Genomic DNA, 144,179 nt, shown 5'->3' with positions numbered 1-144,179 from the left:
ATAAAAGGCTAGAAGAAAGCTCAATATCTTATTAAAATAAATTTCATAGCTCAAAAACTTTTTGATTTGAACTATTTTAAAAATAAATTTTAAGATCTCATAAGCTTGAGCAGTGCCCAAGTGATTCCACCCTCTGGAGGCCAGGTGATAATGAAATGAGATGTGGTGGGAGGATGGAGTAGGATTACCTGCTGGTGACAGAAATGATGAATGGGAAAGAAAAATTCTAATTTACTAACTAAATTAATATTGTGGTAAATTTACTAATAAATAAAAGGAAAAACATCCTACTATGTAGAAGATATTTCACAAATATTTGATGTTTATAATTATGCTTCAATAGAGCAAAGACTATCTTCACATTAATTTTTAGAAGCTCTAGAAGATGTACTGAACTGGGAACCTGCTGATGTAAACTGTAGTGCTCTGTGTGCCACTAACCAGACAATTGACTTTGGGCAGGACTTTACGTCTCTAGGTCTTAACCTTGATATTTTCAAAAGGAGGTTATTAAAGGACTATTTTGAGAGTTATGCCACAGATTCTATTTAGGCCTTTCTATTAATATTTCATTACTATTACATTTTGATACAACTTCCATCCATTTCTTCCCTATAGAATCCAATTCCTTATAATTTATCTTTATTAAAGAGCAGTACCATGGGATTATGTCCAAGGAATCAAAGGTTCTAAAATGGTCTTCCCCTTTACCATCAAGGATCAGTAAAGAAGGCATTTAAGCCCAGTATGGTGGCATGCACCTGTAGTTCTAACTACTCAGGATGCTTAGGCAGGAGGATTGCTGGAGCCCAGGAGTTCAGGGTTGCAGTGTACTATGACTGCACCTGTGAATAGTCACTGCACTATAGCCTGGGCAATATAGCAATATCCCATCTCTAAAAAAAATTAAAAATTAAAAATTAAAGTTTGAAAAAGAAGACATTTAGCATGTCTCTACCACTCGTTATGGAAACTTCTGTTTTTGCTTCTTTCTGCAGTCCTCCAAATGTAGTCTGTGATGTATCATAGGCATGGAATACCACCATTATTTCTCTCTAGTGATTTCTAGAACAGTCTAGAGTATTGGAGAATACATAAATAAACTGAAAACAAGTTCATGTCCACCAACTGACCTTTCTCTAGCTACATCTGCAAAGCTCTGTCTCATATTTTTGTAAGTTCTGATTGCTTACTTACTGGGAAAACTACTGGGCTCATAATAATTTTACTCCGAAAAGAGCCCTGTTTAGGCTATCTTATTTTAGTGCAGAGAGTCAGACTTTAAAAAGATACACAACATGAACAAAATTTTGCAAAGTCTTAAAAAGTACTTTGTCTTTTAGCTATGATAGAATGAGGTACAACTACATTATTCTGCCCAAGGTAGGCCCCAGATGAAGGATCCCCCCATATAGGACTTCACTATTTACGTAGAATTTAAGAGATAGGAAATCTCTCCTCTGAAGATCATACTCTTGGGTTCATGAGCTTTTAAAATTTTATTTCCTCCTCTGTTATTCCAGACTATGCCATCAGCCCAAATGACCTGCTAATCTTTACTAGTGTATGTGAGGCTATTCTGAGATATAAGCTTCACATAGCTAATGAAAACTTCAGGGCTAGTCTCACGTTGTTGTAAGGGCAAAAGGAACTTTCTTTTCACCTCCTGAAGGTCTGAGAATTCGAATCTATAAACAAACTTACAATAGACAGATTAATGGGAGAACAGGCATACAAATTTATAAATGTACAAGCACATGGGAGTCAGACAAAGTATAAAACTCAAAGAAGGGCCAGATTATTGAAGGTTAAATACCTTCTTCATAAGGCAGAGGGAAGGAGGGGATGTAGGTAATTTTAGAGGAAGAATAGATAATTTTTAGGGGAGATGAATTGGCTCAAAGAACAGACAATAGCCTGGGACAAAGTTAGTCTGGGCTCTGAGAGAGATGGTGACAATTTATGAGAAGTTTAGTGGCAGAATTGCACTGTGAACAAAGGCTGTCTAATTACGCAGATAAAGTCTCTCAGGCACCATTCCTCAGAAGAATAGATGAAAAGTGTGTCTGGGACTATGTGGGGACAATCTTTTCTTTTAATTTTTTTTGAGGGGTCTTGCTTTGTTGCCCTGGCTGAAGTGCAGTGGCACGATCACAGCTCACTGCAGCCTCCGCCCAGCTCAAGTGACTCTCCTGTCTCAGCCTCCTGAGTAGCTGGGACTACAGATGTGCACCAACTCACCCAGCTATTATTTTTTGTAGAGATGGAGTCTCACTATATTGCCCAGGCTGGTCTCGGACTCCTAGGCTCAAGCCATCCTCCCGCCTTGGCCTCTCAAAGTGCTGAGCTTATAGGCATGAGCCACCGGGCCCAGCTGATAATCTTTAATTTCTTCTTTGGTGATTAATCTTCCCTGGTTAGTGAGATTTCAGACAGGAGATTGAAGACAATTGTGTTTCTTTTGGAAGGAATTCCCTCAGTCAGAACTTCAGGGAGAGCTCTCCCTGTGCCTGGGGGAAGAAAACAAAGGAAGATCAGAGAGACCTTGATTCTGAGGCAGCTTCTCAGGCCTTCCAATTTTCTTTAATTCACTGTGTTCAACATGCTATAGAGCCACACTATGAGACATCGTTTTCTGAGCCCCAACATTATCCAATTGTCTTAGCACAGGTTTAGAGAATAAGACCACCTAAACCTTGGGAACACTGTGATTATACACCTAGCCAAATCTGAGCACCCTCCTTCAAACCCTTCACACCCTCCTCTTCAGAGTTTTATTTTTTTATTTTTTTGAAACAAGAGTCTCACTCTGTCGCCCAGGCTGCAGTGCGGTGGCGATCTCGGCTCACTGCAAGCTCTGCCTCCCGCGTTCATGTCATTCTCCTGCCTCGGCCTCCTGAGTAGCTGGGACTACAGGTGCCTGACGCCACGCCCGGCTGATATTTTTTGTATTTTTAGTAGAGATGGGGTTTCACCGTGTTAGCCAGGATGGTCTCAATCTTCTGACCTCGTCATCCGCCCGCCTCCGCCTCCCAAAGTGCTGGCATTACAGGCGTGAGTCACCACGCCCGGCCTCTCTTCAGTTTTAAGTACAGGTTAATGACCACATGACTTGCCAAGTTTGTTTGTGTCTCCTAAATGTCGCGCTTTGGAAACCTTGACCAGCCTGTTCTAACCCCCTTTGAGTTGAGCCTCCACATCAATATGCAACTGTTATTCTGAGTGCTTTCCTTATCTGTTCTTTTTATAGTTCTTCTTATCCTTGATCTTTCTTAATAGGCTGTTCACTTACATGGTGTTCTCTTAAGTTTCCCTCTGAGCTCTTAAACTTTGTTTTTCACAGACATTTTCACTCAGGCTTCAATCTTAACGTAGACTATAAAACCCTTCAAACTCTTGGGGAGAAGTGTGAATTTTGTCAACTGCGAATGGTCCACTCTGAATCTCTCACTATGTGGTACTGAAACTGGAAATACATAAATAAATAAGTTATTTATACTCAAATTCTCAAACATGTTTGCTGCTTTCTGTTGAAATTTCCAAATTCAGGCTGGGTGCAGTGGCTCACACCTGTGGTCCCAAGCACTTTGGCAGGCCGAAGCTGGTGGATCGCTTGAGCCCTGGAGTTCGAGACTAGCCTGGGTAACATGATAAAATCCTGGATCTACAAAAAATTTAAAAATTAGCCAGGTTGGTGGTGCACGCCTGTGGTCCCAGCTGCTCAGGAGGCTGAGGTGGAAGGATCTATTGAGCCCAGGAGATAGAGGGTGCAGTGAGCCGTGATCCAAATTCAAGCATTTTTTAAGCCTCATCTTCCTTTAATTGTCATCATAATCAAGTGGTATCTAGTCTACCACACTTAGGGGTAGCTGAGCAAAACAAATAAATGTCTTTAGCTTAGAGTCTGTCTTAGATGGCAGTAATGTGGAGAAATGTATAAAATGACAGCAATACCAAGAGTGAATATAGAAAGCTAAAATCATTAATACTGTCATGTTAATCTCACCAGGTCTCTATGAGAACGAATATTTGGTATGTTTGAGGTGTCGCTGGAGTTTGCACTGATTACTAAACCCTGAATTTTCAAAGCTGATTCTGACAATGCTTTAGTATATTTAGAATTCATCAAAATTATTTCATTAAAAAAGAATACAAGTTGACATCTGTGAGTGCTATCTCACACTTGAGTAAAAATGAAGTCAGCTGCTGCCTGGCTGCAGCAGTACTTTTATTTGACACTTTGAAATACTTGGCTAAAAACGAACTAGTGTGCTGGCCAACAAAAAGCAAAAGAGCGTGAAAAGCAGTGGGATGATAAAACTGGGTAAGAGCAGACATTTTCAGTTCAACTGTTTTATTTTATAGTCTAAGACTATAAAAGCAACGAACTGTAAAACTACATGAACCTATTTACCACTGAATTTTACATGATTCTACCGTAAGTGTCATAATCTATCTTTTCCTGAAGAAAAAAATGGTAAGTTCTATATTTAGGCTAAAGAACCCACAGTGCTAATATAACAATCTATTTAGTAGGTTCAATACATTTTACTATTCAGATTTCCATCATTCTTTTAATATAATACTGATCTTTTTACAACTATCTTAGAGAATCTCAAATTTGGTTCACTTTTTTTGGTAAGAACAAGGAAGCCAGGGAGTTGCCTTATCTCTCTCTGCGTCATCTCTCTTTCTCCATTGCTGCTTTCTTTGTCTTCTTGTTCGACACCCTGCGTTTCGAATTCTGCACTTCCTTCCTCTTTTCTGTAATCCATTACCTTCCTGGAAAGTATCTCCTAAGTTCCTTTGCTCCCATAATTACCTTTGACTTAAAGCTGAGTAGGAAGCAGAATTTCTGAAACAATACAGTGAAATGTAGATTATATTGCAGAAAAATAACTTAAAATAATATTATAACAAATTCAATATATGGAACATTTTCAATGACAATAGATGCATTTTCTTCAACAAATCAATACCATGAGAAACCAAAAAAAAGAAGAAGGAAGAAGGAAGTCTTCTCTACATTTAAAAGACAGGAGAGTCAAAACATTTAAATATGTGGACTTTGCGTTACCATTCAACTAACCAACAGTATACAGAAATATTTTAGACAGTCAGGGATATTTTAATATCGCTGGCTATTCCATAATACCAAAAATACCAGGAATTACTATTAATTTTGTTAGATGTAAAAATGGCATTATGAATTTTTAAAAGACCATATTTTTTAGGGATGCATCTTGAAGTATGTAGGAGTGAAATGACAGGATTTCTAAGATTTGTTTTCAAATATTTAGCAAAGAAAGAAAAAGCAATTACGCAAGTGTGACACAATCTTGGTAATTTTAAATCTCGATGGATATTGGGCTTCATTGTGCTTTGCTCTCTATTTTTGGATATGTTTAAAATTTTTCACTTCATACAATTTTCTAATTTGGAAGTAAAAAATAACATATTCCTGTTCTTAGGTCTCTTGATAAATCCTGAATCTTAGAAACTTTCATTCGGCTGTCTTTTTTTAATTCAAGAAAGAGCCCAATATATTTTTGGGTAGCCTTGATTTCTTAGAATCTCACTCTTAATGTCCCAACTACATCCAACACCCGGAAGCCCATTTACCTCCCACCTGGGGCAGTTTGGAGACATCCTGGGTTATTCTGGCAATGCTCAGATAGCTTGATAGCCATAAATAAAATGGCCCATCTTGGTGTTTTCCTAAACAGAAACTATTTTCCCTGTAACTTTATTGACTTCACCTTTCTCCACAGGCAGAGTTTATCACTCTCCACTTTGTTTTATTTATTTATTTATTTGCTTATTTGTTTGTTTGTTTATAGTGCCAGGGTCTCACTATGTTGCCCAAGCTGGTCTCAAACTCCTGGGCTCAAGTGATCTTCCTGCCTCAGCCTCCGAGTAGCTGGTATTACAGGCATCCACCACCATGCCCAGCTCCTCCATTTGATGTTTTCATAGAATTAAAATAAAGACCTATATTGGAGTATGAATTACAAGTTGCAATTTTATTTGTCTGTTTTGTTTTTTGCTTCTTTTTGGGTTTTGTTTTGTTTTGTTTTGTTTTGTTTTGTTTGAGACAGGGTCTCACTCTGTTCCCAGGCTGGAGTGCAGTGGCACAATCACAGCTAACCACAGCCTCAACCTCCTGGACTCAGGTAATCCTCCGACGTCAGCCTCCTAAGTAGCTGGGACTACAGGCATAAACCAACATACATGGCTAATTTTTTAATTTTTTTTTTTTTTTGAGACACAGTCTCTCTCTCTCTCTGTCGCCCAGGCTGGAGTACAGTGGTGCCATCTCGGCTCACTGCACTCTCCGCCTCCCAGGTTCAAGCGATCCTTCCACTTCAGCCTCCTGAGCAGCTGGGACTACAGGCCTGCATCACCATACCCAGCTAATTTTTGTATTTTTAGTAGAAATGGGGTTTTGCTATGTTGGCCAGACTGGTCTCAAACTCCTGGCTTCAAGTGATTGGCCCACCTCGGCCTCCCAAAGTGCTGTGATTCATTGGCCTCCTTGTCTCTTACCCCCAGTAAGTTGTAAGCTCCTTGAAGACAGAGACTGTGATGGTTAATTGTATATGTCAACTTGACTGGCCATAGGATGCCCAACTATTTAGCCCAGCATCATTCAGGGTGAGTCTGTGAGGGTGTTTCTGGATGAGATCAACATTTAAATCAGTAGACCTAGTAAAGCAGATTGCCCTCCGTGCTGTGGATATGACTCCTCTAGTCAGTTGAAGGCCTCAGCTGAACAAAAAGGCTGACCCTCTCCCAAGTGAGAGAGAATTCTTGCTGCCTGATTACTTTCTAAGAACTGGGACATTGGCCGGGCACCGTGGCTCACGCCTGTAATCCCAACACTTTGGGAGGCCGAGGAGGGCGGATTGCCTGAGGTCAGGAGTTCGAGACCAGTCTGGCCAACATGGTGAAACACCATCTCTACTAAAAATACAAAAAAATTAGCTGGGCGTGGTGGCGTGCGCCTGTAATTCCAGCTACTCGGGAGGCTAAGACAGGAGAATCGCTTGAACCTGGGAGGCAGAGGTTGCAGTGAGCTGAGATCACGCCACTGCATTCCAGCCTGGACGACAGAGCGAGACTCCGTCTCAAAAAAAAAAAAAAAAAAAAAAAAAAAAAAAAAAAAAAAAAAGAACTGGGACATTGACGTTTTTCTGCCTTCGGACTCCATCTGAAACGTCAGCTCTTCCTGGGTCTCAAGCCCGCCGGCAATGGGACTGGAACTACACCATGGACTCTCCTGGTTCCCAGGCTTTCAGACGCAGGCTAGAACTACACCAGTGGCTCCCCTGGGTCTCCAGCTTCCCAACTTATCTTACAGATCTTGGGACTTGCCCGCTTTCATAATCGTGTGAGCCAATTCCTTAAAATAAATCTCTTTATATATATTTATACACATCTTATTGGTTCTGTTTCTCTGGAGAACCCTGACTAAAACAGAGACCATATCTTATGCATTTCTAAAGGCCCAGAACTTGGAACAGTGCCTAACAAAGAGTAGATGCTTCTTTTAAAGGTTTGCTGAATGAAATGGTGCTTTTATAGTCTCTTAAGTGTATAACTCTTATTTGAGTATTGATTTGTTTGTGCATAAAAAAAGTTGGGCTTTGAGAAAAGGAAAAGTTGAGTTCTACATTAGTGTGAAAAAAAGAGAATTACTTGCTTTTAGAAAAAAATCAACTAAAAACTTAATCAACTAAAAGAAAGAAACTACTGAACTAGACCAGAATTGGACTTGTTTCCATATTGTATTGACCCAAACTTTAAATTTGTTCACACATCCATACTTTTACCAATCTGGGTCTTAATTTTCTCATCATGGTCCACAAAGCTGGATCCTAATCTGGCATCTCACTGGCTCTGAACTTTTGTCTCTCTCATCTTTCCGAGTAGCAACTACAAGTTAATTTTCCTAACATTGCTTTTATCTTGTCTCAAAATTTTTAGCAGCTCTCTAATATCTACTCCTTTTGCTCTGGTATTCAAGTGACTCACAATCATCTCTTTTATTTACTTTTAAATATTTTGTAGAGACCATATTTCCCGATGGTCTTGACTCTTGGGCTCAAGCAATTCTCCTGCCTTGGCCTCCCAAAGTGTTGGGATTACAGGATGGTGAGGTCAGGTGCATGAGGTGCCACACGCAGCCTCACAATCTTAACTTGCCTTTTCCAGCCTGTCTTTCATCAGTCTCTCAATCAAGTCCTTTGTCCTTCCTTGTTGGTTAATGACAACCCATTTATTACACATCTTACTAAATTTACTCCAGTTCTGTTTTTTTTTGAGGTGAAGTTTTGCTCTTGTTGCCCAGGCTGGAGTGCAATGGTGTAATCTCGGCTCACCGCAACCTCCACCTCCTAGGTTCAAGTGATTCTCTTGCCTCAGCCTCCTGAGTAGTGGGGATTACAGGCATGAGCCACCACGCCTGGCTAATTTTGTATTTTTAGTAGAGACGGGGTTTCTGCATGTTGGTCAGGCTGGTCTCGAACTCCTGACCTCAGGTGATCTGCCCGCCTTGGCCTCCCAAAGTGCTGGGATTACAGGCATGAGACACTGCACCTGGCCTCCTCCAGTTCTTAAAATGCCTTACCCCTTGCTTGTAGCCAGTCCAAATTCTCTCACGGGATAGTGGAGAAAGCACAAAGTTTGAAGTTAGGAAACCTTGCTTCTTGTCTCTTTCAATACCACCATGTTGTGTGACATGGGGCAATTGTGTCAATTACTCTTCTGGAACTCAATTTCTTTACCTATATGATAATGGGGGAAAACAAAAGGGTTCTAAGTTCTTTCTCAACTAAAACAATACTATGGTTTCTTTACCTTTCAGCACAGCTTTTGTCATTAATTCAACAAACAGTTCTTGAGTGCTTTTTATGAGCAATAAACACCTGCTCTATGAAGCCAGCCTTAACACCCACTACCCCATTCCCAGCAGCTGCACTTGCTGACTCAAGTGCACCGATTGTCTATGCCACTCATTATTTATGTTATTTTTATGCCATAGCATCTTAAATATAGTATTAGCTCCTTATCAGCAGGGACTTATGCTTCTGCATATCCTTGACAGATAAAGTTGTCAGGCTTTGAAAAGTATAACCTGAGAAACTTGCTAAAAAAAATGCTGATTCCTTGGGAAACTTTTCATCAAGTAAGAAATAAAGAAAAAAAAATGTTGATCCCCAAGTCTCCCATCTACCCCCTTCTAATTCTGATTGAGTAATTGGTAATTTACATGGTAATAAATACCATTATCACCACCCCATCATTCAGATTCAGATGGTCCAGGAACCAATTTTGAGAAAAAACTGCTCTGCAGTATATAGCACATTTTCTTGCTTACATTTAGCATGTGCTCAAAAATTATTTTTTAAAAAACCTGTCTTAATTCCAAGGGGATAGGTATGTTTGCATTGACAAAGATCTAAAACAGAAAATGGCTCATGAGAAATGGGTAACTCTAAAATAGTCTGTCCGTATATGAAAAATAATGCCCATGAAGAAAGCAAAGGGGGAAATGCATAGGACACCGAAAAGACTGCATAAGGTAGACCAGCTGCAAATGAAAAAGTCATTGGCTGAAACCCATAACAATGGGGAAGGGAAGGCTAAATGTCAAAAATGGGCTAATGGTTCTCAAAAAGCTGTTTTGTTAAGTTCAGAGAAAGTCTTCAGACTCCCACTCAGTGCAGATGGAGGCAAAAATAAAATCTTCAGAATCTCATTTTGTTTCATTCTTTATTCCAAGAAAAGCAACCTTAAATAAAAAAGAACAGAGCTAACATCCTAAGGTGAGGAGTTAAAGAAAAAGAAGAAATAGTAACTTTGAGGGGATTAATATCTCTGGTGCTAGAATCATCTGTAGATTTAGGGTATGCTGTTGATAAGTAATTAAATGAGGAAATGTATAAGAGAAATATCAAGAATTTGCAAATGGTGTATGTCCTGATTTTGAAAGAAGATGAAAAGTGATTTGAAAACTACAGACTTGATCTCGAGCTCTTTAAAGATTTTAGCACAGATTAATAAAAAGTTTATCAGCAATTAGAGATGAAAGAGATGAACACTTTGAGCTAGTTTAGGTATACCAAGGACAGTAATGCCAAGCTACTTCTTTTCTTTTTTAAAATTAATATATCAATTATATATCACAGTTGTACATATTTTGGGGTACATCGTTATTTTGATACATATATACAATGTGTAATGATCAAATCGGTAATTGGGATATTTATCACCTCAAACACTTTTCTTTGTGTTGGCAACATTAGAATTCTCCTTTTCTATCTATTTTGAAATCTGCAATAAATTTTTTTCTTTCAGAGCTTCAGGAGATACCTATAGAAGTTGCTATAATGACCTCAGCAAGGCATTTGACAAACTAATGGTATTCCTATGAATAAGTTTAAAAAAAAAAATAGTTCCTTAGGTAAAATTCACACTTCATGGACTCATGTTTTTGCCCAGACATGATTAATGCAGTGGGGCCTCTGGGGCTTTTTTTGGTGATTCAACAAATATTTATTGAACATTTTACCAAGTACAAGAAACAGGTCTAGGTAGGGCAAATCCAGGAGTGAATAAATCAAAGTTTCTGCTCCCAAAGGTCTTAGTAGAGGGAGACATATAATAGATACACAAATATATTCTGTCACATAGTGGTTAGAGAAAGAAAACAAAAAGCAGGTTAAGGGGTAAAAAAAAGTGTAATGGGGGATGTTTCTTTTACAGGCTGGTCAGAAAGGCTGATAGGATCTGGTGATACCTGGGCAAGGATCTGCTGTGTAATGAGCTTCGTAATTAACCGGGGGAACAATATTCCAGGTAGCAGGACAGCAAGCATATGGGCCCAGAGATGGAAGCATGCGTGGCTAAGAGACCATACGGTAGGCAGATAGTGGTGCCCCAAAGATGTCCATGCCCACATGCCTGGCACCTGTCAATTTGTTACATTATGTGGCAAAGAAATTGCAGATGGAAATGGCATTTCAGACCTTAAGATAAAGAGATTATCCTAGATTATCCAGGTGGGTCCAATAGAGTCACATGAGCCCTTAAAAGCAAAAAACTTTTTCTGGCTGCAGCAAGAGAGATTCAGCAGAAGGGAAAAATCAGAGAGATTCCAAACATGAGGATAGCATGCACTGTTTCTGGCTCTGAGATATGGGGACCCATGAGCAAGGATTGTCCTCTGGGAGATAAGGGCGGGCCCTAGCTGACACCAGTGAGGAAACAGGGACCTCAGTCCTGCAGACTGAAGGCACTGGATTCTAGCAACACAGGAAACAGCCAAGACAGTTCAGACCTCCAAACTACAGAACTGTGAGATAATAAATTTATATTGCTTTAAGCTGCTAAGTGTGTGGCAATTTGTGGTCATTTGTTGTGGAAGTAATAGAAAACTAATACTATGAGACTTGATTGAAATGGGAGGTGAGTATAGCAGGAGATGAAGCAAGAGAGGGAGAAAGCATGGGCTGGGGGAGGTAAGGAAATGAGGGGTCAGCTACTGTGGGGCTTAGTAGAACATTGTGAGACCTTTGCCTTTTACTGTGGGTGAAATGGGGAGCCTATGGGGGTTTGGGGCAGAGGCATGACACGATCAGCTTTACACGATAAAAGGATCACTGTGAACTACCCTGTGTAGAATGCAATTAGACAAATGTTGCCATCGTTCATGCAACAGCTTGAACTAGGGAAATTACAATGGACATAGGAATGGTCAGATTCTGGATATGTTGGGTTGAACCATTTAAAACTGATACTTGAGTGTCTCAAAAAGAATTGAAAATTAGGCTGAATCAAGAGGATTTGCTCAGGGATAGCTTATGGGGTGTTGGGGAAAGAGGGGTGTCATTGTTGACTCCAAAATTTTTGGTCCCAGCCACGGAGAAAAAAGACATAATGAGATAACAAAGAGGAGTGGCAAGTTTAGTGGGAGTTGGCGGGACAAGGGCAAACAAGGGTTTATCTTGGGACATGTTATGTATGAAATGCCTATCAGCTATCCAAGTGGAGATGGCCATCACATGGTTACATACACAAGTTTGAAGTTCAGAGGATTATCCAGAGCTGGAATGATTAATTAGGGAGTCCTCTCACACAGGCAGTACTCAAAACCATGGGGTGAGTTCAAACACAGAGGAAATGAATGTAAAGAGAGGAGTGATGCTGCCTCGGGGCTTAATTGTTTTCGAAAGTCTCTCTTACATTACAATTTTTTTTTTTCTGATTTGTGAATACAAACATATCAGTAAGCACACACACCAAAATATTGTTTAAACGATTTAGTTATGTATTTAATGAATTATCTGTCTATAAGATAATAAAATCGAATTAAAAGATACATCAAAGAAATAAAGGGTCCAGAATAAATAAATACTTCCAGAATAAAGAGTCATCACTTTGGCTGGGTGTAGTGGCTCACACCTGTAAATCTCAGTACTTTGAGAGGCCAAGGTGGGTGGATGGCTTGAGCCCAGGAGTTCAGGAACAGCCTGGGCAACATGGTGAAACCCCATCTCTATAAAAAAATACAAAAATTAGCTGCGCATGATGGCACATGCATGTTGCCCCAGCTACTCAGGAGGCTGAGGTGGGAGGATTGCTTGAGGTGGGTGACACAGCAAGACCCTGTCTCAAAAAAAAAAAAAAAAGACTCATCACTTAATTTTAGATATTCCAAATTAAACAGATTACATACTTGAGGATCCCCAGTGAAATTAGCATAAGCTACACACCCATATTGAAGGACCAGTGAATATATTCTCCCAATAGTTGTTGCTCTGAAACATTTTAGTGTCTTAGAATGGTGCACCTTTTTATATTATATTTATGTTGAACATTCAGTGAGAAGAATTATTCTCTCCTATTCGTTCCTCAGCTCCATGATAGTTCAATATTTACAAGTCTACAATTACGAACAAAAACAAAACAAAATAGAGTCACCAATCTAACAACTTCGTTCTACTCTCCTTCTATACATAATACCTCCATCGTGTTTTGGTTGTTGCTAATGATACACATCATAGTTTATTAGTCTCACCAACTTTCCTTCTGGAAAAAAAAAAAACAGTTATTTGTGAGCACATTAAGCTAGGATGCCCCCCTGAAATAAAGCATATACATATATGCATTATATATAGGTATAGACATGTCTTTTTGTATCACAAAAAGAGTTAGCTGTAACTTCCTACAAGGTAAAGAAAAACCTGACCTGCTGCCATTACCTCCTAAAGCAACTTTTATAAGCACATCATTACAAAATATTTTGCCAACCACATCACAAACATTATTAATATACTAACTACAGTCCAGGTTTTGAGCTCCTCCTGGGCTGGGGTGGGGTGGGAACAAGCTCTTTATGGTAACATTTTATTGGGTCATCTGCTGACAAAGCAGAATTTTAAAAGCCTACCCGTAATCACCCTAATTAAGCCATCAAGTGTCAGGACTTGCTGTGTGAATCTGATTAATTCTAGCCATCTCTGTGGTGCAACTGATGTTGCCTGTATTAAAGGAGTGACTCTGCCTCAGAGGCAATTCCTTTATGTTTATGCCTTCTCCCTTTCTACCAGTCTGTATCAGAAAATTACAAAGAAGGTTTGCAATGATGCCCTCATAAGCCTGTGAAACTTCCTTTCAGCTGGGAGCCCAACCACATACAAACCCTTTTATATACCTACACCATTATTGTCTTTATACTTTTATGCGGTATTTAATTCATAATACAACTTGTAATGTGTAAAGTAGATTGCTCACATATGTCTTAGTCTGTTTGTGCTGCTACAACAAAATACTTGGAACTCGGTAATTTATGAAGAACAGAAATTTATTTCTCACAGTTCTGGAGACTGGGAAGTCCAAGATCAAGTTGCCAGCAGGTTCTGTTATCTGGTGAGAGATGCATCCTCTAGAGAAGAGGAAGGATGTGTCCTCACGTGGCTGAAGGCAAGTGGGATGAAGAGCCTCCATCTAGCCCTTTTATAAGGGCACCTAATCCTGTTCATGCGAGAGGAGCCCTCATGGCCTAATTACCTTCTAAAGGTCCCATCTCTTGGTACTGTTGATAGCATCAGCAACACCTGAATTTTGCAGGGGTCACATTAATTTATAGCAGTATCTTTGACTGTATTGTGAGCAATTTATTATTTCCTTTTGATCCTTTCTAATGTGTGCACTGTTCCCAATGCTCTAGCACAAATATTTGACATGGTTATGCTGCAGATGCTCCTGAAAACAGACATCCAATCCTCCTTCCCTCGTCCCCACCCCATCCTCACTACCACACAACTGACTGAAAAGAGCAAAGAAAAATAAAAGCAAGGTAATTTGTTTTCTTAATAAAAGCATGCTTTATGTGGTTCACTAGGGGATTTATGTTTTAAAACCTATTTATCATCATGCCTGTAAGAAAATGCTATTGAATGAAGGTTGCTGTGATGGTTGATTGTATACGTCAACTTGGCTAAGCTATGGTGCCCACATCCAGATTGCTAGATGTGAATGTGCTTAATATTTATACTCAGTTGACTTTAAGTAAAGAAGATTATCCTGAATAATGTGGGTGGATATCAATCATTTGAACATTTTAAGAGCAAAAACTGAGGTTTTTTAGAGAAGAAATTCTGCCTCAAAACCATAACATAAAAATCTTGCCAGTGGATTTTGGGTTTAAGACTATAACTTCAACTCTTGCCTGAGTTACCAGCCTGCCAGCTTGCCCTGTAGATTTCGAACTTGCTAGCTCCCACAGTTGCATGAGCCAATTGTTTAAAATAAATCTCTCCTCTCTGTCTTTTTTCTTTTAAAATTATTTATTTATTTTCTCTCTGTGCCTCCTATTGGTTCTGACTCTAGAGGACCCTGATTAATAAAGTTGTATTTCAAGCAGTTTTTTTTTTACGTTATTTCTGAACCTTTTGCTAATTGAATGCAGGCATATCTAGCTTTATTGCCCTTCACTTAATTGGAACTTGCAGATATTGCATGTTTTTTTACAAATTGAAGATTTTGGCAATCTTGTGTCAAGCAAGTGTTTAAGCATCATTTTTCCAACAGCTTGTGATCACTTTGTGTCTCTGTGTCACATTTTGGTAATTCTCACAATACTTCAAACTTTTTCAAAATTAATATATCTGTTAAGGTGATTTGTGATCAGTGATCTTTGATGTTACTATTTTGATTGTTATGAGGTGCCACGAACCACACCCATATAAGACAGTTAACTTAATAGATAAATGTTACATGTGTTCTGACTGCTCTACCGACCTTTGCCATTCCACTGTCTCTCTCTCCTTGGGCTTCTCCATTTCTGAGACACAACAACATTGAAATTAGGCCAATTAATAACCCTACAATGGCCTCCAAATGTTCAAGTGAAAAAAAGAGTCACACATCTCTCATTTTAAATCAAGAGCTAGAGATGATTAAGTTTAGCGTGGATGGCAAAAGTCAGTCGAGACAGGCTGAAAGGTAGGGCTCTTGTGCCAACTCGTCAGCCAAGTTGTGAATACAAAAGAAAAGTTCTTGAAGGAAATTAAAAGTGCTGCTCCAGGGAATACATGAATGATAAGATAGCATGATATTGCTGATATGGAGAAAGTTTTAGTCTCTGGATGGAAGATCAAACCAGCCACAACATTCCCTTAAGCCAAAGCCTAATCCAGAGCAAGCCCCTAACTCTCTTCAATTCTACCAAGGCTGAGAGAGGTGAGGCAGTTGCAGATGAAAAGTTGGAAGCTATCAGAGGTTGGTCCATGAGGTTTATGGAAAAAAGCCATCTCCATAACATAAAAGTGCAAGGCGAAGCAGTAAATGCTGATAGAGAAACTGAAGCAATTTATCCAGAAGATCTAGCTAAGAACACGGTTGAAGGTGACTACACTAAACAGCAGATTTTCAATGGAGACAAAGCAACCTTATAATGGAAGCAGACGCCATCTAGGCCTTCATAACTGGAGAGAAGTCAATGCCTCACTTCAGATCTTCAAAGTATAGCCTGAATCTCTCTCTCTCTTTTTTTTTTTTTTGAAACAGAGCCTTGCTCTGTTACCCAGGCTGCCAGACTGGAGTACAATGGCACCATCTTGGCTCACTGAAACCTCTGCCTCCCAGGCTCAAGCGATTCTCCTGCCTCAGCCCCCTGTGTAGCTGGGATTACAGGCATGCATCACCATGCCCAGCTAAATTTTGTATTTTAATTTTGTATTTTGTATTTTTAGTAGAGACAGGGTTTTGCCATGTTGGCCATGAACTCCTGTTGGTCTTGAACTCCTGGTCTTGAACTCCTTGAACGCCATGTGGGTCTTGAACTCCTGGTTTTACGTGATCCACCCACCTCAACTTTCCAAAGTGTTGGGATTACAGGCTTGAGGCATTGCGCCCAGCCTGGCTAACTCTCTTAATAGGGGATAATGCAGCTGGTGACTTTAAGTTGAAGTCAGTGGTCATTTACCATTCTGAAAACCCTAGGGCCCTTAAGAATTATGCCAAATCTTCTCTGCTTATGTTCTAGAAATAAAACAACAAAGCCTAGATGACAGCACATCTGTTTACAGCATGGTTTACTGAATATTGTAAGCCTACTTAAGTGACTTATTGCTCAGAAAAAAATATTCCTCTTAAAATATTACTGCTCATTGACAATTTACCTAGTCACCCAAGAGCTCTGATGGATATCTACAAGGAGATTAGTGTTGTTTCATGCCCTCTAACACAACATCTATTGTGCAGCCCATGGATCAAGGGATAAGTTAGAATTTCAAGTCTTATTATTTAAGAAATACATTCATGGCCAGGAGTGGTGGCTCATGCTTGTAATCCTAGCACTTTGTGAGGCCAAGGCGGGCGGATCATGAGGTCAGGAGTTTGAGACCAGCCTGGCTAACATGGTGAAACCCTGTCTCTTCTAAAAATACAAAAATTAGCCGGGCGTGGTGGTGCATGCCTGTAATCCCAGCTACTTGGGAGGCTGAGGCCAGAGAATTGCTTTAACCAGGAGGCAAAGGTTGCAGTGAGCCAAGATTGTGTCATTGCACTCCAGCCTGGGCGACAGAGCAAGATTCCATCCCCCCCTCCAAACAAAAAGAAAAGAAAAAGAAATATATTTATAAGGCTATAGCTGCCATAGGTAGTGATTTCTCTAATGGCTCTGAGCGAAGTAAATTGAAAACCTAGGGAAAGGATTTACTATTGTAGATGCCATTAGAAACATTCGCAATTCACAGGAGAAAGGTAAAATATCAACATTAATAGAAGTTTGGAAGAAGCCGATTCCAACTATCATGAATGACTTTGAGGGATTCAAGAATTCAGCGGAGGAAGTAACTGCAGATGGGGTAGAAATAGCAAGAGAATTAGAATTAGAAGTGGACCCTGAAGATGTGGCTGAATTGCTGTAATTTAATGATAAAATCTGAATGAATGAGGAGTGTCTCCTCTTGCCCAGGCTGAAGTGCAGTGCTGCGATCAAGGCTTACTGCAGCCTTTAACTCCTTGGACTCAAGCAATCCCTCCCAAGTTGCTAGGATTACAGGTGTGAGCCACGGTGCCTGGCTACAAAATGGTGTTTTGAGATAGAATCTACTCTTAGTGAAGATGCTATGAACATTGTTGAAATGACAACATAGAATTTAGAATATTACATAAACTTAGTGATAAAGCAGCAGCAGGGTTTGAGAAGATGGACTTGCATTTTGAAAGAAGTTCTACGGTGAGTAAAATGCTACCAAACAACATCACAAGCTACCAGAGAAATCTTTCATGAAAAGGAGAGTCAATCAATGGAGCAAACTTCATTACTGTCTTATTTTTTTTAATTGCCACAGCCACCCCAACCTTCATCACCCGCCACACTGATCAGTTAGCAGTCACCAGCATCGAGGCAAGACCTCAACCAGCAGAGAGATTAGGACTCCCTGAAGGCTCAGATGATCATTAGCATTTTTGGCAATAAAATATTTTTTAATTAAGTACTTTTTAGACACAATGCTACTGCACACTTAATAGACTACAAATAGTGTAAACATAACTTTAATAGGCACAGGAAATCAAAAAGTGTGTGACTTGCATTATTGCAATATTCACTTAATTGTGGTGGTTTGGAACTGAACTCGCAATATCTCCGAGGTATGCCGGAATACCTATATTCTTATTATATTCTTAATTTTGTTGCACTAAAATAAAGATAGGAGTTGTGCTCGCTTCAGCAGCACATATACTAAAATAAAGATAGGAGTTTATGCATTACTCACTAATAAAAGTCAGTTTCTCTGCTGGCATGGAGAATAGGAGAGTATTGCCAAACAACAACAACAACAACAACAATAATGGCACCTCTCCTGCCAAGCTGGGAAATTTTACACCAGGGATTTCCAATATGAACTTCTACCTAAGCATAGAGTGTCTGGCCCACTTGAGTGTCATAACTTATACATCACCCTAACCTAGTTCACATAAATCCTAACCAATTACCAAACAATAATATGAAAAGTTTGATCAAAGCATTTTCTTCTGAAAAAGATGAGCCAAGTTTGAGGCCTCTTTGAGGTAGGGAGGAAAGTTTCCACAGTTAATGCAACTCAAAATAGGAGGTTGGTGTGCCCAGTTTCCATTGCCTCATTCATCAAGAGAGTTTGTGTTTTGACTTTTGGAAGTCAGTTTTATGGCATGATGTAACGGAGAAAATAATGAAGATTGCAAATTTTCTTTATGCTTATACTTTAATCACTGCTGCTTTATGGATATTTAAGAAGCTAATGCAAGAGAAGTAGATTTAGTCTTTTTTAATTTAGTTACATGGCTAAGTTCTGGAAATTTTTGAAGAAATGTGTTGAAGTGTTCTTAAAATTATAGTCTCAGATCTTACTTGCTGGACCTCCAAAGGCCCCAGAAGGCTGCACACACTTTTCCTTGATGTTACATAGCATAATGTAACATATGCTATGTAACGTAACATCCTCTATGTTACATACCAGTTTCTCTACATAGCTAATGCAACTAACATAACACAAAATCCTCCATGTCCATTATAAAAGTGACTGTTTTGGCAGATCATGAGGTCAGGAGATCGAGACCATCCTAGGTAACACAGTGAAACCTTGTCTCTACTAAAAACACAAAAAATTAGCCGTGCATGGTGGTGGGCGCCTGTAGTCCCAGCTACTCAGGAGGCTGAGGCATGAGAATGGCGTGAACCCGGGAGGCAGAGCTTGCAGTGAGCCGAGATCGCACCACTGCACTCCAGCCTGGGCAACAGAGAAAGACTCTGTCTCAAAAAAAAAAAAAAAAAAAAAAAGACTTTTGTATTCAGATTCAAACTTGACAAGTGAATTGAGAAGATGGTACCCAAGACTGTTTTTTTTTTCCTTCTTTTCTTTTTTAGATAGTGTCTTGCTCTGTTGCTCAGGCTGGAGTGCAGAGCACGATGATCTCAGTTCACTGCAACCTCCACCTCCCAGGTTCAAGCCATTCTCCTGCCTCAGCCTCCTGAGCAGCTGGGATTACAGGAGCATGCCACCACACCTGGCTAATTTTTGTATTTTTAGTAGAGATGGGGTTTCACCATGTTGGCCAGGCTGGTCTCAAACTCCTGACCTCAGGTGATCCACCTGCCTCAGCCTCCCAAAGTTCTGGGATTACAGGCGTGAGCCACCACGCCCCGCTGACTGTTTTGCTTTTAATGCTGAACTCTTGAGTTCAAAGGATTTTAAAGACTCACATATTTAGTGAAAATAAGTCCTAATTTTGAAAGCTATTTCACAGATTTTGTTGATTCTAAGTTGCATTCTCTGCAACTCTGAGATACAACCACAGGATGTGTGTGATGATTCCTGTGATTATAAAGCCCTAGACATATTAGAGTGGCTCATTTTCATAAGAAACCACTTGTGCTAAAAGCAAACTACACCATTAACACACAATAGAAGTGAATATCTTAAAGTTAGCTGTGAAATGGAAATACATATTAATGAGTATAGTAGTTCCCTCTTATCCCTGGTTTCATTTTCACCAGTTTTAGTTACCAGTGGTACAGTATAATAAGATATTTTGAGAGAGAGCGAGCATACATTCACATAACTTTTATTACAGTGTACTATAATAATTGTTCTGTTATTATAATTATTGTTAATCTCTTACTGTTCCTAATTTATAAATTATACATAGGGTTTGGTACCATGTGCAGTTTCAGACATCCACTGGGGATCCTGGAACATATCCTACCGTGGATAAGGGGGAACTACTGTAATTATTTACATCAGCTCTGCTCCTGTCTTATTCCAGGATGCTATAACAGAATACTGTAGACTGTGTGGCTTAAACAACAGAAATTTCTCACAGTTTGGAGGTAGGGAAGTTAAAGATCAAGGTACCAGCAGATCCAGTGTCTGGTGAAGGTATGCTTTCTGGTTTGCTGTCTTCTCCCTGTATCCTCACTTGGCAAGAGAGCAGACAGAGTGATCATCTCTCTCATGTTTCCACTTACAAGGGCACTAATCCCATTCATGAAGGTTCCACCCTCATGACCTAAGTGTCTCCCAAAGGCCCCACCTCCAAATACCATCACATTGGGGATTTAGTCTCCAACATACGAATGTTGCGAGGGACACAAACATTTAGTTTATAGCAGCTCTCCTCTTTCAGTCCCATAAAGAGGAGGGCTCTGCCTTGCCATACCAATTCATTTGTGATTTTGTGATTCCAACTCACAAGGAAAGAGAGCTGGGGCAAAGCATCTGAAGCACACAAGAGTAGGGCAAGTTTTGAAAGAGACATAAAAACAAATACTGTGTGTGCAAGGGAAGTGGATGAGAGAAAAAGTGTTTAAGAGACATTGTTTGCTATGTGTCTATTTCACAGTGTTCAGCTATGAGAATTTTTTTTTTCTTTTTTTAGACAGAGTCTTGCTCTGTCACCCAGGCTGGAGTGCCATGATGTTATCATAGCTCACTGCAGCCTCAATTTCCTGGGCTCAGGTGATCCTCTCACCCCAGCCTTCAGAGTATCTGAGACTACAGCTGCATGCAACCACACCTGGCTAATTTGTGTATTTTTTGTAGAGATTGGGTTTCATGATGTTGGCCAGGTTGGTCTTGAACTCCTGGAGTCAAATGATCCTCTCTCCTTGACCTCCCGAAGTACTGGATTACAGGCATGAGCTACAGTGCCCAGCCTGAGAATTCTTTAAAAGTCATTTTGAAATTGGGTTTCAGGTTCTTGCCTGTATTTTTTGAATATGGTACTGCTCTAAGACTGGAAAATGTGGACCACAGATTTATAAATACTACACAAAATACTAATCCTAAACTATAGAAATTTCTGGACAAATTTTGAGTAATGTGGGTGGTTACCTAGCTATTTTATGAAACTGCAGAATTAAAGGCCTTTATCTGTAAAAATAACCTCATCAGATTGTTATGATTTTAAAATAAAAACACCTTCACACCTCCTAGAAGACTCCAAGGTGTAAATATCCTCTTTAAATGTACCAGTAAGTAGACTAAGTCCTAGAAGAGTATATATTTTTTTTTTTTACAAATAAAGTTTATTGTACTGTTTGGGGGATGGTATATTTATTACTGCTAAAAAAATTACCATTTTGAATTGCTAATTGGCTATAACAAAGATCAGTAATACAAATTTAAAACATTCATAAAACTGAGCTGAAAACATGCTCCCAAGCCTAGTGGGCAGTAAGGAATCTGGCCAATATACTGTACAACTTGAACATTCAGTTCTTAAGTAGTTTACAACATGGTTTAGCCCTCTTTTAATAATAATAATAAAAAGGTAGGAATATCTTGTATTCCTCCCGCTAGTTGGATGTATTAAAGTGCTTTCACAAAACTAAGACCATGGTGCTAACTCAATATAAAAGGTTGAAAAGATGTTCCTTCTTTTCTTCAGAAAGTTAATGTTCCCTCTCCATATTTGTATTTGCTCAAAGATGAAGCTTTGCATCTGGGAAGTCCTTGAGTAGAGTGTCTGTCTCAGAAATAGAAAGCCTGGACTCTGAAGGCTTCATTCCTTTGGCCAACATCTTTGGAGCCTCTCCTTTGTGCAGAACACAGTGGCCGGTGCCAGGGCAGCACACAAGCGTCCACAGGAGGCAGGCCCTGCTGTGAGGGGCCCGGGAAGGGCCCAACTAGGAGTGCCAACAACCGCCTAAAATACAGCAGGGCGGCTGCACGGTTAACGTGCGTGTAATTGACTACAGCAAGAAGGATGAGGATCTGTCCATAAATGCCAAGTTCCCCTTCCCGTCGAGTCCGTGTCCCCCATGAAGCCCCGGGTCTAGAGAGCTGGGTCTAGAACTCGCCATCCCGCCCTGAGGGTGTCAAGTGCAGCGTGGAGAGACCTGAGGGGGAAACAAAAAGGCCGAGACAGCCGAAAGGACCAAGCCCGCGCGACCCCCGAAGGCGCTGACGCACGTAGGGCGGCCGGGCGGGGGGTCCCACAGGCCCTCAGCGCCGCTTTTTGCCGGGGAGGGTAGCCCGCGGTTCTGCGGACCGCGCCGTCGCGGCCGAGGGTCTGCGCCAGGCTCAGGGCAGGGTGAGGGTGTGTCGCCTCCCGTGCGGCTAGGCCCGGGGCTCCGGGGTGGCCTCGCGGCGAAGCCCCGCCCCCGGCACCGCCCCTCAGGCGCGCGAGCCGATCCCGCGCGGCGCCAACCCTTTCCCGGGTCATCGCCCCTCCCCTCTTCCGGGCCGCGAGCCCCCTGCGCGCCGCTTTGGGGCTGCGCTCACTCGTGTGCGCGCTCGTCCGCCCGCCAGTCCTCTCAACGCGCGCTTGGCCGCCCGACGACGCGGGAGCCGCACGCGCCGGACGAGGCTCGCTGCGCTCCCTGTTGCCCAGCGCGGGCCCGTTGAGGCGGAGCCCTCAGTTCCCGGCCAGGACACGGTCTGGGCCGCCGAATCTCCGGCCGGAGAGCGGCGGCGGCAGCGGCGGTGAGGAGACCGGGCCGGGGAAAGGCAGACATGGCGGGGCTGTGGGTATCGGGGGAGGGTGGTCCCGTCGCCCCTGCGGCCACGTCGAAGGCTCGCTGGCGGGCGGCGCACCGGGGGCAGGGGAGGGGCAGGGGATGGAACCAGGTTGCATGGGCTCCGGCTCGGCGCCAGAGCGGGGCTGCGGGCCGCGAGGGCGGCCCGCGAGGCTTTCCGCGGGACCCTCGGCGGGCGCCTGAGGAAAAAGACGCCGCCTCAGGGCTCCTGCCACAGCGCGTTACATTCCGCCTCCGGGTGGGCGACAACCCCGCGGCTTCCCACCCTCTGTCCACCCCCTTCGCGTCGGTGTTTTTTCTGGAGCTCCGCTCGTTTGCTGGAGAGTCGCGCCTCCGGGAAGCCGGGTCCTCGAACCCAGGGCCGCCCGCCGGGGACAGCGGACCCGCGGGGCAGGCGCACCCTGGCGAGGATGTTGTCGGGGAGGCTGGGCATTGGGCGCCAGGGCCCTTCCCCTTGAACTTGGGGAAAACCGGGATTGCAGAAGTTGGGCGCAGCTCAAGGCGGTTCTTTCAAGAGTGGGTGGAGATGTTTGATCCCTCCTCACCTACCTCTCTCAAAACCCCAGCGGGAGAGCCTAGCAGCAGGTTTCGATGGCTTCAAAAAGTCCAACTCTTAGCCCCTTGGAAAATTATTTCCCCTCTTCATGGTTTGGAGCCCGCTTTGTGGCGCCGCTGAGGTCGGGCCGGGGCTCCTCACCCCACGGGCCAGTCTTCTCGCGCCCTCCACCTTGGGAACGTCTATCAGGAGAAAAATGTGTTCCTAGAAACGTTTGCGATTAGCTTTTCGTTACGAGGGAGGGAAAAGTACAAAAGTTATAAACTCCTGCGAGGCCGAGCTTGATTCTGGATTCCCTTTGGGTTTTATCCACGCAGCCGTGAGCAGAGGAGCCTTGTGGAACAAAGTAGAACTTGAGGAGCAGCCGCCGCGGTGACGAGGTCCCAGGATGACGTCACCGTGCGATATTTAAAATGGGAGCCTTTTGCTCTGAGTGTGGGTGGAGGACGCCTACTTACTCAAGACGCCTGAGGTCTTCTTGGCCCTGCTTGCCTCTGGTGGTTCTTGCCCTGACTGTAACTCTCCCTCTTTCACCTTTTGGTACTCCTAGAATACTGGTGGGAGTGGGCTTATTTTTCAGCTGTTCGAGCTATCATTTCTTCAAACGGGGAAAACAAAAGTCCAAATGAGTCATCTTGTGTTACAACCAAAAGCAACCACTAAGTGGTTCTTTCCTTCTTTTCTATTTTTTTATATGAAGCAGAGCAAACAAAAACAAATCCAGAACTCAGATATGTGGCACATAGTTGGCAAATGTAATGAATGAGGAGAAAGATCTAGTTAAAAGATTCAGTAAATTTCTTTAGTGTGGTTCCTTGTTTGCTTTGCTGGAGTGGAGGCTAATGTAGTTCCATCAGCAAAACTTTCTTCCCAACCCGTATATTAAATTGCCTTGGGTTTTCTTTTCCATCATATCGTGGTGGAATATAAACGTAGCTTTACAAAGTGGAAATGGCTTACATTTTTCAGGAGGAGGCTGCACAGCAGTCGTGCTGGGCTGGGGTTATGTATACTTGTACACTCGTGTGTGGACCCATGCCCGGTGCCTGGTAGCTGGCTGTAGAAGGTGAATTTCTCATTCTAGGGTTCTGGGAGGAAGATTTGTGTGCCTTCCCCTCCATCAGGCTATGTGTGGCTGCCAGCACACCTCTCAGATAACTGTGTAGAATTTATTTCACAGTGAGGTTCCTTGTTTGAATTTGCACTTGGAATAAAGGAGTCACATTCTGAAGAGAGACTTAAAGAGCAGTTTGAGAAAAGAAAGCTAACAATCAGCTTTATTTTTTTGGAAATGTGGGAACACAAACTACTGCTAGGTTAGTTGTTTTTATGCTAAACATAGCAGAGGCTGTATGTTTTTAATACGTAATTGGCTCCCAAAAAGGTGATGTTGCTTACTAAATGCAGCATCTTAATAACTCCAGGTTACAGCAGCCAGATGAATGAGCTCACTGAGTAGAGACAACATACATCAAAACAATCTTAGGACAAGGGTTTGCCCTTAAGGATTAATCAATGATAAATCAGATATACCATTTTTAAAGTCCTTTGAGGCAATCCAAAATGTAGCTAAATCTCTGATTATTTCTTTTAGTTTGTTTTTCTGTGGGTGACCTGAATTTCCATTTCTTAAATATGTCCTGATAGATCCACTAGTTTTTGTGTCTCTTAACTTGTGGATAAATGTATCTCTCTTCCTGAAAGAGTACTTTCGGAAAGTCAATGCTGAAATTTTTTATGTAGAACAGTTTTGGGATTTAATTTATATACCGTGCAATTCACCCATTTAAAATGTACAGTTCAATGGTTTTAGTATATTCACAAAGTTGTACAACCATTACTATAGTGAAATTTAGTAAATATTTTTATCACCTCAAAAAGTAACCCTGTACTTATTAGCAATGCTCCTTTTCTTGGCTTCCCACTTTCCCGTAGGCCACTAATCTGTTTTCTGTCTATATAGATTTGCTTATTCTGGATATTTCATATCAATGGAATCGTACAATATGTGGTCATTTGTGACTGGCTTCTTTCCCTTAGTGTGATGTATTCAAGGTTCACCCATGTTGTAGCTTATATTAGTACTCATTCGTTTTAACTGCTGAATAATATTCCATTACATGTATATACCACAGTATTTGTCCATTCCTTAATTGGTAAACATATAGATTGTTTTTACTTTTTAGCTATTATGAATACTGCTATGGGCATTTCTGTATTCAAGGTTCACCCATATTGTAGCTTGTATTAGTACTCATTCCTTTTCATTGCTGAATAATATTCCATACATGTGTATAACACAGTATTTGTCCATTCTTTAGTTGGTAAACATATTGTTTTCACTTTTTAGCTATTATGAATACTGCTATGGCCATTTCTGTACAAGGTTTTGGTGTGGACATATGTTTTCATTTCTCTTGGGCAAATAGTTAGAAGTAGAATTGGCCGTGTCACATGATAACTCTGTGTTTAACCTTTCTAGGAACTGCCGAACTTTTCTGTTATAAAATAGCTCTACGGTTCTAGATTTTAAAGTAGACTTTTTTTATGTTTTAAAGTTCAAATCATTTCACAGAATTTTAAACTTAGATTATTGCAGCTAAATATTGACACACACAGTAACATCTATGTCGTATCATTTATTATAGTGCTTCTCTTTTACTGATAGGTGTGGTTTTATTTTAGCCAACAGGAGCAATGTGCTCTCTTTATGGAATTTCTTCATGAAGCTAAGTGATAAGATTTTTAAGTAGTATTTTATAATAAGGCCTTTATGGCATAAAGATAAGTAGATTGTTCTCTACTCCAGATATAAGCCAAAGAAATACAAGATAAAATTGGAAGGAGGAAGGGGAGAGCTGTAAAGGAGGTATATCTTACAGAGCTTCATCTTCCCAGTTTTTATATTTTGGTTTTTTGAGAAAACATGTTTTATCTTTGCAGGGAAAAAAATGAAGAATGAAATTGCTGCCGTTGTCTTCTTTTTCACAAGGCTAGTTCGAAAACATGATAAGTTGAAAAAAGAGGCAGTTGAGAGGTTTGCTGAGAAATTGACCCTAATACTTCAAGAAAAATATAAAAATCACTGGTATCCAGAAAAACCATCGAAAGGACAGGCCTACAGGTAAAGGATTAGATTGGATTAGCTAGAGGCTGATCAACCCCTGAGGTGGGTTCAAGGCCAGATGATTGAAGGGTGTGCAGACCATGTCTACAGGTGTTTCATCTGCAAAATATAGAACTCTGGGGTGTTTGTATATTTTCTCCTTACTCATTTTAAAACAAGTATTTGTTGGTGGAGTCCCACTGCCTGGACACAGGAGGCCAATGCTATGGGGTCATAGGAGTTAGTCTTTTGTGGTTATAGCCTGGCTCCTAACAGTGCATTTCTGTTTATCACAAATACTTAGGGATTTTCACAATTCTAGAGGACCCCTAATAACACATTAATGGGCATGGTAGGAGTTGAAAGAAGTGAATCTTGCATCTAAAAGTAAATTACATGTTATATGTTCTTTGAAAAAAAAAAAGTATGGAAAAAGGGAACTAAGATTATCAGACACCTGATATGTCGTTAATACAAGAATAATCTCATTTATATATTTGTGGTAGAAGTCAGTGTAACTATTTTCTAGATGAATGTGACTCACCTGTGATCCACGACTAGTAAATAACGGCTCTGGGATTTGCTTTTTTGGGAGTTTTTTTTTTTTTTTTTGTGGTATTGTTTTTGCTCTGTCACCCAGTCTAGAGTGCAGTGGTATAACCATAGCTCACTGCAGCCTCAAACTCCTGGGCTCAAGCAATCCTACTGCCTCAGACTCCGAAGTAGCTAGGATTATAGACATGTGCCAACACACCAGGCTAATTTAAAAACAAATTTTTTTTTGTATAGATGGGATCTTGCTGTGTTACCCAGGTGAGTTTCAAACTCCTGGCCTCACGCGATCTTCTCCCTTTGCCTCCCAGAATGTGAGGATTACAGGCGTGAGCCACCATGCCTGGCCAAGGTTCTGGGATTTGAACTCAGGGCTACATGACCCCATGTTTTCATGGGCTTTCTGCACACCACAGTGTTACCACTGTTTTGGCACTGAGAAGGAAGGTAATTCTCACTTGGAGCTGTCTTTTGTACTCTGCTTTATAAGGTACATTTACAGCTTAAAGTAAAGAAGAGCAGACTCCTATAAAACATGCCCTGGCATGCTCACTGTAGTATTTATGTGACTGCTCAGGAACCTCAGTTGAGAATGTTCTGCTAAACTCAGCTGCCAAACATTGTCCCATTTTGTGGATGTGGCCACAAGAAATAAAAGTGGAACAGTGACTATAGTGATAACTACAGAAATTCTCTTTTATTTGTGTATATTGATGTCCCCAAAGTTTCCTACACAAATCAACACTTTGTGCTTTGATGTCAGAAGGACTTCCTTTCTGCCACTGAGCTCTTGCAAGTACAGCACTATTCAAGGAGTCTAAAAAGGAGGCAAACATATTATTTGCTAATTTCTCATGTACTGAAAGTCAAGTGAGCTTGTGTTCTATTGACAAGAAGAGAATCAAAATAGTATATTTTCCTTTTCATTTTTAATCCAAAGAGGTTTCCAGTAAATTGGAAAATGAATTAAAATAGAAATGTGCACGCTAACACAGGCTCAAGTCATTTTTTATCTTATCTATTGATTATCTTAAATTTTTTTTTTGCATATTTTCATTTCCAATAGAGTGAACAGCTTTCGTTAAGTTAGAACTGTTGAGGCTTTTTACTCTGATTTAACTGACATTGGATGAAGGCTTTTTGGAAGTGCCAAGCCACCATACTATTACTGAAAAAGGAGGCACTGTCAAGTAAATACTTAAAGGTCAGACAGTGTACAATTTCATTTCCATTAATTCTAAAAACTTGAGAAAAAAACTGAAACGATTAAATTGGCATGTGATCAGAAGTATCATTACTGAGTCATTTTAAAGCTGTATTTGAAGTAGAAAAAATAGTGGGTTGTTACTATTATAAAAATGAATAGAATATAAGATTAACCAAGTTAGTAGAGACTTCAGTCCATAGAATAGGTGGAGTGTTCTTTCTCTTACAAAATGTTTGTAAGTTGAAATTGTTTTTCTGCAATATAAATAAGATACTTGTGGAGAGCAATTTGGCAATATTATCAAGATCTATAAAAATATTCATACCTTTTGAACAGTAAGTCTCCCAAGAATCTATTCTAGAAGTATAATTAGAAATGCAGACGAACATGTATGAATATGGATGTCTCTTACACTTTGTAATTGCACAAATGGAAAGAACTAAACTGTCAACATTAAGTAAATGATAGAATATTTTTATGCAACTTTTAAAATTTTGTTTTTGAAGAGTAGTTAATGGATAAGTAGTCAGTATGTAGAGTGAAAAAAAACAGTACAAAACATGTAAGGTATGCAGATTTTGTTGAAGCATAGTCTCTGTTTAAGCATCTATATTTATATATAATTTGTAAGCTTAGAGCCTGTATCACCTTAATTGTAGATAAGAAAAACACATACATCTAAGATATATCTTTTTATCCTTAACTGCTTTTGGTCCCAGAGCACATGGGATCTTTCAAATTACCCTATACAATATTAGAATCTATAGCATAAGACCATGTTTTTAAAAGGACTAAGCAGTATTTTACATACTAGAAAATAATTTTTCTCACTTTGCCTTTGTTATATTGTTAATGGTGATGCTAAGATAGGTACGTATATACAGGGTTGAGTATTAAGGAAATAACTTGCTCTTTGGAGTCTAGTGGCCTGGATTTGAACCCTAGATCCATCACTTAGTAGCTGTGTAATGTTGGGAAGTTACTCAGACTCTCTCTGCCTCCTTTTTTCTTTATGTTGAGGAAAAAAGTATCTAACTCACAGGATGATCATGAGAATTAAGAGTTAATACATGCAAAGCATTTAGGAAATTGTCCATTGCATAATAGATTTTTAAAAATGGTTATTATTGTTAATATTATTATGTAGAAACACTTATTCCTATTACCTATTGAGAACTTTTTCATTTTTTAAATAGAAATTAAAACCAACTAATAATTTAACTTTTACAAAAACTTTAAATAGCACATTAGTCTTTATATCATTGTATTTTACAGCGTAATTACTATTCATCAATTAACTTGTATTTCCATGTTTTATAGTTACAGGTCTGAGGAAGAGGTACAGTGACTTAACTAAGCTTACCTGATAAATACTAGGATTAGTGCTGAAATCCAAGTTCTCTTGATTGATTCTTGATTGTAGGCAGTAAATACTTTTCCTTCATAGGCCCTATTTCCCTACTTAATCAGAATGCTTATCATTTAACAGAATGCATATTTTTTATTTATTAAACATTCCATTAGGTAGATGTCGTATACTAGATTAAAAAAAGATGGGACAGAGGCTCTATTGGTTTAGAAATTTTCCTCACTTAATTTTGACAACTATTTAAATAAAAGTGCTTGGGTAAATAGAAGTTAAATGAAATAAGCCAATAACATGTTAGTTAGGTATTTTAATCATAAGTATATGATATGAATGAATCTGTGTCCTTCACTTATCCTGTATTTATAGAACAATTATAGGTAAAGCAAGGGTGTCCTCTTACCACTTTACTATCTGAGATATAAAAGCAAGTTAATGACAGATCAGAACTTGTCATAAGCATTTCCAAATACCATCTGAAACATTAGATGAGGCCTTTTGTTAGAGATTTTTTTGTATAGGAACTTGGCCTATAGAAACTTTTACCTTCAGAGTTCTAAAATTTCGTGCAACTTTCATACTCCTTGCTCATTTAATGTACATGGGTGGTCAAGTCTCTGGGTAGACTGAGGTAGACCCAGTACTAGTGATTTCCTTGGGCTCACATAGGTGCCATCTTTTTTTCAGGCTGCCTCTGTGCCTGTAGTTCACATTTATTATCTGTTTAGGATAGATATGCTCCTAGGTTCTCTACCGGGGTATTTTTTTTATTACTATTTTATTACTCACCTTGGCAAGTATGAACAGATATTATGGCGTTTATGATTAAATTCATTTAAATCCATTAACGTAACTCCACTTTGTTGTAGATGTATTCGTGTCAATAAATTTCAGAGAGTTGATCCTGATGTCCTGAAAGCCTGTGAAAACAGCTGCATCTTGTATAGTGACCTGGGCTTGCCAAAGGAGCTCACTCTCTGGGTGGACCCATGTGAGGTGTGCTGTCGGTGAGTTCTCAAGTTTAGAGGCTGAACTGATGACCATGCTGGAACTAATTTTATGACATTCTGTCATGTACGGCCTGCCTGTGTATCTTTATGGCCAGGAGCTGGTGGTTTAACTCTCTCAGTGTAAATTTTATGAAATACTTTTCTGGAGGTGATGTTGAAGGACTAGTTAGATTTCTGCTTTATAGCCGAAAAAAGAAACTGATTAGGTGGGGGTTTTCTAGTAGTGCTTTGCCAAGAAGCTTATTGTAGACCAAGAAGTAGACACCTAGATTCCGCTAGGTGTCTATTATCTTTAATTGGTGGTGCACTTGTCTGTCTTCAAATTAAGAAGCTAATCCCAAATAATACTGGATAACCACTTTTGGTTTGTTTCTGTTTCTGTTTATTCTCCCTGTCTCCTCTTTTTTTTTTGGGACGGAGTTTCACTCTTGTTGCCCAGGCTGGAGCGCAATGGTGCATTCTTGGCTGTCTGCAACCTCTGCCTGCCGGGTTCAAGTGATTCTCCTGCCTCAGCCTCCTGAGTAGCTGGAATTACAGGCGCCCACCACTGTGCCCGGCTAATTTTTTTTAATATTTGTAGTAGAGATGGGGTTTCACCATGTTGGCCAGACTGGTCTCAAACTCCTGACCTCGTGATCCGCCCGCCTTGGCCTCCCAAAGCGCTGGATTACAGGCGTGAGCCACTGCGCCCGGCCTCCTCCTTTTTGATTATGTAAGTGACTGAGTGATACTTCGTGGTTTTATTTTTATAATGGAAGTTATTTTTCACATGTCCTAATGAATAGAGTTGTGAAAGATCAGTGCTAGGTATGAAATCTTTTTGAACTCCACTTGCTCAAAAACCATTATTTGTGGACCAGGCACTCTCAGTTGTAGGGTTTTCAAAAACAAAAGCAACATTCTGCTTTTAGGTAATTCAGTTTGAAATTAAGGAGAAGAAAAGTAAGCAAATTACATTGTTATCTGATTTATGTTAGAAATGTGTACAAAATGCAGTGGTAGGTTGCACAAAGTAGAAAGTTACTGCATCTGGTGAGGAGTCAGGAGACTACTGAGTAGGTGATACTTGAGCTGGGAGGTGAAGGATGAGCCATGGTTGACCAGGTGACAAGGTGGGAAGGATGTTCTAACTAGCAGGAAGAAGATGAACAGAGGCATGGAATTCCTGCAAGAATTTTCCTGTGGCTCTACCTTTAGGATGTTTCTATTTGGTTTTGAGGTACAATTCACCTGACCACCTGGCCTCTTTATTGATTGTAGTAAAGTTGCTTTTTGAAGGAACCCTAACTATGTACTCCTAAGGTGGTCGCAGACTGACCTGATTCCAGCAATGAAGGTGGAGGTGAAGACAGGAGAGATGAATTACATGATTATTCTTCCATTAAATTTTGTCGGGACCACCGCTTGAGGTTACTACCTGATTTGCCAGTGGTTGGTGTAAGTTTATTGCTTTTGGAAACCAGATGTAGGTGGTAGAGGTTTGTGATAAACGTTCTCCAGTACTTCTTTCTCGGGTAGAAAAGGAGCAAGCTATCTCAAATTTAGGTCTGAGAAAATAAACATTTTTAGATTCTGGGACTAATTAAGGACCTGCTTTAGGCTAGTTTCAGACTTGGAAAACTTTGGCCACTGAACCTGTGCAGAAGACCTCCATTTATAAGAAATAGCTGTCAAAAAGCTACTATATTGAATTGTTTACTTTTTAATTTGACCTGCACTTAGATCCTAGTTGGCTCCTATTTAACACACAGTTAAGTTAGTTGTGTGGTTTCTTAACCCATGAAATGTGAGAAGCAGCATTTTAAAGAGGGTTGATGAGTCAGACGCTACCAAAAAATGTCATGTGGTCTGACATAGAGGCAAAAATGAAAAAGCTAAAAAATCAGCACAATTATGTTATCACACAATCAAATAGTTTATGTTCAATATAATGATCCTAAACCATCAGGGGAAAGTTTTTACGTCCAAGGATGTTTAACAAGTTACATAATTATATAAACATTTTGGACCTATGTATTTAAAATGCTTAAAATAAGTCTCAGTACCTGAACATAAAAACTTTAGTTATACGGACATTCTACTTCAGTAGACATTTCTTTACTTGATGATGCCTGGTAGGAAAAAACTGCTACTTTGCTTTCATCTTATTAATCTTAGAAAACCTTTTCATTCAGTAGGCTTCTAATTTATATGTAAATTTGCCAAAAATTGGCTCTGATGTGATTTTTTTCCACAGCTAATAGAAATCACCTGCGAGTGTCAGGTGTTCATTCAATAACAGAACCCCAAAAAGAAAGACGTATTAACCGTTTAGTAGAGGTGGTTGATATAAGTTAACAGAGGAAAAAGACATTGAGAAATATTTTTTCACCCAAACTGGAAACATAGATATTTTGAAAATTAAAGCTGATCTAGCAAGTATACAATTGATCAAATATCTGAGAATCTTTAAAAATAATAACTCATTGGTATACTAGAGACTTAAGATTGTAAAAAAAAATTGAGATGCACTGAGAACAGTCTTCATAGTCTTCACTTACTCTGATAGAATAAAATGCTGCAGGAGTACAAAGAGTGCCATATAGTTAGAAAGGTTATCACTTCGTGATACAGAATAGAAAATAAATCTTGCCTATGATGAGAAGTTCTGAGAACAGATGCCAGCTTATCTACTCAACATATTTTACAACTTTTTTTTTTTGGTGATTTCTGCCATCCTTTTTTTCCCCCAATAGAGTGTTAAATACTATTGATTGTTTCTAAATAACTAAATTAGCCTTGATGTTTTACCAGTGATCATTGAAAAATGGAAAGTTTAAAAGTTGTCCAGGTGTCTACTAATTCTCCTAAGGGATCGACTGCACATTGTAATGTTATAGTAGTATAGTCAGCAGCTTCTCTTACCATGAAGAGAGAGCCTTCATACCAAAATAGTACAAAGGGAAAAATGCAGAACCAAACTAGGTGTCAAAGAAATCTGAGTTAATAATGCTGATCCTTCAATCATTAGATATTTGCCCTTGGTTGAGGTTTCTGTCTACAAAGGCAGGAATTTTTCTCAAATTTCTTGCCTTTCCATTTTTGAATTTTGATTCCATTAATGGGCAAAACTGAAGATAGGCCTAAGTCATTGTTATATTAGTGTCATTAACACATGAATTAACCCTTGATTGTCTTGAAATTTGTTGAGTCTTCCAACTGTGGAGGGGACATGGAGTAAATGTGTATTGCTAAAACCTTATGCTAAGTAAACTTGAAATTAGAGAACACAAATTTTATGTTGTGAGGAACTGAATTGTTTAGGAATTTATTTTTTGTTTGTTTTGTTTTGTTTTAGAGAGAGGGTCTTGCTCTGTTGCCCAGGCTGGAATGCGGTGGCATGATCATAGCTCACTATAATTGTGAACTCCTGGGCTCAAGCAATCTTCCTGCCTTGACCTTCCAAAGTACTAGAATTATAGATGTTAGCTACCATGTCCAGCTACTGTTTAGGTATTTTATACTACGAAGAGTCACCAGCCGTAGATCAACCACTATCTAGCCAGCTCCAGCTTCCTCGTCCAGCATATAGGAAACTAAGGCCTAGGGAAATTAAGTGACTTGCCTCTGGTGACCAAGCTAGTCAGTGGCAGAGCCAGAATGAGAAACTAGTCTAATGCCCTTTCTACCATCCCGTAGCAACTTTTTTTTTTTTTTTTTGAGACGGAGTCTCACTCTGTCGCCCAGGCTGGAGTGCAGTGGTGCGATCTCAGCTCACTGCAACCTCTGCCTCCCAGGTTCAAGCAATTCTCCTGCCTCAGCCTCCCGAGTAGCTGGGATTACAGGCGCTCACCACCATGCCCGACTAATTTTTTGTATTTTTAGTAGAGACAGGGTTTCACCATGTTGGCCAGGCTGGCCTTGAACGCCTGACCTCATGATCCGCCCGCCTTGGCCTCCCAAAGTGCTGGGATTACAGGCATGAGCCACCGCGCCCAGCCCCTGTAGCAACTTTTATGAGGTAAACTAAAAAAGAATAGAAAAGCGAAGTTATGTACTATATTTAAGTAGTATTTATAGTTTCATTTGGCCTATAGGAATGGAAGACAGCATAGCTATCTGAAGAAATAGAACTCATCTATGTGTGATCTCTGAGACTGCTAGATTTCCACATACATTTTCTTTTCTGTTTTTTTAATTTTTTGTTCTTGTTTTTTTGTTTTTTTGAGAGACAGGGTCTCACCATGTTACCCAGACTGGTCTCAAATTCCTGGGCTCAAGCAATCTGCCCACCTAGGCCTCCTGAAGTGCTGGAATTACAGGTGTAAGCCACTGCACCCAGCCTCATGTACATTTTCAAAGGCTTTATAGCAGTTAAGACTTTTACTTTATAATAGATAACCATTCTGATTCAGAAATAATTTGAGACGAGTGCTATCTTGAAATGAATTAACTTCAGCTAACTATTGAATCAAAAGCTTGACATTATTTCTACTTAGAGTTACTTATTTTTATCTTTTTTCAAACTTAGAATCACTTTAATTGCATTTCTAACTGTATGTGTTTTGTAAGAACTGCTTAACAATATCCTTTGTCCTGATGCTAGAAATTGTTTGATAGTGTTGACACTGTGCAATCTATTTAAATAGATTTGTGGATTTCTCCTATGTCCACTGAATAAAAACTCTTGGTTTTACTTGAGTTTATTACACTATTTTCCTACAGTTCAGAATTTTTTTTTAAGTAACCAGCAGCATAGGTTACATATTTTGACAACTTAAAAAAAATGAAAAATCTTCAAAAATGTTTTGGAAGAATAACAAGATTTTTTCATCTTACCTTAAAAAAAAATTAAGATGAGAGGTGAGTAGTTATCCTAGGAAACTCTGAAGTAAGCAATATAATTTAAGCAAAACCTCTATATTCTTCAACAACTATCTTTTTTCTTTAATCTCAATAACTGCCTCAGTTCTCATTTTTGTGAGTATAAATAACAGGCCCCCTTTTTTATTTAATTGGGGTTAAAGTCAATTTTATAGGAAATTTCTAGTTGATCTGTGACTTGAATTACTAGCATATATGTTACATTTATAAGTACAGCTGGGGCTGGGCGTGATGGCTCACGCCTATAAACCCAGCACTTTGGGAGGCCGAGGCGGGTGGATCACCTGAGGTCAGGAGTTCAAGACCAGCCTGGCCAGCATGGTGAAACCTCATCTCTACTAAAAATACAAAAATTAGCTGGGCGTGGTGGTGGGCACCTGTAATCCCAGCTACTTAGGAGGCTGAGGCAGGAGAATCACTTGAACACCTGGGAGGTGGAGGTTGTAGTGGGCCGAGATTGCACCCATTGCACTCCAGCCTGGGCAACAGAGTGAGACTCCGTCTCAAAAAAAAAAAAAAAAAATCAGCCAGTGGCGCATGCCTGTAATTCTAGCACTTTGGGTAGCTGAAGTGGGTGGATCTCTTGAGCCTAGGAGTTTGGGACCAGCCTCAGCAACATGGTGAAACCCTGTCTCTAAAAATGTATATAAATTAGCTGGGCATGGTGGTACACTCCTGTAGTCCCAGCCTCTTGGGAGGTTTGAGGTTGGAGGATCGATCACCTGAGCCCAGGAGGTAGAGTCTGCAGTGAGCTGTGATTGTGTCACTGCACTCCAGCCTGGGCAACAGAGTGAAACCCATCTCAAAAAAATAAAAATACATCAGAATGTTTTATTGTACAACCAATTTCATTGGTACATACAAAAATGTAATCAAAACAATGGACTTTTTTTGATGTTTTAAACAATTTTTTTTTTTAGGAATTAGTAGAAAGAAAATAAGGGAAAGAAAATGGGGTTATGTTTATGAATACTTAAATAGACCAGAAGTAGAAAACTGTGGTTTGCTTGCTGGCATTGAGCTGTATTAGGATATTAAATGTGTAGGGTCAAGTTCTGTGATGATTCAATCTTTGCCTTGTATTGATGGCATGTCCAGATCTCTTTGTTTTTATGGACATTTTTTGCTTTGCTGATGTGACTTCAAGATTTGTAAGTTTTTAATTTTATTCTTAGGTATGGAGAGAAAAACAATGCATTCATTGTTGCCAGCTTTGAAAATAAAGATGAGAACAAGGATGAGATCTCCAGGAAAGTTACCAGGGCCCTTGATAAGGTTACCTCTGATTATCATTCAGGATCCTCTTCTTCAGATGAAGAAACAAGTAAGGAAATAGAAGTGAAACCCAATTCGGTGACTGCAGCCGCAAGTCCTGTGTACCAGGTAACCATGAAAACAGCTCAGTTTTAAAGGGATGTGCAGGGATTGCCAGGACCTTTCAGGTAGTCCTACTTGGCATTGCCCAAGGTTTCTGACTTGAGATTCTGGATAATAGTTCTTGCCTTGCCCCATGCTAAGGGAAAGCTGTTTCTCTGGCACGTAAATAGGCATCCTGAGTCATTTTATCAAAGGTCAGCTTCACTATACAATAACTAGGATAAATATATTTCAGAAAAATTGGCAAAAAGTAGAAAATTCATGATGGTAAAACATTCCTGATATTTTAAAATCTCATTCAAAAGTTACCACTTATTTTTTGTAGTATGTAACACTTTGTTTTGTACCTTTGGGTTTAACTTTCTATTCTCTCCCGTTCCATGATTAAAGAGAAACCTCTCTAAATTTATTATATTATAATTAATATTTTACTCAAGCTGAAACATTGTCTCCCTTTTTGCTTTACTAGTTGAAAAGTCATGTAGCTAGTGTGCCTGCACTTACAGATCCATTCACTGATTTACTATTTATATCTACATGCCAAAGAACATTTAATCGACTTTAAAAAATTGTTGACCAAACAGCATTCTTCAACAGGAAAGATATTTTAAAGTCATAACAATTTAAAGAGATTTTTTGAGTTGAGCCTTATTCTGTAAATGTACTTATTACTAATTTTTAAAGGTATCTATTTTTACTTACTTGCTTTGATTAAATGTAATGAAACATACCAGGTTTGTGGTAAGGTTGAGCTGAAAATGAAAATTTAGACCTAATGAGTAAGAAGCAGAATATTGGAGCTTTTAGTATGATAAACTAAACTTTTAAATTCAGCATACATTTACATAATGAACATTATTTCAGTGTAACTTAATTTTTGGTTTCTCATTTTTTTCTCAGTTGAATTATTCTTCCTAGACTTTAGGGGAAGATTATTCCTGAAGATTATCATAATTTAGGAATCTATGTATATGTATATGTATATAACATGTACCTGGCTTTATGAAACTTCAAACAGTACAAGACAGTATAATAGTGAGAAGTCCTCTTTCTCCCCAACCACCAGTCCTATGCATTTCCACAGAGACATTCATTACCAGGTTTTTTTTTCTTTTTTTTAGTATCCTTCCAGAGACATTCCCTATATCAATAAGTAAACATAGTATTTGTACTTCAGGATCATTTTTAAAACCCTTGCCATAAATATTTGAGGCATTTTTTTCTCTGTGTGATGGATTATATATTGCAAATTAGGTATATTGAATTTTCTGGAATTCATCCAAATGTGTGGCAATTTTACCTCAGAATTTTATTTGTTGTTAAGCAAGAATGTAAGTCTCAAATTAAATTGCTGCTAATTTTTTACAAGCAAATTAACCTTTAATTTTTAGGATTTCTTTTAAAATTAAATTGCATTTATTTTCCCTCATGTTGAAAGACTATTAGGATAACAGAAAGGTATGGAAATTGAGGTGTCTCTTACGTGCTTTTTAAGGAAAACATTTCTCCTTGGCCTAATACTCATTAGCAAAACATTTTATAATAGAGAAACACTACTTGTGTGAAAGCTAGTGCAAATGGCCCACTTTGATTTTCTTCTTTCTAGTATCTTGAATCTGGCATTGCCACAAGCTTTAAAAAAGTTTTATCAAATAAGGACAACAAAATTTCTAGCTTGGAATTTTTGTTCTCTGCTGTTTTCTAAAAGGTATCCCAAGAGAGGGGATAAAGAATTATTCATATCTTAAAAAACGAAGAAATGAAGATTGTGTCAGTTCTCCTGAAATAGATCTGTAGATCCAATTCAGTATCAATGAACATCTTAAAAGGTTTTTTTCTGGAAAGTGACAAATTGATTCAAAATTTTTAAAAAGGAGGATCAGTTGGAGGGCTCACACTAATTCAAAGCTATTATATATTCATCAAGACAGCGTGGTAATGGTTTAAAAACATACAAATATATTGATGGCACAGGATAGAGAGTCCAGAAGTAGACCCACATACATACAATTAGTCTTTTTTCTCCCTTTTAACAAAAGTGCCAAAGCAATTCAATGGGGAAAGTCTTCAAGAACTTGTGCTGAAACAACTGGATGATCCGTGTAGGAAAAAAAACGAACCTAACTTAGCTGACACCATACACAAAAATATTGATTTGAGATGGATTGTGTACCTAGACATAAAAGATAAATCTCTGACGCTTTTAGAAGAAAACATAGGGAAATATAATCTTTATTTTGTGACAGGCAAATATTTCTTCTAGAGGGTCACAAAAAGTAACTAATAAGGGAAAAAAATTGACAAACTGGACTTCATCAAGATTAATCATCTTTTTGTTCATCAAAGAAACCATTAAGAAAATGGGCAAACCATAGACTAGGACAAAATATTCTCATTACATATATCTGTAAAGGACTTATTTCCAGAATATACTTTTTAAAAAATCGCTCACAAATCACTAGTAAAAGGTAAATGATTCAATGAAAAATAATGGGCATATCCTGCTGTAATCTCAAAAAAAGGGCGGGAGGAGCAAAAGATGTGAATAAACACTTTACAAAAGGAGTTATGTGAATGGCCTCATTTATGATCAGAGGAATGCAAATTAAATCCATATGAAACACTAGTTCTTCCAGAACTGCACAATTTAAAAGCCTGACAGCATGAAATGTTAGCAAGGATGTGAAGCAGCTAGATTCATAAACTTGCTAGTCATGTAAAATAGTACCACTACTTTGGAAAACTGGCACTTTTTAACGTTAAATGTGTAACTCTTCTATTACTCAGCAGTTCCACTCCTAAGTATTAAATATTTACCAAAAGAAACGAAAATATGCCTATAAAGCCTTCTATTAGAATTAACTGTGCTGTTATTCATTGCAGCATTGTTTTGTTCGTTGTGTATCATTGTTTTTTTAATAGTAAGAGACTGAAAACAGCCTCAATGTCCCATTACTAGGAGACCATTTAATTTATAGTCATTGCTATACTATCTAGCTGTAGAAAAATGAGAAGGATCTTTATGTATTGATATGTTTCTGAAATGTATTATTATGAAATGTAAAAAGCAGGATACAATCCAGTATACATATATATTTTTAAAGTGTGTATAGATGTGGATAGAATATCTCTAAAGGTATTTTTAAAAAAATGTTTGGTGTCAGTTGCCCTTGAGAAGGTTTAAGATAAAGAAGATAAAGGGTGAGATAAAAAAAGAGGGACTTTCCACAGTTTACCCTTTTGTACCTTTTGAATTTTCTATCATGAATGCAATGCTATACACAATATAATTTTTTTTTCAAAATCCTATACTTAGAAATGCAGATTTGAGATCAGCAAAATCAGAAATTTAAGAAGATGTGGCATTCTAAGCAGAGAGGTCTAAAACTGCTGATAAGAACACTTTGAATAATGTGAACCTGACGTGCCCACCTGATTTATGGGATAATCTAAAACTATTATTCCCAAATACTAAACTGGCTACATCAGAATCACCTGGGGAGCTTTGTCAAAATACCTGGCCTCTAGTTCTGAGATTTTATTATTGTTCATTAGACCAGTGCTAGGGCATGAATGTTTTGTGTTTATCTTTTTTTTTTTTTTAACTTTTATTTAGGTTTAGGGATACACATGAAGGTTTGTTCCATAGGTAAACATGTGTCACAGGGATTTGTTGTACATATTATTTCATCACCCAGGTGTGAAGCCCAGTACTCAATAGTTATCTTTTCTGCTCCTTTTCCTTCTCCCACCCTCCCCTCTCAAATAGACTCCAATGTCTATTGTTTCCTTCTTTGTGTTCATAAGTTCTTATCATTACCTCCCACTTATAAGTGAGAACATGCGGTAGTTGATTTTCTGTTTCTGCATTAGTTTGCTAAGGATAATGGCCTCCAGCTCCAATGTTTTGTATTTAAAAGCCTCCAAGTGACTCCTGGCTTAGCCAGCTGTGGAAACCACTGGACTAAAACAAGTATGTCCTTACAAGCTTCCATTCGTTCCATGTTTTGGTCTTTTCTGGTTGAAGTTGTTTAGGAAGTACTGTGTTTGAGTTTATTCATTTCTTTATGCATTCAGAAAACATTGGTCACCTGTTATACATTATACGTCTATTACACATGAGGTTTTTAATGTATTTAGACCTGACGATAGGAGTGTCACTTAGATGTGATCTCAGTGTTGTGGGTAACTTTGTATGTCTTTAATGAGAAATCTGGAACATAGATGATGAATTTTTCCTTTGAATTAACTTAATGTGTTCTCTTCCCTACAGATTTCAGAACTTATATTTCCACCTCTTCCAATGTGGCACCCTTTGCCCAGAAAAAAGCCAGGAATGTATCGAGGGAATGGCCATCAGAATCACTATCCTCCTCCTGTTCCATTTGGTTATCCAAATCAGGGAAGGAAAAATAAACCATATCGCCCAATTCCAGTGACATGGGTACCTCCTCCTGGAATGCATTGTGACCGGAATCACTGGATTAATCCTCACATGTTAGCACCTCACTAACTTCGTTTTTGATTGTGTTGGTGTCATGTTGAGAAAAAGGTAGAATAAACCTTACTACACATTAAAAGTTAACAGTTCTTACTAATAGTAGTGAAGTTAGATGGGCCAAACCATCAAACTTATTTTTATAGAAGTTATTGAGAATAATCTTTCTTAAAAAATATATGCACTTTAGATATATTGATATAGTTTGAGAAATTTTATTAAAGTTAGTCAAGTGCCTAAGTTTTTAATATTGGACTTGAGTATTTATATATTGTGTATCAACTCTGTTGGATACGAGAACACTGTAGAAGTGGACGATTTGTTCTAGCACCTTTGAGCATTTACTTTATGGAGCGTATGTAAGTTATTTATATACAAGGAAATCTATTTTATGTCGTTGTTTAAGAGAATTGTGTGAAATCATGTAGTTGCAAATAAAAAATAGTTTGAGGCATGACAACGCGTGTTTCTGTTGTGTGCATAAAAGGGGAAAAGAACAGGGGTATTTCCCTTCAATGTATTTAACTAAATAGCAAAAACATTAAACAGAATGTAAGAATTTTAAAATTTCCTTTGAAAAATCAACTATTAACCATACTTTTCCTAAAAGACCACATATCAAAATATGCATATGAAAAGTTAAAAATTTGTTAGTGGTAGTTATTGAAAATATAATAAAACATCTTTTAACTATCAGTGTCACTATACATCATAGGGTTTTTTAACCAAGAATTTGGCTCGTACTAATTTTGACATGACATCTGACTTACATGTCTAATGCCATTGCATAAAGTAGATGTGTTCTTACAGCTGCTCTAGTCTCTGTGCCTTGTGCTTTTTTTAAAAAACATTTAAGTCTTTACTAGAGGCCTAAAATAAAGTCAAAGAATACAATACTTCAGATTCTTCAGTAGTCCATATTTATACAACTGTAATTCCATCAGTCTTGTAAGGGTACTTGAACTACAAAAAGAAAAAAAGAGATATCTCTATAAGAGTTTTGATTTTTCTCCAAAGGTAAATTTTTAAAAACTAAGATCAGCAATACTTTTTCCATCACCTTCATCTTTAAATTTACAGTCTTAAATTATTTGACTTACCAGAAAAATCACAACTTGCTAATAAATCATTGGATGGCCATGGCTATTCCACAAATTATTGTTTTTTTAGGAAGATAAATCCTGTTTAAATACAAAACTGCACAAATCATAAAGGTATAGCTCAATAGTATGAAAATGTAAAGTCAGTTTTTAAAGTTTGCAACTTCAGAAAACTCATTTTTAAACCTTAGAGACTTTTCTAGTTTTAATATTGTACTCTTTAAGCCATACACAATTTTAACATCTCTCTAAACCATATCTACTCTTTTCCTGAAATCTAGTGACTGCCTATTCAAACATGAGCATGTCTATTAGTGTCACAAGGGAGATGTGTTTTATCTTTTTTAACCAAAGTTATTGAAAGAAAAAAAGGGAAAAAAAAATTACTTTCAGAGTCATCACACTGCTTCCTTATGGGTCCTTGAGAGTTTTGTGGTGATAATGACAGATGTGTAGGTGATTGGTGTAAAGTTGGAAAGTTTCAAGTATTTTTATCATGAAGTTAGCAGACAGAATTTATTTGTTGCTTTGCTTATGAGCAAATTGGTCCTCATCTGTAGGTTTTTCATCTGTATTTAACCATGTATGGAAAATACTCAAAATAAAAATTAAAAAATACAAATTTTAAAATAACTATTTTCATTGCATTAGGTATTATCTAGATTTAAAGGATGTACATAGGTTATATGCAAATACGAAGCCATTTTATATAAGGCACTTGAGCATCTGAGGATTTTGGTATCCAGGAGGGTCCTGGAACAAATCCTCCAAGGATACTGAGGGATGACTATATAGGTTTGTTGGGAAAATCAGAAGCATAATAGTGTAAAGAAGGAAGTGTTATTTTTGGCACATACCTAGTAGCCAGAACATTCCACGTTACTACAAAATCTCCTTAATTAGTTGTGACGATTAAATGACAGGGCCTCTTGGGGAAACCACTAGTTTTGAATTCAACTGCATACAGGTAGATGTATTACTCATAGAAGATTCTGCCAGTGTTTCGACTACCCATCCTCCACCTTGTCCTGAAACTTATTTAGAGCAAAAGAAAGCTCTCATAAATATGGCTTTTCCAATCTATTCCTAATGAAATAAAACTGTCACTCAGCAACTGGGTCTTAAGTTCTAGCAAGCATGGGGTACAAAAGAAGTTTGCCAAACCCTTTTTTAGTAGTAATTATGACTCTAGGTGCTTTGGTCTCTTAAGTTTGTCTCCCTTAGACAACTCCAAGGTGGCTCTTAAAACATGACTACATAATTTCAGCTTGAAAGCCTTATCGGGCTATTTCAAGCAGGAGTGGTTTATCACTGAACAATAATTTGTTTAAATTCTCCATTTTATTTTTGTATTTGTAGGCATAACTGCAAAGCTCTAAATTTTATAGGTTAAACTTGGATATTTGAAAAAAAATTTTTAGTAAGTTCTATCACATTAATACTAAAGAAGTGCTTATTTCTGGTTTATTAGTATAATATTTCTCTCAAAGTATTTAACTTTTTAGTAAACTTCTGTGGTTCCAAGCTAAGATAATAAAGCATTTATGTTGACTTCTCAGCTAACAGAGGTATGTGTTAATTTCTTATTTTATGATTAGGAAGAGGGAAAAATACAAACACCTACCATGTACAGTTTATTGTGTAGCCATTCTGTCCATTTTACAGATAATAGTAAATTTTTTAATTTTTATTACTACATGGCAACAACTTATTTAATCATCACAGCCTCAGGGGGTAGGTACCATTATCATCCCAGTTTAGATAAGGATTCCAGAGAAGTTAAAAATGCCCAAGATCACAGAAAACTAAATAATGAAGCTCTGACTTAAAACCCAGCTGGGCTTTTTTAAGGCCCATGCCATGGTACCTTGCCACCAGATTCATTTTGTTACCTATAAAATCTACCAAATCTTGAAACTTGTAAGAAGGTTCATTATCAGACCAAGATTTTTTTTAAAAAAAGGAACCAGTGCGAAGGTAAATTAATGAGAATATAAGACATTAAAGTATCTATTGATTAACCACTAATAAATCTTTGGCCAAGTTTCTTGTTACAAACTACTCAGATATATCTGAAGAGGGAGCTGGCTGATCATCTGATAGTAATTTTATTGCTGGAAATAGAAATTAAATTGCAATAAACAGTACAACCCAGTAGACTGAAGACTGAGATGACAAAGCAAACTGTACCAATGACTTGTTACATGGAAAGAGCACACATAATGAGTAGTAATTCCCAAGTCTGTCACAGTCTTTAACTTTTTTTTCTTACTTATCAGTTACTTGGCAATTTAACAGAGTGTACAACGTTAGTAAACTTTGTGCCAAATTTCTTCATATACTCTGGAATCTATTGCAATGGATGAAGCAATAACATTGTGAGGCTCTTACGGAAACACAACAATATCCCTGCATTGCATATGGCACTTTATGGCATTGACTCATACTGCGAAGTTGTCACACAAGCACTCATGAGCACAAGGGAAGGCTCATGCAATTCCTCTTTAAAATATGTACACTTTATTCATTGCAGAAACCATCACCCACTTCCAAATTTAATAGCATTAGTCCATCTTCTATGTTCCTTTGTTCTTTCACGTATACTTTTAAGGGTAACATAAGGACAAAAGTGGAAGCATGTTTAACCCTTATCAAAAACAAATTCACCATTAAGACCTGTAGCAGATACATCACTGCAATTAGGGTAGTTTGATGTTTATTCTGTAAAGCACACAATCAATCAGCACAAATAAAAGTACTGAATTTGTTTCTCCTATCAAAAAAAAAAAATACCTAGCTATAAAAATTTCTTCCATAAAAGTTAAGAAACATAATCATGGGAGACTTTGTGCTTAAATTTCATAGGACTTAAAAATACGAATTATGATTTAGACAGCAATGCCATGGCTAAAAAACGCTTATTTGTGTGTATACATATATAAAATTTATAAAATATAAATCCATACGGAATATGGGTGAAACACATTTCTATCTAGACTAGAGGTTTAATGGATCATTTCTGTGTATAATATTAGTGTTATGACCAATAAATATATGAACACTAAATACAAATTGAAACATTTATTTTGGGAATCAAAATTAATAATGCCCAATATTGGTGAGGGTGTAGGGGAAGCAGTCTCTTACAGTGTTACTAGAGGCTTAAAGAGGAGGGCAGTTACACCTTCTTGAAGTATATATCCCTTGATAAAGCAATTGTACGTACTTCTAGAAATTTATCTACAGAAGTACTCAAACGAGGACCATTACCTACGTAATAAGTGTTCACTGCAACATTGTTTTGGGTGGCAAAAATAACAAAAGCCCAAGTAGCCACCAATAGATGAACAGTTTAATAAAATTTGAACATCTGTTCAAGGAAATGCTGTGGAAAATACCATGTAGCCATTAAAAAAGAGTAGAATAAAAAAAAATGGTATGCCTAGAATGGTGCTAGTATTGTCTGGGGGCAAAAAATGGTTAATGGTAGTTAGTGTTCTCAGAGGCGGGGAATGGGACAAATACAGAGAATATTATTTTTCTACTTTCAACATTTTGATCTTTAAATTTTTATATTGAGCATTATTACTTTGTAACTGGAGGGTAAAAAGACACTTTCTCAAAGGGCTTTAAGACAAGTTCAATGGATTTATTTTTAGCAGATGCAAATGCTGCCATCAGTGATAATCAAATTGTATGTTTTGTGGACAATCTGTTGTATTTCTGAATTAAACAATTGCAATGTGGCTACAGTTTTATGTTTGTAATCATACTGTGTCTACAAGGAAATATTCTGAAATAGTAAATACTTATAATGGGGTAGCAATAGTGCATAGTTTCCTCCAGTGTTCCCATTATATATAATATGATAATATTCATGAGAAAAATGTTAAATATAGTATTTGGTGGGAGAAAACCCCATTATTAAGAAAAAGTATTAGGGAGTAGAGGGATGCAAAAAAGAAAAGAGAAAATTTATTAAATACCTGGAAATAAACTTTAACAACAACAAAAAGGAGTGAGTCCTATAGAGAAGAAAATTATTAAAATTTGGTGAAAGACAAAAACTGAATAGAAGAATATATCATTTTTAAATGGACTTGATATAAAAGCTTTACTTTTCTACAAATTAATATATAAAGTCAATAGAAATCATAATTTTAAAATCCCAGCAAAATTTTATGTAACTAGAAAGCCTGATTTTAAGTTTACATGGAAGAGTAAATTTCAAGAATTACCAAGAATTGTTTTAAGTAAAACAATGAGCAGAGAGTATTTTTCCTTTTACATTATTTATTAATACATACTCTGAAGTATAACATAGGAATAAACTAATTCACCAGTGAAACAGAATTACAGGTCCAGAACCAGAAACATTTATATACAGAAGTTTGGTGAATGAGGCTTTTCAAATTAAAGATGAAGAATCCACTAATCAAAAATTAATAGGTATTCTTATACACCAATAACAGACAAACAGAGAGCCAAATCATGAGTGAACTCCCATTCACAATTGCTTCAAAGAGAATAAAATACCTAGGAATCCAACCTACAAGGGATGTGAAGGACCTCTTCAAGGAGAACTACAAACCACTGCTCAAGGAAATAAAAGAGGATACAAACAAACGGAAGAACATTCCATGCTCATGGGTAGGAAGAATCAATATCGTGAAAATGGCCATACTGCCCAAGGCAATTTATAGATTCAATGCCATCCCCATCAAGCTACCAATGACTTTCTTCACAGAATTGGAAAAAACTACTTTAAAGTTCATATGGAACCAAAAAAGAGCCCACATTGCCAACTCAATCCTAAGCCAAAAGAACAAAGCTGGAGGCATCACACTACCTGACTTCAAACTACACTACAAGCCTACAGTAACCAAAACAGCATGGTATTGGTGCCAAAACAGAGATATAAACCAATGGAACAGAACAGAGCCCTCAGAAATAACGCCGCATATCTACAACTATCTGATCTTTGAGAAACCTGAGAAAAACAAGCAATGGGGAAAGGATTCCCTATTTAATAAATGGTGCTGGGAAAACTGGCTAGCCATATATAGAAAGCTGAAACTGGATCCCTTCCTTACACCTTATACAAAAATTAATTCAAGATGGATTAAAGACTTACATGTTAGACCTAAAACCATAACCCTAGAAGAAAACCTAGGCAATACCATTCAGGACACAGGCATGGGCAAGGACTTCATGTCTAAAACACCAAAAGCAATGGCAACAAAAGCCAAAATTGACAAATGGGATCTAATTAAACTAAAGAGCTTCTGCACAGCAAAAGAAACCACCATCAGAGTGAACAGGCAACCTACAGAATGGGAGAATATTTTTGCAACCTACTCACCTGACAAAGGGCTAATATCCAGAATCTACAATGAACTCCAACAAATTTACAAGAAAAAAACAACCCCATCGAAAAGTGGGTGAAGGATATGAACAGACACTTCTCAAAAGAAGACATTTATGCAGCCAAAAGACACATGAAAAAATGTTCATCATCACTGGCCATCAGAGAAATGCAAATCAAAACCACATTGAGATACCATCTCACACCAGTTAGAATGGCGATCATTAAAAAGTCAGGAAACAACAGGTGCTGGAGAGGATGTGGAGAAATAGGAACACTTTTACACTGCTGGTGGGACTGTAAACTAGTTCAACCATTGTGGAAGTCAGTGTGGTGATTCCTCAGGGATCTAGCACTAGAAATACCATTTGACCCAGCCATCCCATTACTGGGTATATACCCAAAGGATTATAAATCATGCTGCTATAAAGACACATGCACACGTATGTTTATTGCGGCACTATTCACAATAGCAAAGACTTGGAACCAACCCACATGTCCAACAATGATAGACTGGATTAAGAAAATGTGGCACATATACACCATGGAATACTATGCAGCCATAAAAAATGATGAGTTCATGTCCTTTGTAGGGACATGGATGAAGCTGGAATCCATCATTCTCAGCAAACTACTGCAAGGACAAAAAACCAAACACCGCATGTTCTCACTCATAGGTGGGAATTGAACAACGAGAACACATGGACATAGGAAGGGGAACATCACACACCAGGGACTGTTGTGGGGTGAGGGGAGGGAGGAGGGACAGCATTAGGAGATACACATAATGTCAAATGACGAGTTAATGAGTGCAGCACACCAACACGGCACATGTATACATATGTAACAAACCTGCACGTTGTGCACATGTATCCTAAAACTTAAAGTATAATAATAATAAAAAATTTTTAAAAACTAAAACAAAACAAAAATTAATAGGTATTTGGCTATCCATTTTTAAAAATTAACCCCCTACTTCAAACCATAAAAATAGATTCCAAATATATTAAAGAAATCACATAAGTTATGAAACTATAGGAGTACTGAGAAGAGGCTGACTCACACCTGTAATCTCAGCACTTTGGGAGGCCAAGGTAGGAGAACTGCTTGAGGCCAGAAGTTTGAGACCAACTTAGGCAACAAAGTGAGACCCCATCTTTACCAAGAATAAAAATAAATAAAAGAACTGAGAGGAAATATGGAAGGATTATACATATATAATATATATTATATATATACACATTATATATATATATACACACATTTTGTATATATATATAAACTTTAGCTTTGGGAAATATTGGAAGACAGGCCATTTGGAATGGGGAAAAAATTTTAAATTTTCACAAAATGTGTAAAAGAAAATGAATTAATGTCACTATATACAAAAAGCGTCTGTATATAATTAAAGTAAATCATTTAGTAGGGCCAAATCAATAAAGAAACACAAATGGCTAAAAACATTAAAAGATGAGACAATGGCACACTAATGACGAGGGAACTATAAATTGAGACCATATTTAGACCAGATGAAAAGGAATAAATCGCCTATAAAAATTACTGGCCACAAGAGGGCATCAGATTTCCCTTTCCAGCTTAGCTAAATACTATATTCGCAAAGAATAATCTAGCTTCTACATGAAAAGTGTTAGTGGTTATAGCTTAAATCACTTCTTTTCCTATGGGTCTACATGTAAAAACTGTCACTGGTAATGGAGAATTTTAATGAATTATGTCATAGTTATTATACAAAACATTTCTTTACTATAATTATTTTTCTGTTAATAAAAGTAGTATTGTTCATTTAAGAAAAGAATTAAAACCGGGCGCGGTGGCTCATGCCTGTAATCCCAGCACTTTGGGAGGCCAAGGCGGGCGGATCATGAGCTCAAAAGATCGAGACTATCCTGGCCAACATGGTGAAACCCCGTCTGTACTAAAAATACAAAAAAATTAGCTGGGCGTAGTGGCACGCACCTGTAATCCCAGCTACTCAGGAGGCTGAGGCAGGAGAATCGCTTGAACCTGGGAGGCGGAGGTTGCAGTGAGCCGAGATGGTGCCACTGTACTCCAGCGTGACGACACAGCGAGACTCGGTCTCAAAAAAAAATAATAATTAAACACCCAGAAGCACAAAGACAGATCATTGGAATCGAAAACCACTATTAATAGTTTAATGGATGGGGGAGCTTCTACTTTATATACTCCTATACTGTTGTATGATGATATGAAATATATTCATTTTATGGTCACACAATTCGAAAACATGGAATGTTTTCTTACGCCATTGTTTTTTTCCTAAAACATGATTTTTTATAGTTTCACGGTACTCATATGTATGTGCTGTAATTGATTTAACAAATCTTTATTACTAGATTTTAAGCTACAAATCTCTTTCAGAAATATCTTTTCAATCATATATCTCAATGCATATCAATGTCAGATGTTGGTCAGGAGTATTCATTTAAAGTCCAGAAATAAACAGACAAGTTAATCTCAGAACTACGAACTTTATGAATTCACACATAAAAAATATAGACAATACATTTTTCAGAGTTAATTTAATAAGTAAAGCCACAAAATTCAATGGAAAAACAGTGTGATTTTGTTTTACTAAACTCTATGGAAAAAAACAAACATTGTTTTTGCATCTTATAAATCATCCATCAACCACTTCTAAAGAAGAAGTGATAAAATATACTGATTGAAAATGAAAATGTATTTAAAAATTTTGAACTTTGTTTAAAGAGACTGTAACATGAAAATATAAAGTCAGTTTTGTTATTTGAGTTTTTGTTTGTTTGTTTGTTTGTTTTTTGAGACGGAGTCTCTCTCTGTCGTGGAGTGCAGTGGTGCAATCTCGGCTCACTGCAACCTCTGCCTCCTGGGTTCAAGCAATTCTCCTGCCTCAGCCTCCAGAGTAGCTGGGATTACAGGTGCCCGCCACCATGTCCAGCTAACTTTTTGTATTTTTAGTAGAGACAGGGTTTCACTATGTTGGCCAGGCTGGTCTCAAACTCCTGACCTCGTGATCCGCCCTCCTCGGCCTCCCAAAGTGCTGGGATTACAGACGTGAGCCATCACGCCCGGCCTAGGGGCAGGACTTTTTAAAACTTTCAGAATCGCAAGACCTTAATAATAGTAAGATGTCCAAATACATTAGGAACCATTTGAACGTTTGCAAGACAGAATAACCAAACTTGTGAATGCAGGATGGCACGATGATGTGTACGTGAACCACCCTGCACTACAATACGCTCTTTCCTCAGAAGATGATCTTCACATCGCTGTTACAGACCAAAATAAATAAAATAAAAAGCCAAAGCTACGTCTTTAATTAAAAATCATCATTTATTGATGGCTTCATACCAGCCAAACGCTGGACTAGGTGCTTTACATGGACTATCTCATGTATGTTCTTGAGGTCTATACAGTTTGTTCTTCATTTGTTAAGTGGCTGAGTCAGGATAACCTCTAACTCCAGAGTCCAAACTCTTAACCATTACATTTACTTCTTCTAACAGAATCCTTCCATTTATCTTAAATCATGAGCAAGCGCAAATCTTTCCCACCTGAGTTGATTGCATACACATACACACACAAACACACAAACCCAGGAATAAGCATGTCCTATGGATGCAAGCCTCGAAAGCACTAACTTGTGGCTATAATGGATCCCTTTCTAACATAGCAACAAAAGGAAGGAAGGAGGTGAAGATCCATTCTGTGTGAGGTACTACACCCGTAAGCAGCCTTGTAGATCCATTACAAGCTAATTTTAACAGAGATGGGACCAGATCATAATGAGGTCTTTCTGGTAAACTGTCCTCAAAGAAAGGGTCCAAAAAGGAATCCCATGTGATCATTAGGATAGTGCTGAATTTTAAAAATCTCTTTAAGATATTTCTCTCTTCTTCCTCAGCCTTTGAGCAAACTCAAAGAGAGGATTATACATTTATTTCTTAGTTAACATTTGGGTATTTAATCATTAAAATATGTCTGTTCACTGATACCAGGGGGAGCAAAGTGGATTTTCGAGTGTGTGTCAGCATGGCCAAATCATCTGATGGCTATTTTGGATGAGATGGTAGCATATTTCAAGTATTGCTCTGATACTAAAATGGATGATGTACAACAGTTATACATATATGTTGGAGAAAATTTGAAAAACAACCACCCCAAGTTAATCTCTTAAAATTTGGTATATCTTTCCTATGACTACTACAGACATTTAAAGGTTTTTATTTTAACATTTAAAACAGCCTATGGACATTTCTGTTTTTTGCAGAACTTTAACTGCTATGTAAATTTCTTCACTTAACTGTACCACAAATCTTTTGCCCATAACATTACAAGAAGTTTAAATCAAATCTATATATACATACATTCATAAAGCTCTCCTGGTCTACTATAATAGCACATCTTTATCGTGTCCCGAACACAGCAGATAGTATCTTTTACTTGACAAGGCAGAGATTATGGTTCCTCTCATGTAATTGTTTAATTTTACTTTGTGTTCTCTCGTTTCTGTGAACACATAAAATGTCCCCTCCTTGTCAGATTAAAAGACTGGTGAATGTTAGAGGACTATGATTTCCCAACAGGTTGCAAATTGCAGTCACTGATATCTTTTCTATCACGTTCTCTCCTCCCAGAATCGCAAGGTCATTCTCCTGTTCCCAAAAAATTATCTCATTGTTGACAGTTCTGGGACTATGTGAGAAGATGTCTTACTTAGCAACATTAAAAGAGCACAGTGCCAGCAGCCAACATTGAACTTGGGATAGTGTGTGACAGCTGACCTAAGATGTAACCTAGACACATCTTTTCAAATGCAAGATAACTCATTTTCTTCATTAGTTTGTGCTGATTCCATAAAACTGCTCTTGGCAAAAATTCCGACAACTTGAAGAAACCAAAGATAAATCAAGGAGACACACTGTTATGGGGATACATGCAGCAATGGCTTGATATGAACACAGCCAGAGCTGCTACAATTATTATCATCAGCAAAGATTACTGAGAGTTTATGTGTTGAACAGTTAGATGTAAAGATGTTTCTGCCTTTCAGAACTCTGACATCTGCTTAGAGATAGGAGATAAACACATGAAAAGACAGGTGACCCTGAGCTCCCAGTGAGGGTACAATTTCAAGGAGGGAGAGATAAGTCAGGTTGAACCAGAATGGTTTGGAAATGGCTTCTCTGTGGGACTTAGGAAGGATTAAGATTACATAGCCATAAAAGGGCAAATATAAACAGTCAAAGATAACTTGAGGGGAAAAGTTGCGGGTCAAATCACAAAGAACTAATATTATTAATATTTAAAAGCTCCTCCAGCGGGCTGCGGTGGCTCATGCCTGTAATCCTAGCACTTTGGGAGGCCAAGGCGGGTGCATCACCTGCGGTTAGCAGTTCGAGACCAGCCTGGCCTACATGGTGAAACCTTGTCTCTGCTAAAAATACAAAAATTAGCTGGGCGTGTTCGGCTAGACCAGGAATCAGGAGACCTAGATTCCACTCCTAGCTATGTGGCCTTAGGAAATGGTGGCAGGTGCCTGTAATCCCAGCCACTCAGGAGGCTGAGACAGGAGAATCACTTGAACCCGGGAGGGCAGAGGTTGCAGTGAGCCGAGATTGTGCCACTGCACTCCAGCCTGGGCAACGAAGAGTGAAACGCCGTCAAAACAAACAAACAAACAAACAAACAAACTCCTCCAAATTAGCAGAATACTAGTACAAAGGAAAAATGGAAATCTCAAAAATATAATTTTTTTTTTTTGAGACAGAGTCTAGCTTTGTCACCCAGGCTGGAGTGCAGTGGTGTCAGAGCTCACTGCAGCCTCAATCTTCTGGGCTCAAGTGATCCTCCCACCTCAGCCTCCTGAGTAGCTGGGACTACAGGCACATGCCACCACATCCAGCTACTTTTTTATTTTTTGTGGAGATAGGGTCTCAACTATGTTGCCCTGGCTGGTCTTGAACTCCTGGCCTCAAGTGATCCTCCTACCTCAGCCTCCCAAAGTGCTGAGATTACCGGTGTGAGCCACCGTGTCTGGTCCTACAAATGTTTTTAAACAAAGAAAAAGATGCTCAACTGAGCAAATTGAAAGAGAGGTAGACTTTTAAACCATGTGATAATTTTCTCCTGAGGTCAGGAAAGATCAAGAAGTTGGATAAAAGTATGGTGAAGATTTTCAGGGGATAAACACTCTCATATATTGAAAGCATAAGCTGCCACAACACTTAGGATGCTGTTTTAATAATATCTATCAAAATATTCTTTACTCATTTGCTTTTAGAAATTTATTTTAAAGATATATTTATACATACACAAAATGACATACATACATATACATTGATTGTAATTTTACTTGTTATACCAAAAGGATGGGATTAATTTAAATGACCATCAATTGGAAACTGATTATATACATTATAGTGTATCACTTTGATGTAACACTGTACAGTTTTGGGAGAAAAAAAGCTTGCTTTGTACCAAAGATAGCAGATACAAAGGGAAATACAGAATGACCTGAGAGCAATTATTAAATTAAAAACAAGTTTGTGACCTAGCAAGATGGTTCATGCCTATAATCCCAGCTCTTTGGGAGGCTAAGGCAGGAGGATCACTTGAGCCCAAGAGTTTGAGACCAGCCTGGACAACATAGTGAGACCCCCTCACTACAAAAGAATTAAAGATTGGCCAGGTGTACTGGTGCGTGCCCATAGTTACAGTTACTTGGGAGGATGAGGTGGGAGGACTGCTTGAGCCCTGAAGGTTGAGGCTGCAGTGAGCCATGATCACACCTCTGCACTCCAGCCTGGGTGACAGAGCAACACTCTGTCTCAAAAAAGAAACATTGTATAAACTTTTATTTTAAAAAAAATACATGTATATGCCAGTATAAGGATAGAGTAAGTATAATAGCGGAGGGTCAGATGTAAAAGTCTGAAGCCACTAAACCTATGGTTTAGACTTTAATCTTTATTTATGTATTTTTGGTTTTGAGACAAGGTCTCACTCTGTCACTCAGGCCAGAGTTCAGTGGTGCGATCACAACTCACTGCAGCCTTGACCTCCTCAGGCTCAGGTGATCCTCCTACTTCAGCCTCCCAAGTATCTGGCGCCTGCCACCCTGCCCAGCTAACTTTTGTATTTTTACTAGAGACATGTTTCGCCATGTTGGCCAGGCTGGTCTCCAACTCCTGGGCTCGAGATATCTGCCTGCCTCGGCCTCCCAAAGTGCTGGGATTATAGGTGTTAGCCAACACGCCTGGCCTGGAATTCTTTAAATTGGAAGTTGTCTAGGAAAGCTTTTGAGCAAGAGAGTGAACATAAATGTTTTAAGAAAGTTAACCTAGAAGTGAGAGTTTTCGTCAACTCTTGTCTAGGAGAACATACTTAACTGCAGAGGCTGTTTAATAAATTAACAAATTTAATAAACGGCTGTTTTCATAATCAAGTGGATTCATATTTCTTTCTAAAGTGGTCCAGGGCCAGGTATGGTGGCTCATGCCTATAATCCCAGCACTTTGGGAGGCAAAGGCTAAAGACTGCCTGAGGCCGGGAGTTTGAGACCAGCTTACATAACATAGCAAGATCCCATCTCTATAAAAAATATAAGTAAATAAATAAAGTAGTCCATCACCTCTTCATGTCTTCCTGAGGTTAGAGGCACCCAAGTCCTCTATATGCAATAGTAAATGAATAGGAAAGGTTGTTTCTTTTTATAAAATACAACAGGAATGGAACAAATCATGTCTTCATACAAACACACTTTTATTGAGCACTTACTCTGCCAGCTAATATCCAGGCCCTAAATGGCCAGTGTAACAAGTTTGTGATTCAAACCTCACCAGCACCATCACCATTCAAGGACTGCTTTCTGTGTTCTAAGCCTCTTCTCTCTCCCATTCTTCATCCGAAATTTCCTAAATTTCATCTCTTTTCTGTCTTCTTAACCTACCCTACAACTGCCAACCCGCCCAGGGAATGGCCTCACCTATACGTCATAAAGAAAAGTGAGACCGGCAGGGCGCAGTGGCTCACGCCTGTAATCCCAACACTTTGGGAGGCCAAGGCGGGCAGATCACGAGGTCAGGAGATCAAGACCATCCTGGCTAACACTGTGAAACCCCGTCTCTACTAAAAATACAAAAAATTAGCTGGGTGTGGTGGCATGCACCTGTAGTCCCAGCTACTCGGGAGGCTGAGGCAGGAGAATCGCTTGAACCTGGGAGGCGGAGGTTGCAGTGAGCCAAGATTGCACCACTGCACTCCAGCCTGGGTGACAGGGTGAGACTCCATCTCAAAAAAAAAAAAGCAAAGAGAAGAAAGGAAAAAGAAAAGTAAGACCGTCTAATAACATGCTATCCGCACAGTCACAAATGTGTTAAATCTGCATCCATCTCTCTCACTTTCTCAAGTTCTTCATTTCATCTTGGCCCCTTCTTTCCAGGCTCTCTTTCCACAGCCTACATTAATTATGCTTGCATCTCTCCTATCTTAAACTAACCTTTGCCCTGCTTCTAGTTACTGTGCCCTCTTGCTTTTTCCTTCCCTTCACCACCAAGGACTTTGAAAGAATACTCTATTAGCTTTTATATTGGGTCTTATGAATCAGCTGTCTCTGGAACTAGTGGGGGATCCGGTGAAGGGGGCATGTGGGGAGGCAAAGAGAAGATAAACAATAACCATTTCATCTGATATGATTTGAACCTTACATAGGATTTCATTTGAGACAGGTATATGCAAAATGTACTGCTTCCTTAGATTTCTTAATTTTTTTTGAAGACAAGGTCTTTTGCTCTGTCACTCAGGCTGGAGTGCAGTGGCGCTATCATGGCTCACTGCACCCTTGGGGCTCAAGCAATCCTCCCACCTCAGCCTCCTGAGTAGCTGGGACAACAGGCACGTGCCACCATGCCCGGCTAATTTTTATATTTTTTGTAGAGAAGGGGCTTCGCCATGTTGGCCAGACTGGTCTCGAACTCCTGGGCTCTGCCTGCCTTGGCCTCCCAAAGTGCTAGGATTACAGGTGTGAGCCACTGAGCCCAGCCCTGCTCCTTAAGATTTCTTTAATCCACTGTTCTAAGTGTTGACCCAACAATCCTACCAGAACTGGTCCATCATCATGTATGATTTCATTTTCACAGTAGGGTTTTCTTAGTTCCTGCGTGCCCCAGGGCGCTGACTTGGGCTTCTTCTCACTCTACACACTCTTACCTGGTGATTTCACCATACGCCTTTCACTTAGAAAGGCCAGAACTTATCACCTCACACCTGTTAGTTTAGCTATTAAACAAACAGACAAAAACAAACCAAAGGTAAGTGCTGGTGAAAATGTGGAGAAATTGGAACTCTTGTACACTGCTGGTGGTAATGTAAATTGCTACAGCCATTACAGAAAACAGTAAGGAGATTCCTCAAAAAATTAAAAATAGAACTACCCTATGATCCAGCAATCCTACCAATCTTTTGGTATTTTCAGAAGAACTGAAATCAAGATATTGAAGAGCTGTTTGCACTCCTATGTTCACTGAAGCGTTATTCACAATAGTCAAGATGTGGAAACAACCTAAATGTTAATAGATGGATGAATAGATTAAGAAAATGGTATCTAAATACAATGGAATATTACTCGGCCTTAAAAAAAGAAGTCCTGCTATATCCAACATGAATGAACCTGGAGGACATTTTGCCAAGTAAAATAAGGCAGTCTCAGGAGGACAAATATTGCATAAAACCACTTTTATGAGGTATATAAAATAGAAAGCAGAGAGTATGATGTGCCAGGAGAAACGGGGAGGGAGAAATGGGGAATTGCTATTCAACAGGTAAAAAGTTTTAATTATGCAAGATGATTAAGTTCTCATGTTAAATGTTTTTACCACAAGTTAAAAAAAAAAGGCCAGAAGTTCACTTTTTTCCTTACCAAGGTTTCTTAAATTGTGTTCTAGAGGTCAATGCATCAGTTAAAAAAAAAAAAAAAAAAAAAGCTTGCAGAATGGTCTGACGTGTGAGAAAAAGTGGTTTCACTTACATTTCATTTCATTTTTCCCAACAACCCTTTGTCTTAATACCTGTGCTCTGAATGCTCAAAAGAATGAAAAAGACTCCAGGAATGCAACATTACATATGACATAAAATTAAAAACAATCTCTAGGTCCAAAAATAAGAAAATGATAAGTTATGGAACGTCAACTTAATGAAACATCATGCTTCATTAAAATGGATATATATGAAATACTTCCAACAACAGATGTTTAGGATACAATAATATTAAGTAGAAAAAAAATTAGAGAACATGCACTTTAAAAATCAAACATATATATTTAAATATGCCAGAAGTGAAATAGGACAGACAGGTTTTGATGATGATGTCAGGTAAAATATTTTAAAATTCATTTACTATTGGTCACAGTGTTATCTTAACAAGGAAACAATTTTTTTTTTTTTTGAGACAGGGTCTCACTCTGTAGCCCAGACTGAAGGGCAGAGGCACACTCACAGCTCACTGCAGCCTTGACCTCCTGAGCTCAAGTGATCCTCTCACCTCAGCCTGGCGAATAGCTGGGACTACAGGCATGTGCCGCCACATCCAGCTAATTTTTGTATTTTCTTTAGAGACGGGGTTTCGCTAATGTTGCCTAGGCTGGTTTTGAACGCCTAGGCTCAAGCAATCCACCCTCCTTGGCCTCCCAAAGTGCTGGGATCACAGGTGCGAGCTACTGCGCCAGGCTGGAAAACAATTTTTTAAATATTTCACAGTCAAGTCAGATGAAAATCAAATTTGAATTTGGATAATAAATGAATTAAACACATGCTGGCTTATAGAGAAATTATTTCAATAGTTCTCGTTACTGGCAGGTATTTTGATATAACACAGTAAATGATGTCACACATTACAGCAGTACTGGTGTATATCCTAGAGTTTTGGAGATAGTCTAAACAGCATGGAAATGTAACATATTTAACTATAAATATAGTGTTTTTTTGTTTTTTGTTTTAAAATAAAGACTAGTCAAGTGCAAAAGTGAGAAGGGGCAAAAGAGTAGAACAAAGAGCTTGACCTGTAACTGTGAACATTGAATGGAGATAACTCACTATCTTTGGAACTGCTGGTTCTGCTTTTGATTGAACAGTGACAGAGAAAGTGTGAGTAGAGACATTTATTTTTCTCATGGTTAGTACATAACACCAACGGACTACTTCCGAGTTACTGTAAAAATCCCAAAGGCAGGGTAACCATAAATCTTACTGCCCAATCCGACATACTTTTGAGAGCAAATGATTTATTGCTGTTATCAATTACACCGAAGTAACAGACATAAATCTACCCCCGGAAAAGTGGGATACAGTCACCTTATATTAGTGAGATATGAGGCAAATATTACTAGTATAATACAAGAATAATAACGATGCTAAAAGCTAACACTTAACTGAGCACTGACCAGGTGCCAGCCTGTATACTTGACATATGTAAACAGCAATCCCATAAAAATTGGGATAGATACTACAAGGTAGATACTATTATCCTATTTTATTCATGAGGTAAAGGAGTATAGAGAGGTTAAGTGTCTAAGGTCATCCAGCTAGTAAGTAGTGAAGCCAGAGATGGAACCAGAGCTGGCTATCTCCCAAGCTCCTTTTATGGTGTTATCCTGACCAAAGTATTTTTGGAGGATTCCCTAGCTCCCTGCCAACAGCCTATTAAGCACTTACTGCATTTGCACCAAATTGAATTTGTTCAATCAATGGAACCCTGTTGGGCATGTTTCTTTTTCCTCCTTTTCAAAGCCCTTAAAAACTTTTTTTTTTTTTTTTTGAGATGGAGTCTCGCTCTGTCACCCAGGCTGGAGTGCAGTGGCGTGATCTCGGATCACTGCAACCTCTGCCTCCCAGGTTCAAGTGATTCTCCTGCCTCAGCCTCCCAAGTAGCTGGGACTACAAACACCCACCACCATGCCTGGCTAATTTTTATATTTTTAGTAGAGACAGGGTTTCACCATGTTGGTCAGGTTGGTCTTGAACTCCTGACCTCAGGTGATCCACCAGCCTCGGCCTCCCAAAGTGCTGGGATTACAGGCGTGAGCCACTGCACCCAGCCTAAAATCATTTTTTTTTTTAACTTTAAAAATTTTACAAATTAATCCCAGCACTTTGGGAGGCTGAGGTGGGTGGATCACGAGGTCAGGAGATCGAGACCATCCTGACTAACACAGTGAAACCCTGTCTCTACTAAAAATACAAAAAAAAAATTAGCTGGGCTTGGTGGTGGACACCTGTAGTCCCAGCTACTTGAGAGGCTGAGGCAGGAGAATGGCGTGAACCCGGGTGGCGGAGCTTGCAGTGAGCAGAGATTGCGCCACTGCACTCCAGCCTGGGCAACAGAGCAAGACTCCGCCTCAAAAAAAAAAAAAATTTTTTTTACAATTGAGGACAGGCATGGGGGCTCACACCTGTAATCCCAGGACTTAGGAGGCCGTGGCAGGGGTATCACTTGAGTTCAGGAGTTCCAAACCAGCCTGGGCAACACAGCAAGACCTCTCTCTACCAAAAATCAAAAAAATTAGCCAGGCATGTGGGTGCGCCTGTTATCCCAGCTACTTGAGAGGCTGAGGCAGGAGTATTGCTGAGCAAAGAAGATCGAGGCTGCAGTGAGCTATAATCGCACCACTGCACTCCGACCTGGGCAATAGAGCAAGACCCTGTCTCAACAAAACCAAACAAAACCAAACAAAACAAAAAACAGAAAAGCCTTCCCAACAGGAGCAGCAGCAGATAGAATGAGACACTTCATTCAAGGTTGCCAGGAATATTATCTTTCTCACTGGCTGACAGCATTGGAACCCTAAATATCAACCCGTATGTATGTATGTATGTATGTATGTATGTATGTGTGTGTGTATATATGTAATATATATATATTCCATATTTTTCCATTTCCCTACTTCCTATTTGAGTGAAGTGCCCATAGTTTGGGCACTTGTTTATATCACACACATCCTTGGTAATCCACATTTTTCTATCTCCAGTCCTCTCTCCTACTCCAGATACATCTAGGTATCTATTCAACATCTCCATTTGCATATCTAACAAACTTCTCAAACTCAACATGTTCAAAACTGATTTCCTTAGCTTCACTTCTGAACATTCAAAGAATTAGTGCTCTGATCACCGCCTTTACTTCTGTCTGCATTCTCTACCATGATGACTTCATCTATTCCTGTCTAAAATCTGCCTTAAGGCTTAAAACTGCCCAATTTTCTCTCCATTTCTGAATTTTCTACTTAGGTCCAAGTTGGTAATTCACCTGCCTCCTATCATCATGCCTGGATTCTAATAGACATTTTATATGTTGCATGGCTAAAACAGGGTTCTGCTTTCAAATTTGCTAATCCTTCTGTCTTTCCTAGCTTAGTATCATAATTTCCCACACAGTTGCTCCAACCAAAAACCTAATATCCACTCACCCATCATGACCAATCCATTCACTATTAACTTTTTAAAATAAATATTCAGGATAAACTCACAAACACACATACACAAGTACTGGACTATGTATAGAGCATTCCTAGAAGGGTAAATAAAAAACTGATCACATTTTTCACTATATACTCAGACCTTTTGAATTTTATTCTGTGAAACAGATGACCTATTCAAAAATTATCAAAATTGAAGAAGCAATCAGTTAATGCCTTTTGAAGGGGAAGTGGGGACAGAAACTGGGAAATACGGGTGAGAGGGTTAGATTTCACTCTATACTTTGTGCATCACCTTTCTGAAATACTTTACAAACTATTTCAGGTTCATTAATAGTTATCTTGTGAATAACTTAAAATGTAGAAGTTCTTATCACTTCCTGGCCTTTTGGCTAAGATCAAGTGTGAAATGTAGAAGTTCCTCTAAGCTTTACTTCCCTCAAAAACTAGTTTTATCTTGTCAGCAGGATTCACTTAAAAAGACAAATTCATAATGTTTTTTCTCTTTTTTACAGGGTCTGCTCTGTTGCCCAGGCTGGAGTGCAGAGGCACAATCTCGGCTCACTGCAGCCTCCGCCTCCTGGGTTCAAGCAATTCTCTTGCCTCAGCCTCCCGAGTAACTGGGATTACAGGCATGTGCCACCACCCAGCTAATTTTTGTATTTTTAGTAGAGATGGGGTTTCACCATGTTGGTCAGGCTGGTCTCGAACTGCTGGCCTCAAGTGATCCACTTGCCTCGGCCTCCCAAAGTGCAGAGATTACAGGTGTGAGCCACCGTGCCCAGCCTCATAACCGTTTCAACTACTTTTTCACTTGACAAGCAGATGTGAAGTTAACAAAGTCACCCATATTTGAAATAAAGATAGTATATTCCTGGGGCAGGCAGAGGCAGTTGAGGATCATGAAATAACTATGTTGGCATAGTTATTTAGGTGTTGATACTGTTATTATGCCATTGAAAGTTAAACAGAGAACCCTCTGGATACATGTTTTATACCAATGCACACTATCTTATTAGTCCCTCTCATAATGTGCAGTCATCATTACTGTTACGGGTTGAGGTGTCCCCATCCTCTATGGGACACCTCTATGTTGAAGTCTCAGATTCCCTAGAATCTCAGAATGTGACCTTGTTTGGAAACAGATTTGCTACAGACACAATTAGTTGAGATGCGCTTATATGGGTAGATCCTAATTCAGTGACTGGTGTCCTTAAAAAAATGGAAATGTACACACGGTGATAGACATGCATAGAGGGAAGAGAGATGGAGAAAATGGTCACCTACAAGCCAAAGACAGGGGTCTGGAGCAGATCCTTCCCTCACAGCCCTCAGAAGGAACCAATCTTGCCAACACCTTGATTTTGGACTTCCAGCTCCAGAACTATAACACATTTCTGTTCTTCAAGCAATTTGTAGCCATTTGTTACAGCTAATACAATCACACATAGAAATGACTTGTAAATGACTAGGCATTTCAGAAGACTAGCCATTTAAAAAGACTTTGACGGAATACTCTTCAGGTCTTTTGGAAAGCTAAAATCTTCTAAGAAATTGTTTTCGGTATTTTCGCAGATCACCTCAAATTCTGATACTAAGATATATTATTAGTATACCAAAATTAAACAACAAATTTTAAGCAGGTATTTTTTTTTTTCAACCACACTAAAAGTCTGCAATTTTGTGAAGCCCAGGGGAAAAAAAACTTAACGTTAGTTAGTGCCTCAGCATGGAAATCAGTCATCTGCAAAGGGTTTCCTAAGCACCCAGAGGCTCCCTAAGTTGGTTAATTATTGAAATCATCTGGGAGAGAAGAGTCACTGATTTCACCCTAGACCTACTCAGCGGGAATCCGTAAGAAGGGCTTTAGAAATATATTTCTAAAATGCTTCTTATAATGAGTTCTGTTTTCCGTGTTCGCTACTACTGAGTCAGGTAACCCCATGCTGTATTTGCGCAAGTTAACTCTTTAAGCCAAGTGCAGCCTTTCCCCTCACTGCACATACTCATCCTTTTTCTCATGATACTGCCCCTTTTTTTTTTTGAGACGGAGTCTCACCCTGTCACCCAGGCTGGAGTGTGCAGTGGCGCGATCTCGGCTCACTGCAACCTCTGCCTCCCAGGTTCAAGCAATCATCCCACTTCAGCCTTCCAGGTAGTTAGGATTACAGGCATGCACCACCACGCCTGCCTAATTTTTTTTTTTTTTTTTTTTTTGTATTTTTAGTAGAGATGGGGTTTCATCATGTTGGCCAGGCTGGTCTCGAACTCCTGACCTCAAGTGATCCGCCTGCCTTGGCGTCCCAAAGTGCTGGGATTACAGGCGTGAGCCACCCAACCTGGCCAATACTGCTTTTTTGAAGAGACCAGGCCAGGTGTCTTGCAGAGTATATGATGCATATTTAATGAACACATATTTGTCCCTAGTGTCCATAGGTTTCTTACTAAATATCCACTCAACATTTACTGAGCAATTTGCAAGTCATAGACTTAGGCAGTGGGGACTGAGGTGGGTAAATCACCTTCAGGTTACTGAAGGAGGTATATCAAGCATGTGAAACAATTAGAATGCAAAGGTTTTGTGCCATAAAAGACCTGTGTTGACACTGAGGAGGGCACAGAAGTATCCCTAATTTGGAAAACCTAATAGCTTCTTTTTGTATAGTTACCTTAGAGTAGCAACTTTTCCCCCTATAAATATTTAACACAATTTAAAAATCATCTAAGTAACAAAGTATGTGTTTGACTTACATTTTGGAAATACTGGCAGAAAAACTGAGCTTAGTTTCTTGGAGTAGCTTCTTGATTTTTTCACTGTTGGTATTATTGCATCTTGAAATTATCTTTGATTATGCCTTAGACTTACCCTATTTTTACTGAATAATAAGTTACTTCATACCCAATGTTGTCTCAGTTTAATCAGCTTTGCCATTTGTTAACCAGAAATATGATCCAGCCATTAGAGCTATAAGATTAAAATACGGTCTAAATGAAAGGCATTTAATTATTCTCAGTTCCACTTGGCATATTGTACTGTAATCTCGATTCCTTCAAAGTCTGTATCATTATCAGCATCCCAGCTATCAAGGATAAATACAAAGAACTTTCATTATTATATCAGTTCTATCTCTTTGAAATCTTCCAACATCCCCTGTGAAGTAGGTATTTTGTACCATTTTAAGCACTAGGAAACTGAAGCAAAGTGAAGCAACTAGTAATAAGCGGTATTTAAACATGCCTGACTCTAAGCCCTGTGCTCTTCACCTTTTAATCCCCGAGTAGAAAATTTCACATCAGTATAAATCCGTGGTTCTCAAAAGGAGGCGATTTGGCTCCGACCCCAGGGGAGATATTTGGTAATGTTTGGAAATACTTTTTATTGTCACAACTGTGGTGGGGATGCTGTGGTGGGGGGGACCAGGGTGCTACTGATATCCAGCGGGTGGAAGCCAGGGGTGCTGCCAAACATCTTGCAATGCACAGGACAGTCCCCTACAACAAAGAATTATCCAGCCCAAAATGTTAATAGTGCTGGTTGAGAAACCCTAGTATAAACACAATATTCCTCAACATGCTTCTTAAAGTAGCATCAACAGCCCATTCTGGTTTTTCCTGAAATCAACATTTACAGTGAAAGAAAATACTTTAAGCCATAACGAGATGTTACTTTGGTTCGAATATCTGTGCCTCCCTAAAATTCTCATGTTGATATACATTTTATTAGCCAGAAGCCCAAATCTCACCATTATGTTGAAATCTTAATACCCAACGTGTTAGCACTCAGATGTGGGGCCCCTTTGGGAAGTGATCAAGTCAGGAGGACTCCACTCTCATGAATAGCATTAATGGCCTTATGAAAGAGGCTAGAGGAAGCTCCCTTTCCTCCTTTCTGTCATGTGAGAATACAGCAAGAGGCACCATCTTTGAAACAGAAGGTAAGCTCTCACCAGACACCAAATCTGCCAGTGCCTTGATCTTTGACTTCCCATCCTCATATCTGTGTATATATACACACATTGGGCAATGTATCTGAAAAATGTTTGAGTTTATACTGTAAATTCTGAAATGATCACAAAATGTTGGAGGTTTCAACCCCAAATAGTATATACTGTTATATAAGCACACAGGAATGGGGAGATAATGGTCTGTATGCTTGACATGTTTTCAATGATGTATTAATATGATTGTCGCTATCTTTATTCTTTCTATTTAGAGGATACACGGTGGGGGGGGGGGGGGAGGAAACCATGACACAGCAAGCAGGGAGGAATAAAATATTAAAGCTTTAGTGGACACTGTATAAAAGGCACAATAAAGCCACACCATGAGGCAGAGAACTGCTTTCTTGATTTTATTTCAAAAGTACACAAGGTCACAAAACTAGAGCAAGTTGTTTTTCTTAACAAATTTTGTTCTTACAAATTTCAAAATCTGCACCATTGGATATATAAGCCAGAAATCATACATACAAAATCTGAAACTGACACTGTCAGTTCTATACTTTGCACACGTGAAGTGTCAGAATATTTTCCTCATTAGTACAGGTGTATTTATCACTAAAATTCACAATTAGGGAAAAGAATAAGTGAATCAATGAATTGTGGTTCTCTTAAAACTTGTGTCATTAAATAAGTTAGCAGAAAACACAAAGTTCTGTTTTGATGGAGCTTTTAGTCTTGGTGACCAAAACCAAACCCAACTGATATGTACTATATTCTTAAATTATAAAATAAGATAAATTATAAAAGTTAACCATAATGAATAAGAGGCTGGGGTTATCTGCTATAAGATAAATGATCAGCCTTCCCTAAAGATAAATAAACTGAACCACAATTCACAAATGTGTTTATTATTCTTCCCTGCTTCTATAACATTTATAAAAGGAATTTGTGCTCAGTTGTGGTCTATTTTAGTGTTAAAATAGGTAAATGAGTAAGAAATCCTATTGCAGAACATGATGCCTTTATTGCTGGAATATCCAAAGGCATTCAAAATATTAAAACTTGCCCAGAACATTTACACTACTAAACACAGGAATGTTATAAAGATATATGTACATATATATATAATATATAATGTCACAAGCCACTAAGAAGTTAAAATTGTGCCAACATTTTCTACAAACTACTCTTTATGTGACACATCAAAGCATTAACCACATAAAATATGAACTTTTTCTGTTCACACTGGAATAAGGCATCTGAAAGCCCTAAACACTGCTGAAGTGAAAATTAGAAGAAAAAACTCAACATTCACATAACATCAAATGTACATGCTGCACGCACACAAAAGACACTGAGAATATTTTTAAGAAGCCACACATCACAGAATTTGATAGTCAACTTCATGCAATGAGTTCCTTTTATATTTCATCAAAAGGTTTACTTGCCCCTTTACTTGTTCCAAATTTCCAAGATTAACTCTTAAATTTGAAAAAGTATCTTTTTAATAAAAATCAGGTATCTCTTTATATCCATGATCTATATGGATAGTGATTTGGATTTTTTCAATCAAACTCTCCCTAAGATACACTCAGGCTGTGTTTCCATTTTAGAAAGTCCATGGCAGATAGCTCAAATTAAAAAGAAGCAATTTGTCCAGAATAATTGGTTACTGTCATGAATAACAGACATTTTGGGGGGTGGGGGAGTGAGAGGCTCTCTAATAAGGGAATCATATTAGTTAAGATTACCAGCAAGAAAAAAAATAGCTGTAAACTACTCCATATTCAAAGTACAGAACTGGCTGGATGCTGCGGCTCACACCTGTAATCCCAGCAATTTGGGAGGCCAAGGCAGGAGGATCTCCTGAGCCCAGCAGTTTGAGACCAGCCTGAGCAATAGTGAAACCCCATCTCTTAAAAAAAAAAAAAAGTACAGAACTATATATTCTACAGTATCATTTCTCTTCAAATTATCCTCTGTAACCTAAAGAGATGGATGGTATCAAGTCTCTCAGTTATAAAGTAGAATAAAATGGCTTTGCTGTTAAGATGCAGTACTGGGCCGGGTGCAGTGGTTCACGCCTGTAATCCCAGCACTTTGGGAGGCTGAGGCAGGCAGATCACGAGGTCAGGAGATCGAGACCATCCTGGCTAACACGGTGAAACCCTGTCTCTACTAAAATTACAAAAACTTAGCCGAGCGTGGTGATGGGAGCCTGTAGTCCCAGCTGCTCGGGAGGCTGAGGCAGGAGAATGGCGTGAACCTGGGAGGCGGAGCTTGCAGTGAGCCGAGATCCCGCCACTGCACTCCAGCCTGGGTGACAGAGCGAGACTCTGTCTTAAAAAAAAAAAAAAAAAAAAAGATGCAGTACTGTCCTTGACTGATCTGATCTAACGGAAATGCTTTAGTAATTTTTTGTTCAACTACTTGATTACCAGTAGTAATTCGGGAGCAAATATTTGATCTCTGGTTCAGCTAAATTATCAGTGAGAACTACTTGAAAACGTATTGGTACTATTTGGCTGACAGAATTTTACAGTGAGACATAAGCCTTTAAAACAATGTCCTCTAAAATATGAAGTATGTGGGAAGAGAAGTCTTGTTCCTCATATGTTATTAAAAAAAAAAGGAAGGAAAGTCTTATACGTGTCCACTTTCTATGATAACTTCTACTTAGATCAATAGGATAATTTTCATTATATGAAAGTCAGGAATAGGAAGAACCAAAACTTTATTATTAATGTTCTGTTTATTTACTTATTTTTTATAATATTTTACAAATAAACTTTATTCATATAAAACAGGCCAAACATCTGACTTTCAAAAATGGCTAGTGTTATAAAATCAGAAACATAGAGTGTTGGGAATATTGAAATTTCTAAACCTTTATGAATAACACAATTGCTTAAGTTATATCCACAAAGAACAGAAAAGAGGCAAGCTTGAAAATGTGAGGATAGAAAGGTGTCACAGTGATGTGTTTTTAGAAACAGTACCTTCACCTCTAAGCACCTTTCAGGTAGGTGATAGCTAGCTCATAGGCACCAGAAATTCATAATAGAAATTAAATTACCAAAAGGCACAGAAGAAAATGTTAACACAAGTATAAAAGTAATTTTACGTAAGGTTAAAACCTGTTTTTAAAATGCTTCCAAATATGTAAAACTATACACAAATCCATTACACATTCAGCTTAAGTTTACCATTAAAAAGTGTACACACAATACTCTAACTGTAAATACATGCCACCGTTCATAATATAGCATTTACCACCACAGCACCCAAAGATATTAACAGAAACCAACTCCCTACTAAAATCTAGGGAAAGGTTTTAGAGCTAGTGAAATAATTTATTGCAGACCATATTTATTATAAAGAAACTGTTGGCTCATTCTACTATATCCACACTCCCTCACAATCTTAAGGGAAATACAATAAACCCACTTTCTTCTCCTAAAATGATATTTAGCACATTTGGCAAGGAGGAGTAGTCCCTTTACTCCTTTTTCTTATCTTTTTTTCTTTTTCTTTCTTTTTTTTTTTTTTAAGAATAAATCACTTTCACAAAACTAAGACAAACTTTTTCGAAGCTCAGCTTGATTTGCTGGAACTACACAGAGACATGTTTGATCACACAACAGCAACTGTACATCCTCCCAAGTCTGGAATACAGAATTGATGGAGGACACTTAACTTGCTTAAAATGTATTTGATTATTCTGCATTTATGATAAAAAATATCATCCAGGGATTATATTCAAGAGGGTAAATTTAGGATTACATGTTTCTAGAACATATAATATGTAACACCATCCAAAAACAACAACAACATAAAGCACTGGAACCAAAGAACCACTTAAAATTTAGAATAAATTAGGAAATTTCAATCTATAAGTGTCAAACAATAAATGAGTTATAATATTTTTCTAATAAGAAAAATATCACCTGGGAACTATGAGATACTACATCCTTGATCTGGCTGGCCACCATTTTGAAGACCACCACAGATCTCAAGGCATGAGACCACTCACCAACAAAATCTATCCCTGCTATTGCACCTAGTGTCATCTCAATATGTGGCTGACAGCAAATGTTCTAACTTAATCTGATAGATGCTCCTTTAGCATATAAAAGAGCTTGCTAAGTCCCTATTACCTGTAGCAGTCTATCAACTAAATATTTAAGAAGTCATTTCATAGACAAGGTTTATGAATGACTTAGAAGTAAAATTAGTAATTTCTAAACCACTGTAGTGTTTTCTATGTTTCTAGAGATATTCCAAACACAGAGTTTTCAAAGGAGCTGTAAAACCAAGTACAAACATACGTAAGTAATTTTGTCATGGATATTTCTGTACTAATTTGGGGGAGACTGGTGGGCCATAAATAAATGAAATACACATCCTAAAAATAATGGTAAAAATGATCAAGTACCACTTTCAGATGGTTATTCAAGTATCAACTTGGTATGCAAGTAAGTTCACCCATGTCTTCACCTATGATTTCATATTCAAAGCGCTACATCTTACTTAGGTACTGATAAATTTAGAAACCTTTATGATCAACCTCTTAAAGAAAATCCAGCCTTTTCAGATGGTAAACTTGTCTTTACTAACTTTAATGCCTGTAACTATTTCGATATAACCAAACAAAAATTTTTAAAAATATATTCCGTACAGTTCCTGATTAACTTATTTTTTGATGTATTTTGAGGCTAGTAACACAATTTAGACCAGAATAGGTTTTCATATATCAAAAAAAGGAAAGGAACACGGAGAGCACAGATGAGACATATAGAGGCTCTATACTATAGACCCATCCTTGCTCTGTGCTGGAATCATCACAGGAATCGCACCCATTCGACTTAGATTAGGGGCAGCTACCTTAGCAGGTGGGAGAGTCGGACTCTGAGGAGTGCGTTCAAAGTCTTCACTTGGTACTTGGTTATACTGAGTCTTGGAATATCCTTCCATGTTGGAAGGAGACATGGACCCCAGGGATGAATGATTACTGCCGATGTAGCTTCTGGCAGTGGACGTACGGCTCTTTGGAGGCGGCACATCTTCCCTGCAAAGCAAAATCCCCAATACATGTCAAGAGAATAAGTTTCTAAAAACCTACAATTATGCAAGCTATGAATCATGGATAAGAGCCTGTATTTAGGTACTAAACATATAAAAGTGTGTGTGTGTGTCACAAAAAAGCAAAAAGCACAAGCCATAACGTCATAAATTGTGTATCTGTCTCCAATCTGTCATTCTGATTAAAGAGTTATAACTTCACACTTAATGAAATATGGTATTTACACAAATGTAGATGATTCTAGAATGTTGTCTTACAAAACACAAATCTCAAATAGTTTCATATTCTAGTATCACTGGTCAAGACAATCTAGTTAAAGCCATGTAACACTTTATAGTTGAGAAAACACTAACACCTACAGGTATATTTCTATCTTAATCACACCTGTAATCCCAGCACTTTGGGAAGCTGAGGTGGGCAGAATCACTTGAGATCAGGAGTTCAAGACTAGCCTGGCCAATATGGCAAAACCCCATCTCTACTAAAAATACAAAAATTAGCTGGGCTTGGTGGCAGGTGCCTGTAATCCCAGCTACTCGGGAGGCTGAGGCAGGAGAATCGCTTGAACCCAGGAGGCCGAAGTTGCAGTGAGCCAAGATCGCGCCACAGCACTCCAGCCTGGGCGCCAGAGTGAGGCTCTGTCTCAAAAAAAGAGAAATAAATAATAAATTTTAAAATTTTTAAAAAAAGGAAAAGAAAAAATTCTTTTTATATTAAAGTTATCTAAAACCTTAGCTGAAAACACTACAGATTTAAGTTTGCTGGGAATTTAGGCATAAGAATTTTCATACCAAACACTGACAGAGAGCTCAACTGGCCCTCCACATCCACGGGTTCCACATCTGTGAAGCCAACAAACCATGTATAGAAAATTTTGTTTTAATATTTTTAAAATACCTAACATGTACAGCTTTTTTGTCATTATTCCCTAAACAATACAACAATTATTTACATAGTATTTACATTATATTAGGTATTATAAGTAATCTAGAGATGACTCGGAAGTATACAGAAGAATGTGTGCAGGTTATATACATTGTATCTTTTTCTTTTTCCTTTTTTTTTTAAATAGAGACATCTTGCTCAGGTTGGTGTCTTGAACTCCTGGGCTCAAATGATCCTCCCATCTCCGCCTCCCGAAGTGCTGGGATTACAGGCGTGAGTCACTGCGCCTGGCCGCCATTTTATATCAGGGACTTGAGCATCCTTGGATTTTGGTATCTGCAGGAGGTCCTCCATGGATACCGAAGAATAACTATGTATATGAGTTATCTTTGGTGCATTTAAAAAATACAGCCATACTCGTTTCATTGTGCCTTGCTTTTATTACACTTCATAGATACTTACTGCATTTTTGTTTTGTTTTGTTTTGTTTTTTTACAAATTGAAGGTTTGTGGTAACCTTGTGTCAAGCAAATGTATCAATAACTTTTTTTTTTTTTTTTTTTTTGAGACAGAGTCTTGCTCTGTTGCCCAGGCTGGAGTGCAGTGGCCTGATCTCAGCTCACTGCAAGCTCCACCTCCTGGGTTCATGCCATTCTCTTGCCTCAGCCTCCCGAGTAGCTGGGACTACAGGCGCCCGCCACTGCGCCCGGCTAATTTTTTGTATTTTTAGTAGAGACGGGGTTTCACCGTGTTAGCCAGGATGGTCTCTATCTCCTGACCTCGTGATCCACCCATATCGGCCTCCCAATATCGGCCTCCCAAAGTGCTGGGATTACAGGTGTGAGCCACCGTGCCCGGCCACCAGTACCATTTTTCCAACAGCATGTGCTCACTTCATGTCTGTGTTGCATTTCGGAAATTCTCACAACAGTTCAAACTTTCTCATAATCATACCTGTTAGGGTGATCTGTGATCAGTGATCTTTGATGTTACTATTTTAACTGTTTTGGGGCACCATGAATGATGCCCATAAGAGACAGCAAACTTAATAAATGTTGTGTGTGTTCTGGCCACCCCCCCCAACATCCTCCCCATCTCTCACCCCTCCCTCAGGCCTCCCTATTCCCTGAGACACAATGATATTGAAATTAGGCCACTTAATAACCCTACAATGACCTCTAAGTGTTCAAGTAAAAGGAATAGTTATCATGGCTCTACTTTTTAAAAAATTATCTTATTTATTTTGAGACTGTCAACCAGGCTAGGGTGCAGTGGTGCGATCCTAGCTCATTGCAAGCTCAAACTCCTGGAGTCAAGCAATCATCAGCAAGGCTCTCTTTAAATCAAAACCCAGAAATAATTAACCTTAGTGAGGACAGCATGTTGAAAACCAACACTGGTTGAAAGCTAGTATCTTGCACCAAACAGCCAAAACAAATTGTAAATGCAAAGAAAAAGTTCTTAAAGTAAAGTCAAAGTGTTACTCCAGTGAACACGTGAACGATAAGAAAGTGAAGCAGTCTTATTGCTGATATGGAGAAAGTTTAGTGGTCTGGATAGAGGATCAAAATAGTCACAACATTCCCTTACACCAAAGCCCAATCCAGAGCAAGGCCCTAACTCTATTCAATTCTATCAAGGCTGAGAGAGCTAAGGCAGCTGCAGAAGAAAAGTTGGAAGCTAACAGAGGCTGGTTAATGAGTTTAGGGAAAAAGGCCATTTCCATAACATAAAAATACAAAGTGAAGCAACAAAGTGCTGATGAAGAAGCTACAGAAAGTTATCCAGAAGATCTAGTTAAAAGATCGTTGATGAAGGTAACTACACTAAGTAACAGATTTTCAATAGAGACAAAACAGACTTCTACTGGAAGAAGACACCATCTAGGCCTTTAGTGGCTAAAGATGTCAATGTCTGGCTTCAAAGCTTTAAAGGACAGGTTGACATCTTGGCAGGAGCCAATGCAGCCCAGGAGTTCGAGACCAGCCTTGGCAACATGGTGAAACCCCATCTCTACAAAAAATACAAGAATTAGTCAGGTGTAGTGGCTTATGCCTGTAGTCCCAGATACTCGGAAAGCTGTGGTGGGAGGATCACTTGAACCCAGGGGGCAGAGGTTGCAGTGGGCCATAATTGTATCACTCCACTCCAGCCTGGGCAACAGAGAGCGAGACCTTGTCTCAGAAAACAAACAACAAAAAACCCAACAACCAAAGAAAGAAATTGCCATAGCCACTGCAACCTTCAGCAACTACCATCCTGATCAGCCACCAGTCATCAACAGTGAGGCATGACCTTCCACCAGCAGAGAGATTAAGACTCACTGAGGGCTCAGATAATCATTAGCATTTTTTAGCAATATTTTTTTAATTGGGGTATCTACACTGTTTTTTTACACATAATGCTACTGCACATTTTAGACTACAATATAGTATAAACATAACCTTTTATGCACTGGAAAAACAAAAAAATTCATGTGATTTATCGCAGTGTGCGATAACTCTGAAGTGTGCCTGTACAAGTGTCCAGACCCCACCCTAGACCTGCCAAATGTCAATTTCTAGGGTGTGAAGTCATGTGTTATTACTTCTAAAATTCTATTATCTAATATGCACACTTCTCGTTAAGACCTACTGATTTAGAATATTTAAGGAAAATAAAAATTATACTACCAATTGTTCTACAAACTTCCAGATTACTTGATACAATCAGGTCAGTTTTTTTTTCAAACCTCAATATCTACTTCATCCCTACCACTGCAGGCGGGGATTCTTCTCAAGAAGCAGGCAGTCTTGAGATAATCATTTGGCAGTGGTTCTTAAAATGGGGTACGAGAAGGTTGGGGAGCGGGGCACAATGAATGGTGGTTGGAGCTCTGCACTTGCAGTTAGAAGTAAATGCTTTCAAATGCATTGAGAAGAAGGCGGCCAGAGCTTTTACCCATTCTCCTAAGAAAGATGCTTTGGGTGGTTAATAAGAGAACGAATGCTTTAGAGAAATGACATATATTTGGTATACATCAGTCAACTCCTGTCTCACTTAATTACCTGATATCGTGATGAACTTCCTTTTCATATTTTTCTTCTCTGCGCTTTTTACGACAGCAAAAGATGATAAGCCCAATGAGCGCTAGAGCAAGCAAAGTTCCTATAATGGCTCCTGCAATTAGTCCAGCTTTATTTGAAGCTAAAATAAGAAGAATTAATAGTAAAAAAAAAATATATATATATATACATGTATAGATACTGAAGGTAGGCTATACATTTTTAGATTGATTTCATCACGTGTTAACTTTAAGACAAATTATTTAGTCTTTTTGATCCGGGGGAAAAATTCATAAAAAGAACTGTCTTCTGAACTGTATAATCTATTCCAAGCATTAAAATGATAAAACCTGTCTGAAAGATTTTAATATTCAAAGCTATCTTGGTTAACATATAAGAATGTTCTAAGCTACTCATACTTATAACAGCTAAATATGGTACAAGGGTTGATTTGACAACTCTTACCTTCTTATCATTGCAATTATGAAGTTTTTTTAATAAAATATATTTTTCTAGAAAAGCTAATAATCAAACCACAGTGTTCTGATCAAAGTCAGTGTCCCTTTGCCCTTAATACACACTTGCTGACTGAACTAAAGGAGGTGGTATAAAGATAACAGAAACAAAACCACCAACAGAAAGAAGATACTTACGAGGGACAACGTTTAGACGCAACAGGCACTGATCAGAGCCCACTCTGTTTCTGACTGTACAGCTGTATGTCCCAGAGTACTCAGAAGAGGCATTTTTTACAGATATAACAGACGAAGTCATTTCTATGGAAGGAGGAAAAAGAAAACAAACTCATTTTTATAGTATGTATTGTTGTCAGGTGTTAGTAAACATAGTCCTCTCCAAATTTAACAATCCAGTTAAAAGCAAGACAGACCAAGGCTGGATGCAAGCAAACTGGCATTGAGCCACACAGATGTTTCCAGAATTCAATCATGCTTCCAGTTCACGTGTATCAAGGTGAAAGTAACCATGATCCCCTGCAGCACACAGCCTCAGCTGGAGCAGGGGTGCTGGTCCACTGTGTAGCTGCTGCAAACCCATCTTGGGGCACATAAGACTATAAACGCTACCGCATTCCACAAAGGATCTTTCCTGCAGCAGGAAAACATACAAAACCTATTTTATTCCCCCCTAGATGGAAGAAACATACAAAAGGAAGTCAGAAGAGGACTCCCAGATTGGTCTCTTAGTTTGAAAAACAGAGAGGCAGAGAGAAAACCTACTAAAGACCAGGATGCAGTGGATGGCGGGGTGGAGCCTGGTCATCAGTTTGAACTAAGAAGTCAATTATAACAAATAGGTGAGCAGATTTGGCCAATTTGTAACTTTCTAGTTAGTGTCACACGGGTTTTCTTTTAATTTACAGACACACCATGGGTAAATTACTATATTTTCAATCTAGGCAAAACACGAAAGAGCCAACTCTTATTAGACTTTAGCCACCATCTAAGTTATAATCATGAACATGTCTCATCAATTAAAAAAAAAAATTCGCCAGGCGCAATGGCCCACACCTATACTTTGGGAGGCTGAGGTGGGTGGAGAGCCTGAGCCCAGGAGTTTGAGACCAGTGTGGGCAACATGCGGAAACTCCATCTCTACAAAAAATACAAAAATTAGCAGGGTGTGGTGACACATGCCTGTAGTCTCAGCTACTCGGGAGGCTGAAGTGGGAGGCTCACTTAAGCCTGGGAGGTGAAGACTGCAGGGAGCCGAGATCCTACCACTGCACGCCCAGCCTGGGTGACACAGCGAGACCCCTTGTCTCGGAAAAAAAAACAAAAAACAAAAAAAAGTACCAAAGTAACTAATATCCTAAAAAAACGAAATCATAGAATAGCTCTTCATTTATAATATATGACACTAAATTGATATTATAAAACACTGAAAAATTCCTATGGAAATCCTGATTATTCTATGTAGAAAAGGGAAAGAAAGCATTTGGGAATCTACAATATACAAGCAGGCTGGGCACATGCCTGGGCTCATGCCTGTAATCCCAGCACTTTGGGAGGCCAAGGAAAGAGGACTCCTTGAGCCCAGGAGTTTGAGACCAGCACAGGCAATGCAGGGAGATCCTGTCTCTACACATTTTTTAAAAAAAAATTAGCAGGGTGTGATGGCATGCACCTGTAGTTCCAGCTAACTGGGAGGCTGAGGTGGGAGGATGACTTGAGCCTAGGAGGTTGAAGCTTCAGTGAGCCGTGATTGCAGTGAGCCTGGGTGACAGAGCGAGGCCCTATCTCAAACCACACACACACCCCTACTAGACCTTAGTCCAAATCAATGGCATGTGGTACAAATACTATTATCAGCAGTACCTGCTAACCATGAAGTGGGCATTTTCTGTGAGTCAGACAATTTTTGCCACTCATACTGTAATGGAAGTGAACCTTCTTTTGGTTCACATTTTATCTTAAAGTCACTTCCAATTTCTTCTGATCCATCAACGTAACATCTCGCACCTGAAGGCTTAACTGAAAAAGAAAACAAATTATAAATTTACATAAGAGAACGGAACTTACTTTTATGAATACAGCATTGTACACAACCACTGACTCATTATCAGTTGGTTCTGGGTTCAGAATTCACAAAAGAATGAAAGACCACAGTAAGTGATCAACATCAGTTTATTCAGCTTTATCTGACACAAAACAGCAAAGAATAAGCTCAGACAAGCAGCCACTGCATTAGTAGATATGGCAATATCTCAGGCATAGCTCGGTGCCTGTCCATTTCATGGGGCACATCTGAAAAAAAGCAAGAATGATGCACTTGCTTTTTTCAGCAAGACCACTTGAGAGTCAAGGAAGCTCCCCCTTCCATTCCTTAGCTATTCTTCCCCATGTTTGCCATGTAGCCCTCTGGCAGTATGTACCAAGTCACATCCCTCTAGGTGCCATAACCCTGACAATCAGGCAGTTTATCATCAACAATACTAACAACACTTAGTGTAGCAAGGAACAACTAGCATTTTGCATTTACATCACCTCAAATCCATCCAAAGAGCAGGCTACAAAAAAGAAAACCTGGGCTGGGCATAGTGTAATCTCAGCACTTTGGAGGCCAAGACAGTGGGGGGATCACTTGAGGTCAGGGGTTTGAGACCAGCCTGGGTAACATAGCGAGACTCTGTCATTATAAAAACTTCGAAAAATTAGCTAGGTGTGGTGATGTGTGCCTGTGGTCGTAGCTACTTGGGAGGCTGGGGTAGGAGGATGACTTGAGACCAGGATTTTAAGGCTGCAGTGAAGCTTTGATCATGTCACTGCACTCCAGCCTAGGTGACAGAACCAGACCCTGAATCAAAAAGATATTCATTGCCTGGAAATTCATGTGTAAAAAAGAATATTTAATTAAAAAAAAAAAGGAAATCTGAGGTTATATTCCAGGTGTTTCTGGGTAACTGTTTAGAACAACTACTAACTCCATTACCTGCAACTCACCCCAATCCTGGATTAACACCTTGGCATTGCATACTCTTCTGCTGAACTTTAGTAAGGTATAATATTCACACAATAAAGTTAACATGTTAATCACGTGGGCTGATCACTTTTAATAAATGTGTCTATATCCATTAAGCACCACTCCAACCCTCTCCCAAGGAAGTTCCCTCATGCTGGTTACAATAGATGTGACTCCAAAACCCTGGACCCAGGAAGCCACTGATCAGATTCTACCACTGTAGATTAGCTCTTCTTCTGGAACCACATGAATAGAATACTACAGTATGTATTTTTTTGTCTTCTTTTATTCAGCATAACATTTCTGAGATTGAGCCGTTATTGTATATATAGTTATTTTAGTATTTCAATGGACTATAACACAAGTTTGCTTATCCAGTCACCTGTTAATGAATACTGTGTTTCCAGTTTGGGGCTACTGTCAAAGCCCAGTCAGCCAAACTGACAAGGAGCAAGTGTGTGGTCTATCAAAATCAGATTGACTAGTGAGGACAGCATTACGAGGAACCACGGAATCCCACTGGACAAGAGCAGGGATGCTGAAGGATTCTCAGGAGGTTGTAAGGAAGTAGCCATCAGCTGTCAATCAGCTGTTTCTGAGATTAGGAAAAATGAGGATTAAACAGGAAGTGGGAGCTGTGAGGAGGTGGGGCCATTTAGTAATTGAGTATTCCAGTAAAGGATGGGTAGAGAAATGTGGGTCTGGGGGCAACACTAGAAAAGACAGCAATAGTCTATGCTTTACTACTACTCTATAACCTTGGGAGAGACAATGTTTTCTATAAACTCTGTGGCTGACTTTAATCTGTATCTGTCCTTCCGGCTGATAAACGTCAAGACTTTTTTCTTTTTTAGTTTAAGCTGATTTTCATTTTTTCAGTCGTGAATGGGTTTTTATTCTTTCACTACTATGAATAAAGGTAAATGCATTTTTGTTTTGCAGTATTATGAATAATGCTGCTTGAACACTCATGTGAACATTGGCGTATGCTTTCCTTTGTCTTAGTAACTGCTGGATCATATGGTGACTGCACATATTTTAACATTGTAAGAAATTGTCAAATTGTTTCCCAAAACTGGCTCAACACAATTTATCATATTCAGTGGGGTATCTTCAACTAAGGTTATCAACCATGACCTTACTCCTTCTTAGTAACTCCTTAACAAATTTAATTGTATTCCCCTTCATCTGCTCCTACTTACATTTTTAACATAAGGGTCAACACATATTTAACTGCACTGTTGATTTTTCCAAACAAATCTGTTTATTTTTCAATCTGACCAGGTGCTCTGGAGACTACATCAATTGGACTTTTAAATAAGTTTTGCAAATTATTTCATTCTGGGAGTCTTCAATGAAATGAGCCTTGTTCTCTTCCAGTTCTTCAAACTACCAATAAATCCTTTATTAGAATAAATTACCAGCAAATAAATAACTGATGCAATGCTTTGTGCATCAAACATCTATGGGTAATATGGTATTCTAACTCTAACGCTCATCCTTTCTATATCCATTTTCTCCCATATAACCAGCAATCTAAACATATCTAATAACGGATAGTTATTTAAAATTGCTGCTAGGAAATTCAGGGCCTCACTACAACCCGTCCACAATAAAACAAGATTCTACCAACACAGGTTTCTGAATGACAATTTGGAGCGGCCCACCTGCTTTCCACTGGGAAGAGGAAGTACAAGTCTTTTACATGCCAACATCCAACCATTACACTACGAGGAAGATTAATTCTTAACCCATGGTACTCTGCTGGAACAGAAGAAAACCACAAAGAGAGCACGAATAAAGTCTTGTCTCCTAAATGTTTCTTTGGTCTGGACTTCCCACATAGTGGCCGCTGTCCTCAGAACATCTGCTTCCATGATCACTAACACAAACAACAGTCCTTCTCAGATAAGGGTATGTGACCATCAAGTTGTAGTTGGACATGGTATCCCACCAATTTAGTAATGCTCTGTTCCATACACGTATTCCTTCATCATCTTTCCCTGCTAGTGGCTGCACCAGTCTACTGGAAATACTCTCTAAATCCCTACATGAGACAGGGGATACTTTTATCATGATGTCATCCTTCCAAGAAATATAATTTCTTATTGGTTCAAAAATACCCTGACTCCAGGCAAAATCTATCAATAGATGCTAAAATCAATAGGCAAAAGTTAAATAAGAAATAACATATCTGCATAGTCTCGAAGTAGCTCCCCCAAGACATTTTTTAATTATAGAGGGAAAAATAGTAACTCTAGAGTGGAGAAGCCCATCAGATAAAACTTAAACCAAGTGATCACGATTAACAATAAGACATGACATCACGTGCCCCCGGACGTGACTGGAGGAGATTAAGGAGATATAAATGCCATGTGGATTCTAGACGCAATCCTAGTACAAAAAGGACATTACCGGAAAACAGTAAAATTCAAATTGGGTCTGTAATTTAGTTAATAGTATTGTATCAATGTTAATTTCTTGGTTTTGATAATTATAATATGATTTTGTAAGATGTTAACATTAGGGGAAATTAGATGATGGATCCACTCTCAGAAACTTCCTTGTATTTTTGCAACTTTTCTATAAAACTAAAAATTATTGTAAAATAAAAAGTAGTGAGGGGCTGTGCCCAGTATCAATGGTTTGCAAATCCCTTAGGACCTTTAAGGCCAGTGATGACTGAGCCACTACACTTGCTGCTGCCACTGTGGCATGGTGCAGTGGGAGTATACCATATATGTCCAGGAATTGTTAACTGTGCACGTTCTGCTCTTCAAAACAACTCTGTCTCTTTACACCAAAAGGTTTCAATAAACAGGCCCTTCCAGAGCTCCAGGGGAAGGTGCCCGTGATATATGGCCACAACAGTAACCTTCTATCAACTCTCTTTGTTATCATTTCCCACTTCTGCTTCTTTACTGAGCTGCATCCACAAGAGCTTTTGCGGTGTCTGAAAGAGCAAGGCAGGCATGGCAATGGAGCAAGCTACAGCAACATGCTGCCCCTCACATCCAGACAACTATCAATCATCTCTGTGGGTTAACGGCCACATAACACACAAGCTCAATGAATGCACTGCCATTACCCTGTGAATGCCATGATGGCAACTACTTAAGATTTCCCACAAAAGAACCAAAGCATTAGACAGAGCCACTATCAGTCAATCAAATGAGCTCCAGTGACCACCACTTAGTTGGGTCACTAGAGGGCACTTCATCTTATCTTTTGCCCCAGATAATCCAGGCAGAATTTCCAGGCAAAACTAACAGATAAGCTTCAATCCAATTAATTTTCACCTTCGAGAGAATATAATTCTGGTGGTTTCTCCCAGCAGCAGTCACGACTCATCTAAAAACATGGAAGAAAGAGCTACAAGGAATTCTCTGGCTCTGACACAACCTCGTCCAGATCAGAGTTCCAGTCGTCCCTACTCTTCGGCAATCACTTCCCTGCTTTCTCCTCTCATCCCCAGTTTATCCCCTCTCCCCCTCCTTGGTTTGAACTGAAGGCTGACTTGGCTTTAAAATTCTCCCCAGGAGTAACTCAGGGTGAACTGTGTCAATGCTTCCCACTTACCCATTCTTAGGACATGCTGGGGTTCAAAGTTTAATATAAAAAGGCCATTCCTACTGCCGGGCAGTCACGGCTCCTGCCATGAGTGAACTGAGCCACATTATGTGCCATCCCTACCATCCAACTCAGGTTCCTTTTTGGGACATGTTCTGCTGTAATGTTCTCTTCAGTTGAGAACTGCAAATGTGACCCTGAACCTGGTCCCACAGGATCCAGACAATACACAAACACACAAACATGCTTGTCCACAACTCTTCTGGGAATATGTGCCAACCCCATTAATCCCAGTGTACCTGTCCCATCAAACAGGGGTTTCACAATAAATAATTCCGATAATCAAATATCTTCTGCTTCGCATATCATGAACCAGTTAATATTCCGTATACATCTTCCAACTTAATAGTTCCTAGAGAGCAGTGTTGGAAGAAAGTATAGTCAGGGTTATAATCTCAGGAATTCCTGGGTCCGTGATAAGAATTCGGACCAGGCAGCTGGGTGCGGTGGCTCACACCTGTAATCCCAGCACTTTGGGAGGCCAAGGCAGGCAGATCACGAGGTCTGGAGATTGAGACCATCCTGGCTAACATGGTGAAACCCCGTCTCTACTAAAAATAAAATCAGCCAGGTGTGGTGGCGGGCACCTGTAGTCCCAACTACTCAGGACGGCAAGACAAGAGTATTGCTTGAACCCAGGAGGCGGAGGTTGCCGTGAGCCGAGATCATGCCACTGCACTCCAGCCTGGGTGACAGAGCGAGACTTGGTCTCAAAAAGAAAAAAAAAAAAAAAAAAAAGAATTCGGACCAGGTGTTAATCTTTCACTTGCTTATACATTTATAACAAAGAAAAGTTACTCCATGTTTACTCAATGAAGACACAGAAAATTCAAATTTCCAACATTACCATATTCCTTTTCCTGGTTCCTTTTTTAGATTGACTTACTTTCACACCACAAGAAACATTTTTAGTTAGTGCAATTCAGAATGATGCATTTCACCAGGACCTCTTCAGGTCCCCATTCAATGATGCTGCCAGCAGAGTCTATCTACCAAGACAATGCATGAATTTGCCATGAAGGTACACAAAAATCCCCACTCTTGTTCCTAGCCTCTAGGAGTAAGAGTTAAGTGCTGGGTCTACTTGTAGGAGGAGTAGTTAAGTGTTGGGTGCCCAAGTCATCTTGAACATTGCTCTCCTAAAGAGTATTCTTGTAATCTCAGCACTTTGGGTGGCCGAGGTGGGTGGATCACCTGAGGTCAGGAGTTTGAGACCAGCCTGGCCAACATGGTGAAACACTGTTTCTACTAAACATACAAAAATTAGCCAGGCGTGGTGGTGCATGCCTGTAATCCCAGCTACTTGGGAGGCTGAGGCAAGAGAATCACTTGAACCTGGGAAGCAGAGGCTGTAGTGAGCAGAGATTGTGCCACTGCACTCTAGCCTGGGTAACAGAGTGCAACTCCATCTCAAATAAAATAATATTAAATTAAATTAAAATTAAAATAAAGAGTATTCTTTAGAATATTCTACCCCACCCCTAATCAGTTCTCTAAACAGAAGGAATGAGGTAAATGTTGATGTGGGAGGCCTGCCCTGATCAGTTATTTCCAGTCATGCTAGACAATTCTAGCATCAGCTTTTCCTATGAAAGTCAATCCCCAAGCGTCCCCTAAAACATGAGGACAGGGGAATTTACTGTCATTAAACAGAGAGCTAGACAGCTATGTTTTTCTACATGGTAGCCAATGTACATTTTGTGTAAAGCTTACCACAGTATGGTTTTAGAAGTATATTTATGAACTATTATCTTTCAGTTTCTCAATTTGAAGGGATTAAGAGTGCTTGTAGACATTATCACAGAATCTAGAGAAGGATAATAAACTCTGTAGTCTTTGGCAGTTTACAAAGCAGTTTACACTACCTCCCTCTTAACTATTATGGAGAGGGCTATAAGATATCAGTGAATGTCTCATCTCCTCACTTTAATGATGAAAAACAGTGATGCCAAGAAGCTTAAATACTATGTGATGCCTAATGGCCTTACTTGAATTCAATACTCCTTCTTCCATATTTCTTCACCTCCATTCTAAATGCTTAAATTATTCATCATAGAAACATGGTTCTACATAATTCTCAGGGCAAATTCTGAGGACAAGGCAAAAACCCTAGATCTCCTAACTCCTAGCTTAGGGTTCTTCCTCCATACTATAATACTCGTTCACTTATTTTCAAACTCTTATGAATTTCACAAAGAAGTTGATCACTTCTTACTTTTCCTATCCAAAACCAAAAGCTAGTTTTATATTTGATGCTATCCAACATAGAAGTACTTCAAGTGTTTAAAATTGTTATTCTAAAAAATTAAGCTTTGTTTTATACAAGTGCTGCTACTACAGTACTATGACTAATCATTCTCTTACTCAGTAACCCGTTAACACAAATAAAAATAACTTACCAAGAACTACCAGATGAATCTTCTTATTTGCAACACCAGGAGCTTTTTTCACTTTGCACTGATATGTGCCAATATCTGACAGCTGTAAATTCGTTACATTTATTGATGCATCACCAGATTTGAGATCATTACTCGTAAAATGTACTCGGCCTTTCAGATCTGGATAGTAGTCATCATAAATTTTGTCTCCAGAATATAAAATAATCTAAAAGAAAGCCAAAATTAGACAGGAGGAAAAACAAACACACACACAAAAAACTGTCTCTTAAAGGAGCCCTGGATACACCTGCTGCTACAGAACCCCCCGCTCCCAGAAAAGAAAAAGAAGAACACAGTATTATGGGGAAACATAAAACTACCCAAACCACAGAACGAGAAAATGGAAAGGAATCAATATGATCCTTGGGTATAGTCCCAGACTTCTCTTTTTAATGGGGAAACCAAGACGCAACATGATAAAATAGTAAAGCCCTATACTGTCCTAGAGAGCAATTTAGTAAGATTGGGCAAGAACACAGATTTGCTTGTTCGTTGTCTTTTCTTTTCCTTTTCTTTTCTTTTTGAGGTGGAGTCTGTGTCTGTGGCCCAGGCTGGAGTGCAATGGTGAGATCTCAGCTCCCTCCGCCTCCCGGGTTCAAGCAATTCTCTCGCCTCTGCCTCCCCAGTAGCTGAGACTTCAGGCACGTGCCACCACAGCCAGCTAATTTTTGTATTTTTAGTAGACAAGGGATTTCACCACGTTGGCCAGGCTGGTCTCGAACTTCTGACCTCAGGGGATCCACCTGCCTTGGCTTCCCAAAGTGCTGTGATTATAGGTGTGAGTCACCATGCCTGGCCTGCTCATTCTTATATACTCTATTTTTCAACTGCCTCTGAGGCTGTAGTATGCCAACCAAGTGTAACAAAATCAAGTACCTACTGCCCCCTGCCCCTACAAAGGCTTATCATAATTTGCCTGTGGAATCTAACAAAAAGATAACTTTGTTTGGTCTTAATACTAAGTTGGAGTTACTTGAGGGCTCTAGATTCTAACAGATAAAATCATAAAATATCATAAAATAAACCTCTTAAGATATGTGTACCCAGGTTAACAAGTCCTTTGAATGAATCTTCTGTAACTAAAGCAAAGACCTGTGCCTAATCCACTGAGTTTTCTGAACCACACATAGCCTTTGAAGGCAATTACTAAAGGCTGGATGCTTTAGAGGGAAAATAAAATCTATGTTTGGAATATTTTCTTGGAAGAGAACTGTAGTAGTCATCTCTAACAATCTCTAACATTAATTTAACACATTTTATAATTTTTCTTTTTTGCTAATGAAATCTCTTCATTCTGGTTATATAAGACCCATGGGCCAAAGAGCAGTGATGCCAAAACTCAAATAATAATCAGGAAACACAACTACGGCCTGTATCCTGCAATTAATTTCTTTTACCTGAGTGCTAATTATGGGCAGTATAATCAGAATAAATGTCATCTAAGAACACTGTTTTCCAGGTTTATTCTGCAGAAACTTCTTGAGTGGAGGAACTTGGGTTCTCTTCTGTATTATCTCCTTCCCAACCACACTGACCCCACCCCAACCCACCAAAGATCTCTTTTTTTTTTTTTTTTTTGAGACAGTCTTGTTCTATCGCCCAGGCAGGAGTGCAGTGGTGTGATCTTGGCTCAATGCAACCTCCACCTCCTGGGTTAAAGCGATTCTCCTGCCTCAGCCTCCCGAGGAGCTAGGACTACAAGTGCCCACCACCGCGTCTGCTAATTTTTGTATTTTTAGTAGAGACAGGGTTTCACCACATTGGCCTGGTTGGTCTCGAACTCCTGACCTTGTGATCTGCCTGCCTCGGCCTCCCAAAGTGCTGGGACTACAGGCATGAGCTACCGTGCCCAGCTAGATCTTTTATTTATATATGAACTGTGTGCATCTAGGTTGCGCTCAATACCAGTTTGCTAAGTAAATAAAAGAAGTAGTTGACGGGTCCACAGCTGACTTACTCTGTAAACACAAGCTATTACTTTATTTGCTCAATCTTCTTGACATACCCACTTGTCAAAAGCAACACTGACTAGTCCACAAATCTGGCTACTCTATCTTCCTTTGATTAATTTCCTTTGATTAAAAGCCTTATCATAATTTGCCTGTGGAATCTAACTCTAAAGGTCGTAGAGTTCAATCTCTTGTACTTCCAATAGCTCATTATGCTCCACACACACCTTAGTAGTCCTTTAAGGGGGGCTTGAGAAATAAGATGCATTCCCGCTGTTGGTTATTTTATAAGCTAGCTTAGTGTCTTCCCAGAAAACAATGTTATAAATATTAGTTAAGGAATGGGAAATTTACCATGAAATTTTACATGTCTTCAGATTCCCCTTCACAACCCTGCAAGGACGATGGCATTGTCCACATTGACATTTAGGCTGAGGAAAGAAGTGGCTCTCACTGATCAGCTTTTGCCAAGTCACACAACAAAGATGCAGACCAGATCCATTTAACTTGGCACAGTACATGATTATCATTTCAATATCATTTATAAGCTTACAGAATGCTTGTGAATACAGTATTTTGCTGAATTCTTATAATGACCCTGAGATGCTAGGTATAGCTGTTCCTACTTTACACATGAGGAAACAGGTTTATGAAACACGGGAGGCAGCAGAGGACAGTGCAAATGATAACAGAGCAGCTGTGAGAGTCAGAGGGACCTGGGTTCAAATCCCAACTGCACTTGTTACTCTGGGCATGAAAATCTCTGGGCCTCTGTTTCCTCCTTGCCATATGTATAATAATTCTCACCTTACTATGTTGTTTTAAGGCTTAAGTATATACAATTAAAGTATACAAAACACTGCCCAAGCACGTTGTTTACAGTAACTGCTTACTAAAGAGATCACATAAGGAATAAGAATGCAAATTTTTCCAGCTCAGTCCTCCAATTCCTAGTTTTTAACCATTCTGTCTACTAGCTGAAATATATTAAAATAGGGGCTCTGTTAACATATGTAGCTTAAATTCCATGTATGCATCCTCTTCTGCATCAATCTCTTCCTAACCCTTCTTTCTTTTGGTCTGATGTGACTGTGTTTTAGGTTAGAAGCTAGGTTTTTAACCCAGAAACGGTCACTCAGAGTCAAGTCCCAGTTTCACATTTATCTTACAACTCCTGTAGACAGCAAAGCCATGCCTCTCACTCAGCATGGACGACTTGGAGTCTTCTTCTCGTTAACAGACACGCTAATGGCTCAGGGCACAGTGCTTCTTGGTCTCTACATGCACCTGGTCACAAGCTTCACTCAGCAGAAGCACGGAAGACCCACGCTCTCCATATGGTTCCTAGGCTTCCCCTGTCTTACGCACAGGATCAGAGTCCTGGGCTCTAAAGCGGGACAGGCCCTGCACTGTCACAGGAACGGGGAACTGCAGGACCTCAGACAGGAGCCTGTACTCTAGGTGCCAGCACCTCCAGAGAGAGAGAAGGGAGAGAAGGGGGAGGTAAGAGTGACAGGGAACAGGGCAACGAGGCTGAGTAGATAAAATGAGTCAGGCCCGATTTATTTTGCTCAGGGAAACAGAAAGAAGTTCTGGTAACAGAATCAGGGCAGAGGTTACATCTTTGGAGGGGGTGGCTCTAGTCACTGACAACTTGGGAAAGCACCTTAATTATTTCCTTAACATAAACATCAAGGGCAAACTGACTGGGTTTGCCAAAAATATTAATTACCTAACTGCACTGATTCAGCCATTAAATGGAAGGATGTTACTTGTAACTTTTAAATATCCCCTTCTTTTACATGAACAAATGAAGTAAAAACAAAATTTCTCTTCCAAATATATATATTACTATATTTACCTAAATATTTGGACTTATTTTCCTCTCCCTGATCTAATATAATTTATTAACTTTTTAAAAAATTAAATGTGTCAGACAAAGCCAATATGCAACATTCTAAATAAAGTATTCTGGAACCATTGAAAAGGTAAAACATGACATATATTTGGAGATGAGATTATTAGGCATGTTTCCTCCTCTGTGCTATTTTTGGCTTTCCAAGTTTTCTACATTAGACTCTTATTACTTTGATTAGAAAAAATACTGAAACAATGTTTTAAGATTTTTTAAATTTAAGACTAAATATTTTATAGATTGTTTTTTGCTCTAAAGACTTCATTTTTACACTGGGAAGTTTTAAAGTCAAAGTAAAAAAATAAATTTAAAAAGATTTTGTCTTTTAAAAAATTCATTGGACAGGATATTTAACTTGAAACAATAAGGAAAATAGGCTGTAATACTATGTAGTTGTTACACCATAGCTAATGACACTTCTACTGCTGACAGAATCCTTGGGTAAAACTTAAAAATTTCAATTCTGTCTCACGTTTAACAAAGCACAGTTGTGTGCCATCTCCTAACACAACACACACTCCTGTCTCAACGTCATGCCTGCTCCATCTAGGCCTCTGCTATTCCCCGCCTCAAATCCAGATTGTCAGAACTTTCATAAGTTCCTCTTCTTCCCTGAAGTGTCTCTAAGAACTCCAGTGATCTTTTGCTCTTCTGTAACCTTAGGTCACACTCATTATCTATTTCCCTCCATTACATGTGTCCTCAATTTCCACCAGAGCAATTGCCTTCCTCACCCAGACCATAAAGCCTGAGAAGTTGGGGGGCTTCCTTCCTAGCTCCCTGCAGCCCATCCATGTGACTGGCAAGGTGATGGACACATCAGATAGTTGCACAGACAGCTGCTAAGCGAGCAAGGACATATCAAACTTACCACTTGATCCACCTTCTGATTATCAGCTGGTGATATCAGCCACTCGATGTCCAGAGGTCCCTGGTCTTCGGGACTAAGCGTAAATTTGCATGGCAGATAGGCAGTTTCCCCTTTGGCTTTTTCAATCATCTCTTCAGGAGTAGTGATACTCAAACTTCTGGCGAAATCTAGAGAAAGAAATGTACAAGGGACTAAGCATTTGCTATACGCTGACAGCCCACACAGTGCCCCGCAGCCATTGAGAAGCAGCACATTGATGCGAGGGATACAGGACGGGGTTTGGGTCCCGAGGAATGGAGTCCGAACTCAAGAGATGCCCAGTTTTTAATTTGTGCCTTTGTAAAAGTAGAATGACACAAGTAGTATCATCTTATTTGATACAATTCCCTTAAGGAACGCTGTGAACTTCCTGACATTATGTAAGTTTCTACTGGTAGAAGGTTTCTATATGCAAGCAGATGTTTAAAACTGAATTTGGCTAGAATCTCTGAAAGGTGAGTGATACAGGTTGGATTTGTGACCCCGCCCAAATCTCATGTTGAACTCTAATCCCCAGTGTTGGAAGAGAGGCCTGGCGGGAGGTGACTGGATCATGGGGGTAGATTTCCCCCTTGCTGATAGTGAGTGAGTTCTCAGGAGATCTGGTTGTTTAAAAGTGTGCAGCACCTCCCCCTTCTCTGCTCTGGCCACGTAGGACGTGCCTGCCTCCCCTTCGCCTTCTGCCATGATTGTAAGTTTCCTGAGGCCTCCCCAGCCATGCTTTCTGTACAGCCTGCAGAGCCAATTAAACCTCTTTTCTTTATAAATTACCCAGTTTTAGGTATTTCTCTATAGCGGTGTGAGAATGGACTAATACGGTCAGTCATGTCATACAAATTCAAGGCTACATTAATTCATGCTCACCACAAACACACAGGGAACTAAGTCACTGTCAGTAGGGTATATGCTGATCAACTGTGACACAGTTTCTGCTAAGGCTTCTTTAAATTTTTATTGGATTTAATTCTATAACCTTCTATTGAATGCTTAAAAATATTTCTAAGCAATAAGTTTTGATGAGGATAATTCAAAAAGAAAAGGAACACTGTCAATTTACTTATCTTTTAAAAATGTACAGCCAGGCACGGTGGCTCACGCCTGTAATCCCAGCAATTCAGGAAGCCAAGGTAGGTGAATCATCTGAAGTCAGGAGTTCGAGACAAGCCTGACCAACATGGTGAAACCCCATCTCTACTAAAAATACAAAATTGGCTGGGTATGGTGGCACATGACTGTAATCCCAGCTACTTGGGAGGCTGAGGCAGAAGAACTGCTTGAACCTGGGAGGCGGAGGTTGCAGTGAGCCGACATTGTGCCATTGCATTCCAGCCTGGGCAATAACAGTGAAACTCTGTCTCAAAAAAAAAAAAAAAAAAATAGTTGACTCATATTATTTTGGAGACACTTCTTACTGTTCATCCCTTTTTATTTGCCTTCTGAAAAAGCCAATAATCACATTTATTTTATTTTATAAAAGACTTCTTAAAATTACATAACTTAATTTCACCAACATGGTGAAACCCCATCTTTACCAAAAATACAAAAATTAGCCTAGCTGGGTGTGGTGGTGTGCACCTGTAATCCCAGCTACTCAGGAGGCTGAGGCAGGAGGATTGCTTGAACTGGGGAGGTAGAGGCTGCAGTGAGCCAAGATCGTGCCACTGCCCTCCAGCCTGGGTGACAAAGCAAGACTCTGTCTCAAAAAATTAAAAAATTAAATGCAAATTTAGTCTGTAAGTGAACAATCACATAAAACTTTTTTTCCTATTCACACTATAAAAGTATGCATAGCACTAGTTTGTCACATCTATGGTTTACTTGTGATTACCCAACATTTTCTTAAGTATAAATTCAAACATCTAAAGTATGCATAACCATTAAGTTTCACTACTTTCTGTTGAAGAGCAACTCTATTTGGACCTATGTCACCTGACTCTGACAACCTTCAGAGCTGGATGATGACCTGGAGGAGGCCCTAAGCACTAAGATATGGTATGGTTCACGGGGCCTGCCTCTCTCTTCCTCTCCCTTTTCCCCTGCTCCCACTAAAAAAAAAAAAAAACACATTAGAGCAAAATTAGGAATAAATCAATCCAAAGTCCTAATTCTCCACATGACTATCTTGATGTTGTTTTTCAAATAAATTTTGACAGAACAAACTAAAATGAAGAGGAGTTAGTCACTGCATGATTCTTTCCATTAGTCCTAAAATAAGCTTAATATACACAGACTATCAGTTCTAATAAAATTTTAATAAAGTCAAAGCCAATAGACTGAGAACTAAAGAAAATCCTGGTTACATTCAACACCATTTACGTTTAGGCATCATCGTAAGCTTTCAATCACATGCAAATGCACTCCTGAAATAAATTTAAATTGGGATTCAAATTATCTGCACCTGCTCCCTTAAACCTGAGGCCCGCCCAGCTTTGACCAACAGGATGTGCCAGGAATGACCTGTGTAGTTCGAGGTTAGGCCTCAAAAACCCTTGCTGCACCCACTCTTGCCTCCTCGGTCACCGGCCACTGTGTGAACAAACCACAGAGGGGGCAACGGAGGTGTCTGGCCAACCCTCGAACACTCAGCCCTAGTCTAGACCAGCTCTCTGCAGCCCCACTGTTGAGCCCATAATTTTCCATCCTAGCCTAGTCTAACTCGCAACCCACAGGATCATGAATATATGATTTTTGTTTTAAGCCTCTAGAGTTTGAGTTGTTTTGTTATACAGCAAATATTGATCAGACATCATCCAAACCCACTGATCCAGCCCAAAAGTCCAACTACTCTGGCCTCCATTTCATGCCCATGTTTCTATTTAAAATGATATGATTTGGTATTTATGTACATAATCTCAAGTGTTTCTCCTAAATATGTAACCTAAATACACTCTATTATTTCTAATAAACTCAGTTCCATTCCTATCGCATTCATTAAGGCATTTCTACCTCTCCACCCTACAGTGATTTTTCTTTCTTTCTCTATGAATGCTGATTGTACTTTACTTTCTACCATCGGTATCACTTACTTGGCACTTAGCATATGTTGCCTTGGAATTTTTTTTCCTCTATAAATTTTACGGTGAAACTGACTTAGGTGGCATCCAGAGTTGTGTCACATGTTCTATTTTTTATTTTTTTAAGAGATGAGGTCTCACTATGTTACCCAGGCTGGTCTCTTAACTCCTGAGGCTCAAGTAATCCTCCTGCCTTTGCCTCCCAAAGTGCTGGGATTACAGGCTTGAGCCACTGTGCCTGGCCTGTCACATCTTCCTAGATGTTGAGAAACTTATCTTCTTCCCATGTTACCTTGTATTTTTGCGAACTTTTAAAATGCATGCCCTGATTTACTATTAAATCATTAGCTCTATTAGGGCTAAAATAAATTGAAAATTGAGGCTACCTCTATCTCCTGCTGTAGTTCTTTGCACATAACAGAAAAGAATTAATGAGTGAATTATAAATTTGATCAATTTCAGAAATTTAGTTTGGTTATTAACACATCATGCATCAAATAATATAAGAGTAATCTAAGTACCCTTAAAAATAAAAATCTCATTCCAAAACGAATCAAGAAATAGTTCAAATATGGAGCTAAGAATATATAAGTGAGAATAAAAAATTGCTATCAATAACAATAAAAACTTCCTGGTTACTGTGTGTTTTTAGAGTTTTCATTTTGTAGAAATCAAATAAAAATGTTAAATAACTTCAATTAGACACCTACATTTGTAAAAGTTGAAATCCCCCAAATTCATGCTCTCAGTACTTACACTATACAAAGTGATCAAAATAAAATACAACTTAGTTTTTATATTATCTTTCTTTCTCGTTTGATACATAAAAATTAATTTTAAAAAACTGCCTTAAAATAGTCATATATGTGTAACAAAATAATCTAAAAAGATAAATGTCAAATTGTTGACAGCAACTACTTTTGAGAATTAGGATTTTAAGGAAGACAACTGTCCATTTCTGCTTTATTCTGAGATTTTTTAAAATGAGTATGCTGCTTATGATATTTTAAAACGATTTTTTAATGACTTTTAGATTTTTTTGTTTTTTGTTTTTCTTTCAAAAAATGGTTAAAGCCTTCAATTCCTCTTCACTGTGTTACACTAGAAATGAATTAAAATCTTGAGATCATATAAAACAGTTCCTGGGTTTCCTAGCAACACTGAAGGGCCTCTTTTCACAGAGGAATAGTTTTTCAAGTGCTGAAGTACGCAACAGACACAAATTAAAGACAAAAGACAGACACTTGGTCTCACGCAGCGGCCCTGGGCATCTTTCCTAATACTGCCCAATTTTATTTATGCAGCAAGTAGATTAACAATTTAACTTGCAAACTACTTGCAGGTTGAAACACGGTTTAAAAGGTAAATCAAATATCAAATCTTCTTACAATTTTATTCAAATTTATAATTCAGGATGTGATAAAATATGCGGCACATTATTAAGCTGCAAGTATTTGCAGTCTAGTTAATAAGTGCACAGCACTAGATCATATTATGTAAATAAACAGACGGAACCACATCCCATATTGGCAGTGACTGAAATAACATTTCCCAGTTTTCTGCTTGCTTTTCTTATCTCCAGTTTCTAAATCACTTGGATCTTTAAAGCTTCTCTTCTGCACAGTCTGACTTATATCTGAGCATCAAAGTGACATGAGTTCATCAAAGAGTATTTTTTTAGCCCTTGATGTCACCTCCTACTACGGCCTTAGAAGATCTGGTTCCACTATAAGATTGGAAGCAAACTGGAGAGAATGGAAGAAGCTATTCTTCTAGAAGGGAGGTAATGTTATGAACTGATAACATGCATTGGCTTCTTTCACTTGTTTTTTCAAATTTAAGCTGTTTGTTAACCTAGGTGGTCTTCAGTGATCTTTTCCTTCTGGCAATCTTAAAGTCATAAACATTAGAAAGTGCTCGTGAAATGTTACCACTAGTTTTTTAAAAAGAGAAGTAAACATGAGAATTTTTAATAATGTTTTGAGTGAGGAAAGCCTTAGAGAAAAGTAGAAGAGAAAAACACAAAAGCTATGGAAGAAGACAAAAATTTAACTATACTAAAAATCTTATTAAAAAATCACCATTTGGCAAAAACAGAGTAATAATTGTTTCAGGCAAAATATTGAAAATTGGTGCTGAAAGCTATGATGAGAAACAGCATTTGTTACATAATGTCAAAGTATCTTCCCACAAAACACTTTCATTACAGAGGAAAAAGTAGTAACTTTACAGTGAAGAAATCTGGTATACATCACCTTAATCAAACGATCACATTTACCTTCACCAGAACAAATGGACATTATGTACCTCCTGATTAGAAAAGAACATAGTATTACTTCTGTAGTATTGCATACCAAGTCAAAAATGCATACTCTAGCCATGAAAAGGCATGGAGTAAACTTAAACACAAATGCATATTACTAAGTGAAAAAAGCCACTGTATGATTACAACTATATGACATTCTGGAAAAGGCAAAACTACAGAGAGTAAAAAAAAAAAAAAAAAAAAAAAAAAAATCAACAGATGCAGGGGAAAGAGGGAAGAGGAGAATAGGTGGAACATAGGATTTTTTTTTTGAGACGGAGTCTTGCTCTGTCGCCTGGGCTGGAATGTAGTGGCGCGATCTTGGCTCACTGCAAGCTCCGTCTCCCAGGTTCACGCCATTCTCCTGCCTCAAGCCTCCCGGGTAGCTGGGACTACAGGTGCTCACTACCACGTCCGGCTAATTTTTTTTTTTGTATTTTTAGTAGAGACGGGGTTTCGCCGTGTTAGCCAGGATGGTCTTGATCTCCTGACCTCGTGATCCGCCCACCTCGGCCTCCCAAAGTGCTGGGATTACAGGCGTGAGCCACCGCGCCCGGCCGGAACATAGGATTTTTAGGGCAGGGAAATGCTTCTGTGTAATACTATAATGGTGGCTGCATGTCATCCATTTGTCCAAACCCGTAGAATGTACAAAACCAAGAGTGAACCCCGATGTAAACTATGGACTCTAGGTGGTAATGTTATGTCAATACGGGTTCATCAATCCTAACAAGGTACACTCTGGTGGGGGGCGTGTTGACAAGCGAGGGAGATGTTGGTGCATGGGGGAAAGGGGTACAGGGGAACTCTGTACTTTCTGCTCGATTTTGCTGTAAATCTAAAACTGCTGTACAAAATAAAGTCTATTTTTAAAAAAGATTAACAAGAGAGCACACAACCATATTTATAATTAAATAAATATAAATTAGAATAACGTAACGTATTTCAAATATAAAATTGACGGTGGTTAAAAAAATTCAATAAGGCCAATCTTGGCAAAAGTGTTGGAAACTGTGGCAACACAGAAAGTAAATCAGCACAACCTACTGTCAACGCAGTAGAAGACGTGTGAAATGTCAGTGTGCTAATCCACTTTTAGGAACTGCAGCTGAACTCTCATAACTGAACAGCTCATATGTACAAGGATATTACTCACTGATGCTCTCTGAAACACAAAAACATCTGAAAACAACCTAAATGTCCAACAACAGTCAGGAAAATCAGAGTAAGAAATTCAAGCTCACCTACCTCAGACAAAGAGCAAGGACAAACAGATCAGGTAGAGCCAGTCCCCTCCAGCAAAAAGATGCTACTAAAATTTGGCTTCTGGGGAGTAATGCTGACTTTCACTCATATAAATAGAAGTATGACTAAATATTGCCACCTTCACCTTTGGTTCCATTCACCCAACAGCAAATACAACCATCGAATGAAATTAGGTCTTTCAAAAGGAACATAACATTAAACATATAATGTATACTAATAAATATATTAATAGAATAAAAATACTTTTGGGGGACGGCGGTAGAGTAAATCATGTCCCCCCCAAAATTCATATGTTGAATCCCTGACCTCCTATGTGACTGTATTAGAGGTAGGGCTTTTAAGGAAGTGATTAAGATTAAATGAGGCCATAGCATAGAGCCCAGAACAGATGGAACTGACATCCGCTTAAGAGAAGGAAACACCGGAGCACTCTCTCTGCCACGTGAGGATAGAGGGAGAGGGCAGCTGTCTACCAGCCAGGAAGAGGGCCCTCACCAGAAACCAAACTTGCTGGCATCTTAATCTTGGACTGCCCAGACTCCAGAGCTGTGAAAAACCAAGTTTCTATTGTTTAAGGCATCTATGGTATTTTGTATTGGTATTTTGTCTATGGCATTTTGTTATGGCAGCCTGAGCAGACTAATACAGACTGCATATAGAGCAGTGAAGTTTCTCATCATGGATAGGGTATACTGTTCAACTGGACATGAAGTTAATGATTTCAGCAGAAATTCTCAAGAAGATTTAAACATATTGGGAATTCGCAAAATGATGGAAAAATGTACTTTTCAATCCATTAGCCAATAAAGACACGAGGGAACTGCCTGGATGGTCCCTCTCAGGAGAAAAAAAAATTATGTACATTAATATACAGAAGTGCACAGGAATTTAAATTTATTGCTTATCTGTAAGTCAAGCATTATGCAAAGGGCTTTAATTATTTCATCTGATCCTTACAAAACCTGTGGAACAGGCATTACAGACAATGACATCAAAGAACTGCTTCTTATGCAAAATCCAAGTAAATGTTGAATAATACCAGTTACTTAATCCAGACTAATGTGGAAGGAGAAGAGGGAAGTGAAAGATCATAAAGGCACTGAAATAAGAAAAATGAGGATATGAGACAAGAAAATTCAAGAGCAGGAAGAAGTCTGTTTAGGTAATAGGGATATCCTTGTAGATCCCCTGAGAATCTAAAATAAGGAAAGCACAAACCAGCGACAGTTTTAAAGCTGGGCTGGAAGACTTCTAATAACACAAGAAAATATGGGGGTAATTTTATAATTCAACCCACATACTTGATTTGGAGGCAGGGGGACCAGTGGCAGCAAGCTGAGATGATGTTTGATCAAACTGTTTGTTTCCCCAGCACAACCCTAAATTTCTCCTTTGAACTCCTTATCTCAGTGACGTGACCTACTACCAACACTTTTGGCAATCAATCCCTGCATAAGATCACAGATGCAAGAAATAGCTGCATCACCAATCATCTGCACAAACCTGGAGACAAAATGAAAGGCAGCAGGGTATCAACGTTCACTCATTCAAAGCATACTATGTCCTATTAATTCTGCCTCTTTAATACATTCCAAATCCAACCACTTTTACCTATATCCAGGCCACTATTATCTTTCATGTGGCCTGGATGTAGCCTGCTAACTGGCTTCCCTGGAACCACACTTTCTCATTTTAACTTGTTCTCCATACTTCACCCAGAGTGTTCTCTATATAATTGCTTTTATTTATCTATTTTTTTGAAACAGGGTCTCACTCTGTTGCCCAGGCTGAAGTGCTGTGGCACAACCAAGGCTCACTGTGGCCTCAAACCCCTGGGCTCAAGGGATCCTCTCCTGCCTCAGCCTCCCAAGGAGCTGGGACTACAGGTATGTGCCACCATGCCCACTAATTTTATTTTTATTTTTATTTTCCCAGTGGAGTTGCAGTCTCGTTATGTTGCCCAAGCTGGTCTTGAACTCCAGGGCTCAAGTAATCCTCCCACCTCAGCCTCCCAAAATGCTGGAATTACAGGCATGGGTCACTGCATCCAGCCTATAACTCCTTTTGTAAAAAAGACGTCACTGACATGTCTGACAATCTCTGGTCGCTCCTCATTGATTCAGACACCTTAATTCTCCCTCAAGGTCCTTTGACTAGCCACCCTCTAGCACCTTTAGCTTCTTACCACTTCCCACTCCCACAGTATAATACAGCCATCATCATCTCCATCATCATCTCGCCTCACTCAGCACGAGCACAGTGTAAGATACCTCCTCTTGCTGGGCGCGGTGGCTCACACCTGTAATCCCAGCACTGTGGGAGGCCAAGGCAGGCGGATCACGAGGTCAGGAGATCGAGACCATCCTGGCTAACACGGTGAAACCCCGTCTCTACTAAAATATAAAAATTAGCCGGACGTGGTGGCACATGCCTACGGTCTCAGCTGCTCAGGAGGCTGAAGCAGGAGAATGGCTTGAACCTGGGAGGTGGAGGTTGCAGTGAGCCGAGGTCGCACCACTGCACTCCAGCCTGGGCAACGGAGAGAGACTCTATCTTAAAAAGAAAAAAAAAAGATACCTCCTCTTCTGCTCCATCCCACCTTTTAGGCTTACTATGGTCTCAGTTCAGCCACTTCCTCCAGAACGTATGTCCTCTAATTACTCCTCGGACTAGCACTAACAATGCTTTCATCACGGGCACTTTCCTCACTTTACTGAAACTGCGCTCACCCTCTGCCTCCAGGGACTATTTCACATTTGACTTTGGTGGCAAAGCTCATGCTGTTCTTGATCATCACTGGTTTTTTTTTAGCAGAGCAAAATTTTGGGCACTTGGCATTCAACAAACATTTGTTGAATGAAGGTTTTCTTTTTTCTATCACTGAGGAAACAAAACAAAAGGAACACTTTGAAACATATTTTCTGTGTTTTTAACCTATCCCAGAAAGATACTAGATGTAAACCCTGATCAGTGATGGCACATACACAGGGATTTTAAAGATCATGACTCACTGTAGAATTCAAGCAGGGACAGAGAGGAGCTATGAATTATGAGTTAGGCAACTGCATAACTGCATAATCTGTCTTGACATCTAAGCAGTCAACAAAGCACTTTGTTGTAACAATAAAACAGCAATCAGGCAAGTCTGGATGCCTGGAGGTAAGCAGATAACAATTTTGGGATCTCTGAGGGAAGTGGCAGGCAAAACAATGTTCACAGGCACAAGTGCCTTTGTATAAGAGAAGGGAAATTGCACTAGGAATGAATGACGGTACATTTACAAATAGTGAAAAAAACTGACAACAAAATGAACCACAACAGTGAGATTGTTTTGGTCTGGGACCAATAATAAAAACAACAAATCAGAGGAGGCACTAAGGGGAAAAAGACAAATCAGTCCACATGTGTGGAACACTGTTGGCATATGCTTTTCCTTCTATGTGCAAAAGTCCCTTTTCTCTCTTACTCCACCTTGTCCCCAGAGAGCACCTCTAGTCATTTATCAAAATACATTTTAGGTTGGGCATGGTGGCTCATGCCTGTAATCCCAGCACTTTGGGAGGCTGAGACGGGCGGATCATTTGAGGTCAAGAGTTTGAGACCAGCCTGGCCAACATGGTGAAACCCCGTCTCTATTAAAAATACAAAAAATTAGCTGGGCATGGTGGTGGGCGCCTGTAGTCCCAGTTACTTGGGAGGCTGAGGCAGGAGAATTGCTTGAACCAGGGAGGCAGAGGTTGCAGTGAGCTGAGATCACACCACTGCACTTCAGCCTAGGAGACAGAGTGAGACACTGTCTCAAAAAGAAAAAAAATAAATAATGCACTTTACTTGTCAGCTCATCTCAGAAGTTCCCCTGATCCCCACAGGCAGTGTTAATTGCTTCCTCCTCTGTTTTATCCATTTCCTCTAGGTATTTACATGTCCCTATTCTGAAGCACATACTAACTTAACTGGAAGTGAACGTGCTTCCTCTCTGGAGGGTGTGTCCCTAGACTTATTCAGTCAGCCTTCTCCCTTCCAGCCTTGGACAAGTAGAAGGAGGGAGCTCAGAGTAGAGGGAAAGTGAAATGAAGGAGCTATCTGAAGGCAGACCGGTGATGGGAGAGAGGACCATAAGGCATGAGAAGGGAGCCCTGGGGTGACTGTGCATCCAGAGAAGCAAAGAACCCGAACAATGAAGCCTACATGGGAGAAACAGCTCAGGGAATTGAGCGAGCCTGGTCACATACTGATGGAAGGAAAGACAGGATACTTATTTTTTGATGAGAAATGTTAGCAAATCTGAGAAGAAATGAACACTGATGCTACTTTATGTATAGTTGTTGACATACAAGAAGTATGTTAAGAAAAACTTTTATTGTGGATACTCTAAAATCACAACTACGGATTCTTCATTCTATAGACGAAAAGAGTTGTTATCTTTCAGCTATCTCTAGGATGAAATAAAGGAAAAAAGATTACACACTGATAAATGATTCTTCTCAAAATACCTGGCGCCATTCCAAAGAAATTAACAAAAAAATGAAAAGTTTTACAAATAAAAACAGGAGAAGTTTTCTTTTTTTTTGGAGGCAGAGTCTGGCTCTGTCACCCAGGCTAGAGTGCAGTGACACAATCTTGGCTCACTGCAGCCTCCACCTGCTGGGCTCAAGCCATCCTCCCACCTTAGCCTCTCGAGTAGCTGGGACTACAGGTGCACGCCACCATGCCCCACTAATTTTTGTATTTTTTTGTAGAGATGGGGTCTCGCTGTGTTATTCAGGCTGGTCTTGAACTCCCGAACTCAGGCGATCCACCTGCCTAGGGCTATCAAAATGCTGGGAGTACAGGTGTAAGCCAACGTGCCCAGCCAATAAGAGGAACTTAAATTTATATTCCAAAGTCTTACATGCTTGTTCGGTTGCTTGGAAAGGGGATATGACCTTAACACCAAATGTTATGAAGAACTTATTTAATATTGAGCTTTGTGAAAAATGTCAAAACCCGTCATAAGGGTTACTATTTTAAAGGGAGAACACATTCTGAATGTGAATGCTGAATTCGAATCATAGAAATCAGAAGACTTACTATAAAAACACAATAATATGGCTCACCCCTGTAACCATCCCAGCACTTTCGGAGGCGCTGAGGAGGAAAGATCACTTGAGGCCAGGAGTTCAAGACCAACCTGGGCAACATAGTGAGAATTCATACCTACAAAAAAATAAAAAAATTAGCCAGGCATGGTAGATCTAAGCAGGGTACATCATAGTGAGAGCTCATATTTACAAAAAATCAAAACATTAGCCAGGTGTGGTAGTGCACGCCTGTGGTCCCAGCTACTAGGAAGGCTGAATAGGAGAATCACTTGAGCCTGGGAAGCTGAGGCTGCAATGGGCCATGACTGCGCCTCTGCCCTCCAGCCTGGGCAACAGAGCAAGACGCTGTGTCAAAACACACACTCAATAATAGTCAAAAAATGATTCACTACAGCAACTTTAAGAAATAAGTTAGAGGCCGGGCGCGGTGGCTCATGCCTATAATCCCAGCACTTTCGGAGGCCAAGGCAGGCGGATCACCTGAAATCAAGAGTTTGAGACCAGCCTGGCCAGGATGAAACCCCATCTCTACTAAAAACACAAAAATTAGCTTGGCGTGGTGGCATGTGCCTGTAATCCCAGCTACCCAGGAGGCTGAGGCAGGAGAATCACTGGAACCTGGGAGGCAGGGGCTGCAGTGAGCCAAGATTGCACCATTGCACTCCAGCCTGGTGACAGAGCAAGAGTCCTTCTCAAAAAAAAAAAAAAAAAAAAGAAAGGAAGAAAATAAGTTAGACAAATCAGGAACTAGTATGTTAAAAGATTTATAAGTAGATTTAGAGGTTCGAGAAAATGAAGAAGAAGATTGATAAAGACAAGTGTAATTTTGTGCATTTAATTACAAATACTATAGATGTCTAGGTTAGCAAGTCACTGAGATACTCTAAACTCTATACAAAAAGGTGACCACCATGCTATTTGCACCATTTCCTTTCCCCCTCTGCCAGACCCTAACTCCAACCTTTGCCTTTCTTCTTCCCAGGAAGTTGCTTTGAGATTAGCAATATTTGAAAGTCATCTAAATAGTGAGTATCCCAGTTTCTAGAAGGGAAAAACACTTTAAATATGTTAACACTAATTAACTCTACCAACTAAGGCTTTAAATACTGCTAAGGCCAGGTGCCGTGGCTCACGCCTGTAATCCCAGCACTTTGGGAGGCTGAGACAGGCAGATCACAAGGTCAGGACATCAAGACCAGCCTGGCCCACATGGCGAAACCCCGTCTCTACTAAAAATACAGAAACTAGCCGGGTATGGTGGCAGGCACCTGTAGTCCCAGCTAGAGGCAGAAGAATCGCTTGAAACCCGGAGGCAGAGGTTGCAGTGAGCCAAGATCGCGCCACTGCACTCCAGCCTGGGTAACAGAGCGAGACTCCATCTCAAAAAAAAAATATATATATATATATATTTTTAAAAATATATATACATATATATGTATATATATATACATATGTATATATATATAGCTGAGAAAGAGAAGAAAATACAGGGAAGTAGAAATTATGCTCTTCATTGTCTAGGAGTTTTAGTTCTTTAATTCCCACGAGTGTTACTCAGTATAGACTGTTAATATGTACTCAGAGCTAAGGAAATTAATACAGCAAGATAAATTAGTAACAATGAGAAATGGCATAAGTATACACACTTGCTCTTCTTTGTACTTTTCAAATATCAATTCCCAGCTCCCTATCCCCAATAAGAAATCAAAAAGCAGGCCCCCAGGAAATAAACTGGAATAGAAATGGGGAAACCATCACCTTAACAATAAACAGCAACTAAACAGTTACTGAGTGCTTATGACAGACCAAGCACTTTTCAAAATGCCCTACACGTATTAACTCTTTCCATTCTCATAACAACTCCAAGAAAAAGGTACTAATATTATGCATCCGTGTTTTGCAATGAAGAAACAAACACACTGAGACACATCTAAGCTACTGAAGGAGCAAGATTCAAATCTAGGCCGACTGATTCTGGAGCCACACTCACTCTGTATGCAGAAGTCAATCCACGAACATCATACAACAGTAATAAAGATTTCATTTCTGAAGTCACTATAAAATACAATGGGTGCATTATTAGAAGTCCTATTCCAATCACCATGGTAGAGAAATGTTTGGAATTTATACTCTTCTTCTATGCTACATTTCTAGTAGCATTTTAGGTGGCACATGGTTCAGGGGTTTGGGTGAAACTTTTTCTTTTTTTGGAAAAACAGAAAAATAAATGTCAGACTAGGTTATCTGACTGTTGCCAAATTTATTACACAAAAAAGCTCTGTATGATTTTGGACAAGTTGCTTCCCTAGGGCTCAAATGTAAATTAGGGGTGTTGAACTAAATTATCTATTTCAGACCTAACTAAGTATGTTCTAATTCTAGCCCATTGATCAATCAACCAACAAGAAGCCTTCCCTGACAATCATTTCTTCCCCTCCCCTGTATCCACATCTCAAAGGCATTAGCAGGAGTTCTCTGAGTCCAGCTCCCAACAAATGCAGACATTTCTTAAACAGTAGGAGTTCTAAAGTTAGATCTGGGTTCAGATTCAAATTTATCTCACTAAACGCTTGGCCACAGGCAATTTCTAGCCTCTCCGTGACTAGATGTTTTCCTCTCTAAAATGAAGATTAAAAATAATAATGCCTACTTCATTGGAGAAATTAAATAACACATGTAAACCTCTTAGAACAGCTGCAGCACATCCTGGTGTTCACTCTTCAATAAATAGTAGCTAGTAGGCAATTCACTGTCATCTGATAAGCCTAATACTTCTACTATGATACATAACCCTATGTCTTGTCATCTTTTATATTTAAAAGGCATTTAGCAGTGCCTTCCACTAGGAAGAACTCACAATTTATTACGTAAAAAAAATGACACTGAAATGTATCCACTAGATTTGGCAATTAGAACATCATCGGTGTCCTAGGCCAAATCAGATTTAGTGAAGGTTTTGGGGAGCTGCAACAGGATATTATCTGACCACAGTGCTTGAGAGATGTGAGCAAAGACAGAAATGACTACTAGTTTGAGAAATTTGTTCTCGATGAGGGGAGAAAATAGACAGTGTATGATATGTGGTCAAGGAAAGGTTCTTTTTGAAATGGGAAACATTGAGTACATTTATAAGTCAAAAGGAAAAAGCAAATAGAATAGGAGACGTTAAAAATCTTATAGCCAAACACCAGAGACTAAAAGATCAAGCCCTCAAAAAAGAATGAGACCTAGAGAACTGTCAATAAGGACCTGTTCACCACACCTGTAATAGCAACACTTTGGGAGGTTGAGGCAGGAAGACTGCTTAGGCCCAGGAGTTTGAGACCAACCTGGGCAAAATAGGAAGGCACCATCTCTAAAAAAAAAATTTTTAAGTTAGTTGTACGTGGTGGTGCATGCCTGCAGTCCCAGCTACTACGGAGACTGAGGTGGGAGCCTGGGAGGTTGAGGCTGCAGTGAGTTGTGACTGCATCACTGCATTCCAGCTTGGGTGACAGAAAAAGACCCTGTCCCCCACCACCAAAAAAAAAAAAAAAAAAACCCAAAAAACAAATATCAGGAATAAGACACCTTTTATTAGACCCTAGGCACCGTAGCTGAAGCCTGTAATCTCAACACTTTGGGAGACAAGGAGGGAGCATCACTTGCTCAACCAGCCTGGACAATACAGTGAGACCTTAACTCTAAAAAACCAAAAAGAGATTGAAGGAAAGATGTAAACATTGGCACACTTATCATTAAGTTTACACATTAGAGTACAAGAAATTGCAAGAATTTGTACCTGATATCCTCTATGACAAACGGGGACTACAATATTAACTTAGAATACAAGAGGCTGAACATTTTGTAGGTAGAGAATTTTAGAGACTGGTCCAAGTCTGAGACACCTGTGAGGAGGAATGGCGAAACAAATCAAAGTCAACAGAGCAGCAGAAAAAGTCCGACATGAGCTGAGAGTTGATAAAGCTGAGCAAAGATATACTGGGATGTGCCAAATAATTTTCTCTAGTTTTACATATATTTGAAATTTTCCATAACAAAAAGAATAAGAAAAGAAAATTACAATGAGATGGCACTAACACATCCACCAGAACAGTCAAAATGAAAGAAGGCCATGATAAGGATGTAGCGCAACTGGAACTTTCTTAACTTTCTTTTTTCTTTTCTTTTTTTTTTTGAGACAGAGTCTCGTTCCGTCGCCCAGGCTGGAGTGCAATGGCACAAACTCAGCTCACTGCAATCTCCGCCTCCCTGGTTCAAGCGATTCTCCTGCCTCAGCCTCCTGAATAGCTGGGATTATAGGCGCCCTGCCACCACGACCAACTAAGCTTTGTATTTTTAGTAAAGATGGGGTTTCGCCACACTGGCCAGTCTGCTCTTGAACTCCTGACCTCGTGATCCACCCACCTCGACCTCCCAAAGTGCTGGGATTACAGGCGTGAGCCACTGCGCCTGACCGCAACTGGAACTTTCATACTCTTTGATCGAAGTGTCAACTGGTACAATTAGCTTTGGAAAACTAACTGGCAGTATCAACCACAGTGAAACTTATGTATAACCTACAGGACTCAGAAATTCCATTGATAGGGAGAAATTTATGTGCATATGCATGAAAACACATGTAGGATAATGTCACAGTAGTATTTTCTTTTTCTTTTTTTTTGAGACTGAGTCTCGCTCTGTCGCCTAGGCTGCGGTGCAACAGTGCAATCTCGGCTCACCGCAACCTCTGCCTCCTGGGCTCAAGTGATTCCCCTGCCTCAGCCTCCCTAGTAGCTGGGATTACAGGCATGCATTACCACGCCCGGCTAATTTTTTTATTTTTAGTAGAGAAGGGGTTTCACCATGTTGACCAGGTTGGTCTTGAACTGCTAACCTCAAGTGATAGGCCCATCTTGGCCTCCCGAAGTGCTGGGATTACAGGCGTGAGCCACCACGCCCGGCCTTCACAGTAGTTATTTCATAATGGCAAAAAAGCTGGGAAAAAGGGTCCATCAGTAGAATAAATAAATCAATGTGATACAGTCACATAATAGAATATCACACAGCAATGCAAATGAATAAAACAAAGCTACACAACATGAATAATCTTACAAACATGAGAAGTAAAATAAGACAAAAAACACAAACTGTAAAATTCTATTTATATAAAATGTTAACACTAATCTACACTGTTAGAAATCAGAAAAGAGTGGAAAAAAGGGTGAAGGAGGCCGGGCCCAGTGGCTCACGCCTGTAATCCCAGCACTTTGGGAGGCCGAGGTGGGTGATTGATCACTTGAGGTCAAGAGTTGGAGACCAGCCTGGCCAGTATGGTGAAACCCCGTCTCTACTAAAAAATACAAAAAAAAAAAAAAAAAAAAAATAGCCTGGCATGGTGGCATGCGCCTGTAGTCCCAGCTACTCAGGAGGCTGAGGGAGGAGAATCGCTTGAACCCAGGAGGTGTAGGTTGCAGTGAGTCGAGATCAAGCCACTACACTCGCCACTACAAGCCACTACACTACTGTTGCATGAGCAACAGAGCGAGACTCCATCTCAAATTAAAAAAAAAAAAAAAAGAAAAAGAAAAATAGTAAAGGAAGGGACTGGAAGGGGCATGACAGGGCTTCTGAGATGTGGGTTGGGTTCTATTTCTGGATCAGGTTGCTAGGTATGCAGGTGTGGCCACTTTGTGACAATGCTCTACCCTGTACGTTTATAAAAATTAATGGTCTAAACTGTGTGGTATTCTGTGCATGTCATAACTTCAATTAAAAGCTTTACTTAAAAATAAATTTTAGAATACCTGAAGGAATAAGCAACAAAAAAGCAAATTCAAATTGTCTTTGTGTTAAATACATAATGTTCTAATGCTTTATTAATGTACTTAATTCAAAAAGGCAGCTGGGCGCAGTGGCTCACACCTGTAATCCTAGCACTTTGGGAGACCAAGGTGGGTGGATCACTTGAGGTCAGGAGTTCGAGATCAGCCTGGCCAACATGGCAAAACCCTATCTCTATTAAAAATACAAAAATTAGCAGGGCGTGGTGGCACATGCCTGTAATCCCAGCTGTTCAACAGGTTGAGGCATGAGAATCACTTGAACCCGGGAGGCAGAGCTTGCAGTGAGCTAAGATCATGCCACTGCACTGCAGCCTGGGAGGGAGAATGAAACTGTGTCTCAAAAAAAAGCCAGGTGCAGTGGCTCAAGCCTGTAATCCCAGCACTTTGGGAGGCCGAGGCGGGTGGATCACGAAGTCAGGAGTTCGAGACCAGCCCGACCAACATGGTGAAACCACGTCTCTACTACAAAAATTAGCCAGGCATGGTGGCGGGCTCCTGTAATCCCAGCTACTCAGGAGGCTGAGGCAGGAGAATCGCTTGAACCAGGGAGGCAGAGGTTGCAGTGAGCCTAGATCGCGCCACTGCACTCCAGCCTAGGTGACAGAGTGAGACTCTGTCTCAAAAAAAAAAAAAAAAAAAAAAAAGACAAAAAGTCCAGTCAAATTGGACAATAAAAAGTACCTCCCCAAGCCACACAGCTGTGCATCACAGTCCGTGAGTAGCAGCAAAGAAACTGCCCCGGAGAACTGATCCACATCAGGAACGGGAGCTGGAGTCTGACCAGGACTAGTGACGAAATTCTGGTTTTAAAGTAGCCAGAAGACCAGTAGGGGTGTGAGAGTTGGGGAAGGCTCTGGAGGCCTCACTGATATTAAGGAGAAGGTGTGATGCAGAATGAGAAAGCTGGGAGGCATGACATTAGAGTTCAAGATTTTAGAAGTGAAGATCTAAGCATTAAAGGGTCTCTGGTTGGCCGGGCGTGCTGCCTCACGCTTGTAATCCCAGCACTTTGGGAGGCCAAGGTGGGCGGATCACCTGAGATCGGGAGTTCAAGACCAGCCTGACCAACATGAAGAAACCCCGTCTCTACTAAAAAATACAAAAAATTAGCTGGGCGTGGTGGCGCATGCCTGTAGTCCCAGCTACTCGGGAGGCTGAGGCAGGAGAATCGCTTGAACCCGGGAGGTGGAGGTTACGGTGAGCCGAGATCGCGCCACTGCACTCCAGCCTGGGTAACGAGCGAAACTCCATCTCACAAAAAGGGTCTCTGGTTTAGCGTGGGAAAAAAGAAAAAAGAACTAAGCATGCCGGGCGCGGTGGCTCACACCTGTAATCCCAGCACTTTGGGAGGCCAAGGCAGGCGAATCACGAGGTCAGGAAATTGAGACCATCCTGGACAACATGGTGAAACCCCGTCTTTACTAAAAATACAAAAAAATTAGCTGGGTGAGGTGGCAGGCACCTGTAGTCCCAGCTACTCGAGAGGGTGAGGCAGGAGAATGGTGTGAACCCAGGAGGCAGAGCTTGCAGTGAGCCGTGATCTCACCACTGCAATCCGGCCTGGGCGACAGAGCCAGACTCTGTCTCAAAAAAAAAAAAAAAAAAAAAGAAAGAACTAAGCATAAGGAGAGCACTGCCTAAGTAAAATTGCTAAAAAATACCTTTCACTGTATTTGAAAGGTCAAGAAAATGTGGTGTAAGGATGTTAGAAAAGTGCATTGTAAAACGTAAATACTAAAATGCCAGATAATGCTGGGGCAGGGGGTGAATATGAAGCTGAGCATTTCCTGTCAACAAGGAGAAGCAGGCTGCATTCCAGCCTGGGCGACAGAGCGAGATTCCGTCTCATTAAAAAATAAATAAATAAATAAATAAATAAATAAATAAATAAATAAATAAAAATAAAAAAATAAAAAAGGAGCAGCAACTATAAGTTAGATATAAGCAAAGGGCAGAAGTCTCAAAGGATGAGGGGTTCCCAAGGTGGAGGGAAAAATGGTTTAGAGATGCCAGTTAAGGCATGGAAGGAATAATCAGAATACCTTACATTTTCAGATAGCATATCTGCTATGATTCCTGCCTTGCTCTGCCTGGTACCATAGCTGCACGAATAATTGTCTGACTCCTCCCTCTGGATTTAAGCTTGCCAAGAGTACTAGAATGGTGTGTTACTCATTTAAATCTCCTGAAGCAACTATTACAATGCCTTGCCCATAAGTACATATTATTTATTTGCCCTCAAACTTCCACAGGAATTGAGGCTGCTCATCAGAAATATTTAATACAAATTTACAATGGAAAATCAGATAAGGGGAGCTAAAAAGTAAACATCCTGGCAGAGATTTGCTGAACTGGATTGTGACTCAACCCTTCCCCACTCCACTAGCACACAGACATACTCAACTTGGGGGAGCGTTCAAATTCCAATTCTAGTCAAAACTATTCTTCTTGGTTGGTCTAAAAGCAGTGAATTATTTCAGTCAATTGTTCACAGTTACAGATCCAACTCTTTGTTCTTCTCTTTCCCCCCTTCTTACTACTGCACTTGACTAGTCAAAAGAAAAATTATTCTCCTTTTCAACCGAAATAGTATATTACCTTCCTCATATTCTCTACTACATAGATCCTAATTTCAGAATTCTCTGGCAAAATAAATGCAAATAGGGTATTTTGCATTATGGGTAAGGCAGATCAGTTGCCATGGTGAATATTTTCATCACCTTCATAGAATAATATGTATCACTCCATATAAGGAAATCTTCCTTTGCCTCCTGGCTCATACAAAACTTGCAGCTCGCTTCTCTTCCTCTTCAATTAACATGAGACAGGAAAAGTGACTATTTAGCAAAACAAAAACAAAAACAAAACACCAAAACCCACCCAGATGAAGTGTCTTATAAAGATGTGATCACAAAAAATAAGAAATCCAAGAAATAGACACAGATGTTATTAGCAAAATGAGCAAATAGTGTATTTCCTTATAGAAAAGTCCTGAAGTTAATGAAGAAAAAGTTAACTCCAATAAGAAAATTATCCCTGTTGTGAGCATGTCTAACCTGATTGCCCCAATCTTGGTATAGATTCCTTTTTAGTAACTCTAAGTGAATTCAAATTTCCCCAGCAACCATTACCTGGGGCCATTCTATCCTGCTTCTTTTGGACCTTTCCATAAATGCATTTATTTCCCCCCCTAGGCAAATTAAAAATATAATTATTATGCATATACTTTTCTGCTTTATACTCAAGATGTGATTGGCTTTAACTATGGAATAAGGAGAGCTGATACAATTTTGTGTGCCTGTAACAAATGTATTGATGACTACAAGAGATTAAGTAAGAAATAAGAAACTATTTTAGCTCATCGCTAACAGGAAACAAATACTATGTGACAAAAAAAAAAATAACAATTTTAGAAGTAAAATCTCATGAAAACTATTCCAAAGGCATGTTCCATTTGAGAAAGCTGTTTTGATGGCACACTGCCCCCATGCTTTTTCAGGTTAAATGTTCTAGGACTATGGTGGAAGATGACTGGAACTAAAACTCCTAGTGCTGACCAATACAGTAGCTGCTGGCACTTGAAACATGGCTAGTGCAAATGAGATGTGCTGTAGGTCAAACACTGACCAGATTCTGGCAAAGTACGAAAAACATTTTAATATCTCAATATTTTTCATTTGAATACATGGGGAAAAAAGCATATTTTGTATGTATTGTGTTAAACAAAATATATTGTTTCATTTCACATTTTTCTTTTTGCCTTTTAATGTGGCTACTAGCAAATTTTAAATTACATATGTGGCTTGCATTATATTTCTGTTGGACAGCACTGTTCTAACACCAATGCCACAATTGCCTCGGCTTTAGGACTTGTTTCCTATACATGAGAATAATATGATGTGTCCTTTCTATCCCAAGGTTAAGAGAGTGGCTCTAAATGAGATCCGTGTGCAATTGTCTTTAAAAATAAGATATGATCATTTTGCTCGTCCAGATTTACAAGTTCATTCTAGAAGTATCAGATTTCCACTGTACAACTGAGTAAGTTAAGAGTCTTCTCAATTCTTCCTACAGAATTACCCTGGCACAAAACAAAGTCAAAAGTTTGTATCTGGTCCTTGACAGAAATCTCCCATGGGAACTGTCCAGTATTCGAGTGTTTAAAATACATGTGAGAGAGACTGAAGAGAATAAGTGATAGTCACTCCAACAACTGAACAAAGGTGGGGGCTGAACAAATTTGGTTCATTGTATGTCCCTTGAGATTCCTTGAGAGGACTTCAAACATACAGTCAATCCACCCTTCCTCTGAAAATGTCTAAAACTCACATAGAACACACATCTAACGATGGGAAAGTGAAAAAATAACTGCAATTAGTTATGTTGTTTCTTCTTAAAATCTTAACATACTTTTATTTCTTAGAAGTAAATGAAATTAAAACCATTCCCATTCCACTTTGTAAGAAATATCTTTGAAAGAATGAAAATGATTTTAACGTTTCCAAAGAAATTTGCATTTTCTTAGTATGTATAAATGTTGGTTAATTTAATTGTTAATCCTTTTTCTCACCAAGTACCAAAGGACAAATTGAACCATACCACTGATCTCACACTTACCCTAAAAATATTGTTACTATTATCTCCTTCCCTTTTCCTATCTTCCTTTTTTTATCAATAGATCAAGAAAGTCTTTTCTTCTGCAAACACCCCACCAACTGAAATAAACTACAAAAACTTGAGTCAACTTAAACTCAAAGGCTTAATTTAAGTCTAATTGGCTAACTTTTTTTGGACACAGGGTTTCACTCTGTTGCCCAGGCTGGAGTGCGGTGGTGCAATTATAGCTCACTGCAGCCTTGACCTCCTGGGCTCAAGTGATTCTCCTACCTCAGCCTCCCGAATAGCTGGGACTACAGGAACGTGCCACCACATCCGGCTAATTTTTGTATCACACGTGGCTAATTTTTGTATTTTTTGTAGAGATGAGGTCTTGTTATGTTGCACAGGCTAATCTTGAGCTCAAGTGATTCTCCCACCTCAGCCTTCCAAAGTGCTGGAATTACAGGCGCGCACCACCACTCCCAGCCTCTAACTGGCTAACTTTTTTTTTTTTTTTTTGAGATAGAGTCTTGCTCTGTTGCCCAGGCTGGAGTGCAGTGGCATGATCTCGGCTCACTGCAGCCTCTGCCTCCCGGGTTCCAGCGATTCTCCTCCTGGGTAGCTCCTGATTCAGCCTCTTAGGTAGCTGAGATTACAGGCACACACTACCACGCCCAGCTGATTTTTGTATTTTTAGTAGAGACAGGGCTTCACTATGTTGGCCAGGCTGGTCTCGAATGCCTGACCTCAGGTGATCCGCCTGCTTCGGCCTCCCACAAGTGCTGGGATTACAGGCATGAGCCACCACGCCTGGCCCTGGGTAACTACTGAAAAAAGAATGGGTGAGGCAATAAGGTGAGGGAAGAAAGACAAATGGGAAGGCACAGAAGAGATCAATGTAGGCCAGGCACAGTGGCTCACACGTGTAATCCCAGCACTTTGGGAGGCTGAGGTAGGTGGATCACCTGAGGTCAGAAGTTCAAGACCAGGCTGGCCAACATGGTGAAACCCCAACTCTACTAAAAATACACACGCGCGCGCGCACACACACACACACACACAAAAAATCACCTGGGCATGGTGGTGAGCGCCTGTAATCCTAGCTGCTTGGGAGGCTGAGGCAGGAGAATTGCTTAAACCTGGGAGGCAGAGGTTGCAGTAAACCGAGATCGTGCCACTGCACTCCAGCCTGGGCGATGGAGCAAGACTCTGTCTCAAAAAGAAAAAGAAAAAGAAAAAGAACCAACCTAAATCCAAACCCAATTGAACAATTATTATTCTAGATTACTAGGTTTGTTTTCTTAAGAAACAGAAGTTAGATGAAAGACAGTAAGATAAACCCATAAGCTCATTCTGGTTGGATAATTTTTAATTGTTTTCTGCATTATTTTAATAATTATCTTATTTTAATAATTAATTTAATTTAATAATTATCTTCACATCAACTACTTGCTAGCCACCAAATAAACTGAATCCAAAGTTCCCAGCCTCAATTATTTCCTTTATTTAATGACACAAAGCATCAACTCTCATCTGATGATGACTTCTATGACAGATGAAAGGTGGAAATAAGGGAAGGGGAGAGAACTGGCTGCAAGTAGGAGAACTAAATGTGAGTGGTGATATAAACTCCACCCCTGAACACCTGGCAAAGCTGACACAAAGCTGACCTGTGCAGGACACAGAGCCCAGCCCTGCTCACCTCTTCCATGAGGTATCTATTCTTGATCTTCAAATGCTCTTTCTCTTCTAGGTCCTTCCCAGGCCTACAAACATGAATTCCTGTCTAGCATAACTTTCCCCATTTATGCAATGAACATGCCCTGTGCCATATACTGGGAATACAATGTAAACAGTGCCTGACCTATGAAATGTACATTCTGGCAAGAGAAAACAATGACAGTATCGGCATGCTTGATAAAGGTTAGAACATGCTGCAGTAAGTAACAGGATGTGCCTGGAGGACAGGGTAAAGTTCACTCAACAGGAGGCCAATTATGAAAGCATCTCAACAAGCTGAAGAGAGAATGGTATAACCTAGATTACAGGTAGTGGCTGGAGGGACACAATGACTTCGAAATTGGATATGAGCAGATGGGAAAATAGGAAAGGCCAAGTAAGATATTCATATTTTCGCCTGGGCATTTTGGTGTCTGAAAATGCCAATTAATATGAGAGAGAAGAGTGTGAAACAGAATCAGCTGGAGATGCCTGTGGGAAGTCTGTGTAGAGACATTAAGTGGATGGTTTTGATGTGGGTAAAGTTGGAGAAGGGAGACTAGAAATGTACTGGAGACTGTAGGCAAATAAACAGTAACTGCACCCATAAACTGAGAAATGTTGGCATTTACGGTACACGAAGGAAATGGACCATACAAAGGGAAATGAGGAATAGCTCAAGAGCAGAAAGAAACTGTTCAATAGAGCTATTTGTGCTGAGGTTTAAGAGGCTGAAGATACGATGTGACCACCAGATGTAGCCACAGTGTCAACTGCAATCTACAGCAACTGCAGTTTCATAGAAGTAGAAGGGGATGAAAATTAGATTGCAAAGGATGGAAGAATTAGTGGGCATGGAAGAAAATAATGCAGTCAGTACATGCAGGCTATTTTTTCCAGAAATCTGGTTAATAAAGAAAAATAAAGGCTGAGCGCAGTGGCTCACACCTGTAATCCCAGCACTTTCGGAGGCCGAGGCGGGCGGATCACCTGAGGTCGGGAGTTCACAACCAGCCTGACTAACATAGAGAAACCCCCGCTCTACTAAAAATACAAAATTACCCGGGCGTGGTGGTGCATGCCTGTAATCCTAGCTACTCGGGAGGCTGAGGCAGGAGAATCGCTTGAACCCGGGAGGCAGAGGTTGCGGTGAGTCGAGATCGCGCCATTGCACTCTAGCCTGGGCAACAGGAGCAAAACTCCGTCTCCAAAAAAAAAAAAAGAAAGAAAGAAGAAAAATAAGGCTAAGTGCCTGTAGTCCCAGCTACTTGAAGGCTGAGATAGAAGAATCACCTGAGCCCACTGTACTCCAGCGTGGGCAAGAGAGAGAGACACCGTCTCAAAAAAATAAATAATTTAAAAATAAAACATAAAGGCAAAGCGACAACAGTACCAAAGGAATATAAAGAGGGATAAATAAGCTTGGTTAAAGTTGACGGAATCCAGATATAATAGATGGGATAACAGAGTGACATCCCTGAGAAGCCAAAAGGTCCAAAGTTCAGGAACTGGCCTTAAGGAGAAATACCATGTTTTGTGGAATGATGATGTGGACAAGACTGTAGGCCTAGATGGAGGGAAGTTAAGAGTCTTTATCTGCTGGCTTCTACCTTCTCCCCTGGGATATGCTACTGTCCTCTGGAATTAAGGCCACACATGCAAAGCTTCACTGTCAAACCACCTGCAAATGTGAAGTTTATTTTTCACTCTCCACTTACCTGATGCCCACTCCTCTATCAAAATTTGGCACCTGGCCAGGTGCAGTGGCTCACGCCTATAATCCCAGCACTTTGGGAAGCCAAGGAGGGTGGATCACCTGAGGTCAGGAGTTCGAGACCAGCCTGGCCAACATGGCGAAACCCCATCTCTACTAAAAATAAAAAAATTAGCCAGGCGTGGTGGCGGGCACCTGTATTCCCAGCTACTCGGGAGGCTGAGGCAGGAGAATCGCTCGAACCCAGGAGGTGGAAGTTGTAGTGAACCGTGATCGTGCCACTGCACTCCAGCCTGGGTAACAGAACAAGACTCCGTCTCAAAATAATAATAATAGTAATAAAATCTGGCTTCACTCTCACCTCTGCAGAGCTGTCTTCCCCATGGGAACTTTCTGAATGTTCTCAACAGTCTCCCAGTGCTAAAACCCACTAGCCTCACTTTTGCATCATTCTCTAGGACACCTTCATCCTCTAGGTCTCCTATATCCCCTATCACTCCTTCTTACTCCCAGCTGCTTCCTCATGTACTTATTAGAAGTTCATGTTTCCCCCGCCTCACATTTCACCTTCTCTTCTAGTCCTACCTGCATTTCCTCCTTAACTTTACACAGACGCCACCTAACAGCAGTGAATTCTCAAGTCTGTATCACCAATGTCTGTCTCTTTCCTGAAATCCAGTCCTGTGTTGCAATCTTCCTATCAGATATTTTTTTACCTCCTTCCCTCTCAGGCACCTCAAATACTACCTGTCCAAACTTAAGCTCATTGTCATCTCCCTAAAACTTGCTCCTTTTTATTTCCCATAGGTTAGTGACATCATCATACACTCAAGCCAGAAATCTCTCCAACTTTTTCATGCTACTCATTCAAGCAACCAGACATCAGGTTCCACTACTATCTTCTTCAGGAAAGCTTTCCAGATCAAAGCGGAAGCCCAACTCTCTTCTGCTGTGTTTCAACAGGGACTGCTTACGTCCAGATCATCCCAGAGGATTCCTGTGTTAGCTCTATCAGTTCTACCTTCCTTGAGAACTGCTACATAGCTGCCATTCAATAAAATAAATCTCAGCGTATAACCTTACTTCTCGACACTTCCACAAATGTCTTAGTACCGTGGGGTTAGGGTGCATAACCTGACAGACCTGTCAGCTCCCACCAAGCTCTCAGTACGGCCTTTAGATCTTTGCCCACACAAAACGTGGTCAGCAGTGACATCATGTAAAACTTGTTAAAATGCAAACTCACAAGCCCCACCTAGACTTCCGTGTAAGAATCGTTCAGATGCACAAAGTTTGAGAAGCATTGGCTAGATGCCTTACATGCACTGAACTACTCAACTCCCAAGACATATCAAACCCTTCAGATCTCTATGTCTTTGCAAAAGCTGTACCATCTGACTGGAAAATTCTGCCAAAGCTTTTGCAGCTTGCAATGTCATATTCTATTGTAGGGGCACCTAGCACATGGCTTTGCACATAGTAGTATCAGTACATTAAGTATCACTTAATTAACAGGTGAGTGTACTTGGAGAGTGAAGAGTGTTAGGTATTCGAATGGAAGTTGAATAGTTACGCAGTTGGAAATAGTGGCCCAGGATCCAAAGCAGAGGTGGGTTGAGGTGCAAATATATATTTTATATATATATGTGTGTGTGTGCATGTGCGTGCATATGTGTGTGTGTATACGTATAATTTATTTTGAGATGGAGTCTTGCTCTGTCACCCAGGCTGGAGTGCAGTGGCGCGATCTCAGCTCACTGAAACCTCAGCCTCCCAGGTTCAAGCAATTCTCCTGCTTCAGCCTCCTGAGTAGCTAGGATTACAGACGCACATCACCACACCTGGCTAATTTTTGTATTTTTAGTACAGACAGGGTTTCACCATGTTGGCCAGGCTGGGAGCTGAAAATATTTTTAATTCACTACCAATACTTGGGAGATTACCATGATGGATACAAGAGGTCACCCAGGTTTAAGGTCAAGATTGACTATGGGCTAAACTATAAGGAAGGCTGACATTTAAGGGACTTATTTTAGAAGACAGTAAAGCGCAGGTCAACAGGGTGGGAAAGAACCAAAATAGGTGTCAAGGAGTTCCAAAGAGATAAACCAATTTGGCACATGCATTACTGTAACCTTTGGCGACTGAAGCAGGAGAAGAAAATAGAACGAGGTCAAAGATAAAGCAGAAGCTCAGCTTCTTTAGATTAAAAACTGACTCAGACATGACTAGTGGAATAATCACTGTAAGGACCATCTTTATTAGATGAGAAGGGAGAGAGTGATGAACTGAAGAGAGCTCTATCATACACACAGGCCTAGTGGCAAAGAAGTTGAAAACTTTCAGTCATGCAAAAAGGACTTGCTGAACACTAGCTGTCTGCCAGGAGCCACAAGACCATGCAGGGACTGCAACAATGAATATAGGTAATGGCCCTGTCCTCTGATCTAGTGCAGTGAGCTAAGTTGGTAATCGATGGAGACCCCACAACAGACAGGGTAAGGAGCCAATGTAGGGAGGCTTGCCTTGGAGGGGAGGCATTTTTCCTCTGATGGTGGTATAATCGCAGGAATGAAAAGATTAAGAGGGGGCATATCGGGCAGCCATCTTGCTCTTGCCGCGTGCTGGTGCTGGAGGACCCTCCCTGCTTCAGATTTGCCAACAGCATGAATCAAGAAAAGTTAGCCAAACTTCAGGCTCAGGTCCGGATAGGCGGCAAGGGTACAGCTCGCAGAAAGAAGGTGGTACATAAAACAGCCATGGCTGATGACAAAAAGCTTCAGAGTTCTCTAAAAAAACTGGCTGTGAATAATATAGTTGGTATTGAAGAGGTGAACATGATTAAAGATGATGGGACAGTTATTCACTTCAACAATCCCAAAGTCCAAGCTTCCCTTTCTGCTAACACCTTTGCAATTACTGGTCATGCAGAAGCCAAACCAATCACAGAAATGCTACCTGGAATATTAAGTCAGCTTGGTGCTGACAGTTTAACAAGCCTTAGGAAGTTAGCTGAACGGTTCCCACGGCAAGTCTTGGACAGTAAAGCAGCAAAACCAGAAGACATTGATGAGGAGGATGATGATGTTCCCGATCTTGTAGAAAATTTTGATGAGGCATCAAAGAATGAAGCTGGCATGGTTTTTGGAAGCTGGCATGGACTAGATTTAACAAATCAGCTATGTGGTTCCAAAGTTTTACAGACAGAGAACATCACCTGTTACTAGTTCACTAATATAAATATTTTGTATATTAATAATGCTGTTTGTTCAGCATTTTTCGGTCACTTGATTTTGCATTTTGCCTTCCTCCCAGGATATTTTTTTGGTCAAAATATGAAGTATTGGTGCAGTTTGAGGGTGTTTTGGGTTTTGATTCCTGGTTTTTTTGTTTTTTGTTTGGGGTATTTTTGGTGTATGTTTGCTTATGTATGTGTGTGGGTATGTGTGTATACAGTGGAGAGCAAATTGGAAAACAGTTCTATTTATCCTCCTCCCTCCCCAGTAGAAATAAAAAAAAAATCTTTACATTTGTTACTTTTCTTTTCCCCCTATAAGACACAGAATTAATGGAAAGTGAGTATCTTGGATTTCAGATCTGAAGAGATTTTTACCATTAGTGGTTTGATTTTAATCTGCTTGGTTAACTATCATATTTTTCATACACTTCTCTGGGTTTAAAATGTCTTGAGGTATTTTGCCACTGGCTTCATGCTGGAGTAATGGGTAACATATCTTTGGTATGGTTCCCTTAGATTCACTTACCTAGTCAGACCCAGAAGAACTTCTTTTACTAGCTTGCTTCCTAAATGCCTTTTTTCCTTTCCTTTTGGTCTCCAAATGGCCTGGTCAGCTTTTGGTAATATTCTTCCTCATCTTCCACCTAGCTTGAGAAGGATGTTCTCCATATAGAGTTAAGCGAGTGCCTAATCCCGCCTTTTGTAAGATTTTGTTCCCTCATCTTGAGGAACAACAACTTCATCTTCAACTTTTTATTTCTCCCCGATTTTACAGTTTGGTAGATTTCAAACTGGAATAGCTAGCATGTGCTTGCTAAATAATTTTATGCCAGCCTTATCCTGTATCCTAGCTGTTCTTAATAGCAGGTACAAAAATGCCTCTTTTTCAGCAAGGCTGAAATTGGGAATGTGCTTTTGAATCAGAAGAAAATAGGCCACAGACTCATCCTCCAACACAAATGGGCATTCTATGAAATGGTACTGGCCCTAAGAGGATTTCCTCAACCACTCTCCTACTCTTGGCCTTGAACCTACCTCTGGGTTGGATCTTACTATTGTAGCTGCTCACTATAACCTCCTGCATGCTTAGAATAATGCTTTGGGGGGAGCACTGGTAAAACACAGTATTTATTATTTTACCTCCTTTAAGAGGACTTGGAGGTAAGTTGCATTCATTCACTCAAGTTTCCCTCTTGCTGTCTAATAGAAGCTTACGTTTTGCTATATCAGCATTTGTTACAGCCAATATTTAAGGATAAAATTTAGAAAATATATCATTTCCTGGCCCATCATCAAACTAATACAGCTTAACCTTGCAGCTACCAACTTTTGTGTCAAGCTAGGTATCTTTATTTGATATCTGAGATGCAAGACCAATAATATATTAAGAGATCTACAGACATGAAGGCAAAGCTCTTGTATTTTTTTTCATCCAAACACCTCAATTTATTTTATAAATTTGGTATTTTTCTGGTTTTTTTTCTATTTTTCATTGACAAAAATTGTGTATGTTTATCTACATATAACACATTATTTTGAAATATGTGTGCCTTGTGAAATGGTTAAATCAAGGGAATTAACATATGCATTACCTCACATACTTTTTGTGATGAGAACACTTAAAATCCACTCATAGCAATTTTCAAAAATATAATACATTGTTATTAACTATAGTCACCATGTTGGATAATGGATTTAATTTTGTATCCCTTGACCAACATCTACCCAACCCTTCCACCTTCAACCCCCATTACCTGCCCCAGGATCCCCATTCTTGACACATAAGGCAACAGACACACAGTGAGGCTTGGCCACCATCAAATAGCTAACAAGAGGTTGGGAGACCAGACTTTTTTAGTTCCATTCATGTTGGCAATTGAAGAACACCACCCCAAACTTTAACAAGATCCCTAAGTAATGCTGATGCTGCAGGTCCCTAGGCCACATTAGTTTACAATGTCAACCCAAGCCCTGGAGAAACTAGTGTCCTCACAATGCCTCAAAGTATTCAATTAAGACTATGACATTAAAGAGCTAATAATAAAAGCCTTCAGTATTTGACACACAGTCAAACCAACAGTAGGTTCTTAATAAATGACAGACGACCAGTGGTAGTAAGAGAAAGTGGCTGCTGTAGGGACAGAAGAGCATAGTGTGATGAGAACACAGATTCAAGAGCAAATCTGTGATCTTCACAAGTTAATTATATAACGACTCTGTGCCTCAGTTTCTCTATTTGTACAACAGGGATAAGTATAATAAATACCCTCTCGGGTTGCTTGGTGGATTTAATATATAGGTATGTAAAGCCCTTAGAACAGTATCTGGCATTTCATAACTGATCAAGGGTTTAATTTTACTACTACTGCTACTGCCACTGCTTACTACTGCTGCTACTACTGATTACTAGTAGTATGACTCACTAGTAGGCAGCCAATAAAAATGCATCGAAAGGAGTCCCATCTGCAGCCAGAGTATACCACAAAACTGTTTCAGAGCTGGAGGAATATCTATCACTGACGGTATAATCTGAATGAGTCTTTTCCTTGTTTTGCTAAAGTAGGAGTCAATCATGTTAACTTGAGTTAATAACAATGCCTTTTTTTTTGTTTATTTGTTTCAGAGACGGAGTCTAGCTCTGTCGCCCAAGCTGGAATGCAGTGGCGCGATGTGGGCTCACTGCAAGCTACGCCTCCCGGGTTCACGCCATTCTCCTGCCTCAGCTTCAGCTGGTACTACAGGCGCCTGCCACCAGGCTCGGCTAATTTTTTTGTATTTTTAGTAGAGACGGGGTTTCACCGTGTTAGCCAGGATGGTCTCGATCTCCTAATCTCATGATCTGCCCGCCTCGGCCTCCCAAAGTGCTGGGATTACAGGCGTAAGCCACCGCGCCCGGCCCATACCAATGCATTTCTAAATGGTCAGAAATATCTGAAGAAATAAAGCCATTCATCAATTAGCATGTCTTTTTTTTTTTTTTTTTTTGAGACAGAGTCTCACTCTGTCGCCCAGGCTCGAGAGCAGTGTCATGATCTTAGACCTCATGAGCTTAGACCTCCCAGGCTCCGGCAATCCTCCCATCTCAGCCTCCCGAGTAGCTGGGACTATGGCAAGCATCACTGCACCTAGCTAGCTCTTTTTGGGTTTTATTTTGTTGTATTTTTTGTAGAAATGCGGTCTCGCCATGTTGCCCAGGCTGGTCTCAAACTCCTACACTCAAATGACCCTCCCGTCTCAACCTCCCAAATTGCTGGGATTACAAGCACCGTGCCTGGCCTCAGCTGTTTCTTAAACTGAAAAACTGGAATAAAGATAGTTGCCTTGTTTAGCTGAGACACTGGCCCTTCGAGTAAATGTTCACTGTACCCGTGTATACCTTATGAGCACAATGACTCTCTGCATCAAAATATTATTTCTTAGAATTGTGCCTATCAAAGTGAGGCATTCCAAAAAAAAAATAATAAATCCAATTATCTAAATATTCCCGTTAAAACAACAACAACTAGTTCTTGCCAGGCATGGTGGCTCACGCTTGTAATCCCAGGACTCTGGGAGGCTGAGGGAGGCGGATCACCTGAGGTTGGGGGTTTGAGACCAGCCTGACCAACATGGTTTCTACTAAAAATAAAAAAATTAGCCGGGCATGGTGGGGGGTGCCTGTAATCCCAGCTACTCAGGAGGCTGAGGCAGGAGAATCGCTTAAACGCGGGGGGCGGAGGTTGTGGTGAGCCAAGATCACGCCATTGCACTCCAGCCTGTGCAACAAGAGCGAAACTCCATTAAAAAAAAAAAAAGTTCCTCCACATAATTTATGTTCTTCCACTTTTCTGCTTTAGATGTGGTCTAAAACTATTTTTTTTTTTTTTTTTCCAGAGAACACACTGTGTTCTCAACTTCATCTTCAGGTTCGGCCTAGACAAAAAAAAGAAAAAAAAGAAAGGAAGGTGGGAATGTACCTGTAAACTGGTTCTATGACCCTTCATCTTCTCCGGAAGGCTTACTTTGGACATTTCAGCCCGCCAAGTCTAAATGATATATATCAAAAAGGTGGAGGTAGTGCTATAGGCTCAGATCGAAGATTAGACTTGCTAATAGAATGTTGATCCCATGAGTAATGCTCACAGCTGTGGCATCCAACAATGGAATTAACATTTCAACAGGAAGCAGAGAGCCATCCCAACAGAAAGGGCCACTAGATCCTGCTTCAGAGCACCTAACAACAAAAAATTACCCTTCCAGAGGCTATACTAAGTGCGCCTCCTAGGATCCCACCTACGGATTTTTAAAAATGAATTATTTGGTTATAAAACGCAGCAAGTGCTTAGTTTAACAAGATCAGTTGGTTAAAACACCGACATGGAAAATCCGTTTTTTAAAGTGTCAAAATGATTACGCCTCCTAATGGTCCACGCATTTTTCACATGCCTTTTTTCCCCTCCCAGAGAAAGGAGCAGTCGACAAACGTACTTGGCAAATCCTCTAGCAATTACCCTGTACAACTCAGCCCGTCTTATCTCCAAAATGAACGACTCATTACAAACTCAAAAACGAGGTCACTGAATTCTCCTTTGCACTTCGCCCAAGGACTGCAGAAACCAATGCTACATTTTTGCAGGAACCCACTTTTGATTTTCCACGGTCTCCTTCACAATGCGCGTCTGGTTAGCAGCTCCTGCCTGGGCGAGCTGCTTCCAGGAGACTAACACCGTCCAGGCTGGCGTTCGCTCAGCGCCTCTTTCCTAGAGGTAGCCTAGCCGATCCGAGGCACCGGGCAGCTCCATGTCCATTGAATAATGGCGTTTGCAATTCAGCCTCCCCGCCTGGGCGACTCCACACCTGAAAACTCGCCGCCCAAGGCTTTTGAAATCGGGTAACGCTGGAGAGAACCGACACGAAGGCTGACAAGGGAGACGGCGACAGCAAAGAAAGGCAAGCCCGCACCGGGGCAGAGAATGCTATGGGAGAGCTGCGAGGCGCACCCGACACGCCGCGCCCGAGCCCCTCCGCCTCCACCCCCCGCCGAGGGCTCGGTCCCCGGGCACTCCGCGCGCCCTGCGCGGCTCCCTACGGGACCGGCTCCAGGAGCGCCCGGCCCAGGAAAAGCGCCCCTGTGCAATTCTGCCCGCCCCGCCGCCCCTGCAGCAGCGCCCCCAAATCGCTCCCGCCCCCTCCCCCACGCCCCATTGTTCCTGGGTGGCCGCGGGCAGCGAGCGCCCCCGGGCTGGGCGGGTGCTGAGGACCCCATGGCCCCTACTCACCCACTACTCCGCACAGGAGCACGAAGCACAGCAGGAGCGCCATGGTGGCTGCCGTGCCGTGGGCGGCGGCTGCAGGTAGGCGGCTCTCGCTCCTGGTCCCAGGCTCCCCGCGCCTCGCGCGCTCCCGACTGGCTCGCGGCGGCGGCGGCACCTCTGCACCCTCCGCCCCTCCTCCCAGCCCCCGCTCGGCAGGTGAACTCGCGTCACTTCCGGCAGCGGCCCGGGCCGGGCTGCGAGCGCCGGCTTCTCCAGCCGCGTGGGGTTGCCTTGGCAACCGGGCGAGGCGCTCCTCCGTCCCCGGGACCCTCCCGGCGCCGAACTCTCAGCCTCCCGGCGCGCGGCGTCTTAGGTCGCGGGCGGCCGCCTCCCACGCCGCAAGCCTGCGCAGGGGTCCCCGCCTCCATCCCTTAAGCTAAACCAGGGTTTTGCGCGCGGGGGTGGGGCAGCCCGTCTCCCAGATACTGAAATTGCGTTGGCGCCCTCCTTTAAGGCGAGGCACGGGACACTCCCAGGGGCCGCCACTAGGGCGGCTCCTACCCTCCGCCCCGCCTGCACCCACCCGTCCCACCCCTCGCGGTTTGCCCCAGGGGCAGGGTCTCTGACCTCATGCTCTCGGGATGCGACCTGTGCAGCCCCTGGCCTTCGCTCTCTTAACGAGCCGCTCTGGCTGACACAAAAAGCGCGAGAGGGCTTTTCTCCATCTCTGGTAGGGATAGAGCCCCTCTGCAGCTACCGATTTGGGAAATACCTGAGGTTTTTTCCACTTGCACAGAAAGGCTATTCTAGCCCTGAAGCTGGCTAGTAAGACGCTATAGTCCCAGCTACTCCGGAGGCTGAGGTAGGCAGACAAATATTATCCAATATTAGTGAGTGAGCTTTGAAAGTGGGGCTCAGTAGTTGTGGTTGAAGGCGTCAGTTGGAGTGTGGGGTCGGGGAATTGGAGATCTTGAAAGTTGTTGTCGGCTGCTCTTCCAGATAACGTTTATTTATAACTACATAGAGACTTTGTAGTGCCGCGACAGTTCCATAACAGAAATGAATTGAAGAAGAGGAGCGGTGGGTAAGAGCTTATTCCGCGGAGTGGGGCAGTAACTGGGCAGGTTTCATAGAAGTGGCACCTACTTCGGGGTTGCTATGAAAGTTAAATGAGATAATGCACAAAAAATGCTTGGCACCCTGCCTGGCACGTAGTTTTAATTAGCTTCCACTTACTGAGTTCTTGCTTACAGGGTTCCTGCTTATGTAGTCTATAAGCTTACATAGTTTGTAAGTTCCTGCTTACTATCTAGACTAAGCAGGAACCCCCGTAAGCAGAATTCAGTAAGTGGAAGCTAATAAAACTAATATTGGAAAATTCTTATTATGCATTGAACCAGAAAAGAGAAGGGGCAAAGAAATCAGGTATCAAGAAGACCAGAATTGCGCAACTGCAGTTTAGCCTGGTGAGTTGCAATTCTGGCTGCACATGAAAATTACTTGGAGAATGTTTTAAAAATACTAGTGCCTGGCTGGGCGCGGTGACTCACGCCTGTAATCCCAGCACTTTGGGTGCCCAGGCGGGCGGATCATGAGGTCAGGAGATCGAGACCATCCTGGCTAACACGGTGAAACCCTGTCTCTACTAAAAATACAAAAAATTAGCCAGGCGTGGTTGCAGGCGCCTGTAGTCCCAGCGACTCGGGAGGCTGAGGCAGGAGAATGGCGTGAACCCCGGGAGGGGGAGCTTGCAGTGAGCCGAGATTGCGCCACTGCACTCCAGCCTGGGCGACACAGCGAGACTACCTCTCAAAAAAAAAAAAAAAAAAAATATATATATATATATATATATACTAGTACCTGAGCCTTACTCAAGTGATTCCAATTTAATTTGATTTAAGGGGAATCCTGCTTTACGGCAGCCCAATAAATGACAGATGACCAGTGGTAGTAAGAGGAAGTGGCTTTGCAAAATCATACCATCTGATTGTAAAGTTCTGCCAAAGCTTTTACAAACTAGTAAGAGTTCAATACAGACGTAAGACAACATGAGTAACGGCTAGGGACTTCCCATTTGAGCAAACAGGAATTCTACTGGATATAATTGCGTGTAAATAATATTTGGAATTTAAATTTTTACTCACCACACTAAATGAAATCAAGCAGAGAAGAGCAAGTATTGAAGTTGTTCATCTGTTTAACAGTGTTCTACGAGAACTTTTCTATACTCGCTCTGTCGCCCAGGCTGGAGTTCAGTGACCCCATCTCGGCTCACTGCAACCTCCGCCTCCAAGGTTCAAGCGATTCTTCTGCTTCAGCTTCCCGAGTACCTGGGACTACAGGCGCGCGCCACCACGCCAGGCTAATTTTTGTATTTTTAGTAGAGACGGGGTTTCACCATATGGGCCAGGCTGGTCTCGAACTCCCAGCATGTTGGGAGGCAGAGGTGGACGATCGCCTGAGCCCAGGCGTTCGAGACCAGCCTGGGCAACATGGCAAGACCCCCCCATCTCTACTAAAAATAAAAAATGAGCCGGATGTGGTGGCGCGCAGTGCCTGTAGTCCCAGCTACTCCGGAGGCTGAGGTAGGAGGACAAATATTATCCAATATTAGTTTTGTTATCTTCCACTTACTATGTGCAGGAACCCGGTAAGCAGGATCTCAGTAAGTGGAGCTAATAAGGTGAGCCCAGGGAGGCAGAGGTTGCAGAGAGCCTTGATCCAAGAAGGAGAAGGAAGAAGAAAGAAGAAGAAAAGAAGGAGGAGGAGGAGGAAGAATTACCCAAAAGGATTTAGGAGGGGGAGGGGGAGGACGGAGAGGAGGAGGAGGAGGAATTACCCGAAAGGATTTAGGAGGAGGAGGGAGGAGGACCGGGAGGACGAAGGGAGGAGGAAGGAGGAGGAGGAGGAAGAGGAACAACAACTACCCAAAAGGATTTTTATCTTAATCCCTTTCCTGGTACTTTTTCTTCTAATTCTTAGCTTTTGCCTCCTTCTGTGTTAGGCATTTGCATACCTATTAATCACTTTTCTTGTTCTAAATACTTCTAGAAGGCTGAAAAAGCACATTTTTTTTTGTCTTCGTCACTTCTGAAAGCACATACTAGGTTCTCAAGTATTTCTCAAGTTGAATTGAATGCTTATTTTCTATGGCAATATGTTAATAAAATGTAAGTATCTGTGCAACAACAAATCATTGCACCTTAAATATATCTTTTCAGAATGTGCTTTTTTGGGAGAGGGGGACAGGATCTCGCTCTGTCGCCCAGGCTGGAGTGCAGTGGCGTGATCTCGCCCACTGCAACCTTGGCCTCCCGGATTCAAGCGATTCTCCTGCCTCAGCCTCCTGAGTAGCAGGGACTACAGGTGCACTCCACCACACCCGGCTAATTTTTGTATTTTTAGTAGAGACAGGGTTTCATCATGTTAGCCAGGATGGTCTAGATCTCCTGACCTCAGGTGATCGCCCACCTTGGCCTCCCAAAGTGCTGGGATTACAGCCGTGAGCCACTGTGCCCAGCCCAGAATGCGTTTTTTAAAATGCAAGTTTTACATCAATTTTTTTCTGCTGCTTTAGATTACTGAACACAGATTTTTAAAAAATGTACCATTCTAAGATTTAAATAATCTTGAAAGAAGCAGTCGATCTTATTTGGGGAAGTATTGTTCTTTAAAAAGTTACATGAAGTCATTTTTAGACTTTGGTTTGTGACTAAATTATTTCATAAACAGTAGCTAAAATTATGCAGTTATGTGAAATATATTAAAGACACCTTAAAATGCATTTGTGGCTGTTGTCAGCTTGGAAATTATGTCTTCTGGAAGCTATAATAAGATAATCTCATTTATTCTGGAACATATAAATTATTCTTTTTTGTCTTCAAACCAAGCTAAGAAATAGTGCATAGCCATTAAGTGAATTGCCCTGTCTTAGTAATGCACCAAGCACTCCACATTATATAGCCTCTAAACCAGCTTAAAGGTGATGATCCTTGCTCCATCAAGGCTATAATTACAGATACACAAATAACTGTGGTTAATAAAGCATCCATCCTTACAAAAATGTCTCAGCACTAATAGATCTATGAACACACCCATAGATTATTAAAATCCTACAATCATATTCAAAGGTTAATTTATACTTAAGAATTAAAGGATTTTCACCTCTTCTTAGCTTGGAATATGAAGACATGTGAATTAAGAAACTTTCTTTCTTTCTCTTTTTTTTTTTTTTTTTGTGACGGAGTCTCCATCTGTCGCCCAGGCTGGAGTGCAGTGGCATGATCTCGGCTCACTGCAACTTCGCCTCCCGGGTTCAAGCAATTCTGCCTCAGCCTCACGTGTAGCTGGGATTACAGGCATGCACCACCACACCTGGCTAATTTTTGTATTTCTAGTAGAGATGGGGGTTTCGTCATGTTGGCTAGACTGGTCTCAAACCCCTGACCTCAGGTGATTTGCCTGCCTCAGCCTCCCAAAGTACTAGGATTACAGGCGTGAGTCACTGCGCCAGGCCAAGAAACTTTCTATTATATGTGAAACTGCTAATTTTTATGTTTTCTGAAAAATGATAATGCTGTTCTTAAGAAATGAAGATTTTGCCAGTCACAGTGGCTCACGCCTGTAATCCCAGCACTTTGGGATGCCGAGGCGGGCAGATCACCTGAGGTCGTGAGTTCGAGATCAGCCTAACTAACATGGAGAAACCCCATCTCTACTAAAAATACAAAATTAGCCGGGTGTGGTGGCACATGCCTGTAATCCCAGCTACTCGGGAGGCTAAGGCAGGAGAATCGCTTGAACCTGGGAGGCGGTGGTGGGTGGAGATCGTGCCATTGCACTCCAGCCTGGGCAACAAGAGCGAAACTCTGTCTCAAAAAAAAAAGAAATGAAAATTTCTTTCTAGTGTGTTCTATTTACATTACCAGGAACATTGGCTTTATGGGTTAATACCATCCAAAAGTTACCTGTTTACTCCCAAGCAATGAATGTATAAATACATACACTTTTTTTTTTGAGACGGAGTCTCACTCTGTCACCAGGCTGGAGTACAGTAGCGCGATCTCGGCTCACTGTGACCTCTGCCTCCTGGGTTCAAGCGATTCTCCTGCCTCAGCCTCCCGAATAGCTGGGACTACAAACGTGCGCCACCATGCCTGGCTAATTTTTGTGTTTATAGCAGAGACGGGGGTTTCAACATATTGGCGAGGATGGTCTCGATCACTTGACCTCGTGATCCTCCCGCCTTGGCCTCCCAAAGTCCTGGGATTACAGGCGTGAGCCACTGTGCCTGGCCGCTTAACTTCTTTTTAAACTAACTTAAGCCAATCTCCCTGTTTTTAGCCCCACCTTCGCTTCACTCTCAAATATCCTGGTACTGTCAAATCCTGAAATTCTTGGAAGGTTCACTTTGACTACTGCTGGTTTAGAATTCAGCTGTCTGGAATGTGTTCAGTCAGTATCTCTCATCTATCTGCCTTCCAGTTCCCAAAATGTTGATATTGTCTTCTACCCTGTTATCTTTGTCTTTCTGCCTTCAGGCTTTTTTTTTTTTTTTTTTTTTTTAAAAAAAAAACCTTTTAAATTCTATTAATGTGGTTTTAATAAGGGTTTCAGGAAGAATCACGGTAAATGCATGTGTTTAATTCTTCATTATTTTTCGGAAGTCTGCCCTCAGTTGGGATGAAATGCCCCCATGGATATTTAAATTTAAAAGTCTAAAGAAAATGAACATTTTTATTATTTTCCTGAATAATCATAGATCTTAGACTGTTTTAACTCCTATCATATCCCTTTCCTAATTTATAGTGTAATCCAATGTTTCTGTCCTGTCCACCTTCTAAGTTATACATTGACTTGTTTTTTAATAGTTGACAGTAATAGTCAAACTCTGTAAAATATTTGAAGATATTTATTCTGAGCAAAATATGAGTGACCATGGCCCATGACATGGCCCTCAGGAGGTCCTGAGAACACATGCCGAAGGTGGGCGGGGCACAGCTTGGTTTTATGCATTTTAGGGAGGCATGAGACATCAATCAAATACATGTAAGAAATACATTAATTTGGTATAGAAAGGCGGGGCAACTCAAAGTCGGGCGGGGTTCCAGGCTCTAGGAAAATTTAAACATTTCCTGGTTGACAATTGGTTGAGTTTATCTAAAGACGCGAGATCACAGAAAGGAAATGTTCAGGTTAAGATAAGAGATTGTGGAGACCAAGGTTCTTTTGAAGTCTTATAGTGGGTGCCCTTAGAGACAATAGATAACAAATGCTTCCTATCCAGATCTTTAAAAGGTGCTAGATTTAGGCCGGGTTTGGTGGCTCACGCCTGTAATCCCAGCACTTTGGGAGGCCGAGGCGGACGGATCACCTGAGGTCAGGCGTTTGAGACCAGCCTGGCCAACATAATGAAACGCCGTCTGTACTAAAAATACAAAAATTAGCCAGGCGTAGTGGCGGGCGCCTGTAGTCCCAGCTACTCGGGAGGGTGAGGCAGGAGAATGGCGTGAACCCGGGAGGCAGAGCTTGCAGTGAGCCGGGATCGCGCCACTGCACTCCAGCCTGGGCGACAGAGCCAGACTCCGTCTCAAATTTTCTTTTTCTTTTCTTTTTTTTTTTTGAGATGGAGTCTCGCTCTGTCACTCACGCTGGAGTGCAGTGGCGCGATCTCGGCTCACTGCAAGCTTCGCCTCCAGGGTTCAAGCGATTCTCCTGCCTCAGCCTCCCCTGTAGCTGGGATTACAGGCGCCCGCCACCACGCCCGGCTAATTTTTTTGGATTTTACTATTAGTAGAGACGGGGTTTCACCACGTTGGCCAGGATGGTCTCAGTCTCTTGACCTTGTGATCCGCGGTCTGGGCCTCCCAAAGTGCTGAGATTAAAGGTGTGAGCCACCGCCCCCAGCCAGTTAATCTCTTTAGGATTGGGAGGTCCTAGAGGAAGAAGAACTAGCTATGTTAATAGAAATTCCTTACAGATGCAAATTTTCCCCCACAAAGGACAGCTTTCAAGATACGGCAAAGAAACATGTTTTGGGGTAAAATATTTTGATTTTCTTCCTTGTCTCTGAATGTTATGCCAGAGTCAGGTTGGAAAGTAAGTCACTATATATAGGGTTAAATAAAACCCATCTGATGAGAATTTATGATTTCTAGGCCATGACTCCCCAGACCCCTTAGATAAGAATTTGGGAAAGATAAAAAAAAAATCAGAGTTTAGTCCTCAATAGAGTCAATGTTCCATTAGATTTGTCTACATGTCTTTGTTCACCATTTCTTCTTGCATATCAAACCACTTCTGGGATAATTCCTTCTTCCAGAAGTATGTCCTTTACAAATTACTGAGTATCTTTTTTATTTTGTTTTGGCAACTTGATTACACCAAGAGGACTTTTTTTTTTTTTTTTTTCCAGACAGAATTTCACTCTTGTTGCCCAGGCTGGAGTGCAATGCTGTGGTCTTGGCTCACTGCAACCTCCCCCTTCCAGGTTCAAGCGATTCTTCAGTCTCAGCCTCCCAGGTAGCTGGGATTACAGGTGGCCACCATGCCCGGCTAATTTTTGTGTTTTTAGTAGAGATGGGATTTCACCATATTAGCCAGGCTGGTCTCGAACTCCTGACCTCAGGTGATCCACCTGCCTCGGCCTCCCAAAGTGCTGGGATTACAGGTGGGAGCCACAGTGCCTGGCCTAAGAGGGTCTTTTTAAAGCAAACTTTGTTTTTATTTGTTTAAAAATACCTATCTGTGTTATCCCTCAATTCTGGAAAAATCTCAATATTTAAATTCTTGTTCAATGTTGCTTTTCCCATATCTCTCTATTGTCATCCTCTGGGGTGCCACTTAGATAAGTGTTATACCTTCTCATCCTATCCTTTATATCTTATTGTCTCATATTTTCCATGTATTTGATATTCTGAGCTGAATTCTGGGTGATTTTTTTCAGTTTTATCTACCTATTAACAACTTTGCTCTTCAGTTGTGTTGAATCTACTTTCAATTATCCTTAAGAGTTTTTATTTAAGTTGTGTATTTTTATTCATAATATTTAAGCTTTAAAAATATATATCTGCTTGGTTGCTTATTCCTACTCATACTTCCAGTTATCATTTCTTTAAACATGTTAAATATACTTATATATTATGTGTGCAATAATTGCATGATCTGAAATCATTATGTGTCTCATTTTGGTTTGTTTTCTTTTTCCTTTTCCTTTTTTTTTTTTTTTTGAGATGGAGTCTCACTCTGTTGCCCAACCTGGAGTGCAGTGGTGCAATCTCCGCTCACTGCAACGTCCACCTTCTGGGTTCAAGCAATTCTCCTGCCTCAGCCTCCCGAGTAGCTGGGACTACAGGTCCACACCACCATGCCTGGCTAATTTTTGTATTTTTTGTAGAAATGGAGTTTCACCATGTTGGCCAGGCTGGTCTCAAACTCCTAACCTCAAGTGATCCACTTGCCTTAGCCTCCCAAAGTGCTGGGATTAACAGGCGTGAGCCACCATGCCTGGCTGTTTTTTTTTTTTTCTTTAATTAATTAATTAATTAATTTTTGGAGACAAGGTCTCTCTATGTTACCCAGGCTAGACTCAAACTCCTGGACTTGGCCAGGCACAGTATTCATGCCTGTAATCCCAGCACTTTGGGAGGCTGAGGCAGGTGGATCACCTGAGCTCAGGAGCTTGAGACTAGCCTGGCCAACATGGAGAAACCCTGTCTCTACTAAATATACAAAATTAGCCAGGTGTGGTGGTGCATGCCTGTAAACCCAGCTACTCGGGAGACTGAGGCAGGAGAATCACTTGAACCCAAGAGGTGGAAGTTGTAGTGAGCCAAGAATGTGCCATTGTACTCCAGCCTGGGCAACAAGAGCAAAATTCAGTCTCAAAAAACTCCTGGACTCAAGCAGTCCTCCCTCCTCAGCCTCCCAGGTAGGTGAGACCACAAGTGTGTGCCACTGTGCCCAGCTCTCATTTTATTGTCTGCTGTTTTTGTACATTTTTGCTTATGTTAGGCTTCTTATTTCATGTGTTTTATGATGATTTTTTGTTATAAACTCATGTTTATGGAGCTTTATCTGTGTGAATTGTTTGAGGGTTTTAAGTGTTTTTTTTTTTGTTTTTTTTTGAGACGGAGTTTCGCTCTTGTTGCCCATGATGGATTGCAATGGCACAATCTTGGCTCACTGCAACCTCTGCCTCCCAGGTTCAAGCGATTCTCCTGCCTCAGCCTCTTGAGTAGCTGAGATTACAGGCTTGTGCCACCACGCCAAGCTAGTTTTGTAGTTTTAGTAGAGCTGGGGTGTCACCATGTTGCCAGGCTGGTCTCAAACTCCTGACCTCAGGTGATCCACCTGCCTCGGCCTCCCAAAGTTCTGGGATTACTGGCGTGAGTCACTGCGCCCGGCCTTAAGTGTTTTTCTTGAGAGGGGATTTGTATTAGCTTCTGACAGGATCCTAGGGACACTCCTATTCCAGGAAAATGTTTAAAATACCCTCTTGGTGCTATGTTATAGATTATATTGTTAATGTAAATTCGGATCAGACACTAGCATGAGGAAGGGCTTGTAGTTACCAATTCTTTTTTTTTTTTTGGTATTAAGGAGTGGAGAGTTTAATCGGCAAGAAAGAAGGGAGAAGAAAAAAGGAAGAAGCTACCCTGTACAGAGACAGATGCGGGGGCTCCAAAGCCAAGAGAAGAGACCCCCTTTTTTTTTTTTTGAGACATAGTCTCGCTCTGTTGCCCAGGCTGGAGTGCAGTGGCACTATCTTGGCTCATTGCAACCTCTGTCTCCCAGGTTCAAGCAATTCTCTCACCTCAGCCTCCTGAGTAGCCGGGATTTTTTGTATTTTTAGTAGAGATGAGGTCTCACCATGTTGGCCAGGCTGGTCTTGAACTCCTGACCTCAGATGGTCCACCCACCTTGGCCTCCCAAAGTGCTGGATTACATGCATGAGCCACCGCATCTGGCCTATAATTACCAATTCTTAGTTGAGGTTCATGACTCTCTTCAATAGCCTTGTAAATAGGGGAATATACCCCATGCCGTGTACATAAGCTGTATGGAGAAGTTAAACCACAGTTTCCTTTACTGATAATCCCCCAGGGTTGGTTGGTTTGTTTGTTTATTTGAGACAGAGTTTCGCTTTGTCACCCAGGCTGGAGTGCAGTGGCATGATCTCAGCTCACTGCAACCTCCACCTCCTAGGTTCAAGCAATTCTCATGCCTCAGCCTCTCAAGTAGCTGGGCTTACGGGCCTGCTGCCATGCCCAGCTGATATTTTGTATTTTAGTAGAGATGGGGTTTCACCATATTGGCCAGGCTGGTCTGGAACTCCTGAGCTCAGGCAATCCACCCACCTCAGCCTCCCAAAGTGCTGGGATTACAGGCGTGAGCCACCACGCCCAGCCCAGGTTCTGTTTTTACTTAGCTTCCTCCATTCAGTTTATTGAATTACTTCTCAAATATTGTATTCAGTTGCTTTTGTGGAATTCTCTAGTGTCCAGGTAGAATAAATAAATAGTCAAGGATGTCCTCAGCAAGTTTTCCTCAAAATATCTAAGATAGGGCATTTCCAGGGCCACATTGTGACTTTCAGGGGCCTTAAGTACTTTCATCTTTGTGAACCCCTGCCACCATTAAAAATAATAATAATTGTTTTTACAACAGTGTTGGTATAAAGACAAGTTTAATTCAGGCTGGATCATATCATTATTTCTTCTGATTTTAAAAGAAATTAAAACATTTTCACGGGCCCTGGATAAGTTGGCCCTGGGTTTTAAGTGTCTCACCCTCCCTCCATCTCTACTGTAAGCTATATTAGTGAAAGGAAAGAAAAGAGTGAACTACTGGGTGTGGTGGCTCACTCCTGTAACTCCAGCACTTTGGGAGGCTCAGGTGAGTGGATCACCTGAGGTCAGGAGTTTGAGACCAGCCCGGCCAACATGGTGAAGCCCCGTCTGTACTAAAAATACAAAAATTAGCTGGGCATGGTGGCATGCACCTGTAATCCCAGTTACTCAGGAGGCTGAGACAGGAGAATCGCTTGGACCCGGGAGGCGGAAGTTGCAGTGAGCCGAGATCATGCCACTGCACTCCAGCCTGGGCGACAGAGCAAGACTCCATCTCAAAAAAAAAAAAAAAGAAAAAAGAAAAGGAATGAACCTATATAAATTTTCGTCTCATCCCTGTTTCCATTTCACTTCTTTTGCCAAAGTTCCCATTCTTGTAGTATCCTCATCTCTAGTCCTTTTTCTCTACTTTCCTTCTTAGGCCAAAACAGTTCACAAAGTAGCAAACCTGCCCTGTACTAAAAATAAGAAAAAGATAAGATGTTTACCCAGGAATAAAAATCTTTTGCTTGTTTTATTTAAGCTTTTCCTTATCTTTGTGATCATGTTTGTATTTTGGTGTAGAGATGCTTTTGATTGGGCGTTTGAATGAAAAGAAAGAAGACTAGCAGAATAACGACTAATTTGTGTTCATTTTCTGAGATTTTACACTAACTTTGGTGGTGTGCTTTAGGAAAAAAATTCAAAGAAAGAATGATAATGGCTGGTGTTTGTGACATACACACCCCCAGAGCATTTTGAGATTAGATGACTCAATGTTTGCATAGTGCTGTGGGCATTATAGATCAAAGATGCTGGGCTTAACCCAATGTTAAACCCATGTAATTTATACCCAGATTATAAATTTAAATATTACAGAAGTGTGTGGCGCCTCATATACTTTGTATTTTGCTGGTTTCTTTTTGGCTGGGGACAGCTTTTTTTCTGATAGATAATAACAATGCTTTATGTTTATAGGCAGTATAACATCTTTCATCCAAGGAGTTCAAAGAACTCAGCAATTATGACTCATTGTTCCTTAAAATACCTTTATAAAACTGGAGGTGACAAGCATTGAGGTAAACTTGTTATAAGTAAGGAAACTAGAGTCATGGAAACATTAAAGCACTAACCAGATATTTTGGGAATCAGAGATGGAATTCAGAATAAGTCCCCCTTCCTTTGATTAGAATGAAACCAGTGGCACCCTCATTTCCTCCTCATGAAGGGATTGATTCAAGGACTTCAGTTGCATTTATGATAAAGATAATACTTAACTGAAGGGTTTGCATTTACCTGCCTCTCTAAGTTCATCTCAATGTCCCCGTCCCCACTGTGGCTGTTTCCTTTGCAGATGCTGTTCCCTTTGCCTGGAATACTTGACCTTCTCAAGCGGGTATCTCCTAGTCATCCTTACTATTTCAGAACAAGTATCCTTTCCTAAGGGACCCCTCTGATTACATTTGATTTAATTTGTATTACAGCTGTCTCTTCCTTTCTTTGCCATTGTGGTGTGTGCTTAACTCCACTTTTCGCCGTGTTTTCTCACGCTTTCAGGATTAATTCCTGGCAATGAAACAAAAGCAAAATTATCCCATTCCACAGTAGATTCGGATGAAAACTGGAAATAAAATCGGGTACAACTCCAAGAGGAGATATTGGAGAAGAACCAAGCTGGGTCTGCAAGGAACTGCATACGAGATGGCACACGTATTTATGCTGTCTCAAGGTCATGACCATGTTACCATATCAAGCTGAAAATGTCACCACTATCTGGACAGTTGGTCATGTTTTATTGGGAATATATTTTTTTCCTCTCTGAATCTATTGTGAATGCGCTGGTTGGCTGGGTTCAGTAATAAATATGTGAGACCTTTCATTTGAAAAAATAAAAATAATAATAATTTGCATTATATTTCTCAAAGCACCGGTCACCTCCCCTTCAGAGCACTTTCTACAGTTGCAGTGTCAAACTTGAATGTGTTATTTGTTTGATTTGTTTGATTCATGCCTATCCCACTCACCCAACTGTAGGCTCTGTGAGGGCAGGGTGCATGTCGGTTTTTCCTTACTGTTGTAGCTCCAGCATCTAGTTTAGTACTAAATATAGGCTCAAATGTATTTGTTGACTGAATGCATTTAGATTTTAGAAAGAGTGTTCTTTCTTTAAAAGAACAAAGAGAGAGAGAGAGATAGGCACTGGCTTTGTTGCCCAGGCTGGTCTTGAACTACTGGCCTCAAATGATCCTCCTCCCACTTTGGCCTCCCACAGTGTTGAGATTACAAGCATGAGCCACCATGCCCAACCAACAGTGTTCTTTCTTTTTTTTTTTTTTGAGATGGAGTCTCGCTCTGTTGCCCAGGCTGGAGTGCAGTGGCATGATCCCAGCTGACTGCAACCTTCACCTCCCGGGTTCAAGTGATTCTCCTGCCTTAGCTGGGACCACAGGTGCTCCCCACCACATCCGGCTAATTTTTGTATTTTTAGTAGAAACAGGGTTTCACCATATTGGCCAGGCTGGTCTTGAACTCCTGACCTCGTGATCCGCCAGCCTCGGCCTCTCAAAGTAGTGGGATTACAGGTGTGAGCCACTGCGCCCAGTTGAGTGTTCTTTCAAAATTTGCACCCAAATTCTGCAACTTCAACTTGGGATTATAATTAGGGACAAAATGGCATTCTAATTATTCTAAAATCTGCTTGAACAGAAAATTTATAGAATGCCTTAACAACTTAAAATATAGTCATTAAAACTTGAGTAAGATAAGAGACAAATTAGGAAGGTAGTGAAAGGGGGAGAGCTCAGAAAAACTGGGATTAAGGGGATCTACCACAATTAATACAAAATTTAACTCTGGTTATTGGAAATCTGAGATTAGACAGGAAAGCCAGGGGATTATTTCTGTAGCAACTGTCCCCACTTGAATACAAGAGGCAGACTCCTCTCCATGCATCTTTTTTGCTCTGGGTGAGGGGGTACTCACTGAAGATTTTTCTAGGGTACCTGAAGAGAGAAGACTGAATGCATTAGAGCTGTCTATTCTCTGGCCTTATTGAGGGGCTCACATCTGAGACTCCTGGAGAATTGCTGCCAGCAAAATCCTTGTTGTACTGCCCAGGTGCTCAAATGTGACAGAATGGGCAAGAATCCCTCTTCTTCTGAAGTCAGGCTTTTTGATTTAGCAGAGAGAACAATCTAAGTTTGCTTTTTTTTTTTCTTTCCTTTTAAACAGGGGCCGATCATAATCCTGTCTGTGTTTTGGAAAGAAAACTCTAGAGGCAGTGCCAAGGATGGATCTGAAGAGGGCAGAAAAAACAAAAGGGAAATTATTGAAGAAATTGTTTTCATAGTCACAGTAAAAACTGGTGGGGTCTGAACTCAAGTTGTTACAGCAATCTGAGAGGCTTAGGAGATTTTTGGAGGGATGACTAGCAAAATTTGAGCCCAGCTGGATATAGGCAGTGAGGAACAAGAAACAAAGCTGTTTCAGGTTTCTAGATTTGGCAATCAATGTAAAAAGGTGCTGCTAATTGAATAGGGTTAGTGGACAAGCAGGTTTAGTGGAATACAAATGTTAGGTTTTCAATGCCCGAGGGACATCCAAGTGAAGATGCCAGAAAGAGAGCCGACCTGGCTGGAGATCTAGATTTTGGAACCTAGATTGTACTCCTTTGAGGAATTTGTTTGTTTTTCATATTGGAAGTAAAACTAAATGCATCTTCTCATAGCAGCTATGCTGTAGATGAATGTAGTTAATTTACCAAGGAAGCCTCCAAACACCCATTTAGCCTACAGTGTTCTTGACAGAGCGTGGTGAAATATTTATAAGAATGTTTCTAGGAGGACTTGGATTCACCAGGCCAAGTCAGTACTCTGGTAAAGCATCTTTCATGAAAAAATGCTCACCATCACTGGCCATCAGAGAAATGCAAATCAAAACCACTATGAGATATCATCTCACACCAGTTAGAATGGCAATCATTAAAAAATCAGGAAACAACAGGTGCTGGAGAGGATGTGGAGAAATAGGAACACTTTTACACTGTTGGTGGGACTGTAAACTAGTTCAACCATTGTGGAAGTCAGTGTGGCGATTCCTCAGGGATCTAGAACTAGAAATACCATTTGACCCAGCCATCCCATTACCAGGTATATACCCAAAGGATTATAAATCATGCTGCTATAAAGACACATGCACACGTATGTTTATTGCGGCACTATTCACAATAGCAAAGACTTGGAACCAACCCAAATGTCCAACAATGATAGACTGGGTTAAGAAAATGTGGCACATATAAACCATGGAATACTATGCAACCATAAAAAATGATGAGTTCATGTCCTTTTAGGGACATGGATGAAATTGGAAATCATCATTCTCAGTAAACTATCACAAGAACAAAAAACCAAACACCACATATTCTCACTCATAGGTGGGAATTGAACAATGAGAACACATGGACACAGGAAGGGGAACATCACACTCTGGGGACTGTTGTGGGGTGGGGGGAGGGGGGAGGGATGGCATTGGGAGATATACGTAATGCAAGATGACGAGTTAGTGGGTGCAGCGCACCAGCATGGAACATGTATACATATGTAACTAACCTGGACGTTGTGCACATGTACCCTAAAACTTAAAGTATAATAATAATAAATAAATAAAAGAAAATATGAAATAAAAAAAAAAGCATCTTTTCTTGCTCACAGAATTAGGAGTCAAACCTTATTCTCCTTCCTAACAAAGGAGCATAGATGGTGGAAGGGCAAAGTGCAGATTCTTTGGTGTTGAACTAATACTGCTTGTAGTTTTAGGGAGACAGGGTTACATTTTCATGTTACAAAGTGAGAGAGAGAATTGGCAGATGTTTCAGGAAAGGATAAGTATCTAGCTTAGGCAGAGGCTGATAGTAATGGAGTGGAAAGTTGGAGTGAAGGACCCTGATTAGGGTTGAAGGAGTGAGTAGCAGGAGTGGTAATTCAGCAAGAATAGGATGCCTGGGAACCACAGATCCCTGGCAGCTTTAGTGACCTTATTATTGAGTTTGGGAAGATAGCAGCCACACATTCTACTAATCAGTAATGAAGAAGAGAAGGGAGGTGAAGTGGAGTGGGTATCCAGGAGCAATAGGAGTGGGCAGGGAATGGTGGTTCTTTGGATACTAGATGACTCCCTGTTAGGACAGCCATTTGTAGGTATGTTGATTTAATTTACGATTGCTGGTAGCAAAAACATATTATCTCAACTCACAACTCAAACTCTAAAGGACAAGGAAACTTGCACATTTCTGATAAAGGAGGAACTCTGCTATTATGCAAATGGACATGTTGTTCAGCTGATCTTACCTATCCCTACTTTTATAGCTTTCAAAGTCAGTTAAGCCAAACTCAAAAGTATGTGCCTTTAGTCCCAGCTACCGGGGAGTTCAGTTCAAATTCATCCCGCGCAACACAGCAAGACCCCATCTCTTTAAAAAAAAGTCAGTTAAATGTTTCTTATTCAAAAACACTTGACAGGTACAGTTAGATGGAACAAGTTGTAGTATCCAATAGTAGAATAGGGAAATTATAGTTAACCATAATTTATTGTACATTTCAAAATAGCTAGAAGAATTATTATGTTCCCAACACAAAGAGAAGATATATATTTGAGGTGATGGATACCCCCAATTACCCTAATTTGATTTCACATAGTATACATGTATCAAAATATCACAAGTACCCCCAAAATAGGTACAAATATTATATATCGTTTTTTAAAGCACTTGAAAGGTTTACAAAGTCTCTCATTACTAAAAAGCATTCTTGTCACCATTAGGCATTATGATTTCACTTTCATGAAAACTTTATTGTATATAAAAATAAACGGGGGTTGATTTTCTCCTTTTTTGTTTGTTTCCATTTCCCTGGCAGTGCTATTGCTAAGCAATGAAGAAAAGAAAGGAATATAGGGGGTATCACTAAAGGGAGACTGATTTCTGTTGGATCAGTGAGTCACCCAAACTTCAGAAATGGCAGGAGATGCTGGGTGCGGGTGACAGTTGATCCTTTGTAGAAACTTAAGAAAAATGAGAAAAGAACACTTAAACATATTTGATATGTATTGATTCAAAAAATATTTAGGTAGTTGCAATTTATAGCATTTTCATTTTTATGTTATTCAGATGGAGATTAAATATTCTCTGGCTTGACCAAGTAGAAATGCATTCAGCGCATATGTTGGACTGTTAACATGATAGGAATTTTCCAGACTGTGTCTTGTAGATGTGTTAGGCCACATCTTTTTTGAGTTCCTTATTCTAGTATTATATATTTCCTGCTTCCTTGCTTAAGGAGAGAAATGGACTTTGTGTGAATAATCTCAGCAGCTCCCCTATGGGTCTCAACACATGGCTGCTGGTTTCCTGAAATTCTTTTTGTGTAGATGCTCTATCATGTGAGAAAGTTGCTTAATGGACAGGAGAAAAATCCAATGGACAAACATTGGCAACTCAAACAGAAACTCAGATGACAACTCAAAATGGATAATTAGGTTTGGTCTGTAGAACTGCAAAAATCCATCTGCCAAACAACATGCCTGCGGTTCCCAGAGTCCAGCTACTACAACTCAAATAGTCTCTTAAGAAGGATGAGTGCCAAATAAAGGGAGAAAGAAGGAAAGCTCTCAAACCAAAACAAAAAACAAATAAACCAAATCAGACTGGAATCTTCAACAAAACAGAATTAGTGAAATATTTAGCTTCCATGATATCCCAGGTCAGCTCCTTTTTCATTCATTTTATTTTTTCCCCAAGGCCTCAAAGAGCTCCAGAAATTCTTTTTAAGAAGCTATGCTGGGCACAAAAACCTAAAATGTTAGGAAGAGTAATGTATTTTCTTTATAAGCTACCTCTAGTTTGGTGTACAGTATAGTGAGTTTAAATACAAAGTAGGGTCTGATTTACCATTAAAGAAGGGATCAGTGAAATACAGGTAGATTTCCAAAGATGGATATAAAACTGGTCTGACTTAGCAGACATTGTGAATTTAGTATTGATTGAACCAGTTGATAGCCAGAATGGATAATCTGTAAGAGAACCAATAGGATAGTCATTTAACTTGGGCTGAGAACTTTTCCCCAGAAGCTGACCCTAAGGTACAGATTTGGGTGCAGAGTAGAAGGTGATCTCAAGCACGAGTAGGGAAATAGGGAAGTAAAACAACCATGGAAAAAAGCCAAGAGAGGGTATGTTGGTGGCAGGTTGACCTTGTGGATATTGGGTCAATCCTAATGGGAGATCCTGAAAGATTATATAGAGTAGGTCTTGGAGTTGTCCCATCGGAGGGGTGAGGAGCTGGGGTGTTTATTCACCAACTTTCATCTGTCAATGGTTGAAAGCTTTTCCTGGAGGTATGAACTCCTAAATTTTCTCCATCTGTCTCTTAGGGGTCTAGCACACTCCTGCAGCTAAAGAAAGTCCTCAGGCAGTCAGTCATTGGTGCTTGCCCGTAGGAAAAATGGGAACAGTGAATGCAGAATGGTTATGGACCAGGCACTGCTACATGGCATCTGCTATATGGTTAAGTTTTTTTGGTGGCTATCAATCACTTGGAGAATTTGATTAAAGTTAAAGATCCTTAGGCAGTCATTGATTGGGAAAAAATGATAAAGGATCTTCTCACTAAGAAAAATAAGTGCATCTATGTTGTTGTTGCTATTGTTGTTGTCTTGTTTTGTTCTCTTGAGACAGAGTCTCACTCTGTTCCCCGGGCTGGAGTGCAGTGGCATGATTTCGGCTCACTGCAGCCTTGACCTCCCGGTCTCAGGCGATCCTCCCACTTCAGCCTCCTGAGTAGCCAGGACTATAGGCATGTGCCTCCACACCCAACTAATTTTTGTATTTTTTGTAGAAATTAGGTTTTGCCCTGTTTCCTAGGCTGGTCTCAAACTCCTGGGCCCAAGTGATCTGCCCACCTCAGCCCCACAAAGTGCTAGGATTACAGCCATGAGCCACCGCACCCAGCCTATAAATGCATATGTGTACATGACTTTGTATTCAATTTACTGGGATTTCCACCTGAAGTGGCAAAGAGTCTGTGTCTTTGAGGATTTATGCTGATCTATGGAAAAATTTTACTTTGTCTTAGCATATTAGAAGTTGATATGGTTTGGATGTCTGTCTCCTCCAAATCTCATGTTCATGTTGAGATGTAATCGCCCGTGTTGAAGGTGGGGCCTAGTGGGAGGTGATTGGATCGTTGGGGAAGATCCCTCATGAATGGATTAATGCCCTTCCCTTGGTAATAAGTGAGTTCTCACTCAGTTCAAGCGAGAGCTGGTTGTTTAAAGGAGCCTGGTTCCTCCTCTCTCTCTTTCTCCCTCTCTCACCATGTGATGTGCCACCTCTGCCTTCACCTTTGGCCATAATTGTAAGCTTCCTGGGACCCTCACCTGAAATAGATGCTGGCATCATGCTTCCTGAATAGCCTGCAGAGCCATAAGCCAGAATAAACCACCTTTCTTTATAAATTACCCAGCCTCAGGTATTTCTTTATAGCAATGCAAAAACAGGCTAATACAGAAGGTGAGTACAGGGTGTTTGGGGCCAGCCAGGGAATTATCAACCCTGGACAGAAGGTATCATGAGATCCAAATGATAGACTCCATGGTTATATTGAAACACTGTTTTTGATGGAAGAATGGATGACGTTTTTAGCAGGCCCCAGAGGTGTGAAGGAGAGAGACCCAGGTGTTCATGTGGCAGGTGGTAGAAAACTAAAATATCACTGGAAAAGTTTTATGCCGGAGAAAACCCTAGAGACTGAAGAATAGTATCTTTCATCATTGTGTAAATTGTGAACCCTGCTTTGATACTGGTAAGGCCATCTAAAATTTCTGTGGGAATAGCACAACTTCTATGTTATTTTAGTTTATTTCTTTTTTGAGTAGGTGATGCAATTATGTGGCTCCAACTTCAGTAGAGGATTTAAAAGTAAACAATTGTAGCCGAGCACAGTGGCTGACGCCTGTAATCCCAGCACTTTGGGAGGCCAAGGCAGGTGGATCACTTGAGGTCAGGAGTTCCAGACCAGTCAGGGCAACATGGCAAAACCCTGTCTCTACTTTAAAAAAAAAAAAAAAAAGGAAAAAATCTTTTCTTATGCCTGACTGCCAGTCACCTAGACTTTCTCTAGAAGCAATAACAGTTATCAGTTTGTAGCATAGTAGTATGGATGGCCATGGGAGGAAGATTCCCAGTACCTAGTAAAATGAACCGTTATTGGGAAACAATACCTGCAAGTGCTATGATGTCATCATGACCTTGGAACAAAGGCAGCATCATAAAACCAGTAAATACAGTCCACTGTACCTGCCCAGGTAAAGCAGGAGGCTTTTTGGTTTACTGGTAAGATTTCTGGGCTGGCGTACGCCTTGCCTGTTGCAGCATGCAGATGTTTTCTGTGTGGCGGCTTGAGAATCACTGGACGTTGTTTGTGGCTTGGCTGTATCTTAACACCTAAAAACCCACTGGTGGGGATTATGGTACTAGGTCCCTGGGTTCTGGTATACCCTCATGGGCTAGACAGGCAGGAGTCTGGTTCAACTGCATAGATAAAACCTTTTTTAAATCAGGTGCTGGTTAAGGGAGATATCATAAAACAACCTTTGAAGATACAAGAATTCTGTGTTTTTGTTTCTCAAGAGGACCTGCTAATCCTGTCAGAGATCAATTAGTGGTTAGTAAGTGAAGGAGAATTCCTCACTCTCTTAAAGGAAAATAAGTGGTGGCAAAGTGTTTGGCCTACATTGTTCCCATGTGGTGCCTGCGTCACCAGAGGTGAGCAGTGGGAGATCGGAGCTATGGCTTATGTACCAGAAGTTCTAATTTGAGGGTTCAAGGCATCTAGGTGTTTCAGAAAATTAAGCTAGAAAATACTTGAATTTTTTTCTATTTCTTGACTGATTAAATTAAAGTAAAAAACAAAAACAAAACAAAACAAAACACCCACACAAGAATCAGGAGGAATAACTATCCATGATTCAGCTTCTTGTAACTGTCCGTGATTCAGCTTCTTGATAATCTGCCGGTGCTTGTGGTTCCTGGTAAGTCTGTTTTAACCACAGCCTGACTTCCCCTAAGTACCACCACCAAGTCCCTAAGGCCGACCTGATGGCCGAGGAGTTTTAGCCTTTGGTTAGGAACATGAGCGTGTGTGCTTGTGTGTGTGTACCAAGTTTGATAGTTCTGAGTTATTTAGGAAGAAATGTACACACCGGAATAGAAAGAGAGATTATGAACAAATGTTAGTTCTGGTCTTTCTAGAAACTGATGTCAAGACAGGATTTGAAGTGTGAGAAATTTCTTGGAGAAAACACTTGTGAAGGAAAATTGAGCAGAAAAAAGGAGGGTTGAGAGAGCTTCAGATGCAATGCTGATCTCATCCCTGGGATGGAGAGAGGGCAGGAAGGAAGAGTGAGTAGGATGTCTTAGACTGCAGTGCAGTTCTAAGAAAGTTTTGTCCAGGTTGATGCGGAATCCTCAAGCCAGAATCACCAGGTGAAAAATGGGTCTGCCTTTGTT

The 144,179-nt window shown here is 40.2% G+C and overlaps 4 protein-coding genes across 13 annotated transcripts; 3 read left to right on the top strand and 1 right to left on the bottom strand.

Annotated features, from left to right (window-relative positions):
• Positions 1-22,749: 22,749 nt before the first annotated feature.
• On the top strand, positions 22,750-42,024 carry BTG3 (BTG anti-proliferation factor 3). 3 transcript variants are annotated; one of them, XM_003819200.5, is made up of 5 exons: positions 22,750-22,979; positions 26,532-26,712; positions 30,689-30,826; positions 36,868-37,075; positions 41,343-42,024. In XM_003819200.5, exons 2-5 carry the CDS (start codon positions 26,540-26,542, stop codon positions 41,580-41,582), a joined length of 759 nt encoding a protein of 252 aa, XP_003819248.1. In that variant the 5' UTR covers positions 22,750-22,979; positions 26,532-26,539; the 3' UTR covers positions 41,583-42,024. The 3 variants fall into 3 exon arrangements, with proteins under 3 accessions (XP_003819248.1, XP_054961164.1, XP_054961165.1); XM_055105189.2 differs by lacking the exon at positions 22,750-22,979 and adding an exon at positions 23,973-24,103; XM_055105190.2 differs by lacking the exon at positions 22,750-22,979 and adding an exon at positions 24,039-24,060.
• Positions 39,876-122,948, bottom strand: CXADR (CXADR Ig-like cell adhesion molecule). 2 transcript variants are annotated; one of them, XM_034948168.3, is made up of 8 exons: positions 122,814-122,948; positions 88,756-88,922; positions 83,982-84,186; positions 76,809-76,964; positions 75,126-75,248; positions 74,476-74,614; positions 70,345-70,528; positions 39,876-42,530 (listed from the first exon to the last, which is right to left on the bottom strand). In XM_034948168.3, the coding sequence occupies exons 1-8, from the start codon at positions 122,854-122,856 to the stop codon at positions 42,489-42,491; spliced, it is 1,059 nt and encodes a 352-aa protein (XP_034804059.3). In that variant the 5' UTR covers positions 122,857-122,948; the 3' UTR covers positions 39,876-42,488. The 2 variants fall into 2 exon arrangements, with proteins under 2 accessions (XP_034804059.3, XP_034804058.3); XM_034948167.3 differs by lacking the exon at positions 39,876-42,530 and having other exon boundaries at positions 65,855-70,528.
• Positions 116,451-117,844, top strand: LOC103786192 (transcription factor BTF3 homolog 4-like). Its single transcript, XM_034948170.3, has one exon. It carries the CDS (start codon positions 116,984-116,986, stop codon positions 117,542-117,544), a length of 561 nt encoding a protein of 186 aa, XP_034804061.1. The 5' UTR covers positions 116,451-116,983; the 3' UTR covers positions 117,545-117,844.
• LOC106634209 (basic proline-rich protein-like) lies at positions 119,784-139,074 on the top strand. Of its 7 annotated transcripts, none has more exons than XR_008622400.2 (3): positions 119,784-122,888; positions 134,973-135,014; positions 135,176-139,074. XR_008622400.2 is itself a non-coding variant. In XM_063601439.1 (3 exons), the coding sequence occupies exons 1-3, from the start codon at positions 122,508-122,510 to the stop codon at positions 135,247-135,249; spliced, it is 531 nt and encodes a 176-aa protein (XP_063457509.1). In that variant the 5' UTR covers positions 119,784-122,507; the 3' UTR covers positions 135,250-139,074. The 7 variants fall into 7 exon arrangements, 1 of the variants encoding a protein (XP_063457509.1); XM_063601439.1 differs by having other exon boundaries at positions 134,973-135,048; XR_008622397.1 differs by lacking the exon at positions 119,784-122,888 and adding an exon at positions 123,233-123,651.
• The last annotated feature ends 5,105 nt before the right edge of the window (positions 139,075-144,179 follow it).

The sequence above is a fragment of the Pan paniscus genome, chromosome 22 (assembly GCF_029289425.2).
Source record: "Pan paniscus chromosome 22, NHGRI_mPanPan1-v2.0_pri, whole genome shotgun sequence".
In the NCBI taxonomy this organism is placed as follows: domain Eukaryota; kingdom Metazoa; phylum Chordata; class Mammalia; order Primates; family Hominidae; genus Pan; species Pan paniscus.
This window is presented reverse-complemented; position numbering and strand designations above follow the sequence as displayed.

What these genes read in the sequence shown, in the direction of transcription:
- BTG3 (XM_003819200.5), top strand. Translation starts at nt 26,540, where the DNA reads ATGAAGAATGAAATTGCTGCCGTTGTCTTCTTTTTCACAAGGCTAGTT. An exon ending in CCATGTGAGGTGTGCTGTCG is followed by an intron (nt 30,827 to 36,867) that starts GTGAGTTCTCAA and finishes TTTTATTCTTAG; the next exon opens with GTATGGAGAGAAAAACAATG. An exon ending in CCGCAAGTCCTGTGTACCAG is followed by an intron (nt 37,076 to 41,342) that starts GTAACCATGAAA and finishes TCTTCCCTACAG; the next exon opens with ATTTCAGAACTTATATTTCC.
- LOC103786192 (XM_034948170.3), top strand. Translation starts at nt 116,984, where the DNA reads ATGAATCAAGAAAAGTTAGCCAAACTTCAGGCTCAGGTCCGGATAGGC.
- LOC106634209 (XM_063601439.1), top strand. Translation starts at nt 122,508, where the DNA reads ATGCTATGGGAGAGCTGCGAGGCGCACCCGACACGCCGCGCCCGAGCC. An exon ending in GCCGTGGGCGGCGGCTGCAG is followed by an intron (nt 122,889 to 134,972) that starts GTAGGCGGCTCT and finishes TTTCCTTTGCAG; the next exon opens with ATGCTGTTCCCTTTGCCTGG. An exon ending in TCCTTACTATTTCAGAACAA is followed by an intron (nt 135,049 to 135,175) that starts GTATCCTTTCCT and finishes TCACGCTTTCAG; the next exon opens with GATTAATTCCTGGCAATGAA.
- CXADR (XM_034948167.3), bottom strand. Translation starts at nt 122,856, where the DNA reads ATGGCGCTCCTGCTGTGCTTCGTGCTCCTGTGCGGAGTAGTGG. An exon ending in GCTCCTGTGCGGAGTAGTGG is followed by an intron (nt 88,923 to 122,813) that starts GTGAGTAGGGGC and finishes TTCTTTCTCTAG; the next exon opens with ATTTCGCCAGAAGTTTGAGT. An exon ending in ATCAGAAGGTGGATCAAGTG is followed by an intron (nt 84,187 to 88,755) that starts GTAAGTTTGATA and finishes GCTTTCTTTTAG; the next exon opens with ATTATTTTATATTCTGGAGA.